This window comes from Lagopus muta, chromosome 4, assembly GCF_023343835.1.
Source record: "Lagopus muta isolate bLagMut1 chromosome 4, bLagMut1 primary, whole genome shotgun sequence".
Classification (NCBI taxonomy): domain Eukaryota; kingdom Metazoa; phylum Chordata; class Aves; order Galliformes; family Phasianidae; genus Lagopus; species Lagopus muta.
In genome coordinates, this window is record NC_064436.1 from 29,490,530 (window position 1) to 29,612,425 (window position 121,896).

General features: G+C 39.8%; 1 protein-coding gene and 1 long non-coding RNA gene across 4 annotated transcripts; one reads left to right on the plus strand and one right to left on the minus strand.

The window, feature by feature from the left end:
- Positions 1 to 60,562: 60,562 nt before the first annotated feature.
- TECRL (trans-2,3-enoyl-CoA reductase like) lies at positions 60,563 to 113,171 on the minus strand. 3 transcript variants are annotated; one of them, XM_048943275.1, is made up of 12 exons: positions 112,850 to 113,169; positions 99,729 to 99,780; positions 84,257 to 84,301; positions 83,624 to 83,712; positions 74,219 to 74,334; positions 71,572 to 71,677; positions 69,814 to 69,886; positions 68,440 to 68,483; positions 64,436 to 64,493; positions 63,131 to 63,216; positions 62,660 to 62,705; positions 60,563 to 61,719 (listed from the first exon to the last, which is right to left on the minus strand). In XM_048943275.1, exons 1-12 carry the CDS (start codon positions 113,078 to 113,080, stop codon positions 61,592 to 61,594), a joined length of 1,074 nt encoding a protein of 357 aa, XP_048799232.1. In that variant the 5' UTR covers positions 113,081 to 113,169; the 3' UTR covers positions 60,563 to 61,591. The 3 variants fall into 3 exon arrangements, with proteins under 3 accessions (XP_048799232.1, XP_048799230.1, XP_048799233.1); XM_048943273.1 differs by having other exon boundaries at positions 83,609 to 83,712; positions 112,850 to 113,168; XM_048943276.1 differs by lacking the exon at positions 64,436 to 64,493 and having other exon boundaries at positions 61,605 to 61,719; positions 83,609 to 83,712; positions 112,850 to 113,171.
- LOC125692591 (uncharacterized) lies at positions 74,341 to 112,829 on the plus strand. The gene is made up of 3 exons (XR_007376769.1): positions 74,341 to 74,682; positions 105,787 to 105,919; positions 109,503 to 112,829. It is a non-coding gene; the product is annotated as an uncharacterized LOC125692591 (long non-coding RNA).
- Positions 113,172 to 121,896: the final 8,725 nt, after the last annotated feature.

Below are 121,896 nucleotides of genomic sequence, written 5' to 3' on the forward strand. Positions count from 1 at the left end.
GCCACGAGTCACTGGGCAGCAAAGAAGGCAGCACAGCACAAACATTTCCCTCCGTGTTAAAATTCTTGTTTGCCACGTAAGTGGGAAAAGTATCATCAAATGATGTTTATAGCTCTCTAGAGCTGTATGTGCTTGGAAATAGGTCAGCGCTGACGCTTCTAACAAGACTTAAGCCTGTTAACAAAATGTAAAGTGTGGTTCTTATTTAAAAGAAATATAATATAAAACTGAAGCAGCAATTGATCAAGTTCTTCCAAATGAAAGTTGACTGTGAATATATGCTGAATGTCTTTTGCCTTTTGAAAATCTAACCTAGACAATTAATTTCAATAATCACTATCTATTCTGTCTGTGGGCTGGGGGATGTGCCATTTTCTGTAGGTCTATTGCATAAGCTACTGTGTTCCTATTCAGTTCTGCAATGCCCTGACTTTATACAGATAAGCTATTTCCCTCAATTGCACTGTGATTTAGAATTTTTGACGTTGGGAAGACCCTAAGATTACCAAGTCCAACTATCTGCCCATTTCAACCATGCCCACTAACCATGTCCCTGAGTGCTACATCCACTCTTTTCTTGAAAAACCTCCAGAAGTTGTGACTGCTTCACTTTACCTCCTCCCCCTAAGATCTTAATTGCCCTTTCTTGTGACAGGACTGTAAACACGTTACTTGCTAGTTTTTATTTTTGATGGCAGTTTCAGACCTCCCAAGCCACTAATAGGCATAGCTCTGAAATGGGCTCTCTGCCTCAGTTCTTACTGCTTCGAGTTACTTTATTCTCTCAGCTTCTGTACCTGGCAACATTTTAAAAAAAAAAAAAAAATAGTAATGATTTTGGCCTACTCTTTTCACGCTTTGAGAGTCGCCTATTGGTTTTTGTTTTTTTTTTTTCTAGTTATCTCATTGTAATTTCTGTAATTAAAATTGAACAACCTTTAGACATTTTTTTTTTTTTAATAGAAGAGAAGCTATTATGGTAGGCTTTTTTTTTTTTTTCCCCCAAGTTTAGTGTTCAGAAGTAGGAAATAATGATCTAAAAAGCTACCCCAAAGCTCTGAGCTCATCTCTTTGAGGCATTCTCTAGTTTCACACTTGCTAACACTGGGTGGTTTCACAGAATCGCAGAATGACATGGGTTGGTAGGGACCTTAAAGTCCACCCAGTTCCCCTGCTGTGGGCAGAGCTGCCACAAAGGCCCAATCCCTTACTGTACCCCTGTCCCACACAACTGCTGCAGGCTTGCCCTTGTGCTGATGTATTTAAGGCAGCACTGTTTTTCAGTGTGTGGACAAGCATACACTAGCAGAATATATGCAAAGAAAATGGTGAAGACAACCAATACCAAATTCATGAATTATATTATCAATACCCTATGTATGGAAAGAACTATGAATTGCATTACAAGATTAAGAATGATTCTTTTTCCTTTCTGGTGTTGAATGAAAAAAGCAATATATGATCTGAAGTCTGGCTTTGATATTTCACTCTATTGTTCTCTTTTTCAAAGCCTTTTTATAACCAATAAAATTCATGGATTTGCTGCATCTTATTCAGCAAGGAGTCAACTTAAATACTAATATGCTGCTTTGGCACCAAGTGAAAGAAATTGATTTAGAAGATGACAGTGAAGGGGCCATGCTGGAATGTGTATAGCCAGGTAGTGTCATACTTCCTTGGAAGGCATTCAAATTGATTTCTCATGGAAAAGCGTTCCTGTGGAGCTGTATCAGACCAAAAAAAAAAAAAGCTTCCTTCCAGAAGTGCTGATCTGTCCTACAGGCTTCCACAAGCTCACTGCAATAGTGCCATCCTTTGCTAGGGTCAGTATGCTTTGACACCACATGGATATGTCAGTGCAGCCTGCTCGAGGTGGCCCTTGAGGACACTTGGTGTTGCTCTTAGCCTAAGCAGCTAAGGGACAGCCTGTTGTTTGTCCCTTTTTCCCTGTGCCTGCACACAGGGACAATGGGATGACTGAATCTCTGTCCTCGGGGTTTGAAAAAGTGCCCAGAGAAGAAAGATTAAAACAACTTGCTGCTGCTGCACGTACATTTCAGTTCAAAACGTATCTGATTTAGATAACAGAATTTAAGATGCAAGTAGACTAGATATGCATCGCTGCTCCTAAACTGATTCATGGCCATCCCGATGAGCTTCTGGCTTGTAAAGGAAAGGTCAAATTTCTGAAGGACTTCAGAGGATTTTGTGTCAAGAAGCTTATTTTCTAGTGTCAGCCTCAGTGAGAAGTTGCTTTTTTAAGAGGAAGTGCTGGTCTGCACTGCAAGGGATTGTGGAAATGGTTTAAGATACTTTTGCAGGAATTTCAGTATCAACATGCACATTAAATAAAAGTTATAAAGGGTTTCTGACTCATACAGTGGCCAGTTGTCCAGAGAGCCAGGGGATTCCCTCCGAAAGCAGAACGTTTTGCTAAGTCCCTTTTTGCCAGAAAGCCTGCTGGTTTGAAGAGTACAGTTGAAGTTCCATGCAGTTGGATTCTCTAGGTGCTACCTAGAGAAAAGGTGATTATAGAGCAGTGAGATTAGAATCTCTTTAGAAACATGCTTGTCAAGTTATATTGGCTGCAGGTTTCATGTTCCCAAGCAACAAGATTGCATGTGTTCTTTAATACAAAGAAGGAATAATATCATAGAATGGAAATAGATCAGGTGAGCATGAAGGTTTCCCAGTTTCTGCCCTTCCCTTCTTCCCTTGTCTGTGGAAGAAACTCCTTAGAAGCAGTTGCTATATTTTCCCCAGCAGTCAGAGATTAGTAAGCTGCTAACTTGCAGATTTCAAGTCTTCTGCAGTTGCTTCAGAAAGATCGGTTCCTTCAAGTGGAGGAAATTTTGTGTATCAGTTCCATGCTGCTGAACTCAATGTTGCTTCAGAGTTCATTATTTGGGGGATTCATTATCTATGTAGTGTAATGCTTTTGCTTGTGTGTGTTTATCTGCAGCAAAATACACTTGAAAGCACTCCTGCGTTTTCAATTAAACTGCTCAATTCAGGCGCCTGCATCCGTTTGGATACATAGTTCCCTTTTTCCTTCCCCCTTGTTAGGGATGCGTTTTGCTGTTTAGCTTACCAAATGATAACCCATCCTCCTCCCCCTAAAAGGTTCCTGTTTTTATTGTATAAGCTCTGAGAACTGTGCATCTGAAGGCTGGTTGATAGTGAACCCAAACACACAGTATCCTTCTGGTACCGGCATCAAGCGTTTCTTTCTTAATAAATGTTGCCGTGTCCTCCGACTTCAAAGCATGTTTTGTAGGTGGCTGATGTGTGAGCGCGTTTGAGCAGCTGTATTCATTCTGTTACGAAAAGAGAAATTAAGCTCTTAATGTGGTCTGCTGGAAAAAGCTGTTGTGAAAAAAAATACGTGAGCACTATGACAAAAGGTTTTGGATTTTCTGTCCTGCTTTTTCCTCATTTGTTTGAGGGAATTAAGAGAAAAATAGTTTTAGAATGAAATAGAAGTGCAATGTATTCAGTTAGATGGCCTTTGAAGGGGACTTTTTCTTTGCTGTTTCCTTTATTTTTCCCTGAGTTTGTTGCTCCTTATCTCATAATTTCTCTTATCTTAATCCATGTTGATAATGATAAAAACAAGAGCATAGGTGAAGAAAATGAAAAAATTAAACCCTGAAAACCTTAGCTATCCTATCTGATGTATACTAGCATAGAATTTCTTTTAGTTTGAAATAGTTTGCCAAAATTGTGTATCTTTAAGCTCTACAAAACATTTTAAATGACATACTATCACTTCAAAACTTATGTTGGTTCCCAAAAGACTTACCTGCATATCACTGCAGTCAACCCTACCCATGGGCAAAGCAAATGAGATGGAAGTGTACCTGGATACATATGCAAAAGGATAACATTGCTTACACTATAGTTTATTGTATAACAAAGCACTCTGGTCATTTATGAGCAAATGGAATAGTGTGTTAAGAGATAAATATGGAGATAGATACAAAATTTTCAGTTGGGCAATTATTTGGGTATAACACCAAAGAGTGTTTTTCCTTTAGCAGCAAGTAGCATTTTATTGATTTTTAGTAGCCTTCTGTTTCTGAAGTGTTATGAGGAGGAAGATTTATATATCTTCAAATTATCTGGCAGTCGTCATGGGGGATTTAATGTCTCTATAGGTGTGATGTCAACAGGTCGGGACAAAATGCCTGGAGGATTGCAGTCTGTATCTGTGCAGCACCTGTGCCATTAGGATTTGGGCTCACCCACACTGCACAAAGTCACTGCTTCAGAGGCTGACAGGCAGCAGTGGCTCTAAGCCCTGTTTTAGACAATCCACTGTCAAGATTTGGGTATTAATTAATTTTTATGAACCTTGGAACATGCAGTATACTTGGAAATTCTGCTTTTGATAACAGTATTTTGTAAAGTAAACAATAGAAGCAGATAATTCAGGAAATGACCTCTACTTGGTAAAATACATTTTTCTGACTTAGTATTTGAAAAAGAATACCCTCGAAAACAGCCTTTTTTTTTTTTTTTTTTTTTTTTTTTTTTTTTTTTTTTTTTTACTGACTTCCACTCAACACATTCGTTTGCACCTTGCTCTGGCTTCACTACAAAAACATTTGATCATTTGCAGATCTGACTTGACACGTTCACTGGGCAACAGGCTGTCCCTCAGTTTTGCAGAGGCTAGTGGTTTAAATATCACAGAAAAAAAAAAAAAAAACCCCAAAAGATACAAAAATAAGAGGCATCACATACGGTAAATGCAGTGCTCGTGAAACTCTGGTTTTGTGAGTATCTGCCTGAAGACTGATCAGCGATTCCTGCTTTTCATTCAGAACACCATCGTCCCCTTGGCATCCTCTTGTAATTTTAAGGCAGCAGAGCAGAGCTCTGGGCTGTAGGTGCTACTTGGGACGCTCAGATCACTTTCCCATTTTGCTCCGGTGCTGTATGATGTATGATAGTAGAGATGAATGAATTGCATATTTTATTTAACAAAGACAAAAATGGATTAGTTAGCAAGGTACTGCCTGGCCCGAACGATTGGGAAGTACTAGTAGTTTTCATTATCCCTCAAGAAATCATTGACTATTTTATGCGGTGCAGTAATGTATTATTCATAGACAATTTCATTGGTAACATTATTGCAGATTCTCAGTGCAATGAGAACGTACATAAAGTCATAAAATCCTTAGGAGGAGAAAGATGGGTGATCTCCCATAAAAATAAGAAACGTGCATCTGCATATACACAGAGGACTATGGGTCTTTGTGGAATCAGGCAAATGCCTTTTAATCATGGCACTGAGTCTTTTTCTTAAAGCATGCCTGCAACTATTCCTTACAATCCACTCGTCCCTCTCAGTTTATTAGTGATAAAATGTGGAGCTGAAATGTTCTCTGCCTGAAGCTGAATCTTTTCAGTCTCATCATTAGCAGTTTGCCTGTATTTATTACATAGAGAAGTATCTGCAGTTCCAAGCAGAACCTGGGACATAGGAATACATATCTCAGTAAGAACCATCTCCACTTGTGGTGTAGACTTGTGAACTGAGACCTTGCGACGGTTATATTGAGCATAGTCTAAAAGCACACTGTGCTCTTCCTTATTCATTTTGCATTCTTTTATGGTTGCCCTTGAAACCAGGCAGCGTTGTTATCCAAGTGAGATATGCTGCAGTTACAGCTTGCTGTGCTGTGTAGGGCACTTTGGAAAGCTTTTACCACTTCATAATTTAAATCCATGTTCGTGCCTCTTTAATTGGAAAATTGTATGGAACAGACATTTGTGTGTGTTTGTACTGTTTAAAAGTACTTTTAGTTACCGAAGAAAACACTTTATGGCAAAACTGTATTTCAGTGCCCTCAAGCTCCATGTTCTCATAGTGTTTGTGTATGATTTGCATTGTGGAAACTATCTAAAAACATTTTAGTCCCCTAGTAGTGTCTTGGCATATTGAAATCTCATATGAAGAATTCAAAGAAGTTGGGTCTACAGCTCTGTAGTTCACAGTCATAGAATCACTCAAGTTAAAAGAGACCCTTAAAATTCATCTAGTTCAATCTCCTGCAATGAACAGGGACTCCCATAGCTAGGTCAGGTTGCTCAGAGACCCATCCAGCTTGACTTTGACTGGTTCCAATGACAGGGTGTCCACCACTTTTCTGGCCAACCTGTTCATCTCATGGTCAAGATGATGCAAAAATAGTGACACAGTGTCTTGGAAAACTGTGTCAAGACTAGGATGCCTGTTGACTCTCCTTTCAGGCAGCTGTGTTGTTCCCAAAGACCTGTGGCATTAGTGTGTAGTGGCTTCACTCCTTAATTTAGAGCTGAGCCAAGCAAGAACAGATTATGGATTTGCTGAGATCCCTAAGAGTAACCTGATTCTTGTATTTCGCAAGTGAGTTAACAGCAGGGACAGAATGCAGCCTACACCTTGGCTGCTAATCTCATGGGTCCTGAAGCTGGGAGACACCTGCCTTAAATTGAACTCCATGGATCACAGCACCATCTCCTCTCAGAAGCTATCAAATTGCAGAGCAGGCAGCTATTGCAACTCCTACTTCTGGGGCAGGAGGAGAGTCAAACCCAAGTCTGTGATGAAGGAAGCTCCATAGCATCTATCAGAATGTTAAACGATAGGCATTTGTTGTCCATGTTCTGATAATTAATAGACTATGTGAGATGGTGTGGGAAGGTGCTTCATATTTTGTGGTAGTCAAGGCATTGGGCTGGGGAAAGGAGGGAGAGAAGATCTCTATCCCCGCAGCTCAGAGACCTCACAGTCAGAAAAAGCTTCAGATCATATAAGCTGCGGAAGTACTCTTCACCAGCACTTTTCTCCCTAAAATCTGGAAAAGGCAAAAGTTACCGGTGGTAATAATGGGGAAAAATAGCTAACGTGTATATGTGTATAAAAAGTATTTTCTCTACTTTTTAGAAGCATGTCTTCATCTCTTTTTTTACATGGAGCATGACTACATTAGTATTGAGGAACAACTGGTTTTGGTAGCAGGTTCTGCTTTACAGCAAAAGGCTGTGGCTGCACAGCAGTGAGCCTCTAGCCCAAAAGGGAAATTGCACATCAACTCTGGATTCTAATAAGGGCACGACCTTCTTGCCTAAGGAGAGAAAGATTGCCCAGGAGATGCTGTTCCCTGCTGGATGCTTTACATCTTGCCAGTCACTGTGTACAGCTTTGTCCCTCCTTTGCAATCAGCAGCACTTCTGTTGCTTCTCCAGCACCAGTTTCATGAGCTGCAGGTCTGACTGGATGTGAAGTTCTAGGTGAATGATAGGGAAAGGTTTTGCAGGCAAAGCAGTAAAGAAAAATAGCAGCTACACTCCAAAGAAATCTTGGGATACAAGTGAGATTATCAAAAGTGAAGCTTCAGGTGTCCGAGAGAAGGGGATGTGGGTGGTGAACCCTGTGCACTTGAATGGTGAATGCTGGCATTCACAGCAACTGGAGCAATGCAAGTATGTCTGGGCAGGTTTTTTCACTCCTGATAAAATGTAATTATCACTGCATTAAATGAGTTTTAAAGGCTCAGAGGCTGAACTTGGACCATAGGATAAAGTGATCTGGAGAACTGGTGGAATCAGTGCATTTATTTTTGTGTTGTTGGAGTCCAAATGCTTCCTGAAAGCAAACTGATTCATGTTGTAGTATTTTGGAATGAGGAGACGAAGAAGAGCCTAAACAATATTAATCTCGTTTTGATTCTAGAAAATCTCGTTTTATTTAATGGCATCATATTAAAATTATAATGGAATATACTACTGCAGTCTAAATGATTTCATAGCATAATGTTTAGATCAGTCCAAAGCAATTCTACTTCTATGAGAATGTCACGTTTAGTTCTGCTTCTTAATGGATTCGGACTTTGAAAACTCAAAGTTTTTGATGAAAATAGTTCATCTTTTTACTGACAGTTCTCATCAAGTGCTCCGTATCTGGCAAAGTTGCTTCATCACACAGACTGCAGTGTTTTGCACCTACCCCAAATCTTTCTTGGTTGGGGTAAAAACTCCATTCAGAAGAGGACTGTTTTTTTCCAGTGTAAACTGTGAAGTGGAAAGGAGCAGTAATTGCCATAAAGTTTTCCCATGTCTACTGTAGTACTAATTCAGGCCATATATCTTGTAGTAGGTGCTAACAAGAAGCATATATATATAATAAGTCTGACATATTTGTGTTCTAACAACCTTAAACTTCGGAGATTCAAGCCAACTTCATTAAAACAGTGGGAGAAAATGTTAACAAGTCATTTTAAATTGAGTTGACATACATATATGCCTTTTGACTGAATCACTTACTGTTGTCCTGGTAATTTAGTTTGGGTCTTCTGGCACACGGAGTGAATGTGCAGAGGAAGGAGTACAGCATTCTTAGAAGCTGTTTTTTTTTTGTAGTACAATTTTACTTCTTCACTATATATGTGTGTGTATTTATGTATGTAGGGAAAAGTATATATTTTCAAATATGCAAAATACTGTGAAGCAAAGCTTCAGGTTTGGTGCTTAAGTTACTTAGGTACTTCACTTCTTTGTCACTGAGGAAGGTGGTAGAGTTTAAATAGTTCTTCTGTCTGTACTTGAATATCTGTGTAGTCTAACAGCTCTTTACTGGCTTCTTTCAATTATATTTGGAAGAAGTGTAAAGGCATCAAAGGGACTGCACTCCTAACAGTTTTGGGTATTAGTGGCTCATATTGAAGCCTCAGTTAAGAAAATCTAATTCATTATACACAGAAGAGAAACTGGTCAACTTACTTTGCCGGTTCCTAAAAATCTTTCCTGTTTCAATATACCCAATTTATACAATGCAGTGTGTGTCTATGTGCACCGTCTGTGTATTATAGACACTCACATTGTTCACTGAAATGCTTTCAGAAATTACACAAGGGGGAGAACAGTTAAAGCAGAACCTCAGCTCCATCTGCTGGCTACGTGGATTAATAAGTTAAAAATGCTAAAATATGTCTGTGATTTGGCGCTTTGTTTAGTGAACAAAATAGGTGTATCATGCAGATGACACCTCCCTCAAAATCATTATGATGTATAAAAGAAAAGCTTCTAATCTTTTGATTGCTGATTTTTATGGTAGGGTTTTGTTTTCCTTTTGGAGGAAGGGGAGGTGGTCATGTATTTTCTGGACATCGTGCCATTGGAGATAATGAGGCTTTTCCTCAATTGTAATAGTTTTGTGTTGTTGTTGTTGGTTTCTTTTTTTTTTTTTTATAAAAAAGAAGGAAAAAACAACTAACTTATAAGAAATTTTCCTCCATCTCACTCCATTATCTCAAGAGTAATAGGTAGAGCTTTACGAGAAATGCCAAATACTGTCTTAATTTCACTGCTCTCCTGTTTTGTAACTCTCCGTGATCCCCAGAACAAAGCTTGAAGCTCATTCTAAGAACAGAAATGTTCATTAACTGTCTAATACAAGTATTTTTCCCCTATTCTATCCAAAAGTGAAATAGTAAGTGTGGATATTTTCTTGCTTTACTGCTATTTCTCTGCTTGTATGAGGCAGAATTTGGGTGTAGATTTTGTTATGCAGGCTGCTCTATAATTTGAAATTATTCCAAATAGACTAATGAAAAGAATTCTGAAATGAATATCTGATCAAAAATTAGCGTTGGAGCTGTCAGAGCTGTTTTGGTTTGTGGGATTTTTTTTAATTTAATTTTTTACCACATTTTTAAAATTAAACCTCAATATGCTTAATAAAGGAACTCTTTTGTTCAGCAAATGCAAGCCTGGCTTCAAGTTTTCAGCAAAATGAGTGATGCAAATCGGTAAAACAGCTCTTTGGTGAAACTTGAATTGGTTTGGATCAGGGAGCTGTGGTACTGAGCTGCTCTGTCAGAATTGCATGAGGGACTGGAACCAAGACAGTGAGAATCGGCATTGTCATGCATAAGGTGAGCAGAGATTCTCTGCTGTTCCCCATTGTGAAATGATACTTACAGCACTACTAAAACTTTGGGCTGATTCATGTCAGATAAATGCATTCTATGCTGAAATGGGTTTTCTTCCAAAAAAGTTAAAATTGAAACAATTAGATACTACACATGGTACTTAAAATTTTTCTTCTGAACCTTAATAATTTGAATAACAACAAAATCATGTTTTTGATGATTTTTCATTTTATGACTGACAAAATATGAGTATAATTTTTTTCACCCCTATTCATCAATAATCAGAATACATGTTGGCTCTTTTAGACTTTTAAATCTTGTTGTGCATGTATCCATGAACTTGGTAACACTTTACAGATGAGATGCAGATTGGAGTAAGAAATTGTGAGGTAGCCTGATGAGGGGAAAATCAAGTTCAATTTCTTCAGCAGGTACCTGCTGAGAGAAGAAGAAAAGTCCAATGTTGTGGCATGGAAGTGATAATTTGAGACTGGAGTTCACATACTCCTTGCACCTCCTGTAGTCCTTCGGGGCTTGCTGCATCTGCTGTACTGTAACATTCATGGTGCTGTTTGTATTACAAGGGATGAGCAAACCTGAGCCTACACTGGCAAGGAATGGGAAAGAGCAGGTCAAGGCAGTGCAAAGTACAACAAACTTGGCAAAGTAGAGTCCTACAAAAAAAGAAAGGCTTGCAGAAAGTTTTAGCTGTTCTTAATACGTTCAAGCTGGCTGTGGAAAGCCGGTTTTTCACAGAAGGGTAGTCTCCATGCCTCGTGTCACACTTGCCCATTGTGAGACATCTGGGAATGGAACAGTCGCATATTCACTCCCTTTTATACTTCACACGTTCCTATTTCTAGTACGATGAAGCATTTTATATAGCCACAAAGAGTTTTATATGTCTTAGTGACATTTAGCCTACATATTCTCCTCTACTCGATTTCCTGGTGAACAAGCTGTAAGCTGTATATTTGCATATATTAATGCTTTGTCACCTCTAACTTCAGGCAGAAGACAATTTCAGGCAGAAATACCATCTTGTTTCTGTCAAAATACTTGATGCAGGAGAATACTTGAAGGAAAAAAAAGCACATAACATTTGGAAACTTTTAACCAGTTCTTTGCACTGCATGTTTTCCTGCCTCAGATTTTTGTAAGAACGCTTTAAGATCTCAATTGAAAACAGTTTTTTTGTGTGTGAGGGACTGAGAGTATTAATGATTAAAGACAGCCTTTCTCTTTAAGCTGCATACACTTACGGTAGGCAGATGTCAGGAAATGCCCAACCTACTTTAGGAGCTGAAGCAAAAGTCACAAGGAATGCCCAAGGTCCATTGATGCTTGTTTGTCAGAGAGAAGATTTAATCCTTTTTGCCATAATAAAGACGATTCATTCTTTGCCCCAGTGTAATCATACAATCATATTGAGGTTGGAAGTGATCTTAAAGCCCACCCAGTCCCAACTCGCTGCTGTGAGCTGGTTGCCACATGTCAGACCAGGCTTCCTAGTACCCTATACAATCTGGCCTTCAACACCTCCAGGAATGGGGTATCCACAGCCACTTTGTGCAGCCTGTTCTGTGCCTCACCACTCTCATAGTGAAGAATTTTTTCCTTACGTCAAATTGAAACCTACCCTCTTTTCATTTTAAAGCTATTCATCCTTGTTCTGTCACTACATTCCCTGGTAGAGTCTCTCTCCAGCTTTTCTTTAGGCTCCCTTTAAGTGTTGGCCACTGTGAGGTCTCCTTGGAGCTTTCTCATCTTTAAACCAAACAACCCCAATATTAAGTTACTTAAAGCTGAGGTTAACTAAAATGTTTAGTCTATTGCTAAGCAATTAAATTCCAAAAAAAAAATCACAAGGGCTTTCTTCTTGCAGTTGTGAGTGATGTGCTCCAGAAAACGTGCAAAAGATAGAAGCAAAGCCAATGCAACAAAATTGTTTCCCCCTTCTGCTGCTTATGTCATTACTCTGGATTCTGAAGGCATGTTGACATCTGCAAGGCAGTATTTTCCTAACAAACCAATAAGGATGTATTAGGGAGCAGCAGAACTCTTCAGTGCTTGGTTGATTTTTTGTTTGTTTTATTCAATCTTGTGAAATCTGTGTGAACTTTCCGTGGCATTTATAAAACAAAATCCAAATCAACAAGAGAGCAATCATGTTTGCATGCCTCTGTATGCACGTTAAAGGGGGGGGAGGGGGAGGGATTACAAAGCCAGATATTGATCTAAGGAGCAGGCTTTTCCACTGGAAGGATCCACAGAGCATCTCTGTTTTATGTCTTCATAGAGGCCCTGAAACATCAAATTGTTAAGGACACAGTAAATTTGTAAAATAGTTGTTTTATAGTGAAAATGGTCTTGCCTTACTGTTCTGTATGAAGCATGGAGAAGATGATGCTTTGACAAACAAATAAAAACACAGCACCTTTACCATCCCTTGTTGCTGTTTTCCCTGGTAGAGAAGCCTCTTCATTCTTGGTGGTGGTGGTTGTTTCACTTTTGCAAGTAGGAAAACAGAAATACAATGTCAGAACTCTCCATAGCATCACATAGTCTTCTGTGGTGACTGCAGTATTTTGTAGTGCTTCTTTACAGCATCCCATAGAAAAATATTGGCTACAGATCATGGCGATTATATAGCAGCTGAAGGAATATTCACTTTCTGGTGTAGCAGCTAGCTAAAAACTAGACTTCTCATCTTATTTCAACCAAAAAGGGCAAAATCAATCATAAAAAGGAATAGATCTTCCTCAGTCGAAGTGTGTTTCTTAATTGGAAACTTTTGTGGCAACAGCAGCAGACAACAAACTTGGTGTGATTTTGACGTTCTGCAGTTTGATCTGTGGAGTTTTAATGATTGTATGTGAGGCAACATTGATTTTGTTGTTGTTTATTTTGCTCCTCTTCTGTTTTTCTTAGTCATCTGCTATGGCATTTAAACATACAGATACAAGATGAAGTGTTGTTCAATCTCGTCGCAGCTGTGCCCCTATCATACCATCCCTGTTTCATAGAATCACAGAATCATTTGAATTGGAAGAGGGCCTAAAAGGTCATCTGGTCCAACTTTCCTGCAGTGAAAAGGGGCAGCTACAGTTAAATTGAGTTGCTTGGAGCCCTGTCCAGCCTGACATTGAGCATCTCCAGGGATGAGACATTCTCACCATCTTTCTGGGCAACCTGTGCCAGTGTCTCACCACTCTTACAGTAAAGGGCTTCTTCCTTATATCCAACCTAAATCTCTCCTCTTTTAGCTTGAAACAATTTCACCTCCTATCTCCTTTGGTGTTGAGTCCAGGAGTCAAGCTGCTGACTTAAGCATGTAATGTAGGCAGTAGGAGCATCCTTTTGCTGCTCTCGGTGGTTATTTCTTGTGAGGCTTACTGAAAGTACTTATGTTGGCTTAATTATAGCATCTGTAGAGGAATCTTTAGTGTGGACTTGGTGGATTTCAGATATAGAGCACCCCGGAATATTTTAAAGAAAATTATAGAATCACAGAATGGAATATAGAATAGAAAAATAGAAATATATTGGTTTATGTGCTTGTAGAGGTAAAGGGAGAAGAGAACAGTTAGTGTGGCAGTTTGGATATGTCTTTCTCACTGTTGTCTGCAGAGCTCTTGCTAAGACTGGGCAACCTTTCCATCCAACCTGTGCACCTTTCACCTCTAGCAGAACTCATTAGATGGAGATGCCCAAGCACCTTATTAAAATAAGTAACTACATTAAAGCAATAGTATCTCTGCTTTATAGACAGAGTCACACAGTCACTTCTATAGAAAAGTAATTTTTAAGAAATACTAATTTGGTAGTTGGTGTAGTTTTTCACAATACTGTGCATATTCATGGGCTTTTGCCTAGTGTTTATTTAATTGAAACATAATACAATTTATTATTTGATCTTTGCTTCTGAAAATTTTAGGTGCTACTCTAAAGAAAGCTTTAGCCAGGGAAAACAGACCAAATAGTCAAAATCAACTAATGTGAGCTTTTGGATGCTGTGTATTTGTACTGTACTGGTTGAAAAGCTGAGTTTTCATCATCCTTCCCAGGAGCAGCTTGTTATTCTGAGCAGTAGTATTTGTGCTGTTGTCAGTGATCGCATTTGAGCTTTGTCCATGTGTGGTGGCCCCACTCCTCCTCTCTGAGACTGCCCTATTCAAAGGTGCTTGTGAGCTGTCTTGGTGCCCATTTACAATGCCAAAGACACCTCTCAGGAAGCTTTTGTTGAAGACCAGAAGACAAAGTACAAGGAAAGGTATCCTGCTCAGAGCTAATTAATTTGGTCATGGCTTAATTGCAATCAAATAGCATGAAAAAAATGCAAGAGGCAGCAGAAAAAAAGCTAAAGCAGAGCACCTGGTATCAAATGTTCAGCTGAGAATTAACTATTGATTGTGGAGCGCATGTCAAAAGCCAAATTTTATTGTGTGCCCTACAGTGATTTCTGTGTTCAAAATGAAATCTGAGAAGCAGGCACTTACTTGTTTACCTCTGTATGTTTCTGCTGCATGTGTGACAAGAAAATAAAACAGTCATGAAATATCATTAGTGTTTTCCTTTTGTTGATTACTGAGTTTCTTTAGCTGCAGGAAATACTAGGGAGAACTTATGGCTCCAACCTTTAGTTTAAAATTAGTGTAATTGTTGAGCTTAGGGATTATGAACAGCTGTCTGCATGTCAAACAGTACCAAGCAGAAAGACTTTACAAAAACAAATAAACAGAAAAAACACCTAGTAAGTCTGCCTTGCATAAGTGAACTTTTGCACAAAAAGAGGAAAAATCTGCTCTAAAAAGGGAATGTGTGCGATAGCAAATTTGAACAACTGTTGAAATTGCTGGTACAAGACTTACACTGTAATGAAGTTATTGCTGGGGATTCACAGTAAACACAGCGTTTATTTTATTTAACATACAGAATTATAGGATGTGTTTGCAAGCTGTTCTTCTCAGTTTTGGGGACATTTTTACTCCTGACTCCAATGCAATAATTCTGCTAGCTTTGGTGGTAGTGCAATCTACCTTGCTCCACATAGGCATCAGTAATACTGACAAGCCTGATGAGAGCTGTTTCTTTTCTGCAATTAAATCATAGCACCTTCATCATTCTAATCCTCTTTTGCTTGAAAATTTCTTCTTGAGTTGTTATCATCTTTCAGAACAATGAAACAAGAGTACTTGGCTTTATGTTAACTTTTGGAGCTGCTGCCCCTGCTATTCATAACTTTTCAAGCAGTGATTTCAGTGCCATTGTCTTTGCCTCACTTCCTACCGTCTACAGTGTCCTGCCCTTGAATGAATTCTATCTGTAGAGACTTGGGAGAAATTATTTCACTCAAAACTGTGAAATCCTTCCCTTTATTTTGTTTTGAAGGTTGTTTCTGATTTTATTGTATGACATTTCTATTCTTACAGCATCTTTCATCTGATTAGCATCAAAGCATTCTGTAAATCACGACTATTTAGCCTTCTCAATAGTCTCGGGGTATTTTTGAGAAAAAAAAATATTTTGCTTAGCTTGTGGTTGAACGGCATCTGCTTTTGAGATGACGTACAGAAGATAAGACGGTATAACAGCTTTAGGCAGAACTAAAAAAATAACTGGTGGTGGTTGGCTAAAGCTCTGGCAGAAAGCTGATATACAGGCAGTGTAGAGTTTTCCCGCCTCTTTTATCTGTAAAACTCCAAAACTCCAAATGAAACACAGGAATGGGGACTGAGCAGAAATTTCAGGCAACTGTTGAACTAGAAAAAGGATAAGTGGTTGGAGATATCAGTGTTAAGCCTGGGGCCATGGCTAGCTTTTAAGAAAACCAAGGGGCAGTGGGGGACTGGCTTCCTCACTGACAGCAGATGAACTGGGTTAGCAGAACCACTGTCGGGATCTGTGGTCTTTGAAAATCTTCTGTGTATTTATACTGAGAACTGAGAAGTCTGATAGCTCACAGGAGGGTTGCTGAAGATCTGGTAAACTAAGCCAGCCATGCAGGGAGAAAGGCAAGTGATCATCCTTCATCAGCAGTGACGTGTTCCTATGAAACCTTTCAATTCCAGCCCTTAGCTGTTTCTAATGGAAAGAGTTTGCTGGAAAAGAGCCTACTCAGTTTTAGCTATAAGCCTTTACAGATATTTGCATGTGCTTTCTGTTTCACGCCAAGGAACTGTCAAAAGAATATCACTGAACCCTTAGTGGCAGGAAAAGTGAACGTGCACCGAGCCTTTGTAAACTTGGAAGAGCACATGGGATTATCAAATACCGATCTGGTTAATCAGCTTGTAGGCCTATCTTTCAGACACCTTCAGCACCCGTGTCAGGAATGACTGTTTAGAGAATTCTGTGCTCAAAATAAAGAGACCACATTTCTGAATGATTCAGCACTCTTTGGGAGATATCTATTCCCCCAGCATCATGAAGATACGTACAGGGTCACCTGGAAGAGCATGCTTTGGTGCAGTTCAACATAGGCGTGCGTCTCATTCAGCCTTCGGTAACTACATTCTACAAGATGGTGCCAAAATCGAAAGCGTTATGCAGCATGGAAGAATGATGATCATATTTGCTTAACATCTTTTACAACAATAGTTATGTCACATAATTTTAAGCGAATCTCATTTGTTAGAGGCTGAGCCTCTACATTCAGTACTGAAGGAATCATGAAGAATTTGTGTAATTGGCGTCATGTGTGAAGGTTGCTGAAGCATTGGGAGAGGTTAGATCTGCACCAGCAGTGATCTTATTGCCATAGTTACAGCGGTGATTCTCCTCCTCCCTAAAGTCAGTAAAGAGTATTTTCAAAAATCTGAAAGCCTCACTTAGAATGCAGATAGCTGAACAGCTGCATTAAAAGCCAACTCTGCCTGTAGTCATCCTAATCTTGTTGCATTTGGGGTTGAAGCCTTCAGTGTGGATAAAACCAGAATATCTTTGTGCTCCTTAATGCTCAGTGCCACCACCTAAGGGATTCCTCGAGCAATTACTGTATGGAGAAGTGGTACGTGCTGAGCTCTTCAGAGATCTGTGGAGCGAAGCAACAGTTTTGCTTACTAGGGGAAGGTGCAGGTATGATGCTTGGGCACCTGTGTGGATCAGAAGCCTAAATTACATCTGTACAGGTAACTGCAATCAGGATGACTTGTAGCTGGCTTATCTTGATGAGAGTGAAATGCCACTTCATGAGATGAGCAGCAGTTCTAGCTGCATCTGAAATATGCAAATGAACCAACTTTTATTTGTTGTCAGGAAGCTGTGTTCTACCTGAATCATGTAGATGTGCAGCAGTAGAGGCTGTGCGTGAGAAACTGAGCAAGCGCATTTATTGCATAATAAATATGCTTTTGAATGAAGATCTTTAACTCTTTTCTGTTAAGCAGAATAATAGTGAATCTGTAAAGAACAAAGACTCGGGGGAATATCTTTTCTAACCCACTATGACACTAGAACATCTCTAAGTCTTCAAGTCATCATTTGTACCCTTTTTTTTTTTTTTTGCTGCATCTTCATCAAGTCTTTCCTGTAGTGCAGTTCTGGTCCCTCTTATCTCAAGCCCGGTGGTTTAGACAGGGATCTGACATAGCAGGATATCCAACAGATCTTACAAGGATATTTTCCTTCCAAAACACCCTGTCTCCATACTCTGGACTGCGTGGACCTGTGTTGGTGGTTTGGACAGTTTCAGCATACTTTCCAATCCCCAGCTGTCTTTCCCCAAGGAAGTTTGAGGAAATCAGTGTGCATTACATCTATCAACCAGACTGCTTGCATGAATTTTCACCTTATTCAGTACTTAGATTTATCAAGTCAAACTGTTTTCCATACACACAAATGGACAGAGATGGAAGAAATTTGGGGACATGGAGAGATGGGGACACTTGTAGGTATTTGTCTACATCTTTTTCACAATTAAACTTTGCTATCCAGCAGCATGGAAGGGACAAACTCTGTATCTGCTTGGCACACTCCATACTAACTTCGTTATAGAATCAGAGAACATCCCAAGCTGTAAGGAACTCACAAGGATCTACCTCTCCTCCTTGACCTTATGGATTAAGATTCTGAACTGTCACCTGCAGCAGATTAAATGATGGTGATAAATACACAAAAGTAAATGTACATTGAAGAGGGAGGAGAGCAAGTACTCTATTTAGTCAACTGAACAGCCATGGCACATGTGTATCGTATTTGAGCGAAGTGACTATTTTTCACTTAGATTTGAACTTTTTTGCTTGTTGATCAAATTAGTTATGGTTGCATTGGGCATGACTTAAGAGGCGTTAGGCCAACAGACTTCATATTTATATGGTAGGCCTTTCACAAGTTGTTTGAAAATGGGATCAATAGTTTTTAATAGTTTGCAGTAAGAGAACAAGCTATGGTCTTCACTGTGGTTCTTAAGGTGTGAAAGCTACTGTTTTAACTGTGAATGGAGAGCATGTATCAGCAATCACATCTTCAATTTTAAGCTATAACCAAGCTGTAAGAAGCAGAAACTCCATACTGAGTAAATTATAAATAGTTTATTTCACTTGATCTTGCCTAGCAAGCTAAAATAAACATGCATCCTTAGATGTATCAGAAATTAATGTAACATGTTAATTACTCAGTGTGCTGTCATTAGATTTCTAGTAGCACTCATTACTCTGGCAGCTCTCAAGGGTTTCTGCAGTAGCACTTGGCCTGTAATGATAATGATGCCATTTCACAAGCTTCTGAAGGCTTTTTTTTTTTTTTTTTTTTGCTCTGACTTGCATTGATTGTTTCATTTACGTTTTCACTATTGCTATTATTTATTACCAAGAGCTTATCAATTAGCTCAGTCAAGATCCCAATGAATACTACTGTTTCACTCACTAAAAATCAATGTGGAAACTCAATAACTCCTCCCAAAACCCAATAAAGAAGCAGCAAATTAAAGCGTTCACAGCAGAATATGTGCACAGTGCTTCGGCTGAACAGTTTATTTCATGAAAAAATGTTGTTTTTTGTTAACTGTAACTACCAACTGAACTCAGCCTGAATCTGGAGATAACTTATTCTTATCTTGCCCTTTTGTTTTTGCTTAAAAGTGCTGAAACAGAGGTGGCATTTTCAGAGAAGAAATATTTTGATTGTTTAGAAATCACGTCTTGAGATTAAGTTTAGGAAATGGAATAGTTTCCATTATTGAAGGTTAAAGCTATGCTAAAATCAAGCTGAAATGCTATATGGAGAGTTGGGAAGGATGAATTTTAATATAGAAAGACAATGCTCGGTTTTTCATCTCATACCAAAGCAACCGTTGTTTGCTTCCCCTTCTCTGATGATATTATAGTTGTCATTTTGATCTCTTGGGGCATGTGTTTTGAGTGTTTAAAACTGAAAGTCCAACTGGAGCATGTTTTGGGGAACATGGTCTGAAGTCCATTACTTATGTTTATGTTGAAGCTAACATAGCAGTAAAAAGTTCATAGTAAAAAGCAAAAAAAATTACTTTGTAATTAAATTTTTAGGAAGAGTATGTTGGAGGATGAGCTAACTTATTCTAACAAAGAAGCAGTAGGGCTTTTTTTTTTTTTTTTAGTACTGATACAGCAAGATCAGTTTTCAGAAGTCATTTAGATCTGGCAATTGATTTCTGTTCCTTATACTCATCAAGCAGCTTTAAATCAACAGCCAAGCCAAGGATTTGGTATCTTGTGATGCTGCATTGCTTGCACACACAGTGCAAGACATTTCCATCCTTGGTGACTTGCTAACCTGAGCAAAAGTACTGAGGGAAAGAAAAAAAATTTTTATGTTTCTGGTTTGGAAACAGGGGAGAAGAGTTTCTCCTTTTATCCATGGAGTTGCAAATGCAGCCCCAAGACGGACAGTAGAATCTTGGTTTCCAGTAAGATACTTTAATCTTATTACCCTTCATCTGCGAAGGATTCAGAACGTAGTAACTGTGAATCATTAGTATTTTTCGTGTTTTAAAATGGTCCAGAGCAAGGAGCCTTTCTTTCACACAGAACAGTTCAAATCTTGTTAACAATTGATAGTATGTGTAGAAATGAAAGTATATATTTTGAAAATCTGCTTCACTCTGATCAAATTAGGAAATATTGTGATGGCAATTAAAGGAAGATAAAAAAGGATGAAACTGCTCTCAAAGTAAGAAAAAAAAAATCTGTGTACTCAGCCTGCTTGGGTTCCCATGTGGTGTTGATGCAAACTAGAGGTACCCAGGATCTTGGCATCTGCTCCAAGCATCTTCCAGGGTCAACCATCCTGTCACTGACAAGAGCAGCTCATGCTCATGCACTGGCAATGAGAACAGCACAGAGGAATTGAAAACACAATGAAGGGAAATAGAATATGTTGGAAAACATGGTAACTATACAGGGCATCATTTAATTAGGATTTATTAGTACGATTTCTGCCATGTTTCCAGTGCTTGGTGGTATTTTTGGAAAAGTGTCTCCTACAGTGTGTTTAAACTCTTGTCAGACATCTCCACAAAATAGCTCAGCAGCTGGAAAACTGCTGGCACACTGGGAAGTGTGTGCATCTCTGAGAGCTGCAGTCCCCTGGGCTTTGGAGAGGAATGGATGGAAGTTATCATGAAGAGACTTAGAAACCTTCCAAATCTGCTCATAGTATACAACTCCTAAAAAGGGATCTAGTAGATTACAATAGGGTTTATGAGGATGCCTGTCTCTAAGGACTCCTACAGAAAGACTAAAAATTAGTATGTTTATTCGGTGAAGTCGTATACATTCACCTGTGAGCCCAAAAGACAATGGCAACAGCCAGGAAGGTGGGTCTTCCTTCATCTGCCACGTTGGTAATCTGACCAAAAAAAGTCTTTAGCAATGTTTATTTTCTTCATCTTTGACCTGAGCTGTTGAGATGAGTAATTATATTTTATCATTTGTCAAGATGATTAAGGCAGCTCCTTTTTGTAGCACGATCTTCAGGTAATTGGAGTACTCCTTCCATTTCATACTACCTGCTGTGACACGAGATTCTTGCTGTTTTTTGCTTCGTATTTTTCTGAATATTTATACACTTCCAGTGTGATTGTGTGATTTTTTTTTTTTTTTAATTAGAAAATACATAGAACCATTCCAGCTTGGTTTGGAAGAATTTCTTGTGCCTACTGAATATCACGAGGGATTCTTGTAGTCTTATTGAATTTTCTTCAGATCTGCAACCCTTTTACTGATACTATTATCTAAAACTATCTTGCCTTTTTAGTAACTCATGCTCTCTTTACTTACAGTTATATATATGTACATGTATATGTATAAGCCTTGGTGAATTTCTGAGGTCATATTCCCAGAGACTTCATTGAAAACTGTCCTTTTTCTTACAGAAGATCCTAAGAGAACCAGTTTAAAAGTGTACCGGAATGGTGGAGGTTAGTAAGGTTTTAATGAGTCCACACTAATGCCTGAAATGTTATTCTTCCAGTCTTGTTTTTCATCTTCTCACTTGTGCTGAAACAGTAAAACAAACTGAGGATGGTCACAGGTTTTCTTTGTCATTAGCATTCCTTGATTTGAAAAGTCTCTTCCTTTTTCTCCTTCCAAATCATCTCTTTCAATCTGTCTAACTAGAGAAATCTGGCAGATGCTCGCATCTCCGTCTATGGAGAAAGTCTAGAAGGACTTTTGATGTGGGATCCTGAACTGCAGCAAAACAGAACTGGTGGCGTGCTGGAAGTCAGCATGCCTGAAGCTGTGCTGCTATCCCTTTGGTGTGCTCTTGAGAAGCCTCTTTATTCCCTACTGACTTTTGTTATGGTACCATTGGGTATTGATTCACTGCATTTCAAAGAAAAATGTGCTAATTCAAAATACATTAGCACCTGGAGTTAATGCCGCAATTGCATATTCATAGATAACTTCAGAACAGTGTGCCACTTGCTGAAGTAGTGAAATTCTGTGCAAATATCCTTCAAGTCATGAGATTGCCTTACAACCTTGATACTCCAATGTGTATGTGTTCACCTCTGGGGTTTCCGTTTTCAAGCTTTCTTCTGCCAGCTGAAAAGTGTGTCACTGATGAATGAAAGTAAAGCTGGAAATTTCCTTCATGTAACAGAAGGCTCCAGAAGCCAACCCTTGAGCATGAAGTACTTCTGGCTTTACAGTGAAATCAGGATTTGGCAACACTTTTGGCAAGGAGTTGGCCAACTATTGTCCTTTATCTACTCCCAAACACCAAACCCTTGAAAATGAGGCTGTTGTTCCCGGAATATTAAATAAGACTATCCCATAATGCAAGGATTTCATAGAAACATCATGGATGGAAAAGACGTCTAACATCATCTAGCCCAAACGTCAAACTTTTTTTCAGTCTAATTTCAAAGTTTTGTAGTTTAAAACCAAGCATATTCATTGTCCATACATTTCAGAAGACAGCTGGATTAAAAGCCTTTTGGATGAAGTTTTAATGATTGTTTTTTTCTCACTTAATCAGTTCAGGGACTAAATTTTTAATCACTCATTAACAAAGTTAATAGTTTTGGAAATCATTACAGTGCGATTCCATTATTTTGTTTCTTTTTCTGTGCAATTAATGCTCCATGCGTCATCATAATGTTTTTCTTTTGGCACTTCTAGCAGAAGTTGTTTTGACTCAGAGCTCCCTCTAGGAAATCTGTTATGAAGATGGCAATTTAGAAATACTCCGTGAATTTCAGGAGTCCTTAATGGGTTTAGGAACACTATACACCTTCCGAAGGGCCAGGCACCACAATGTATATGGGTCCCTGGAGAAGGAGATATATACTTAGTGCAATTTTCAAAATACTAGCATCATAATTTCAATATGCATTAAGGAACTGAATTTCTGTAGGCACTGTATGTTACCTTATAAACTGCCTGGTTTAGTTTTCCTTCCTTTTTTCTCTATTGAAGATGTTTCAGATGGTGCTAGGGCCTCACATATAGTGAATCTGACCAGCAGCAATTTGCCTGGCATGACAAGAAGATCTTTATTGTTCCACCTAGCATTTATACAGTAATATGTGTTCTCTTCTCTTTACAAGCAGCATTTTCTATTAACTAATTTTTTATATACAGACATATCTTTTATAGGGGCCTTTTTCGCTACAGCTGTCGCCATGAAAATCATTCTGTTGCATTCAATTCAGATTGACTACTTCAAGTGGATAAAAAACACCTAAAATTATTTGCTTCAATTTATCTCTCAGTGAAACGTCTGTATAGTCCATTGCCTGCTGAGTAAAGAGTATTCATAATAAACGCTAGATAACAAGCTTCTTCCTTGCTAACTAGAGCATTGCATTCACAGCCAAATGTCGCCATGAGTTGGCTTGTAAGGAAATAAATGGAGCTGAGAAATAAGGAGAAGAAGAAATACGAGGTCTCAGAAAGGGGCACAGAGAAATTTGAATGCTTAGGGCTTGTAAACCTTAGGGAGAGACTTGTATGGCAACTGGAAGCACAACAGAATAAAGTTTTATAATTTTTTTAATAGTAGGAGAGGTAGGTAATTTTCCCTACTCATAACTCCTACTGTTCATTGTCAGTGTTTTTCCTTGACCTGCATCAGCTTTTTCATATGCGTCTATGTAATGTTGAGGACTGTCATCCAGGAGATCTTTATGGATGAGATTTCCTTTGTCTGAAGGAGAAAGACCTTGCAATATTTGCAATTATGTTGTTTTGCAAAGACTAGAGCCTGTTGTCAATAATAGCGAGTAGGGTTACTAACAGAAATTAATTTGCTTTTCTGGACAGGTCTACAGGGAATCAAGGTTTTATGAAATGTGAAAATAGGAATTTGTAATAAACTGTATTTGTTTGCTTTTACCTAAAGGTAATAAAAATGTTTCTTTGGCTGCAGGCATATTGTGTTGCTTGCCAATTATACACATCCTCCATTGTGTTTAGGGTTGCCATTCATTTGTTACTTTTGTTCTCATTTCCGCAGATGTTATGAGGATAAAATATCTTCTTGGTATATATGTGCGTAAAACTGTTTTTTGCTAATGGAAGATACACGTAGCAAAAAGGAGTCATCACCTGGTGCTCCTTTATCTGCTCTTTCTGCAAGAACAAGAGATCCCACTTATTTAAAAAAACATTTATTTTTACATTGGCAGTGTCCCCTGATGTTAGGGAATATACGGAGAGATCCACGGAAAAGAGTAGATCTTACTGGAGAAACTGGATGCAGAAGAAAGGGGACTCATTTTTCAGAAGGAGCCCACAAAAATTAGTCCTGTCTGCTTCCGTGAGTGTGCTGTAGTTGTTTAATGGGCTCCTATTGTATTAATGTAGTTGCTGATAGAGGTTATGCTCAACCTATGCGTACAATCATAAAATTTCCTGGACGCATGCACATACGTGTTGAGGTCAATGCAGAGTGAGAGGAAGCAGTGCTACTTAGCATTGTGCTGCCTGTTACCAGATATTTAATGCAAGGGGAAATTCAACCTGCTTTGCCATAAGAAATCAGTGAACTATGCTGTACACTATGAATTCTGTATGAAGCCCTTAGAAAAGGTTGGAAAATAACAATGGTCTGTTAGTATTGGCATATTCAGTATTGCAGTGTTTTTAGAAGTACTTACTGCTAATATATAGATTCTAATTGGTAATTCCCACTTTTAATTATCTTACATTTAGTTACAGCAAATGGCCCCTTTGTTCTTTAAATGTAAATAAATTAGTATAAGCATGTGTTTAATGGCCTCTTTCATATTTTCCTTTTCACCAGTATTAGAGTTTATTCTGCTTGAGCTAAGCACCTCCATATTTTGTGGCTGTTTACTTATCTATCTTTCAAAAAGTAACACAGTCAAGATTAATGGATTGGCACCATTTTTATACTTCGGTGATTAATGTGAAAGCTCTTTCTAAACCATTAGTTCATTGTACATGGCATTTTATCTTAGTTTAGGAAAGAAACACATGATGCGTAGATGCTAACTGTAGACTAAGCAAACGGTTTATTTCGAAATGTAAATGTAGTAAGAGTGGGCTGCCACCAAAGGTAATGTCCTCTCTCATAAGTGCTCAGTGCATCAAATGTCTTTATTATAAACCCTCTTACTCTTAGTAGTTTGTGAGGCGTCTGTGACCAAATAGCAGTGCTTTCCATAAACACTGATTTGTGTTTCAAAAATAAAAAAGCAAACAAACAAACAAAAAACCCATAAACAGGCAACAATAACAAAAACATTTAAAAACTAACAAAAACAACCCCACTAATAACAGTAACAAAAGCCAAAAGTTATCTTTAATGTTTTGTTTTGTTTTGTTTTGTTTTTCCTGATTCAAGGTACATACATGATTTTTATGTCTCTATATAGCTCAGGTAAAGATTGTTTTTTCTAGCTGTGATCTCCTCTGAAAATAGCAACATTCCCAGCTAGTTAGTGAGAAACAAACTTTGACCATATGTGTAACAGACCAGCAGATGTCAAGATGAGCAGCTATGCACATCACACAACTGGGAAAATCTGGAGGAGGAAATGATTCTGCATGGCACAAACCATAATATAGATGCACAGACTTGTATCTTCTGAACTTGCAGAGTAACGAAGCAGGATGCTGTGAAATAGCATGAACAGGGATAGATGTTTAGCAGTGTGATATTAATGAGATTCATGGTATAGATTTCATTCTGCAGCTACAGTACTGCTGACGGATAAGTACCAACTGTGATAACTTTAATGAAGGTTAGATCTTTCAAACCTTGTTTTTGTACTCCAAATCTGGTCTTGATAGCTACAAAGTTTTCCAACTGCCCAAAGAGATGGAGATAACTCTAGTATTTGATTAGACAGGAAATTGAACATGCAAAGCTAGTTGCTTTGAGTGATGTTGATAGCAAACCAATGCTGTGATTTGGAATACCACAACGTGTTCTGGCTTCTACTCTTAAATATTACTTTTTCCCTTCCATTCTGTTCCTAGAAAATATTTTAAAGCTTCATTCTTTGGGGTTTAAAAAAGTAGTGTGATTTTGCAGAAGTGTTTACCTGCTGGCAGGAGCCAGGGAGATGGAAGGGGAGTGCCACATAAGTAAGTACAGATCACAGGCAATGCCGATCATGGTTCACTATGGACAAGACTCCTTTAGAAGCCTACCTTACCAGGAAACCTGTTGGAGGTCAACTCTTGTGTCCCATTATCTCTTTAAATCAGGCTTTGTGCTGTCAGTGAGACTTCCCATTGCAAATCTGAAATGCTCACAGTCCTGTATATTAAGTTTCTGCTTTTCACACTTACCAGTCTCCTGTGGGTTTTGACCACAATATGCCTACCTCAGAAATATTTTACTGTGTTTGTCTTGTGGCATCCCAAGTCTTAGTTAACCAGAAGGTAACTTTTCAACTGAGTAGAAAGTAAGTTTGCAAAATGAGAGCTAATGAGAAAGAAGAAAACTTAATACCAGAAGATAGAAAAACCATGATTGAATTAACGGATTAATCTATTCATCAATTACTCTTCAACGTGTAATGTCAAGTTTTTCACTTTTGATTTGTATCCGGTAGATCAGAATTACTCCCAGGAATGATGTTGTTGTCTTTTCGTTCTTTCTCTTGCCTTCCTTTCCTGCCTAGGACACAGAATCAATATCTATAAATTTCTTCGTTTTTATTGTTCCAGTGTAAAATCTATTTTAAAACTACCTTTAGTTAAGACTTAAAAACTTCTTCCCTGTCCCCTCAAGTGACTATCAAATGCATATTGTTTATCTTTCTTGCTCTGCACTTGCAGTTGATACTTCATATGGTAAGAAAGGAAGGAGAGGTCAGTGAGTAAGGAATACTTTTATCTTACACTTTTGTACATGGGACTCTGGATTTGTGAGTAGGAATCGTTGCAGATTTGTTAGCCATGCAGATTTGGTGTTTTGAAAATGTCGCAGTAGTTCAAATTTTGACAGACTCAGGTGCATGTACAGGAGAGCTTTCTCCTTTTCTTGTACCTTGATTCTCAGACAGGGTAGGAGTGCCCCCTATTCTTTCAGACTTCAGCTTTGTTTTCCTGTCAAACTATAAACCTCGCATGGCTGGGACTCTTTAGATATGTTGTTAGCTAGTACTTGGAGACTTGCAAATGGTTTCCAGTGGGTGGAGAAACTGCTGATGGATTTGACTATACTGCAGGAACTGCAAAGCTGAATCTCATTTAACTTCTGATCTTTCAAGTGTGCCAGTGAAGGAGTCACAGGACTAAAGTGTATGAAAGAAATAACAAAGGTTAACAGTGAATGTGCATGATGTGAGCCTGTTATTTATTCCTATATTCAAGATTTCAAAGCCAAACAAGACTATTCTAGTCTGACCGTTGGTGTTACTCATAGGTCAGAGCTAGTAAATCCTTCTTTGAGCTTGTAGTTTGGAAAGAGATTCTGTCTGTTAGAATGAAGCATAGGCTCCTTATTTAAATGCTTGAAGGAGCAAAAAATCCACCTCATCCCTTAATTAGAATGTGACTGTTATTTTTATTCCCTACTAAATAGCAGCATGCAGTGCTCTCCAATGTGCATTCAGCTCACCTTTCTGCCAAGTAATCCCACTGTGCTGTTATAGAAGACGCTTCTCTACATGAAGAAAACCCCAGCAAGCAGCTGTTTCCTCCATGGGCACATGATTAGGGACAGCAGGGTAATTCATTTCAACGAACATAAGTATTTTGTTTTCATTGCCTGGTGGTAGTTGCTGTCTACCTGAGCATATCAACATGTGAGCAGAGGTAAAATGTGCTGTGTAGGTAGACTCCTTAATTTACCTCACCTCAAGGTGGGGGTTTGAGTAGATATTGGAAGAGGTGAGACATCTTAGTGCTGTGAAGTGTGGGAGATCGTTTGTGGCATGGAGAATCACAGTATCACTGAAGAAATCAGGACCAGTGAGCTGAAGGCTGTTCATTGGCATCAAACCCTGTGATAAAATAGATTGTAACGCTACAGCAGATTGTATGTCCTAGGAAAGCATTTTAATAAATGATCATTTAAATGGAAATCTTTTCAATCTGACCTTATTAGAGAAATTTCATATGAATGGAAAGAGTTGAAAAGTTGGGTAGTCCAAAAGATTGTTTTTTCCAGGCATAAAGTGTCATGAATGTTACTGGATTTTACAGGTTCTAGATTAGTCATTTAGGTGGAGAATTGTTCTGTGGAAAACTCTCCTGAAAAGAAGGGGAAAAAAAAAAGTAGGAGGTGCTGCAACAAGTATTGGTTTGTATTTTTGTATTGTAATATTTGTGAGGAGCCATATCTGTAAGCAGATCTGTCAGTCTGGCTGTGTTTGTTATTGTGAGGTATGCTGTGTGTGAAGGACATAAAGGGTGTTGTATGAAGTCTAATCAATAACAAAACTGTTTTCTTTTGGATTGTTCTTCCTTTGTCTTTAGTACAAATTGCAGGTGCAATACACCCAAGCACACGCTTATGGTCATATTCTAGTACCTACTGGTAAGAAAGTAAAAATAGCATCACGTATTCTATACAGTACCATCCTTATTAACAGATCATAGAATCATAGAGCCATTTGAGTTGGAATGGACCCTTAAAGATCATTTGGTCCAACTCTCTTGCAATAAACAGAGTTCTACAGCTAGATCAGATTGCTCAGAGCCCCATTCACTCTCTTGAATGCATCCAGGGACAGGGCATCCACCACCTCTCTGGACAACCTGTGCCACTGCCTCACCACCCTGATTGCAAAAAGCTTCCTCCTTATATCCAATCTAAATCTTCTTTATTTTAGTTTGAAACCATTCCCTTTGTCCTGTCACAATAGACTCTGCTAAAGAGTCCATTCTCTTCCTTCTTATAGCCCCCTTTTAGATACTGAAAGACCACTTTCAGGTCTCCCTAGAGCCTTCTCTTTTCGTGCTGAACAGCCCCAGCACACTCAGCCTGTCCTTGTAGGGGAGGTATTTCACCCCTGGGCTCATTTCTGTGCCCCTCTTCTGAATGTGCTCTGTTGCCACTAAGTGGACCAGTGTTATTGATCAGAAAAAAGTTTTCTTATTTATTTAACTGCTATGTTTGTTTGTTTGTTCAACAGGTTAGTCAGCTTCTGTGCAGAAAAAGGGAAAGCACTGACAAACTCAACTGAAGAAGTTGTCTTGTGATGAAACAGCACATTTCAATGACTGATGACAGCATGGAGAACTGTAAAGTAAGTCCATGACTCTATAACTGCAGGTCATCGACAGCATTTAAGCCAGACGTGCGCGTAGTCAGATACCTTATTACACTTTAACCAGATACGGAAATATTTTTTGAATGTGTGGATTGGCAGGAAATATGTTACTATGTAGATGTAAGTACTGAAGTCTCTACCTGAATGAATTGAAATGCTTCCAGATCTTGCAGATGCAAGTAACAAAGACATGCAAGGACACGTGGCAGGAAAAATGCTTGCTGACTACAGTTTCTGTGTTCTGTGCACAGTGACCTGAAACAGTGCTTCATGTGTTCATTCTACTAACATATTTTTGTGACAGCCCATGATGGCTGAAGCCAGTAGGGATAAGTCTGGCTGTCCTCTCAGTATGCAATTACAGCGCCTTCAACTGAGTCACATTCCCCATTGTAGCAGAAATGTTACTGTTTTACAGTGTATTTACCCAAACTGCAGACCATGCATCTACTGCAGCTCTCTTTTTATGTTGTCTTAAAGAGGAGGTGATTTTTTTTCAACCTGAGAGGATGGCATTCTCATTATAGACAAAAGATTATTACAGTAGATCAATTACTCATACAAGCAAATTCATTGACTTCAAGGCTTGAATTCTTCCCACTAATGATGCTCATTACCTTTCAAATTGGTATAGCTTTAGCATATTTATATCAAGGGTGTTTAAGAAATTATTTAACTCTCAAAAATCACTTCTGTTTTCACAGATTTGTTTTTCTGTTAAATGTTAGTGTTTTCACTGACAAACAATCAATCAAAATGTATTTGCCTCCCTGTAAGAAGTCCAGAAAGTCTTAAATCTTCAGTTTTGCATTGCAAACTGACCACGTTTAATGAAAATCAAAACCATGTTGGTGTTTGCAGTTAAGCGGAGTATCTTTCTTTCAAACCCTTGCTAATGAATTTTGAGCAGCTGCAATTTCCATGAGATGCTGTTGTAAATTAGTTGTCTAGAGCACAGTACCTAAGTAAGTCACTAGCGCAGGAATGTGGTAGGTGAGAGCTGTAGCACAGATGATTGTTTGGCCCAGTGAACAAAATCTGAGTCCTATACACTTGCCTTCACTTGTTTGGCTAGTTAATTTCTCTCCTGATTTTCTTCTGATTTTGACAGCACAAGGGAAGATGCTCATGCAATTCGCTCTCCTATTCAGTGTTTATGTTTGTCTCAAGAACATAAAATAACCTTACTGCAGACATTCACATTATTAAAGTAATAAGAAGTAGCTGTATGCTGTATCCCCCACAGGTGAACAATTGGCTAGCAACCCACTGCTTTATAAATGTCCAGTTCAGGGAGAAATATTTAAGACTGAAGAAGATGCTGATAAAAACAGTACCTGAAGCACTTCAGGGCAGTGGGTTTATATATATACTAGAACACTTTCTCAAATATTGATGTTGTCATCAGTTAGAGCCTTAATGCACAGACCTGTTCACCAACTGAGAGAAGATGTGTGGATAATTACTTGCAACAAAACAGGGCATGGCACTGTTGATAGAATATTCTGTTGGGAAGGAGGAAATCAAATTGAAGAGTATGCATTTATTGCATGGTGTCTGCACATATACATTGACATGACTGTAGAGCTACTGTACTCTGAACTCAGGATTTGGGTGTGGGCTGATCACAGCAGTGATACATCCCCCTCTCTGCCCTTCATGCTGTGCTGTTTGAGTGTGCAATCCAAGATGTGGCTGCTGGGAGGGGAGGTGCTGGATGGGAATCAAACTGTCATTTTGATTTCTCTATCCTTAAACACGAGTTTAAAGAGAAAGAAGCTGCTACAGTGAGAGACTGCACAGACATAGGGCTGCTGAATTGATAAGTCAGGAGGATAACAGGCCGGGACAGAGTGACTCTGAGTTACACTTATACATGCTCCTTAAGGGGGTTAGATTAATTTAGAAATACATGGTTTGGTTCAAGATGATAAAATATGCATTTAATTTCTCAATTTGTAAAGACTGACTTCAGTGTGACTTGCTGCGAAACAGGCAGGAAAATGAAAACAAAAGTCAAGTTTACAGGAGATTTATGATTTCAGAAGTAATTATAAGGAATAGTACTAAGAGCATCTAAAACAATGTAACAGAATTGTCTGAGGAGGTATGTATGTATAAGGAATCCTGTCAAAAAGTACTTAAGATCACCAAACATCTGTTGTTGAATAATCTCACACAGGAAAAAAAATATGGGAAGGTTCTTCAGTAATCAAACCAATTTTAAGCCTGAAATATCTTGTAGGAAAATAAACATAATAGGAAAGGAGATGAAAAGAAATAGGAATGCAGGTGTCAAGCTCCTTTCTGCCATCAAGATCAGAGCGGTACATTGGCTGAGGACTTGTGTCTCAGAAAGGGTAGCAGCCAGGACTGGTGGGAGTCAAGTTTACAGCATCCTTGCTGCAGAGTCGTGCTGGGCAAGCAACTAGCTGCAAGTCTCCCATGCTTCGTTTTTTCTCTACTTGAAATCATGCTGTTTACCACCTTGTGTGCATAGGATGTATGCACAAACAGGTCACCGTGTAGGTGCCAAATATCTTCACTCAGCTGCTTATCTATAAATACTTATGGGCCAGAATATTTCATTTAAAAAGGGTATTAACTCAACAGACTTACTACTGGTGTTATTAAAATGTGCACTCCTTTAAAAAATTGACCTTTAACTTGCTAAATGTTGATTAAATGATAACCTTCTGATAAATAAAGAGACTTGGAGTGGTCTAAATATTAAAATTCCAAGTGGTGTCTTTAGCGGCAACTTTGATTTTTATTCAGCTTAGCACACCCTCACCTGCCCCAGTTGATAAATGCAACCTTTTCCCCAATAAGTGGACACCACAAGTGTTAAAGTGTCTGGAAGCTTTATAGGAAGAAAACAGCCTAAGAACATCAGTGAGATGCTTGGATTTATTGGTGAAGGGTGACTGGATAGCTGTAAAAAGCCTCATCTGAAATGACAGGTCAGAAAAAGATGTTGTAACAGAGCATTACATTAGGCTATGTTGTGCTTAATTATGTTATTTTTCTAATGGGGAAGACCACAGTCTACTGTGGTTGTGTAGCGATATGTGCTGGCATCTGGTCTCATCAAATTGGATTTTTCAGCATGTTACACACCAAGCTAAAAGGGGAACCATTCCCAAAAGTTTGCATGTACATGAACAGAGAAGTAAAGCATTTTTCTGCAGCTGGCTCCCATATAATATCTGTAGAAATAAGAACAAACTAAAATGTGGCACAACAGTGTTTTTCAACTGGAACCAAAGTAAATTTCATTGGCACATTCTGATGCCGTTTCCAATAGAAAGTTGTAGAAGCAAATAGCTTACTCATGTCACTTATATGATGCTGATTTGCTGATTAGTTACATTTGACTTTCATGTTATTTCATTTAATTCTGTTGAGACTTCTGTACTCTAACATCCAGTGTTGATTTAAGACATTCTCTTCTCTCTCTAAATAAAATAGTTCGTCAGTATCGAAACAGAACTCTGCAGTATTCCATGAGGATTCTAAACTCTTATACTCTTTTACAGTACACCTTCACTTCAAAAATGTTAGAAGATCCCACTGAATAGTATTTTCTTTCAAGTTCTAGAGGAGAAATTGATTTTGGACTGTCACCAGTCCTGACAGGATGCATAATTATTTTTGCTGTGTGGCATTTCTTCATTATGTCTTCAGTCTGTCTAGAACGTGTTTAAGGAGTCTCTGTATTAGTTTTGGCTTTTTCTGTAAATGGAGAGAAGAGAGGTATCCGTTACTCAGAGCTTCATTGTTGTGACTTTGCACCGTATGTAAAGGAGTCTGTCTGTGACCTTCAAAAAAGGAATTTCATACAATTTCCATTCAGGTTTTCCTACCATAGCACTCGTTTTTTATGGATTGCTAACTGTTCTTTCTAATCACAAATTACACTGCTATTTTGTTCATTGCTTTTTGCTAGGTATAATCCCTTTCCTTGGGATAATTACTGATCTAAATGATGCCTTAGGATATCTGGGTGGTTATGATGAATTCCAAGCTAGTTTAGGAGCGGTAACCAACTGCTTTGGAGATCAGCCATGGGCTGGTAGTCAGGGCATCTGCTGGCCTTTGAGTGTGTTCTGGAGCCTGTGGTGAGCTCTGAGTCTTAATGGGCAATCTGTGATCAGTAACCCAAGTAGCTTCTATATGACAAACTTGATGAGACACATTCACAAAGTCTTAAGTCATTTTAATGTCATGACAAACTATTGCGACAGTGATTGTGATTTTATTATTTCTGCTTTGAAATTTGTTCCTGGGGTGTGTGGTCTGGAATTGTGTGTGGACTCAATTTGCAGATGATGGCAGCCCTGTCCCTGAAAACATAACTCTTAATTCCATTTTGGTTATATTGCACATACCTTTTCTTTGTGAATCACACCTTTGATGTAACTTCAACAAACCCAATCAAATGTCTTTCTTTAGCTTCCCACCATGAGGCAGGTGATTTACATCCTGACCCTTCTATGGTGATACTCTTTTGCTCTCTCTTATGTCAAAGATAATGAGAAAAGCAGAGACTTAGAGCGATGGTGCAGTGCTTTATGTGATGCAGCTGTGCAGAAGCACATGTGTTCATAGGCTTCAAGGACTGGCAGTGACCAAGGCTAGAACTGGCACTTCTCATACAGTACATTTTTAGAGTGGGGGCTATGTGTATGAGCAGTTTCAGAACAGCTTGATGTCTTAGAATATTGATTTGGAGTTGACTCTTCATGTAGTATTTTTAGTGATGATTTTTGTAGTGATTTGGATTTAAAGGATACCAGAATATAACCTTTTTTCCCTAGTGGTTGATGAGAAGTATGACATGAAGTATGCTCCAAGTGTGCTTTCTCTTTAATTCTCCAATCTTTGTAATCCATGAACACTTGTTGATTTTGTGTGAGACCTGAGGATTATCAAGAAAGGGTTTGCCTTTCCATATTATTCCTAGGGTAGGGAAAATAGGGTGTCAGAAATATTGCAGCTTTGTTTTCACTAGGCTTATTTAGATCTGCACAACCAGGCTTCCAGTGAGGTCCTAGCTAAATGTCCAAAGCTTCATCAGATAGCCCTTTCCCTGTTCTGAACTGATCCCTAAGTTTGCACTGTTGAATGATGGAACAAACTAGAGGGAAGAAGGGTGGTATGGGAATGCAACTGTGCTATCCCTGCAAAACACAGAATTAACAACCTCTCGCTTTTGTCCAAGGCCAAGTACCAGGAACACAAGGCTCTGTTGTAGGGAAATTACTTCCATTTACTTAGTGACTTAAGAGCTCTTAGGACTCTTATCAACCCCCTGTATGAGAAAAAGGAAGAGTAAAGATGGCAGGTGATTATGGCAGAGGGGGGCAGCCAGAGGGGGCAGCCAGGGCAACAAAAATATTTTGCTGTCCCCCAGCAATTTCCAGAGCTACCAAACTGAAAAGTACAATCAAAGGCATGACTGTCATTTGGTGACAATGACAATGTTTTGCTAAGTATTCCAGTAAAGATGATACAGTAGTGGTGTCACATTGTGCATTTATATGTCACAATGCTTTTTACAGTAGCTATAGACTTGCAGATGCACTCCCTGATAATCCTGCAATTTTATCATCAGGGAGTGATAAGTTCTCAGATATGAAAGCTGATGTCAGCGTCTTCTGCCACTTTGATCTGCGTGAGTTGATGCCTTGAAAATTAATGAGAAAACTACATGTGAAATCGGAATCAATCTGCTGTGGGTTTTATCCCCTCTCCGCCTTTCCCTGCACGGTGGCAGGGGGGAGGAGATGGGTGGGGGGATATGCGTTATCAAATTTGAAGCGTAGCAGAGTATAAAGGCTGTAATCTCATCTCAGGATTCTTATGGCTTTAATAAACTCTTCATGCTTCATTCTTGCAGTTTACTGCATCAGAGGGACACTTTTGCAAAATTGCAGCTATAAATTTTCCCTTCTGCTGGACAGATTTTACTCCCTTGCTTTGGTATATATGTCATCCTGCTTTCAACAGAGTTGGGACATGACAAAACTGATTAAACATTTGTATTACCTCTTCAAAATGTATAGAGATCTGCGATTTCTTAGGTGGAGAGAAAGAAGGTTAAAGCTTTGTTGAGCTTATGAGTGTTCCTTGGTGCTTACAAACACACAAAGAACAGTAAAACTCAACTCCTACCACTGTCGGAATGAAAATTCTTTGTCACTTGTTCTAGGATGGGCAAAATATCTTTATGACTACTGGCGTTTGGCAAAAGGTATTAGTCAATCATCCAAAAAAGCATTATTGTCTTGCCATCTGCTCCCACATCTGCTTAAGTCCTGATGGCCCCTAAGAAACTGTCTGCCATTAGCAGTGATCCCTAAAAATAAAGACCCTTTTACTACTGTAAGTGAGCTGAGTAGACCATGTTCTCCCTTAAGATACCCTCCTGGCTGTGGCTGTGCATTAATTATGTTTTGGGCTGGCCGCTGTAAATTGCAGTAAATGTTAGCCAACTCTTCCTAGAGGAATGTGCAGGGTGGAGCCTGTTGCAGTCCCATCATATTTCCATCTCCATTCTTTGTTTGCAGGACCCAGGCACAGTTTCAGCTCACCCTGCTGCTAGCAAAGCTTTCCCTGTGCTGTTCATACTGCTCACTGCAACCAGTGTGTGTGGCACAAGGTGACATGGGGCTGGAAGTGGTAATTGCTTCTGACCCAAATGGTGGTGCAGCCACCTGCCAGGCGTGCCACCTCTGTGTCACTGCTCCCATCACCCAGGTTGAGCAGGTTATCCCAGTGCAGCCTGCAGCACCCTTTCCCCTGAGGAAGGCAAGCACCCATGTCACGCTTTCCTGGTCCAGAGCAATTTCTGGGCACTGCATGGGTATGTTTTGGAGGCCCTTGTTCTCATAAACAAGTCAGCTGTAGAAAACGTAGGAAACATTTCTGTTACAAAAATGGAGGATGCATTTCTGTTACAAAAAAAAATCCTGCATAGTGCTAATGCTTCGGATGCTTGGGGGTTGAAACTGGATGATCCTTGTGGTCTTTTTCTACCCAGGCCATTCTATGATTCAGAGTAGGAGTGTTCTTTTTTTCCTTCTGTTCCAGGGAGTTGTGTTCAAATTAATCATGACATAATATATTGAAGACTTTTTTTACTGATAATGAAAAAATAAGTTCAAATAACCCTGGTGCCTTGATATAAATGTCACAGAGTTTGAAAATTTAACTGTGTAGTCTCAAAACTCTAAGGTCTTCAGAGTAAGAACCAGTTTTAAATGTGTAGCTATCATGCTGATTTCAGCAGGGAGCACATCTGATGGGATGCAGTACATGAATTGAAAAAGCAGTTAAGATTTATACGCCTGCATTATCATTGTCAAAAGAATCTTACATGGTTTCTTTTATTTTTTCTCTTATATGGTTAATATTAAGTTGTTAGATTCCTAAGGAAGGGAAGTAGAGATGCTAAGCCTTAAATATAAACAATAAAAATAAAAATAAACAAGGATGAGATGCAAACATTTCATCATTGAGAAATAGTTGAGTTCTGTAGTTGAGTTCCACCCATTGTTAGATGGATGGAGGAGAAGGGATAAACAATTTCTTGGATTTTCTTCCAGCTTTATTTCCTGTGGTCCTATAAATCTAAAGCACATCATGATCATCCACACTTGAAGTGGGAACCAATGGAAATGTTCCTCTAAATTAGTAAGTTCCTGACCAGATCTAGTCATATATGTGCATGGGCATGATTTGAAGATTGGTCTCTTCTCTACTGTAGATGAAGACTAGTAATTAAACCTCTTTGTCTAAAAGTGGGTTTAACCCACTATGGAATAGGCAGCTCAACACTTAGCTGGTATCATCAAAAGAAATGAGACAATCAGGGCAAGGATGAAAAGGGTTTCATTCTCCCCCTTCTACTCCACTACTGCAAGACACCCAGTGTAGAATATGGACCTACTGGAGTGGATCCAGATAAGAGCCAGAGGGCTGGAGAACCACTCCAGTGAAGACAAGGTGGAAAAGTTGGGATTGTTTAATCTAAGAAGAGAAGGTTCCTTGGAGACCTTGTAGCAGCCTTCCAGTACCCAAAGGAGGCGTACAAGAAAGCTGGAGGGAGACACTTTATAAAAGAATACAGCTATAGGGCAGTTGGTAACAGCTTTAAACTGAAAGAATAAGTTTATATTAGATATCATAAAGAAATTATTCTCTGTTACGGTGGTGAGGCTCTGGAACAGGTTGCCCAAAGAAGTTGTTAATGCCCATTCCTGGAAGTGTTCAAGGTCAGATTGAATGGAACGTTAAGCAACCTGATCTAGTGGGATCTTTTCCTGCCCATGGCAGTGGGTTGGAACCAGGTCATCTTTAAGATCCCTTCCTGTATGAGATGTATGAGCTGAAAAGCCTTTGAGGATCTTTATCACATCTCACTGATGTTATGCCTATCAGGTCAGAGCAATAAAATGTTTGAAGTATGGAGCACCAAATTTCATTTAAAAGTGAAATGAAGCTTTCCAAGGTAGTTACAGGATTCAGGAAAAGTGGCTTCTCAGACATTCATTAGGAATTCAAAGATCTGATCAGAAAATTTCAGCAGAAAATACAATTCATCATAATGAAAGCATTCATTTAAACAAGAGACACTGAAAAATCCATTTAAGGTCATCTTCAATATTTGAAATTTTAGGAAGCTATAGAATTTCACTGCAAGCTAATTCAGTAAGAGCGTGCATTCTTTTTGCAACTTGTATTTCCAGTCCTCTCCATCACCTCTGGAAAGGGTTCTCTGAGGAACTGATGTATGGAGACACTGTGCTAAAAGATAAAGAACTGAACAGTAGAGCGCAGCCTGACACCAGCATAACCCTAACACTTAAGGAAAGATGTAGATTCCTTGGAGCTTGGGACACAAGCTCTTCCACAGACTTCTTTAGGAACCTCCAAGGAGGAAGCAGCACCCCTGTAGCTTTCTTTCTGTCAGTTTTAGCCAGACAAGGAGACTGTGCTCTTTAACCTCCACATCACATTGCAAGCTCTATTTGCTCAAGACTTTGCTTCAGGTGGAGAGGTGTATGCAGAGCTGATTTGAAAATGAAAGTACCAGTATCAGTTCTTGCATTCCTTTTGAACTCATAATGTTTTAAATTGAAATACATTTGTTCAAGAGACTGCCATGGGTGTACATCAATCAGAAAGGAAAAATAAAGTATCACACTATTTCTGATTCACCAGCACTTGTACCATCAGAGTCTACTGATCTATGTCAAATGTGCTACTTAATCAGGAGGAATGGGGGGAACAAAAGCTTTCACAGCCACATCCTCCTTCCTTTGTTCTGCTGCGGTATTTGCTGCATTTCTGGGGCATTGGATTCCTAGCTGAAACTTGTCTGATTACTGGAAGTCTTCAAAGACATCGTGGACAACTCATTGCTCAGCTTCCACTCCAGATTTGCCTGTGTTCCTGAACTGTGTATTTCAAGAGCCAATAGCAGACTGCAGATTTGGTGGTAGCTTGAACTGCCTTCTTTCATTGTCCCACGTTATTGCTGTCGTTTGGCATTTGCTGGTGGTTTTTTTTGCCTATTTATGTCTGTTCAGCTGCTTAATCTGTTCTCTTAGCAATGCTACAAGGAACAGGTTAACCTAGATACTAATGTTTCAGTGCAACACTGCAATTTTATAACAATAAACAGAAGCTTTTATGAGGCTGTAAATGTCTCTTCCATTTATAAATATTGTACTATAACTGCAGGCTCTGGGGTTATCACGCAGTCAAACTCTTTATCAAAGCCAAATAGTTCCTAAAGTACCACTCTTAAAAATCTTTTTCAGGCATTAATGTTTCATTAGTTCTCTCAAACAAGTCTCCATGGGAATCTGTATAGCAAGTTAAAATCTAGCTCTAAAACATGGGAAAAATTAACTGCATTTTTAATTCATTTCTTCAGGATTTACACATGGTGTTGGGTGATACATACTTGGTGTTCTAAGTGTACTGTGCTGCTCCTCCATTTTCAGGGTGGCGGTGAAATCAGTAGCATTATATGTATGCACAGACACTGTACAAATGCTTCTCTCCCTCCAGCCAGGTTTCTCATGTGTGTGCCCATCCAGTTCTCCACCTATTCCTTACTTTTCCACAGAGAGTATTTGTGCCTTCCTCATGCACGCGTGTACTCAGCAGAGCGCATTCCAACCCTCCAAATCTCCAAGTATACTTACCCTGCTTTGCAGCACCTTATGGTGGTAGTTCATTTCATCTTGAGAGGTGTATCCTTCCACCCTGAAGTTTGAAAATCCCTCAGCTCTGCTGCTAGTTTGAGATTCGACTTGTTTTGCATGAACTGGGGAATCCCTGCAGTGTGCGGAGCCAGCCAGGGCACAGGCATCCATGTGTGTGCATCTCTCTAACCTATCACCTCCTGTCTGCTCCACCAGCGCAGATTGCCAGAAAGAGGTGACTAAACTGAAGTGGAGCAACAATCAAAGAAATGCTGTCCAGATATTTGAACAAACTGCAGATTTTCAGGTCAGCAGGCACTGTGACTGCCATAAAACCATCCCTTACCTATCGAAGTCATCACTCAAAGAAAATTGTGCCAGCAACACACGTAGTCTGTGCATTCAATATTCTGCTTTTTTACCTCTAGGCTTGTAAAAGGTGTATCCTCAGTTCCTTCTCAGTGTTTGAATCTAAGTAATTGGCAACCTGTTGTTACTGCATAGTGGTGAGTGACATAATTCACGTGAAAGAAACTGGTCTTGGGGTCTATGGTGATTTTATTTATTCTGGTTCTGATGTCTTCTTTCAAGAAGTGCTTAGTTTTGCTTGTGTAGCTTATTCTGCAGACATTTTGTATGAAGTGTAGCAAAAGTACAGGTGGATAAACTGAGCCTGCATCTTGCACTTCAGATGCAGCTGACCGTGCGTCCTTGCTCTGCATAGTCTTTTTGGGACAACCAAGGCTTGAGTTTATCCATAGATGTGCAATGTGAGCATCTGTGGTCTTTACTTCTCCTTCTGAGAGGCCTTCCAGGCAAATGCCTACTTTAGAGAGGGTTGGGCTGAAATGAGCTACTAGTTTGGGAAGAAAAGTAAATCTGTCCTTGACAGTAAGCTTGAACACTGGTATACCTGATATCAGCATGACTGTATATTTCTGTAACATGCTGACATTCATCTAATTTCTCTCTCATCTCTGTTATTGATCCAATTGCAAATGTGTTTATTGATAGCTATTCAAAAGCATTAGCAAACAGGGAGTCAGTATCAAAATTGTTGCATACCAATTAGTCTATGCTATCACTTCCTGTGGTCTTGTAGAAACTGTCTAGCTTTGGCTGAAGGAGAAAAAAGTAATAGAATTGCTAGAGTGGAAATTGGCAAAAGGAACAGTGAAGGTATATGGGGAAAGAAACTGTATGGTGCCATTGCTTCATTTGAACTACGTGCAATCTTTAGCACATAGCTCAAGATTGTGTATCTGGGAAGGCACGATATGGGTGATACTCACTTGATGGTGCTGAGCAGAAGAGTTGAGCATCCTGAGAAGTTGTCAGTGGAGCGTGAGTTCCTATTGAGCTGCTCCTCTTCAGAAGCTGCTCCTTCAGAACGTAAGGGAACTTGCGTTGTCTCTACATACAGAATTAGTGAAGCTGTTACATAAATAGGGTGTGTCCAAGACATTCCCGTATGAAGGAAACCAAGGAGAGCATCAATAAGGATTCCTTGTCTAGAGGTCTACTTTTAAGGCACATCTATGCTTACTGCAAGCTACCCTAACTGTGTAGTTTGAGTATCCACCCTACAAAAACTTATCAGAGGCAAATTGTTAGAATTAGCCCACAGGGGTGCTTTACTAATCCATGTACTGAAAGCAGTTCTCCTGAGTTATCACATGGTCGTTTGCAGAGAGCACAGAGGCCCCATTTGTGAAAACACTCCCCAAGTTTTTCCTCTTTCTCTCTCACAATTTATAAGATTGCTGTCTGTGGCAGTGGCAAGACAACATGTAAATACCTTGCAGTAGAGTTGCTCATCATTAATGCTGACAGTCTGAAGACATGAGAAAAACAGCAGTTGGCAGGAAAAACTTTTTAATGAGAATGGCATTAAGGAATGTGAAAGCCATGAAGAGATTTTTTGCACATGCCTCCAGCTTCTCTGTCTTCCTGTTGTTTTTCTGTCCATTAAAGATTTAAAAATAATAGTAGTGGTGGTGGGGAGGGTTCATTTTCACAAATTCTGGGCTTCACTGATTTCACATGAGGGCTCAGCCTCTCACCAGTAGGAACTACAAAAAAACTTTAGTGTTTGAGGAAGTGCAATTAGGACTTTAAATACTAGGAATCTCAACTAAAAAAAAAGGCATAATGAAAATAATTGGCTGGAAAATGAAATTGGCCAGAGTGACTCTATCAATAAAGGGGGAAGTGTTAAACAGGGAAGGAACAAATAACCTCTAGCTGGGGTGAATGATCCATCTCTTCCTGTGACATATCTCTAAAGCAACTGCCTGTGCTCCTTCAGGAACTGCAGGGTCGATGCAGAGATTATTTTATATTGATCTTCAGCCTGGCTTTATGCAGATCATAAGTCTGTAAAATTAGAGTGGGCCTCACAAATTTATTAAAATGGCTTAGGGAACCTATTAATCACTTTGGAAATGCAGGTCAGGGACTCTGAACTAGAGTAATAAAGTTCTAAGCCGCTACCAATTAATGGAGGAGTTTGCACAGCAGGGTGGTTTGATTCCCTGGTGTGCCAAGTGGCAGTGAGGCTGTGCTTGCTCTCAGTCCTTCTTAACTAAACAGGGCCTCCAGTGCTTCCAGATTATCACCATGCTCCACCGTCAACAATTAGTTCTCATTAAGTAGGAACTTGATTTCAAGTGACCATGAGGATATTTCTATGAATATTGGCACCATAATACACCAGATGAGTGAAATCAGAGATATGGGAAAAAGCTACAGGCATGTATCGTTATCAAGGGGAGTGAGGAGGAGAAACCTTCTGATCTACGTGTAAACAATGGCTGTGCTGTCATGTTCCATTATTCCTGATCAAGGGAACAACCAGCAAAAGAACTGCAGAAGCTAAGACCTGGGGAGACTAAGCTTTTTCTTTCTCTTTATGCAAAAGGAATAGTGGGAAGAGGAGGACGAGAAACCTTAGAGGGTAGCATGCTAGAAAGTGCCCTTGCAGAAAAGAATGCCTGGCCGTGGAAATGGTGGGACAAGTTCTACCACCTCAGTCATGGTAGACTACTGCTCCTCAGTTGAGGCAGGAGAGCTTCTTGCCACAGTTACACCATCAAAAGGATCATAGAAAAGGACTGAGTTAAAAGCAGCACTTTCTGGATAGAGAAGGGCATGGCAGGGGTGGATTATGCTTGTCCCATCAACTCTGCCATCAGAAGTGGTGGATATATGTCCTCTGCCCTGCGGGTTCTCATAGGTGTGCAGTGACTGGAGGTGCTGCTCCTCCTGTCTCTGCCAGGGTTATATTCTCATAGCAGTTACCACCGGGCTCTTGTACTTATCTTGATAAAAGTGAGATAGCCACGTTACATCTCTGAGTGGACAGCAGGCTTTGATGGCTTGCAGGGCTGTAGCGAGTGGTACCCCAGCACATCTGCTGGAAAATTTAACTGGGTAAACTGGGCAGCATACAGTCTGGTAGCTCTATGCTGCAGAGACCCTGAGCTACAAAAAGCTACTGTTTAAACAAAAAATTAACTGGTTTGCTTCCATGAGGAGTTTCATGGGTTTGTCTTAGTGAGGTATGGTTAAATCACTACACTAGGGATTCTTTTTTTTTACAAGTTTATGTTTCCACCTAATGCTTCCACACAACTTGATTCAAACTGAAGAAGACACTTTTATACCAAAATGAGAGTTGAAGTTCAAGCTTTATTCATTTTAATAAATTTTTAGGCCAGGAGGACACATTAGATCATTCGCTTTGCCCTCTGTAGCATCTCACCCCTGTGCCCCAGGACTGAGCACAATAACGTGACTGAAGCTCCTCTTAACATTTAACAGCCCCATTAATTTTCAATTGATGCACCACTCAGACTAACGGATTTGCTCCCTTGACCTTGGGCATCTAACACATAAACTATCAGATTATGTTTTTGCAACTCTTGTATGCATTCAGTCTTTCAGTGTTGTGAGTGCAGACAGCTATAACTAGCTCAGTCAGCCAACATAAAAACCACTTCAACTTTTCTAGCACAGACAAGGCTAGAGACACAGGAGAAATTAAAATGTCCTTGTCTCATTTAATAAGTCTGTAAGTTTGAAAGTGTTATTAAACTATTAAACTATTAAACTATTCAGAAAGTGGAATATGGCACACCTAGAGGAGGTTCATAGGGAGTAACTTTTTTTTTCTTTTTCAATTCCTATTGAAGTCTCCTTGAAAAATGAGAACTGGGAAAAGATTTCTCATTTTGGTGCCGTATAGTAGTTTGGATTGAATGTGAACTGTTGTTTTGTTTGTTTGTTTGCTTGTTTTCCATTCTTTTAACCAGCAAAGGGAAAGCAGTTTGCTCCAAAACCTTTAGGGAATGCATGGTGAGTGATTCTAATCAACCACTGAATTGGAGAAGTGATGCAACATAGGCTGTTTTCCTGTGAAACTTCTCATGAATTTGAACTGAAATTCAGTGGATTAACTAGATCACACAGACACATACTGGTAGGAATAGTTAGGTTATAGGGAACAGATAGGAATCACGAAGTCATGACATATCCTGAGTCAGAGGGGGACCCATAAGGATCATCAAATCCAACTCCTAAAATTGGTGAATTGCTCAGTAGTATTTTTTGCTGAGGGAGTCATGCAATGGTCTTTGACTGCTTTTCGCCCATCTCTCATGCACACAGATTATAAAGAATAAGTTACCATACAGTATGATGGCTGTAGGCCAAAGTTCCTCAAAGCCTGTAGGAACCTGCTAGTCTGAAAGAGGGCCAAGGTTCCAGAAATGCCAGTTTCACAAGCAGGTCTGTTACCTGCCTTTGAGGCAGAGTAGGATTGCCTGCAGTGTGAGATGCTTGCAGAGTGCCAAGATCATGGCACTAGGGTGCAGGCAAGTGAGATGGAGATGGCATTAACATGAGAGATGGGGCCCTAGAGACAGAGAGGTGCAGGGCATATTGTAAGCAGCAACATCTCTGTTTCTTTGGATCAACATGACTTCTAATTATGAGACCTGTTAGAGTCTAACTCAAAGAACTGTGGTGTTCGGGTTGTGATCTGGCGTCATCCATGACTGACTGTGAGGATAATGACCAAGCCCCTTAAAGAAAAAAAAGAGAAGGGGCAGTCTGGCTTGGAAAGTCACAGTCTAAAGTAATAATTGCATGAAGAAAGACAAAATAATGTTTTCCAAGGTTGTTATCAACAAAAGTTAATAGAGTTCTAATGAATATTAATTTATATCTAGATAGATTACTAACTTCAGTACTTTTGCTGATGTGGAGAGCAATTGGTATTTAAATGTCTAGCTTTTCCTTTGATTTGCCACAGTTAATGTTCCATGGCATGTATGTAAGTTTATAGATTAAAAAAAATTAATTAGAAGTTGTTGCTTTTGGTTTTTTGTTTGACTGAATGGTAAACGGAGCCATTAAGCCATGTCACGCTCAGAATCGTGATGCTGATGTAAATACGGGTAGATGATGCTAAAGACTCTGAGTTATTTCTTTTTAATCTTCTCATATTTTGGATGGAAACATGGTTTTAAATGAAAATGCTCATTATACAAATTAGATGGATGTTATTACTAAGCACATTAATCATTTTTTCTCCAAATGTTCACTTTGCAAACGTAATTATTTTTAATCATACTGGTTCCACTAAATTAGAGATTTAGTTTTCTTTTTATACTCAAATTCAAGGCCTTTGTATTTAAAAGCACGTTATTTTTATAGATTATTTCCTGCCATTTCACTTCAAAAGCACCTAATAAAATTTCAGTAAATGTGATTAAATAGCACAGAAAAGTTGCCATGGTATTTTTCTTCCTTTTAGCATCAAAAAAATAGTTGGTTTCTCTATTACAGGCTTGCAGTTTTGCAAAGGTGTGGGTGGATAATTAATCTGGTTCCTTATTTATGTATCAAAAACATACACGTATTTTCTTGCAGTTCAGTGATCGATCCTGAACTATTGAGTGCTTAGCCCTGGCAGAAGAGCAGGACAAGGCCCATATGGCATTCAGATAACATCTGCAGCTTATCTGGAAGTCTTACAAGGTACTTGTTAGACCAAGCTGTCACCTCAAAAGCAGATACGAATTGTATCCCTTGCTTAAAAAAAAATATTCCAAATCCTCACTCCCATGAGAGGCTTTGCGCTGCTTTTCCCCTGACAGTTTGCAGCAGAAAAAGCAGCACAAGATGTTGTGTTACCATCTGGCAAAATTTCTTTGTCTCAGCTTTTCACCTGCTTTATGAGGAACAACTATTAACCTCCACACTGAGGGCGGTTCAGCCTCGCTACTAGATCCGGTTGTTTTCAGTACTGCCCCTCTGCTAGTGTGCATAATCAATACGGACGTTGAGACATTACACAACGAATTCTGTAATTGAAAGATATGTCATGTGCACATTAGGAAGCAACCATCTGCTACATTCTTTGTTCACTACTGTGTTTTGTTTTAGAAAGAAAAGAAAAAACCCTAGCACGTTTGCTGTTCTGGAAAGACCAAATGTACTCCCAAGAGAGCCCAGCTTTGCCTTTGCTGGAAAGATATTGCAATTACCAAGTGTCGGTTCACATTCTCATTGCACATTTTCTTCAGCAGTTTTGCAAATGTGTTAAGGAATATGTCATCTGTGAGATTCTACTTAACCAAAAGTTTAGAAGGAAAAAAATAAATCTGTGTATTGAAGGAAACACACCGATGAGATTTTAGAATCATAGAATCATAAAGGTTGGAAGGACCACTAAGATCATCCAGTCCAACCACCAACCCATCCCCACCATGACCATGCCCCTCAGTGCCACATCTTTACAGTTCTTGAACACCTCCAGGGATTACACCACCTCCCTGGGCATCCTGTGCCAGTTTTGTAACACTGAATGAAGCAGATGTGCTGTGAATATTTGTGATAGCTAAAGAGAGTACAGCATATAAGAAAACATCCCCTCAAAGCTATTCATTGAGAAAACATTGCTCATTTTATTGCATTAGCAATTTAATGCAACTTGAAATTAGTATGGAAGACTGTTCTCTTTTCATTTGCTGTAGAGAAAGCTGCTGTTTTACAGGGCATGGTATTACAGCCTTAGTGATTAGGAGACAGGAGAGTGCTCTGATTGCATCCTCTGCCTTGTTATTCTGCAGGGTCCAGTACCAAGGACAAGACAGTAATTATTTTACTGGCGTTACTGCAACTCATCAGCACATTGAAGGGCTCCATGGGCACTGGGACAAATTTCACTTGGTTTCCTATGATTTCTTATGTCAGTGCCGGTTTCTTGGAGACTTATCCCTACCTGCTCCTTCAGTGGGGGACTGCTAGCATGCATACCTTCCAGATTTCTCAGTGTTGTAAAAATTTTTAGAAATCTACTGTCTTTTAGATGGTTTTTTTTGTTGTAGTTGTTGGGGTTTTTTGTCATATTCAACAGAAATCTTCAAATCTTCGAATTTACTGGGAAGGATGATGGCACAGATGTACTCATACATACAGCACAACTGCTTAGGCTTGGTTTCTTTAAAGGAGCTAGGTAAAAATGTCCGGAGCATCCTCAGTCCCCATCAATCTGTAGAATGGTGAAGTTGTGTGTCTTAAAAAGCATTTAATCATGACACAATTTCAAAAGGAAATGAGTGAAGAATGAGTTCTACTTAGCTTGTGGTGAATTGGCTGGGATCTTTTTCACCCCTCAGAATCCTTGACATCTAACCTTTTGCTTATATAAAACACTTCATCTGTTCATTCCTAGGTTTAACTATGCTGAAGACCATCCAGTGGAAAGAAATCTTATTATCTTCAGCTTAATGTTTCATTATCTGGCACAATACAAGGATATTAGACTTTGATTGCTGGTTCTCTTTTGAGATTGCTTCATTTAAGTACTTATTTCTATCTTCATTCTAAATTTTATCCTTTTTTAATCTTTTTTTCATTTTTTTTAAACTGGTTTCATTTACGTTACGTTTAAATCTTGTCTTTCAAGGTTTTGGGGTAAAAAGTTTAGTCAAGAAATGAAATATTCTATTTAAGTTTGCCTTATATTTCCCAGATGATTCTGACGTTCATTGATCCATTTTATATCCGAACAGTATGTACACGAAACAGCAGGCATCGAGCAATTGTAGTGGCCATTCACTACTTACCAACATCAGGCATCTGACAGAAATATCCCTTCAAGAACAGTGTGGTGACCTGGTGCACCTATGGATTTTATGAAACCATCAATCTGTGACAATGTCACCCAAAGTTACAGTAAATAAGTTATCAAAGTAGTTTTATGGGTGACAGTAATGTATTTGTTTGGAGTCTGCTGTGCTCCGAAAGGCATATACATTTGCTATAAATGGATCTTTAATCTCTCTGAATCATTTCATTCTTTTTTTACACACTATAAAATTGCCATTTTTATGGCCAAGCTTGATGTACGATATGGCTGACAAAATGCATGAGTTAATTAAAGAATAAAGGGCTGTCCCTCCTGCTGTATATTTTTGTTTGTGACATTAGCATCTTACAACCACTGGTTTATACTCTGCAGAGATTTGGCTGTGAATGAATCATGTGGGCCGTGGGAGCTTACCACCAGTGCAGCAGGAATTCTCACATTTTGTGGGATCCTAAGTCCAGGGGCTTTGTATCTCCTAGGCAGCATCTGCACTCCCAGGACACGTTTACATTTCTCTGAAACTGTGAGCAAGATCCCAGACCACAAAACAGGGTTGTTTCTGTAAAAGATAATCCTACCAAGAAAACTAACACAGAAAAATAGGGCAGGAAAGGATCACTTAAATTCTGTCTGCTGCTATCAACGATGGCCATGCAGTCTCATCCCATCCAGGCATGTATCAGCCTGCATTTTAAATCTCCTTGATATTTGCCTTTTGTTGCTTTTTCATTTTTGTTTTTCTACCCCTGATCAGTAGACTGTTCCAGGAATTCATTCTCAAATAGCTAGAAATCACCCTCAGCCATCCAGCCAAAATTTATTCATGCCAATTAATGCTCATTTGTTCTTGTGCCAACATTGTTCTTTAGCTTAAATTGCTCTTCTGGCTCCCTGATGCTTACTCTGCTGTTTTTATAGAGCCCCATCAAATCTCTCTTGGCCTCTGCTGAGCTGAATAAGACAAACACCCACCCTTAGTTCACAAATTCCTCGTTCCTTTGATCATCTTGTACCCATGCTCTGCTGGATTTATATTTTTGCACAGAGCTGGCAAGAAGTATCTCCTGAACTGCAATTGAGGATTTCCTCATATTGTCCTGTGCTGGAATTAATGCTCTCCTCTCACCAAGGCGACCTTTGTTTTTTGCATAAACCTTAAGAAGCGAACGTGCATAACTGAAGCACCTGCCTCTGAGCTTGGTACAAGCCATGTATTTTCAAGCCAGCATCTCTTGTTTCATATGAGAGATGAGCAAAAATGATATAACCAGAGATCATCTTCAATTTCTTTTATTTTCCCTTTGGATACTGGCTGTTGTACATTCGATAAGATAATATATTCCTCTGTCTCACAAGCTTTTCATTACTTTTCATTAAGAGAATATTATTTAGGCAAAACAAAGGCAATTATAGCATAGGATGATCAGTGGAAAGGAAATAAACACCTTTGAATTTTAAGAAAATCTGAAATTCTATTTAGCTTGCTTATCATTATTCAGTATGATAAGATTAGATAGCAGGAAAATGTCAGGCAGGAACTGTAATTTTTTGCTTTTCCACCTTACTTAGTCATGTGCAGTAATTTCAAATCCTACATCCAATAATGTGAGCTCCCTTTAAGCAGTATAGTTAATGAATCATCCTCACTCTACACAGCTTTTATTATCATTGAATACTTTCTGTCTTTATTCTTCATGTAAATACTATTACAGACCCACATTTTTTAATATCCTGTGGGTATTTATTTTTTTCTTAATAGTATTTTGTTCTAAGGAAAGATATGTTTGTTACAGATGCAATAATGTTTCATTCTTGCTGGGCAAAAGTAGATCCTCATGTGGTCACCTCCTGATCTTACTCTTTTGTCACACACAGGCTAGAAAAACTAGAAGTGCAGTTAGAGAAATGGACAGCAGAACAGAAAAACAACATGAGAAAGATTTCTAAAGCTGTGAAGGTTACAAGTTTAAAAACGATAAAGCTCTATCTTATTCCTTCCTTGAGCCCATCTTTGTCTTCACAAACGTGCCACCATTCTTTTCACATACTAGGCTTATCTTCTCCCTGCCCTTTACAGCCTTCCTCATGTCTTCTGTCTTAGCTCTAATAAATGTTAATCCATAAGTAAAGACTCAAATGACCAAAAGCTGACCAAGCGCAATTAGCTCTTCGATTTCCATCAACAAAGCTAGACCTTCAGCTGGAAGGAGTGGCACTTGAGGTGGCAGCATAGAGACCACTCAACATGCATTTCAGCACAACTTATATTGGAGTCTTTCATAACTTAAAACATTCGTCCTTGTTACCATAATACCTTTTATTACTTTACCCTGAGTGCAAGCCAGCTGGCAGGACACTCTGTGTATCTCATCACGCATGGACTTCAGTAAATGAGGAATGCCAGTGTTGTCTACTTGACTTGAGTGTTAAGCCTTTGGGAAGGAAGACTGTAGTTCCTAATCATTTATTTCAGCCTTGTCATTGTGTTCCTCTACTGCCATCCTTTTCAATGCTTTTGAAGGTGAGGTGCTGGAGTAGATGGGCCTTCACTGCAGTGTGGTCACGTGCATTGCTTCCCATCAACATGCATACAGTCATGCTTGTTAGCCTTTCCCTGACACCAGCATCTTTCCATTTTAAAAAGTTTTTAAGTCCTGATTTAAATTAAGCTATTTGTATCTGTGGCATAGTGTGCAATTGATGAGGTTTCCTATATCTGCTTCGATGCTGAGACATCTGTAAGTTCAAGATACTGTATAGGTATTAGGAGGTCAATAGACAGAGGAATAATTTTTTAGCAGTTCTGCAAATAACTCAGATCAGTTCTCAGAAGTTTCATTCTGCAATCAAATATTCAAAAAATGCTCTCACAATAAATGTTTGCCTATCTGTGATACTCAGTAGTGTGATGCAGGAGACAGTCCTGTAATTTCAGCATGTACGTTCTCAGTAATGTTGATGTCAGTAATCAATATTGTCACAAATTTTTCCGTGGCAGAATTCAGTTCATATTTCCTTTTGGGATCACAGAAGTTAAGTTTTATACATCCCGGTAAAAAGACTGGTCTTTCTATTCTGAATATTTTTATATTTATATTTTTTTATATTTATACTTTTACATTTATATTATTTTTATATTTATATATAAATATATTTATATTTATATTATTTTTATATTTATATTTCAAAGCCTACATGCAAAAGCAAATGCATACACTTCTACAGTTCTTTATAATTCTTTTCAGAATCTCATTTCTCCCTTTGCTACAAGCAAAGGAAGATCTAAGACATCCTTAAAGTTTAAAAAGGTGCTAAAGTGTTAGAAAGAGCCTTTGAATGAGTGCTTTCTAGTCAATATATTGGGAGTGTGTTAATTCTGAGATTTTCAATGATCCTAAACATTTTTATTGAAAATACTTCATTTTTTCTTAATAACACTTGTTTTGATGTTGCAGTAAATGGTATCAACTATGCCCTAATGATACAGCATTAGCAGATGAAATAAACCTTCTGTGGTTACTTGTATTTTAAATTCAGCATTTCCGTTTGATCCTATGTGCTTTTGACAACCCTGGATTGAATTAAAGCAGGATCTCAGGTACATTAGTGAGAGCAGCTAGATTCTAGGCAAGACCTGAGTCTTTTCTAACTGAGTGATAGTCAGGCAGTTTGCAGTGCCAGCAACTATGGTTAAATCAAATTGACTTTTAGTGTTTGGCCCATGGTGCTAATAGGCTGGGCTGACTGTTTATGAATGGATATGGAAAGACAAATACATTAAAAGCAGAGGTCATTCTTATCTTTTGTTTTCGGCAGCACACATTTAACTGTGTGAAGTTTGTTTCCCCTCCAAGAAATTATTGTTTCTCCAGTTTATCTCAAATGAGTTTGGTAATGAAAATCTAGAAGGGCTTTTTTTCCACATCATCCTCCATAACTCAAGACTTATCGCCCTCATACCTCATGGTATTTGCTGCATCCCCGTGTGATCAAGTGGGGGTAGGGATTGCTTTTGTTTTTGCATACAGCATCTAATACAAGGATGTCTTGCCCTTTGGCTTTGGTGCTAGAGCAACAACTAATAAGGAGTGAGGGGTCCCAGCATAGAAAATGTGGGGAGGCCATGAACTGGCTGGGGAAAATATCTGGTTGGAAATGTGGATTGTTGCTTCTTCCAGCAGCTGACAGAAAGAGTGATAGGCACCCCAGTGAACCTTCAACAATACTGCCCTGCTGAGTGCGTGAACTTTTTGCTAGTGCTAGAAGAATGGCCTTTTTGCACAGCCGAGTACAGTGCTGGCGGAACAGTTTTAATGGTGCTTTCAGTGTTGGATGTCAGGTGCTGAGGGCTGCAGAAGTCTCAGTCCATTGATTTGTACAGGGCTTAGTAAGTGTGCCACTGTACTGGCTAGGGTTAATGACCAGAGATCTCTAAGATCTTATGTCAGGAAGATTAACAGCAATTCTGGTGGTAGTTTGCCTGGGTACAGGGTGACTAGTATCAGCATACCGCTGGCAATAACAGCACAGTAAAAATGCCAGTGTGCCAACAGCCCAGGCCAAGAAGTAGGAAAATGGTTTTGTCAGTAAATAGCAAGATCCTCTGCCTATCGGTCATAGAATCATAGAACAGAATCACAGAATCATTGAGGTTAAAAAAGATCTCTAAGATCATGACGTCCGACTGCTGACCCATCCCCACCATGCCCACTGATCCTCAGTGCCACATCTCTGACTCTTGAACATTTTCAGGGATGATGGCCGCACCACCGCACTGGATAGTCAGTGCCAGCTGAGAAGCAAAACTGCAATGTGCATTCTTTGCTGCTACAGCCGTATCCTGGTGACTGCACTTCAACCGTATCATACTGTCTTTGGACATGTCTTTGGAAAGCACAGAAATAAGAGTACTGAGAAGAAAAAATGTAAAGGGTCTAATGCTTGAGAGCAGGCGAGGCCAGAGCTTTGTGCTCCTTGTGCCTTCAGTTATTTGATGTGTACTTTGGAGCGGGTCAAAAGCATTTTCTGAAATTATTTTTCTTGGAAATTGCTTGTTTGTTAACATCTGAAAGTTCTGTAGGATGATAGCCAAAAGCTAAACCCAGACAGATCTCTTTGTTTTGAAGAGTTTCATTTCACCCATCAGTAGTACTGACTATTTGTGTTAGTTCAGATGATAACAGACATTTTTAAATGCAACTGCTATGCTCTGTGCTGTGAGTGAAGATGATTTCTACCATATTGCAAGGAAACATTATAACACTGTGAAAATGAAACATTTTGATATCCCGAATTAAAAATTTTGGTATGCTCATTTCATGATTTTAGTATAGATCAGACTTAAAATTCTGTTCCACAGAACTTTCTGATGTGAAATAATTTTTTTCCAATTTGATTTAGGCAGAATAATAAGCAAACTGTATATTAGGAATCTGGAGCTTTCTTGCAAGTTGAAAATTCCATGTTGTGTTTCACCTCTAATACCAAGAGAGAAGAGGTTAATCTGAAAGTGCACTGAAATTCACGTTTACCAAATCCAGTCTTCGCAAGGCCATTAAATCCTTAATTTGTTTATTTCTCCCAGAAGAATATCAATCATTGTTGCATCCCCCAAATGTTTGTGAGTTTATCAAAAGGAGCATTTATTCAGCATTCATTCCACTCTGTCATTAAATCCTCTGGATTATATGGCTGTTGCTGTCTTTTAAATTCCTAGTAAATATGTTGCTGACAACCAGCTGTTCTTTTCAGTGCATCATAACCAGGCATCCTAGAGCAGATCATTAGTCTGCTTGGATCCATCTATTTTATTTATGTCAGAGAGGTTACCGTGGCCATCTGTGACTGCGGGCAGCTTTTGTTTTGGAAGAACACAGGGCAGCACCATCAAGGAAGGGGAATGTGAGGGAGAGGGCAGAGCATCAAGGATAGTGTAAGGTTGCAGTGAAGTGGGGTTCAGTCTCTTCTCCTAGGTAACAGTGATAGGATGAGAGGTTTAAGTTATGTCAGGGGAGGTTCAGGTTGGATATCAGGAAGAATTTCTTCTTTGAAAGAGTGGTGATGCAGTGGTGCAGGCTGCCCAGGGAGGTGATGCAGTCACCATCCCTGGAGGTGTTCAGGAAACGTGGAGATGTGGCATTGAGGGAAGTGGCTAGTAGGCACGGTGGGGATGGCCTGGCTGTTGGACATAATGTTCTCAGATGTCTTTTCCAACCTCAATGATTCCATAATATTGGCTCACCAAGGCTTGCAGGGAGCCTGGGGAAGGGACACTTTGGTCTCCAGTGACTTTGTCCACTCTTGTGGCAATACTTGCTCTGAGCCAAGCAGGCTGATAGTGCTGCGAGGAAGCATTTTGGGGCACACAACCCTTCACACTGCGGTCAGAGGATTTCTGTGCTGAGGAAACCAAATACTTTCCAGTTTAGAAGATTCAGCCTAGTTGATTTCCTCTCTGTCCCTTGCATTTGTAATTTGCAGTAATTGGCAATTAAGTGATGCTTGTTTTGAGGGGAAGAAGTTCTGTGAGTAAGTAGTTCTTAAAAGGTAGATTTGGAAGGGGAGATTCCTAGTGGGAAGCATTAAGTTTTGATTCCTGGTGAAAGTATAAATATTCAACGCTTAGTGTAAAAAAAGTCAGAAAGAAGAAAAAGCAGTCATTTTGGACTGATTGAACTATTTATCTTGCAGCTTATGTATGAAATGCAGGCCAGCTGATATTTGGTTATATTAATTAGAAAAAATACTAAACAAACAAACATAAAAAACCTAGCTGAAACACTTCCCTTTCAAAGAACAGATGGCCTTTGCTTTTTGTGGCTGTAGAATTTTTTGCTGCAATATAAAGGAATACAACATCTCATGTGGGGATGAAGAAAATTGGAATCATAGAATCATGGAAAACAAATATTGCAGGGAAATTCATTAGCAGTTCTGGGTAAGCAACAGAAATAGCAGGCAAGGTCTTTGACACTATAGACCTCAGTTGGCTTTGTTGCCTGTTGTAGGCTCATAGGGCCTGCAGCACTCTGCTTTGAAGCTGAGTGAGGGTTTGAACCCAGGGCTGCAACAGATTAGTGGCGGCTGCTTCTTCAGCTTGGAGGTTCACCTGCCTTTCCCAGGGTAACCAGCGTTTTGCCCAGCAAGGATGACAGTGGACACAGCCTGCCCAAAAGTGCCAGAAGAGCAGCCCAAAAATGCATACAGCCTGTAAGTAGAACACTGCAAATCACTGCCTGAGATCGAGACACTAGGACACACTATTTGTCCCCAGGTCCCTGTTCTTCTCCCCTGCAGGACATCACCAGCAGAAGCCCCATTTGCAGAAATTTATTGTGGCAGATGATGCTTTTGTCTGTTCTCTCCACCAGTTTGCTTGGATTAACCTTTTGACCATCCTTCAGCCTGCCTCTTAATGTCACCATTTTATCAACAATTGCAGTTGAAATTGAAGTCAGTTTAGATGGTCCTGGTTGCTGCTGCTTAAAATTTTTGAGTCATGACCTTGTTTGTGTCCTTAATTCCTGCTGGAGATGCTAATCTTCTTGCACTGTAACCAGTGAATCAATTTTATTTTCTCTGCTTAAAGGGGAGATGGGAGTTTCTCCCTCCACCCTTATCTCTGATAAGAAAACTGCAGTTTTTCTCTCTTCGTAACTGCCTATTGATTGTGTACATCAGCTGTATGTTTGTGAGTGCTGAAGGATTTAATTTTATTTCTATTTGCTCAATGATATCCAAAAAATGACTGCTCAGAGGACTGTTGGGGTCTTGTTAACACATTTTATAGTGCATTATTCACATATAGTTACAACACAACACTGTGATTGCACAAAGAATTTCCTCTTGCTTGTTTGAATATGCCCTTTGGATATGTGCATCTGCAGTCCCGAGGCTACGGAGCAGCTCTGAGGAGGAGCAGCCATGGCTGAAATGGGCTTTGCTCCATCATTAGCAGCACAGGAGCAGAACAGTTGTGGAGAACTGTTTTTTCCTACGTATAAATGACTCATGAACTCCCAATTTCAAGGTCCTGCTCTTTGATACAGATTTGCGTGGCTGCCCTCAGGGTTTGATGTTGCAGTTCATAAGGGCAAGAGATTTGGTCACCTTCTGAAGTAGAGAAGATCACTTAATTTCCATAATAAAAAATGTAGAACATAGAATTATTTGAGTTAGAAAGGACTTAGGAAGTTCATCTAGTCCAACTCACATGCAATGAACAGGAACACCTACAGTTGTATCAGACTGCTCACATTCCCATCCAGCCTGACTTGGAATGCATCCAGGAACAGGGCATTCACCACCTCTCTGGGCAACCTGTGCCACTGCCTCACCACCTTGATTGCAAAAAACCTCCTCCTTATATCCAATCTAAACCTCCTTTATTTTAGTTTGACAGTTAATTTCCCTTTGTCCTGTTACAGTAGACTCTGCTATAGAGTCCATCCCTTTATTTTTATAGACCCTTTTCGATACTGAAAGACCTCTTTCGGGTCTCCCTAGAGCCTTCTTTTCTCTACGATCAACAGTCCCAGCTCTCCCAGCCTGCCTCATAGGGGCGGTGTGCCATCCCTGGGATCAAGTCTGTGACCCTCCTCTGGATGCACACCAATTGATCCATGTATCTCCTGTACTGAGTTCTCCACATCCAGATGCAGTAGTACTCCAGGTGAAGTCTCACCACTGCAGAGGAGAGGGCAGGATCCCCTCCCTTGCTCTGCCAGCCACACTTCTTTTGATGCTGCCCAGGATACGGTTGGCTCTCTGGGCTACAAGGGCACATTGCTGGCTTATGTCCTGCTTCCCATCCACTTGTGCCCCCAAGTCTTTTTCAGCAGGACTGTGCTCATTCCTTTTGTCCCTTTGTTTTTCTTGTTTTGGTTTTGTTGATTCGTCTAATGTAACTAGGCTGTAATCACCTACAGGTAGGTATTCTGCCTCCAGTGTCTTGTACTTATTGTACAGAGGCATCTGGGAATGTGGAGTGGGCAAGGAAGAATGTTTTGCTTGCAGCCCCAAGCATGCACTTGCCTCCGTCCATTCCTTTCCTTTGTGTTCTTGTCTTCACCCTGACAGTTAAAGGATACAGGCTGCCTTGAATCTTTTGCTTTCTCTTGTGGTAGAACCCATCTCTGCAAGGGCAGAATATATTTCTTTTGCTCCTTCTTTTTGGCCCTTGCGACACTTTTTAACCCGTGTATTTCATCTTGTAGCCATGCCACTAGGCTGAACAGATTAAGATGAACAACTGCAAATAATAATACAGCATGCTTTTGTTTAGTCGCCATTAGTAATTCTCTGTGTAACTTGTGGAACTCGGTGAGCTCAGTGTGAGAATTACTGGGGAAAAAATGATATTTCCCAATGAAGTGCAAGAAAGTTTGAGATACAGTTTCCAGCAAATATTTGCATGTGATCAAAATAGATTACCTGTTTGTTTAAGTGTTCTTAAGGTACTTACATCTTCAAAAGTAATTTCATATGTATAAGCAGGATCAGCATTGCCTTTATTAGATTGTAGTAAATTTTTATTGTACCTGCAGTACCATCTCTTGGGACAGATGTCCGAGGCACCTGGTGATACTGTAGCTCATAGGTCACTACAGCCCCATTTGCTTTGTCTTTGTATCCATATTATTGCAATATCTTCCCCTCCTGCCTCCTGGGGCCCTCTACATAAGAGAACATGTCAAACATGTATGTGAGAGCACATTCCAGCTTCTATGGGAACAGATTTATGGCTTAATAGTAAGACAGTGTTTCTAACCTGCTTGGTTAAACCTGGAAGAATTGCTCTCTTGTTTTGCAGACAGAAATTCCTCAGTAGCTGCAAATAAAATGTGTTAGGAGTGTCGTTTGAAAGTCAGAGCTCAGGTAGTCCCAAGGATTGGAATCCACTGTTTCATGATCTGTGCTTTGCAACTGAATTAAGATTTGACAAGCCTATAAACACAGCATGATGCTTCGTGTCGCTACAGGGAGGATATCTAAAATGGCAGCAATATAATCACATTCCCACAATCAGTGTGGGACTGAAATAGGTAACAGATTTTTTGTCTTCACTGCTTTGAAATCAACAGTTGGTTTTCCTGTGACATTACTGCATATCTAAAGCTGCAATAAATTAATAGTAAGAATGAGAACAAAATCTGTACAAGTCCAAATGCAGAGCACGTTCTGCAGAGAGATGATGCAAAACTGAGGGTGGAAGAATACAGTGTTCATACGTGACAAATATCCTCCGTTCATTTAAGAATAGGTACTTTGTTTTTCATTAGATGCAATATTGGAGATGTGTCATCTTTAATCCATTTCTGTCAAGCTCTGTTGTCAGAAAGAGTGAAATTTCTTTCCAAAAAGACGTATCTGCTAATCCATAAAAACACACTCTAGCCACATTCTGGTTCTTCCAGCTCTCTAATCAATGTTTCCCTCTGCAAGTATGCCCTTGAACCTAGGAATGACTTCATATTATGTCCTAGACAAATAAATAAATAAATACATAAATTTTTTTTTCCCCTTCTTCTCCTGGGGAGAGGGACACTTTTTAAAGAATGTGTTGTGATTCAGTTTCATGGTGTTTCACCAGTCAACTAAAAACGCATCAACTTTTCAGTATAAGTAAGAGCTAAAGAATGCTTGATGTTGTCAGTTTTCATTGGAGCCCATCCTATAGTGCTTTAAGAGTACCCATACAGCAAGAGCTCTAATTTTAAAACAGAAGCCTTCTTTACCGAATATGGCAGAGTATTCACAATAGCAGTGTGAACCAAAGGGATCACTGGTAGAGCTATATTACTTTTTCACTGTTAGGAGAAAGCTGGCTAACAATCAGAATTCTTTGACAAAAGATGTGAAATTTACTTTTTTAAATAAGGAGTTCGCTATTAATACTGAATACTTTTATCATATTTCTTTTAACTACAAATGATTTCCTGTTACTTCGTACCTCAATCTTCAAAGGCTTCAGAAGTTAGATAAAAGCAGATACATGTTAGAAGTCAAGGTATTGTGGAGGTGTTAATATATGGTAAATTTTAAAACTCGAATGTGCATTCTTCAGAACCCATTAACTTGTCTTTTCAATCGACAAAGGGCATTTGGGTTTTACCTTTAAATTGCAAGGGGATTCAGTGCAGATTATTTCACTCACATGGTGACTGATGCTCCTCACCTGGGCAACTTCTTGTCTAGATGGGCAAGGAAATGTTTTCTCAGAAACACAGCACAGCCAGGATGAGATCCAGTCTCTGATGTGCTTGGCAAATAAATAACCAACCTCCAGCACCTTTATCAAGGCCCAGGGCAATTTTGCCCTTGGATCAATAAGAGCCAAAAAACTTGCATGTTTGAGACCCACAAGGCTGAACATCACGTGTGCAGAGACCATTACAATAAATCTTCCACGATGCTCAGCCTCTGTGATGTGAGAATTGCTTTTAATTGTACTACACAGCAGCCTTTACACACTCACCCATGATAAACCAGGCTTTTCATAGTAAAATATTATTCATGTTGACACTCATCTCTGTATGATGACAACGCACCACTTCATTTACATTTATCTGCAGAATGCTGAAAGTAGCATACAGTACATTTCTCTAAAAGCTTTCATGAATGCTAATGGCAGGGAATATAGCTTGGAGACAGAACTTGTGCCTGGGAAAATGCAGAGAAGGGAAGCCAATAAAGCATCATGTGGAAAATACTAGCTTGCTGAAAAACACTTTATGGTTGGAGTTAATTTTTAGTTCAGCAGCACTTGTTAAAACTATAAATAGATAAATAATCTCTTGCTTTCCTATAGCATTCTCCCTCTTTTAGTGTGCTTTAGAAGTCTTCACATTCAGTGACTTTTATTTTATTATACTTAGCTATCACTGCAGGCTCTCTTTCAGAGAACTACATTGCTATCAGACTGCTTGATCTCCGTTCCTAGTGTGATAAAAGCCAATTTAAAGTCACTTTATACAAAACAATGGAAAGCACAAGATTTTTTGATGATAATAGCATCTTTATAAAAGGATGACCATCTGCCTATTCACTTCTGCTTTCAGTGTCCTATGGAATGATGAAATCACTGAGATAATTTTCATTCCCGTCAACTGAGAAGATGCGGTAACTGCCTTATAAGACAAGCATATGGCTGGGTCTTAAGAGCTCTTTCAAATGGGGCATCCACATGCAGGCTGCCAGGCTGTGTACAAGAGCATCTGCCACATCACTTCCCCATCACAGGGTTTCCTTGCACCACCACAGAGCCTGAGCTGGTGCTGCTCTTTTCCACATTGGTTTTTCATACCAAAACCAGGCCACAAAAGCATGAAAAAAAGCATGTGAAGATGAAGGCCCAACTTTAGGCTACCTCATTTGCAGTTCTTGGAATTAGACATGGGGAAAGATGAGGTTCACTGCCATGCAGTCCAACAACTTTCCAGGTGCAAAAGCTGAGGATAATGGAATCAGGGGCCAACCTCAAAAAGAAAAGATTGGATTTTTGTTGCAACTAGTAAACTTCAGGGCCCCACAGAGAGGCAAGATTGCAAAATTATGATTTTCCCATGTATACCAGTGCATGCAGCGTGCTGAGATGGTGAGCAATGCCTGTAACGTAACTTCATATAAAGTTGCCAAAGTGAGGGGTAACTGGGTCAATATGATGTGATGATTCATATTGAATGCCGGCTCCTTCCCTTTGACCTTGAAAGACGATGGTGTTCTGATAGTCATGTGGCCTTGCCCATGCCTATCACTTACAGATGTAGGAGGAAATCTAACTGAGAAAGTTAGGTCTGCACTGAATAGAAAATACTGCCAAAAGTACTTGCAGTTAACCATTTATTTCCTCCCATAGTACAAGAAATATCAGCACATTTAGAGCTCAAGAAGGAATCTTTTTTTCCCCAGGTATTTAGCAGTCTAGACAAATTTTCTCAAGAAAATGTTTGTGTGGGGACAATGGTTTTGGTTCAGAAGGTGAATGATGTTTGTGGCTGAGATTACTAGTGAATGTAGAAAGATAAGTTACCTGTGATCAGAACTTTCCCTGAAAATCCCAGCAGGCAGAGTAACACAGAAAGATCCATGAATGTGCAGAAAGTTGGATTTATTGCTATTCATGAAGCAGCTTGACACAATTTAGAGTAGTTTTAGCAATTCAAGACCACATCCCAAAGTATCAGCCATGCTTTTTTTTTCAGTCTGCTATAGTGTATCATCATTTGTTTATACCTAGTCTTTGCTCTTTACCTGATTTTAACACTTCAGTCATTTGCTACAGGAGCTGACACCCATCTCTCCCATCCTCACATGCTGAATGATCATCAAATAATGCAGGGAGGTAAACAGCTCCTGGAGGTGCTTATTTGGGCTAGGCTAACTGTGCTTCTTGTACCTTGAGTCATTCTGGTAGCACCTCACAAACTGTCTCCCCCTGAGATTATGGGGCTGATCTGCCTGCCTGAAAATGAAAGAGGACCAGACTTCTTTGCAGTGATCATTTGAAACCAATTTGCATTGAACAACTTGCTCTTGGATTCAATTAAAAAAAGAAAGAAGGAAAAGCTTTGTAAAACTAAACTGTTTTAGTAGTATAGCAGCCATTCTTTGTTGTGATGCTTTAGAGGAGTTAAGGCAGAACAGGCTGTTTCTGTGCAATTTAATAGAAATGAGGCTGGGAAACAACTTCTGATGCAAAAATCAGAGAATCTGGTCAACACCTAACACCAAACCTTAAAATCACCGGAGCTGAACACATGCAGATTAGGTGTATGTATTTCATTAATATTAACAGCATCCGTGCCCATTTAAACCAGCTAAATACTAGCCTAAAATCGAATATAAAAAAATTCCTCATCCTTTCCCAATTAGCTCCATGTAGAAAATCTAATTAAATATCTTTTAGCAGGAATCGAGAATTGAAGAGCGGTTTGGTTTGTTTTTGTTGGAGTTTTTTTTTTTCACTTAATTAAAAGCTTTTTGATCTGTTAATTTTCTGAAAAAGATATCCAGTAGTGCTTCCTCAGACCCACTTCGGTTGGTGAATTAAATGGCTCATTTACTCTGAGTTAGCTATTGAACTGTGCACACTTAGGCTTCAGCTTTTACCAAGAGCTCAGAAGACGATAGGAATCATAGCTGCTTTTCTGCGCACTTCTGGATAAAATTTCTTCAGGTACAGCTTGTGTTTCTTTTGGGCCCAGAGAGACATCTGGATGACCATCAGGAAAGCAAAAATGCCGACTAATGAGTTAAAAGAAAAAAGAAAGGATCATGTGTTTTCTTTTAGTGTTTGCTTCTGTGAGTATATGAGGGTTTACAAAACAGTCTGCAGTTTCTTCTGCACTTGGCTGCTTTCTGCCCCTGCAGCCTTGCAGCATCCCTACATTTTCAGGTCATTTCCACGCCTGGACCTGCAGCACAAATATTTTTATCTTTTCAAACAAAACTTCATTATATCTGGATTTTGTCAGAGTAGAATTTAATCTGCTTCTGAAATTCCTCTTTTTTTTTTCACTTGTAAGCAAAGTGGGGCTACTTCTGCGAGTAACTTTTATTGGTTTCTATTTTGGAATGGAGAGAGAATTAAATAGTGAATGTTCTGGAAAGCTCAGTCCCAGGGACCATATTTGTATAGGTATTTAGGTCTCTAAGGATGCAGGAAAATACTGAGAAAGATTTGCAGACGCTGCTAATCAGGTTGTTGTTATGAGCTGGTTGTTTGATATGAGCAAATGGGGAAATGTTGTAAGCCACTTGTGTGCATCTTTACTCATTGGAACTACTAAGTATTTCTGTTTTCCTGTCCCTATCAGAAGTATCATTTCAGGTTTAAGTGAAAAGTGTGTTCCCTATATTAAAAAGGTTTGACTGTAAATGAAATTACAATTTTTTTTTTTATTAAATTTCAAGGTTTTTCACTGTGAAAACTGAAGAAATAACAGTACTTCATAAAAAGCAGAGAGCAGGTTTTGATCAAGGGAGGCTGATGGGGGTGTTTCAGTAGTGCTCATGCTCCCCACAGCTTTCTAAGGGGAGCACTTTGAAGGTCCATACAGTCATGCCATGAGGGAGATTTGATGGCAATATTTCACATGATGTAAGTTTGGGGCACGTTTTAGATTTACAGAAATCATCTCTGCAAAATAATTTTGAAACTGTCTTTGTTCTGTTTCAAACCTACCTGGCAGGGTTTGTGTCATTACCGTGAAACTAATCCAGGACCCAACCTGTTGCAGAGGAAAAGGCATTGTTAATTGTATGCTTAAATAAAGCAAAAGGGAAAGCTTTTGGAAGTGACCACTTCCCTAAGAGCTTCCCCTGGAAAAAGAGCCTGACACTTGCACTCCACACGCGAGAGGAAAAATGGCTGGAAAGGGATGGCCAGTGGGCTTGATGAGGGTAAAGGGGTGGGTAGTTAACTGTTTGATCTGTGGGGAGTCTGGAGTGGAGGTGAATATATATAAAGTCATGATAGTGGCATGAGAAAAGAGATCTGTTGGAGAAGCATTTGTGGGAACAAGGAGACTCTGACACAGAGAACAGAATGGTTGGTGTACATGGAAATGGATGGAGAATGGCAGATGTGCTTAAACATGTTGTTACTCAATATAATAGCTCACCCTTTGCAAATAGGCAGGAGAAAGTTATGTACCTCATAAGTATAGTTGGGACAGGATACCAGCAAGAAGAGCCACGTGAAGGGGTTGTAGGTTGGACTTGGAAAACAGGCTTTGTTTCCTTTACAAAAGAGGGGGAAAAAAAAAAAAACATGGTTTTATTACAGGGAGGAGAACATGGCCTTCTAATAATTTGCCTGTGTAACAGGCATCACTTTGGCTAGCATTTCCAAAATACAGCTATAGTCAGAAAATGGTGTGAAACATTTGAGACAGAAAAAGCTGCATTTTTCCTAGTGAGAGCACTGCTTAGTGAACCATGTGCTGGTTTTTATAGGAAAGGTTTGGCATGTCCAAGGGATAAAACCTTTATTCAGAGAAAGAGAGAAACAAGTAGTTTAACGTGGAGTACCTGGAAGGAGAGGGCTAAGGGCATTCTTCTGGGATATAAAGGACATGGCTGTGTCTTATTCAGCCTGACTCAGGAACATGAACTTGTCCCCTCTTGCATGCTCATCCTTCATCCTTGAGTAGAACAGGAAAACAACTCCAGGACTAAGAGCAAGGCTCTCTACACCAACAATAATGCTTATACACGGTGTGTTTCACTTTTGAGTTCTTGCAACAGTGCTATTTTTAATGCCTTTAGACACTGAGAATGCTAAAATGAAATAAAAATATTTTGCTTTTGGTTCTTTTAAACTGCTTTAGACTTGATTGCATGAAGTTGACCTATACCATGGTGAGATATTTTCTTGAAATGAATGCTGTTATGAGTAATTACACTGTTATTATCTAAAAATATATTTTACTTTCCAGTATATGCAGTATATATATCCAGTATATATGGTTTTTATTCTCAAGGTACAAAAGATCATGAAAAACCCATGCTTGTAGCAGTGTTTAAGAGCCTGCACATGCACACTTAGATGCCCACATGTGGGTTTCTTTTCATGTATTTGTACATATCTGTATGTGTATCTGTGCATGAGATGGTTGTATCTATAGAAAGTCAGCAATATAGTTTTTAAGCTTCTGAAACTGATTTCAAATTCTCTGTTGCCAGTTAACAGGATGCTTTAGAGAAATTCCGTGCTTAAATACATATTTAAATTGTAGGTTTTTTAACTAAGACAAATTAGCTACAAGTTTTGGAACAACAACAGTGTTGCTAATGTTTCCTTGTCACCACATTTATTTTGAACACATTGCACTGATGGCAAGGCACCTACTTAATCTTTCTTTATTCTGTGCTTGTAGATACATAAATTACTGTATATCAGTAGAAGATGGATAGGTTAAGCACACTTCAGTCTTTAATAGACAAATATAAAACAGACCTGAATGATTTTGGTGAGCTAATGCTACGTTGATAAAGTGATTTCCAGCTTCACACATCTGTAAGACATTAAAAACATATTTTCAGTTCAGCCAAAAATGATGGCTGTGTTACAGAGCATAACCAGAATCTCTACTCCACACTTAGTCTTTGCCTCCAGAACTATAGAATCATAGAACTGTGGAATGGCCTGGGTTTGGAGGGACCTTAAAGCCCATCCAGCTCCAACCCTCTATTGTGGGCAGGTTTGCCAACCACAACATCAGGCTGCTCAGGGCTTCTTCCAACAAAGATATGTACTCCAGAAGGACTTCTGCACCCACCCCGTGGGAAATGCATTCTATACATTCCAGTGGTGACAGTCCATGGACCAATGCAGTTCCCATGCCCAGCACATGCAACATGCTTCAGTTTTGGGATGTCAGAAGGTCTCCCTGAAACCTAAAGAATTTTGAAGGATACTTTTCTGAAATTAATACCATCTTCAATATTTGGATGTAACCCAGCCTGCAAAGAAGTAGGACTGTTGATTTTGTAAAGACATAATGAACTCACTTTCCTCCCAGGGGTTAGTGGCTCTACCCTCTTCCCACTTTTTTTTTTTTTTCATTTTGTCCCTTGCTTTATGAAGAAAATCAAAAGGCTGATTTACATTTCAGTCTTGAACTGGACATTTTTATCTACTTATGAGTTTGAAGACTGATTTCTCCTCTCAGACTGAAAAAAAAACAGTGTCACAAAGTTGGTTTTTTTATCACTCTAAACTTTTCAAAACTAGCAAAAATCAAGAAATAAGATGAATATTAAAACCTAGAGATATCATAAGTTTTAAAGACATAAAATTAATACAGAAAAAAAGAAAAATATGATTGCCATTTTTAAAGCCAATACTGACAACATTAACCATAGCAAACTTCAATTAAGACTAATTAGAAGGAATATGTAATTTCATTTTGTATCAAAAGGTGCCCTTATCGGAAAGAAAATTGTAGATAACATTGCTGAAGAAAATTCTTCCCCCCTTTGGCAGAGATATTTCTGTGTTTTTTGTTTGGAAAGTTTAAACCAGTTCTTCTATTAGCAAAGTTGTTATTCTGCATGAATAAGTAGTCATGGCTCAAATCCTGCAGTCCTTTTCTGTGACGTTTTTTTCATTTACAGCTAACTGGCTATCATCTGTCATAAACACCAGGTATAGAATGTTAAACTGGCAGAAAAGGAAATTCTGAGATAAGGTATTGTATCAGGAGTTATAATTCTATCCACAGCATCAGGTACTTCTGATTATGCTGGGAACATAATTGCTTTTGTTTATAATTACTTCAAAGAAAAAGGTTTCAAAGTTTAAAGAATTCATGCTGACATTACAGAATCATAGAATATCCTGAGTTGGAAAGGACACAAAGGGACCATTATGTCCCACCCCTGGCTCCACACAGTACCCAAAATCAGACCCTGTGAGAGCATTGTCCAAATGCTTCTTGAGCTCTGGAAGCTCAGTGCCATGCCCACTGCCCTCTGGAGGAGAATCTTTTCCTTACACCCAACCCAATCCCCTCCCAATTCTCTGTGCCATTCCTTTGGGTTCTACCACTGGTTATTATAGAGCAAAACAGATTCATGCTCTACAGTTAACACCTACTAATTACATAGTCAAATAAAAGTTTAAAAAGCAAAGGGCATTTCTGTAGGGATTCCTTTTTTCTTATCTGACTCTACAGCTGGATTCTGCTCGTAAGTAGCTCTTATGTCCTTGTTGAGAAAGGTGGCTGGTAATGCTCTATATCAAGAAGAATTGGTAAATGTCAGCTAGTCCTTAGTGTCTCAGAAATGTTAAATGTGGGGCAATGGAGAACTGCTGAAAGAAGCCTTGCCGTCTTTATAATGTTGAACTGTTGAAGTCTACATGCCATTTCCCATCTTTACAACCTTGTGAGATAACCATCCCAGCTTTGAGTAATTTCTCCAAATAGGAGAATCTTTCAGAAGGGCCTGCTGACACTCTTCCAATTACTCTGTACTGTTGTTTACAGCAGCTGCAGTTGTATGCACTTAAATCAGGATATGTACTAAAGACATGTATTAAAGGCCTTAAAAGAGGAAAAATAAATCTTTCAAACATTTTATTCATAAGTATTAGAATCCTGTGAAAACAGCTTCAAATTGTTTTCTTTTGTATATTGGTGTTTTAAACTGTTGGGGAATCTGCCAGCACAAGGTCTGAAAGGGAAAGTTTGTGTTTCCATGGCTGTGAATTTCTCAAAAGAGCTGTAAGAATTCAGACAACAGACAGTTGCTGGTGCAGATCTGAAGGGAATGGCCCTACTTTATATCAAACACCCTCAACTAGGCTCTTCTCTGGGCTTGAGCATAAACTCTTCCATAGAAGTTTCAATAGGAAAGAATGGCTTTTTGTGAGCAGAGATTTTGTTACAAGTTAGTTTTACTGGTAGCACTGAATAGTCAGTTTGGTTGGCTTCAAGTAATCCCTGAGCTTGGGAAGGGCATAGTCTTTAGGGCTTTGGGAACACCGCTGCCCACCACAGCCACCTGGCCCTATGGTGTGGGATTATTGCCTCAGCTACACAGCACCAGCTGTTTGGGTGTGCAAACTCAGAGCATCTTGCACATCTTTGCTATACCTTATTTGGGCAGGAAAAGCTGAGGACTGCATAGCCAAACCCCAGATAAGTACTGCCAGAACTGTGATCTTTAAGGGTTCTGATTTAGGAGAGCATTCAAATTTTAATAAGGAGTTGTTTGAATGCATTTCTGAACAGAGTTTGCCTGAAGGACAAAGATGCATTACTGTGTCCTCTTGCTGTTTTATTTCTGTAAATTGATCTGCAGCTGATTTTTAAAGAAGCTGAATGCTTCGGTTACCTATGCTTGCTCGGTAGTTAATACTCAGCTTATTTCCAACTGCAGTGCCAGTAGAGGACAGAAGAGAATATACATGTGGGAATTTCTTACTCAGCCTGTCTCAGGACAATAGGTTCATTGAAACATCAGGTTCAGCAGGTGCTGCACTCTGAGTGATCTGTGGGTGAAGCTATGTGCATTTTATTTATATTTTATTTTATTTATATATCTTTACATGAAGAACATAGTGAACTCCTCCCCCCCACCATCTAATTTACAGGCATTTAATTCTCTCAGAAGGCAGTTTCTTTCAACTTGCGTTGAATGCGAGCACCTTAGAAAAGTTTTCTCATAAATGAACCAGGTGAGTTATTTCTTACAAAGACCTCCAAGAAGGACATCAGTCTTCTAAAGCCACCCTGACTGCTCATGGCATCACTCTGTTTTCATGAGACCCAAATGCTCACAGCCAGCATTTTTACCCAAAATGGAAAGCTGCCCAAATACTAGAAAATACCCTCATCTGAAGGACATAGTGGGCACAGTGGTGGTGGGCTGACAGTTGGATTAGATGATGTTAGTGGCCTTATCCAATCCTAATGGTTCTATGATCTCCTTTCGATCTGCTGAAAAAGATAAACGCCACACCTGAAAAGGGGTTTATCTGATTATAGCTAATTATACACAAAGGCAAGCTTAAAACTGCTGAAAAACAAATGCTGCCAAAAAATCTTTCATCTCCTGCACTCTCCTTGGCTTCACCCATTCTGGGAGGGATGAGTAAATTTTTCAGGGTATGCATTACTACTTCTAAATCTGCTTAGGATAGCTTCTTCTGTTTTAGAGCCTTCAAGTTCCAATCTGTCTAAATATTAGTGTTTTGCATGATTATGAGCAGTAATAACACTGATGTATTTCTCATCGCTCTCACATACTGTGCATTACATTAAGGCAAATAATACTAGGAGACTTGCTGGTCCAGAAACCTTAATATCCTTAATACAACTAATTCCAGTCAAATGACACAGGACTGCAGAAGTGGACCTGTATAAATAGACATGCATAGCAGCATTACTTCATTTTGCTAAACCATGAGTTCTTCCTATTGCAGAATAATTTATAAAAGTTTTACTTTGTACTTACCAGAAAAGCAAGGGCAGCAAGAGAAACTTGTCTGTAGCCAAATGCTAGAAAATAGAATGAAATTATAAATTGAATTTTACAGTATGCACATGGTTTGCTATGGGTGAAATTAATCTAGTGCTGAGGAGCAGAAATACGTCTTTCCTGACAGAGTCTGCATAAAGAGTGGATATTATCACACAATATGAAGACAATGCAAATAGTAAAGTCACTCCAGAAATGCCAATCTCTTCACCACTGATCTCAAGGTAATTTACACCTAACTTTTTCTAATATTTGCCAGCTTCCAACATTCAATTGCTTTGTTAAAGCAGTTGGTAGTGTTATATTCCTTGGAAAGGTATGGGGAGGAAAAAAGCGAACGTCAGTGGAAGAAACAGGCTGGGCATCGCAGTTCTGTCCATATGACTTCCCATACCCAGACTTCTATCTCCATTAGCAGTAAAGCTCAGTAGTAAGTAAGTAGTTGTACAGCTTTACTGTGTATCTGCTATCTGCTTCACAGTCTCACCATACGTATTTAGCCTTTGCAATTTTTACCTGCCCTTCACTTGCCATCTCCTTTTTTTTTTTTCTGATGTCCCCAGACCACTGCAGTACTGTAGGGTGTTCAAGATTACAATTTTCCTACAAACTTTGTTCACAGCTGAGAGCCACAAAACATGTGCATGTTCTTCACTCCACTGAACAAGTTTGCTCAAGCCTTTACTTTTGAGGACCCTTTTTCTCTGGCTGGTACACAACGCCTCCATGTTGTCAAGGGCATATGATAAAAATCCTCCCCAGAACAGGTAGCACATAGCAGCAGCTGAGCATGTAGCTGCTGAACAGATGTTCTTCATGGGCCCTTTGTCAGCCTGGATTAATGCACAGCTCTCCTTGCCTTTATTTACCTGTCCCCAGTATGACCATCTGTGGATATGGCTGTAGAGGTCACCATCTCCAGCATCCTAAATAATCCTTTTTTCTTTTTTTTTTTTTTTTCTTTTTTTTTTTTTTTTAACTAATACATGCTAAAGAGGTGGTGATCCAGCATTGACCATATTTACCTATGAGTGTTGTTTTAAACAGGTGGCAAGCAATTAGACGCTGAAGATGTAAACCTGGTGTCAGGCTTCAAGCTGCATCTACTGAACTGATGGTCCCAGCAGGTAAAAACAAGTCTTGGAAACTTTCAGCCTTGTTTGCAGCATTACTGTTAAAACACACCAAATTCAAATATCTTCTAATGAATTACAGCAAATTAAAATAGAATTTATGTTCTATTTTGAAAGTATCTGGGGGCCAGAACATCTACTGATTTTGTAGGATTTGAGGTTGCCCACCAAAAACTTCTTAAAACCAAGGTCAGTTTTGTGCTCTGCTTATACATACACGGTGGCGTATATCGGGGATGGTTGATGTAATATGCAATCCAAGAAGTGAAACCCCAGTAAAAGACACAGCCCTGGAATGGACAAAAAACATATTTTTTTTTTTTGTTAGAAAGGGTGATAAGCAAGTATGAACTGAAACTATAAATGCTACTAGGTGCAAAGCCCAGATGACTACTGAAAGGCTTTGCAGCTGCTTCTTGAGAATATACAGAATATAGATCTTCTAAGACATTATAAAGCCACTAAAAATAAAAAATAAAAAAAGGATGCACTGTGCAAATTTTTCAGTGCCTGCTGAATGTTTTTCATCCCTGTTGTAGGAACTGACATTTGTTTTCTTCTCCTTATTTGATTCTTGCACTGAAGGGCATATTTCTCTGAGTAGAACTATTAAAAGCCTAGGGCTGGTTAAAAGAGTTGAGCTGTGACAATACCATAAACTCAGCGTTTCCAGGCAAGATAGATCTAGCCAAACAGAACACTAAACCAGCTGAGATAATAAAGAGCAAAATCAAATAAGCCAATTTTAACCCTGCTGAAAAAGGGCATGCAGTGCCTTTAAGCTACACGTCATTTACCAGCATGGATTAGGCTCTGCAACATCAACTTGTGAAAAAGCAGCACCCCAACTTTGGCTGGTGACCAAAGGCTTGGGAAGGCCCCAGCAGTGACAATCTGATTGTGTTTTTGTCATTTTTAAGGATCACTGCTCCAATCCTTTCTACAGGGGAGAAGTCCAAACTCACCAGCCCACCGAGACAACCATGGAGACTAAATAAAGCTTTTCTGTGTGTCCACACTCTGTACCATCTCAGGGAGAGCAGTGAGCTGGGACTGGCTACAGCTCCATCCCAAAGGGATGCAGGACAGGCTTTCTCTTTTTAATTTTTCTATGCCTTTCATAGAAAGTATGTTAATCACAGACACGTGGGAATAAGTTACTGTAGGTCTTCAATTCCCACATGCATGAATCTCTTTAGAAGCAGCACTGGCTCCAAAGCTATGTAGGTGCTCTAGCTTATATTCCTCTTTATGTTGTGAGGTTTTTTTGTATTGCACCACAGCATCCATGGTTTGGAATCTTATTAGCATCTTTCTGAGTCAAGTTGCCTTTCCTGGCCATATGTTTATATCCTTCACTGAAATGCTGTATGTGTTGCAGAACTTTTCAAGGAAGGCTCTTTCAGCATGCAGAAGTGGGGTGATGCAAAATGAGTTTTGAATAAGTGAAATAAAAGGAAGGAGAGCCTATGAGATAATGACACATGGCAGTTCAGGAGACAGAAGACTTTAGGCAGCTTGATATCTTCTCTCCTGGGGCTTCCATCTATAGAATAAGGGATATATTTATAATTTATTTGTAACTTCATTTTAACTTCCTAATGCAAAGGCTGTCTCTTACTCTGTATTTATATTGCACCAAGGAAGTGGAGTGAGATACTGTCAGCATTGCTCATTGTTGCAGCACTGTATCTCATAATAAAATAGCATTCAATCTGAAAAATATCCTGACGTGACAACCAGCCCCTTGGGTGGATGAATCAAAGTGGACGTTGTCATGCAGTAGCTAAAATGGACATTGATTTCAGTTCATGTTCCTGGGGACATGGCCCTGAGATTTTTTTCTATATTTATATTTTGACTAATCGTTATTTATTGAGCTAGAAAATAAATTATTTTTTATTTTCCTATCTTCTTCCAAGGTTGCCTCAATGTGAGGATATTCTCTCTTACACAGAATGAGATTCACAATCACCTTTATCATATTTTTCAGAGGAGTGTGCCCTCCAGAAAACTTGTGAACAAATAACGTTTCCAGAAGATGTCTGATGTAGTGCAAACAATGGCAGAAGCAAGCCAAGCTGGAAGAAAAAAAAAAAAGGAAGAAATAAAGGAAATGAAGGTAAGTGAAAGATTGATTTTTATTATTTCACAGTTTAATGAAACAAAAAGCGTTAAGGACTGATATTCTTAAACAGTGAAATCGTGAGATTTAAGATTTTGTCTTAATTGAAGCATCTGGAATCAGAGATTAATGGAATAATTTTTCAGAGCTATACAAAGTTGCCTTCATTTTGCATGGAACAGCTTCTTTTTACTAGCCTTGAATTAAAAAGAGCTCCTCAAGCTCTCAATGTGATGCATCGCCCTGACAGGACATTAAAGCAGGACAGCTGTGTATACAAGCAGACATCTGCCATGCTTTTCCAAAAGAAGTCTCCCATGTTTTAAGGCTACCTTAATGATCCTGCAGGATGTGTCTGACATTTAAAAACATTCTGAATAGCTTCTGAATGGTTTCCTTGTCCTTTGCCAACTTGAGTAGTTGCATGGCGGTAGTTTGTATTTCATTTCCTTATGGACACAAAATGAGATTTTGTTGCAAAGTTAATCCATTCTGATGACTTTTTTGTTCCCTATTACAAAGAACTGAAGTAATCGTTGTAGAAATTATTATACTGATTCTCTTTTGAGGAAGATTATGAAGCAATATCAGGTGCTGCTGATTTGCTTCAGAGAATGAGTTGAAGCTCTTAGAGATTGAGTTTCAAAAACAAATGTCAAGAGTGATTTCTTGTGGTATTTTATCTTAGTTACATTTACCGTACTACCAGAGCCTGTCTCAGTGCAAACCAATTATAAAACATAAATGAAAAGTGGTTTTCTGCATGTGAAATCCCAAATACTTTTATTATGCATCTTGTATGGTATCCAAAGTCAAAGATTAAACAATTTCAAAGTAATTAAACCAGAGAGATTTGAGCTAAGAAAATTTCAAACTATTATCTACTTAACCAAAGGCCAGAGCAAGCTTTCAGCTTTGTTGGGAATTTTAAAATTAATTTGGCTTAAGATGTGGACCTCAAATGTGCACCCATTGAGGAGCAGTCACTTTAAGGATTCTGAATACCTCCTGCCCACTTAAAAGAAGGTTGAATTATTTGTCTGTTCTGAGCTACTGAAAACTCTCTTTTCTAAGTAAATGAGCAAAAGAAGGAAGGCTTTGGTTTGGAATTCAGCTATTCTACATTCTCATTCCCAGCTCCACTAAGTTCCTTAACTTCTCTCCAAACCTCTGTTTCTCCATCTCTGAATGGCAGCATCACCCAAGTGTGTTTCTCTGCTGTATATCAGCTCCCTCAATCCTGCAATTACAGTATGGAAAAAGAACACTAGAGGAAAGCTGCACTATTTCTTCAGGCTTCCTGTGTGCCCCTTCTCTTCCAGTGCTCTTGGTTTTCCTTGACCACCTTCCACCCTCCCTCCCACTAATGCTCCCAGAATGAGGAGAATCAAACTCAACTGCACTCCTTAGTGTGAGAGCTCCCACTGGAGCCTTCTTGGCAGCTACCATGCTTTACTGCTTGCCACTTTCTCATCTGTAGCAGTTCTTGATCTCCCTCATCAAGCAGATCTCTTCTAGAGTCCTACAAAATTCTTGGAACTGTCTGAGATCCTCAAAGGTTGTATTGGTTGACTGTCATCTCTTCATTTCTTTTCGATTCTAGCAGATTAACCAGGTCACATTTGGTAGAATAGAATCATAGAATCATAAAGATTGGAAAGACCACTAGATGATCTAGTCCAACCATCAACCCATTTCCTTGTGGCCAGCAACTACTGTATCATACCTGAAGTGTTTCATTTTTCTTTAGCATTGCAGTGATGGAGAGAAGCAAAGGTGCCAGATTTCTGTTTCTGTATTTCTTTTTTTTTTTTTTTTCTGTACAGCTGGATACAGTATGCAGTTTTCACGCTTCTGTAATACTGGCTGAGCTCTTACTTGTGTTTGCCACTTGAATGTTTTATTTCTTAAAACTCTCAGAACTCACAGACGTACTGTGTGACCCTGAAGAACAACTATGCTTTGAAGAGCTTAGTTTCAAAAAACAGATTAATGGTTCTGAATTCCTGTGGTGCTTCTCTTTAGTTTCTCAGTTCTTCATGACCTGGCTATTGGCAAGCAAACCTCTTCGAACTCCTTATTCTTACCTGGGTGAGAGCTGTGCTCTATGCTGACACTACCCAGCTTCAAGTAGGAAGGCACTGGGAAAAGACTGAGAAGTGGAACACCTGAAGTCTTATCTTCTCCTCTCTGTCAAGTGTGGCGTTGGGTCTACTACCCTGTGATTATTATTTAACCTCCTGTTCAGGCTGTGCATCTAGAGTGCAAACAATTAGGGGCAAATACTACATCTCCCATTGCAAGCAGATGCAGTGACCATTGCAACTGTAACCCTATTTTTAGTCAGGCTTGATGAGAACGATTTGCAATTCTGAATACTACTCTGGAACCAGTCTAGCTGAGGAGTGCTGCCTCCCACCCTGTCCTAGATAGCCAGCCACCATCCACCCCTCCAGCTCTCTGTCCCCAGGACATGATTCACATGAGTGTCACTTACTGCACCACTGGGTGGCGGAAGTTCTTCGTAGTTTCCACTCGATCATAAATAGTTGAGAGACGAATGTAAAAGAGCAGGTATATTAGTAGAGGCCCGGTGTATTCTGTTAGAAAAAACTAGGAATGAAAAATAAAAGAGCTGGATCAGAGTGGGAAATTTCACCAATAAAGACATGAGAAAAAGAAAGACCCTGTCCACAACATCCATTCATCCTTCAAATGTTATTTCAGCTTCATTTTGAGGACATAAACAACATCTAGTTGTTTTTTTTTTTCCTGTCTCTTTAGCAAAGGAGTAAAATCCATCTAGCAAATAAGTGAGATTTCTGTGCAGAACATGAACCCAGTCACAAAGATTTTGTAGAAGATGGTGAAAATCACCGTTATCTTTATACTTTTGGCTGTGCCATCAAATGCCTATTTTGAATGTAAATACCACTGCAAATGAAGGCTCTGAAACTGAAGGTAAGTTGTGTTTTGCTGGTGGTTTTTTGTTGTTTGTTTTTTTTGTTGTTGTTTTTTGTTTTTTTGAGTTTTTTGGGTTGTTTTTTTTTTTGTTGTTGTGGTTAAATGATACACCAGTCTAAAGCCAACAGTGTATGAGAGAAGGAAATGTAGCTCTGAACTTTGGTTGCTTGCAGAGTTCTCTGGAAGTGAGAGATCATGGCTCAATATTTGGTGGTGGGTGGAAGAGTGGGGCCAATCTGTCTGATGTATGGTGCTTGGAACCTCTGTTCAGTGATGGAGAAAAGCTCCCCTGTGCAGGCATCCACAGAAGCAACCTGCATGGATTACAAAATCCTACATCTTTACGAGGGCCAGAAAGTGACAAATCATAACTCAAGTGCATAGTATTGCTTAAGGGGTAAAGATGTTTAACTAACAGGCTAGGGGAGCTACTTGTGCTGCTGTAGAACTGTAACAGGTAAATACCCATGGCTTAAGGGAGCAACACTGAATTTAGACTAACATCAAAAATAGAATTTGGCAGGCACTCTCACCCTCAGTGCCCTGTTTCTCTTATCTCTCTTCTTAAGAGATTTGAAAGAAAATGTTCTCATCTGAAACATTCTGCAAGTAGATTTTACTGCTTTGGGATCCCCAGCATTGTTTTATTTTCCCCTACTACAGGGGGAAGCTTTGGAAATGTTGGCCTTTAATAGCTGGACTGTCTCCAAAAGTAAGAGAGTTGAACGTTCTCTAGAGGAGAAATGTCAAATTCTTTTTTCCACAGATACCGTGACTTCTGTGCTACATTTAGACTGCATAATCCCAAGAGCAGTAATGCATGTTTGCCTGTGTGCATGGAAACATTTCATCAAGGCTAGAATGAGAGCCCAGATTATTGCAGAACACACCACAGCCACAGGATTATTGGATTTCTGTCTTATTAACAGTTGCACTGGTCTATTCCCAACAATTTGGGGACTCACTACACAAGACATTCTACAAATACTGTAGAAATCTGCCTCTGCTGTTAAAACCTAATACCCAAAATATAGGCATTGATGGATCCAACACATTAATCGCCCAGGTGGAGACATGTGGTCTAGGATCAGCTGTGAGATTTGCAATCAAAGTCTGGCCAGCAGGGCTGTATTTGTCTTCATCATGACTGCATCATATTGCTGGAATACAGTTGAGATTAGTAGCATTCACTTTTTAGAAGATGAGGTTCCACATTTCTTTTGACACGTTGGATGAGTTCCACTCTGTTTCCTGCTGCTCCATCTCCCACACTGCATCTTCTGCTCTCCTTCTCTGTCCCACTGATTTTAAATTCACCAAAATTGAAAAGTGAGTTCCAGAGAAACTCTGCTACCAATACCACAAGTTCAAGCAAGTGGAAGGGAAAGTAGTCTTAAATTAACACCAAAATGCAATCAGTTCTAACCACTGACAGTCAAAGACAAGCACCATCCTTTTACTATTGATCTTCAGTGAATATTTATCTTCTGCAGAAATGCTGAAACAGCCAATATTCAAAAGAAAATTACTTTTTCTTTACCATCCTATGGGCCTGCCTAGATTATTTCGGGTGCAGCTAGACGTGGTGGTCCATAATAAACACAAAGGTCTTTTTCTGAAGGAGTGCTATATCTCTATTACAATGTTCATAGCTCAAAAGAATTCAATTCATCATTAACTCCCTGAAGAAACTGTCCCTTTTTTTTCCCCCATATCTGTACGCTCTATGTTTCTTATTTCATATCACGCATGTTGTCCATTTCTCTTATCTTCCTCCTATCTTTTCAAGTGTCTGGCATTATGTCCTGTAGTTACCTCTCACAGGTAGGCTAATAGAGAAGTTTCCAATCTGCTCGTCTCCATTTCCATCACTGAAGAGATGATGGGAAAAATAATTGGGAAAATAATTGCCAAACAGTGATGGATATCATTTTGCCTGAGCAGAATGGTACCTCCTTCCCTAGAGTTTCCAAAAGCCCATCTCTTTTTTAATCCTTTGTCCAGGTTATCGTGCCCAATACCTTGCTAAACTAAGTAACGACCAGGTCAGGGGTTATAATCCCACACTTCATGAGGCAGAGGGTATATGGAGGGAGAGATGAATACGGTAGAGGTAAAAGGAGTTGTTTAAAGGGTTTTGTTCTTTGTAGTGCAGAGGGAATGAGAGGTGAATTTCCTGGCTGGTGGGCACAGCTGGCATAATGCCTGATACTGTCCCAACAGGATGACTGCAGGAGGTGGAAGGATTTCTGATGTGAGTTAATAGCATATTGTGTACGGTTTGGGAAAAGGCAGGAAAGAACAAACGGAAACTATAAATAGAGGGAATGGAGTGGAAAAAGCCTGAATAATGTGCAGGAGAACCTTTACAAACAAACAGCCCATGGATTAGCAATCTTCAGATGAAGGCATTAGCTAATTCCTTTCTGTAATGTTTATGACTTGCCCTTTCTGTAATCCTGCACAATGTACCCAAGCTTGTATCATGTTGCCTTTTGGCACAGTCTTACATTATCTCATGTATGACAAGCTGCAGAGTGGATCTGAGAAAAGGCCATACAACCTTTGCCATGCTGTTCCATTCCCATAATTTGCTCCATATCATGTGGGGGCAGTTTCCCAGTTTATTGGTGCTGGTGGTGATAGTTTCTTGTCCCCTGCCAACATGGCAGCTTGTTTCAAGCAGAGGAAGTAATGTCTGCAGTGTGAGGGCAATCCCTGAAGCATGACAAGGACTCTGGGCCACTGCATGAAGCTCTCAGCACAGCAAGAGGTAGACGAAAAAGCTTAAGCATGTCCTGGGCAACTTGGATGGAAAAACAGCTGCAGGACATAAATTATCAAACAGATGGAGCCTAGTTTCTCAATAGGTGTGAGACAAAGGCATTGGCCACAGGTTTGAGCCTGGGTCAGACTGAGACGTTATGTGTGCATAAGGAGGAAGATCTGCTGGTACTACACAGACTGCTGCTTTGTGCATGTATACAGAAGGCAGCTGGGATTTCTGAGAAACCAAAGAGAACCAGGCAGTCCAAAATCCCCAAGTTCCCAAATCACATTAAACTTAGCATCTAACTCCCTTAGACTCGTACAATTTCAGCATTATGTATTCTTGAGCTAATAATCATTAAGAAACTTCATTATTTCTACTTTGCATGCTGTGGTATCTCATTAAAGGTCATATAGTTACCTGGGGATGATAATGGCATCATTTTAACTTCATCTTTAAATCTTTGCCTTTTAAAATTTGTTGTATTTTCACATCTGCAAAAATCCTCAGCAGTAGTAAAATCAGGTAGTAAAATCCTTAAAGGCATCTTCAGTATTCAGTGATTTTTTGGTCCAGTTTTCATGGAAGGGCTGATCCATTCTACAAAACTTGAACAGTGCACAAAGAGATACCTAAAGCTTCCCTCGTCTGGGCAGATTTCACAGTGACTCAGTATTTAAGGCTGCATTGCAATATTTATTGCAAATACCAGAGAATAGGAATGGATTTGTAGGGTTTTATAGGCAAATTGCACCTGACTTGGGAGCTGGAGAATAAACAGTGATAGATTGCTCTGCTACCTGAGCCTGTGCTTTCTCTGAGGTAAAAGGCTGAGGAAATCACTGCTTCCTCCCATCTTTTCTCCCAAGTCTGAGCAGTCTGCGCTAAAATCTGCCCTAAAATTTGTATTCATCATCTGCTATGTAGACATCTGAATGAAATGGTGCTTTTAAACACCTTGCTGTCACTAATAACCTCAACTAGCTCTTCCACAGCTCTTTTCATCCAGAAGCCTCAAGGTGCTTTGTAAAAGAGGGAAATACTGTTATTTTCTTGGCACAGAGATGGAATGTGAGATACAGAGAAATTCAGGCAAGTCATCACACAAGGTGGGCAAAGAACCTCACCCTCCCAAACCATGGGTCACTCCTCTTTGTGCTCACCCTACCCACAGTGCAGGACAAAACTTCTCCATACAAAATAACTGTAACAGACTTAGCACATTTTAGAGGGACTAAAGCTTTTCACAATTTTGCATAAGGACTGACAAATTGCAGATGTCCCTTGTTTCTCTGATTACACACAGGACAGGGACTACACTTACACACGGAGTCGTGCTTGGCTGCTTTAGCAGCAGAACTGATGTAAGCATCAAGCTGTGTATAACTGCAAAAAAAAAAACAAACAGCTTGCTCTTTTTATGTTTAACGAATTCCCTCTACCTTCTCTTTGCACTTTAAGCAGTAAAAACTCAAGGGTATTAGTATAAACACCTAACCATGGGTTATGCAGCCTATGCTTTGCTCAACTAAAGCATTCGCCTCTCTTACAATTAGTTTTCCTGGTAGCTCTCAACTCCCTTTGGTGGCTGAAGAACGGATGTCCTGGCATGGTTCTTCACAAGCTGGTGGCATTTGTTGCCCAGACCAGGAGACAGAATTGCAGTACTGTTTGCCTTATTAGAAACAGCATCTGAGCAATCCCAGTCAACCAGTTGCACCATCTCAGCTAAGGTCTCCTTTTCCCTTATCAGTTCACTTCATGCTGCCAATGGGCAGTAACATAAAGCCACAAATATATATGGCCCAAGGAAAAGAAAGTACAAAGAAAATACATAATAAAAGGCAAGAAATGCAAATGCAAGCTGTTCTCTCTCGATAACCCTGCAGGTTAAAAGCTATTAGACTTAATTAAATGAAAAATAAAAACAATCTTGTGTGGGCAGTTTGCCTCTGTGAAAAGTTACAGTGTTGTGCAAGTTCCCAGAATTTGACTCCAAACAGCTCAAGACTTGGCCAGCTGTACCAAGGTAGAGCAATGCTCACTGTGCACGGCATCTTGCGTTCAAGCAGAAAGTTCTGCCAGGCACACACTGCTAGCTGTACCGTATTTGTATTACTAATAATTATGGTAGGAAACATAGCTGTAGAGGAAATAGTGACTTTTTTTTTTCCTGAAGATTTTCTATGATTAAATTCTCTATGGATCCAAGAGTTTAAGCAATCAGAAAAGGTTTGGGAAGTTCTTTCTCTTTGGCAATCTGTGCTGTAGCCATTCTAAAGCTTCCAACAGATTTGCATGGACCCACTTGTTCTGTTTCTTTGGCACTCACAGTTCCATGGAAGGGTTACTCAGATGGGAGGATCCTGTCCCACAGTTGTATTTGAACTGGCCACAAGATATGCAGGGTCTATTAAGTGTCTGGTGAGAAATACGTTCTCCATCTACACATCCTGTACAGCCTCAGCTGATTCTCCTACCTTGAGCTCAGATTCTTCCCTAAGCAATGATCTTTCAAGTTTTCTTTCATTTATCTTCTTTCCACTGATCCACATGTTTGCTGGGAGTCCCAGACCTTCCACTCCTCCAATTTCCCCAGACCTCTCAGGCTTAGGTGTTAGTTTCTACATTTCCAAGTTGAGATTCTTTTTTCACTGAAAAAATTATTGGAATTACTCCAGGAAAAAAAATATATATAAAATATATAATTTATTATATATATACATATTTATGTATATATAATCCTAAACCTCCTAAATACAGTGCCTTCTTTTTTTCAGCCAGCTTTATCATAGAATCATTACAGTTGTAGAAGACCACTAAAGTCACTGAGTCCAACCATCCTAGCATCATTATGGTTTACACAAACAGAAGTTTATTGAAGTAGTAACTCAGAATAATTTTTTTTTTCTTGATTATTTGTGTGCACCACAGAGCTGTATGGAATCAATCATATAAGGAGGGTTTATAGTATGTACACAAGAAGGGTGCTGTGCAAACATAGAGGAAAAATATGTACAAACTGAGCTACAGTCTAAGCAAATGGAGCAGTTCTGCTGCCAGCCTCAGTATTTTAAGGCTCCCAGGAGTCAAAGTATTTAAGCAATCCTTAATTTTAACTCAGTTACAAAAAATATTTACTGAAGTACTGTGTTTCAGGGTTAATCTTTCTTACAAAATTCACAGACTTGGAGGTAAAATATATTTTTCACAGTTCTGTACTGTTTTCTCAGTTCTATTTCAATCCTTCTGGTAGCCTGCCCAGGCAGCAACTGAAAAACAGAAGCTGATAAATCAGAAACTGCAATTGCTGCTCAAATAAGGAAAGCTTTAGCACGAGCCTTAGTTTCAGCAGGAAGAATGGCTTTTTTTTCCCTTTTGACAAAGGCAGTAGCATGCATTTCTAGCAGTAAAATGTCAGTAATGTTTCCAGAAGTCACATTGTATGGGAACTGTCGAGTCATGGCCTGAACCACTGTTTGATCACCTGAGGCAAGGACTGGGTCAGCCATGGGAGCACTGGTGAAGGTACTTCAGCTGTGTGACCAGAAGGGGTAGAACCTGGCTCCACCCCTCCTAGATCCCATGTAAGGGCTGACTGCCACTAGGGAAAGGTTTTTTCTGGAGATTCCTTCTTTGTGGAGCTTTTCATCATAAGCCTAAATCTTTGAATGCAGGTGAGCATGCCTTCTGTTTGTTCCTTTTCCATCTCACTATGATGCTCTTTCCAAGTGTGCATTTGTTTACTGTACACACATGCTGCATTGCAATATAGAAAAAGAGGTCTCTGTCAAACATGCTTAGACCCCAAATAGGACAGATTAAAAACAAAAGCCCATTACTCCAGTGGTGGGAATTTCCAGCACATGTGGGAGTACAGTCTCTGCAGGAGACATACAGAAGAGTTCTGTGAGCTCAGTTCTCGTTTGTGTCTCTGCAGCATCAGATAGCACATCTCAGGTATGCCCGACACGTGGAATAAGGGAATTGATAACGTACGGAAGAGAACTGTGTGCTTCAGCTAATGTTTGTCTTACAAACAAGAAAGCACGTCAGGGGGAGTTTTTTTATTGAGGGAGTGCTGAGGCTCTGGCACAGGCTGCCCAGAGAGATTATGGATGCTCCATCCTTAGCGGTGTTTGAGGCTGGATTGGATGGGGCCCTGGGCAGCCTGAGCTGGTGGGGGGCAGCCCTGTCAATAGCACAGCAGTTGAAAACAGATGATCTTTGAGGTCCCTTCCAACCCAAACCATTCCCTGATCATATGACTTAGGGACTTGGTGTTCTTGATTCTCAAGCAATCACTCCATGTGTGATCCCCAGCGAGATGAGAAGCCCCAGAAGATCCATCACTGTGCTTAGTTTTCCCATAGCCAGATCCATGCCTGAGGCATCGTCCCTTGGAGCAGCAGCACATCTCTGTATGTTTCTGTGTCTATTTTTAAACTGTGGACCTGAATGTGGCCCTTTGTACTTCAGCTATCCTTTTGCTGATGAGGAAGAAGTATTTTTATTCTATGCCTTGTTTATTTAAATGTCAGCCTTTTAAATCAAACCTGTCCCTGTGTGCATAAATCTGATGGAACAGCAAGGGGGTTCGAATGGGAGCTCTGAGCGTAGTAATAATAGCAGTAAAACTCTACATCCTGTGTACAAATACATTCTTAATTGCTACTGTTAAAATACAGTCTTTTATGAACTCTTTCTCCATTGCTGTAAACTACCTATAATATAAAATCTCTCTGCTATTTAAACTAAATGACGTGGCTAGGAAGAAGATATCTCCTGATGAATGAACACAGTTTAAAATGCAGAACAGAACAGAGTAAGATGAGTATTCAAAAAGCCCCAGTCAACTTTTTGCACATGCAGATCAAATCATTAAAAAAATGCCACTGCCTGCAGTATCAGTGCGTAGTCATAACTGCTCTATTTATAATGCACTATTAAGCTGTAGTTATGTTACAGTCTACTGCTACATAAACCATCAGGAAAGGAGAGAATAAATAAGGTTTGTGCAGATTTCTTAGTCTCACTACTCACACTACTCACTACTAGTAGAGTAGAGTAGAGAGACCACAGTACTCACACTTCTTGCTCTGCAAGGAAATTGCATAGTTGTTTTTCCATGAGGAGTACTTTAAAAGGCTATAGCAGAGATGGGATGGTTTAGGGGGATACAGAATCTCAGCTAGAATTAATCAATACGGCCCATGGAAATCAGTGGGACGAAGCCTCAGCCTTGGTAAACGCACATATCTCTACTAAAAATGAGTGGAGGTCTCAGAGTATAATCTACTCCAATTCTACTTCATAAACTGATTGTCACCACTTGGGGATTTCAGTCCTCTCTTCAAGCTGGGAAAGATAAACGCAGTCATGTTCTTATTCTTGGGGGTGAAAACCTCAGAGATTGCATCACTGGAAGCAATGTGCTAACCTGGTGAGTGAGAAATGTGTGACCTTCAGCAGGACAGATAGATATGTGATATCACAGCGCTGATTCAGAAGCTCGCTCTTCTCAAAGTCAGGAGCTATTCTAGCAGTGACATCCACCTTAAGCGTTAACTGATAAGGAGCATGTCCATTTCTTGTAAGTGACTTGCAGTAATACTTATTAAACCATAGTAAGAGGAAAAAGGAGCTATCATCTGCAAACCACTTAAAGTCGTAACACTACTGAGCATATTCTGCCTGAGATCCTTGGCCTTGCTACTCTCATAACCGTTCTTTGAGTAAGCAAAGAATAAGATGGTCCCATGCAATAATTCTCCTGCTTTAGTAAGAGGATTACCAGAAATCCGTATTTTGTTTTTTAATAACCTCCACAGGAGCCTTGAAGCAAATGAATGTATTTGGCAACAGGTCCTACACAGGCATATAAACCCTAGATAAGCTAAAAATGTTTTTTTTTTTTTAATTGATTTCTTTCTCCCTTGGGCAATATTGGTATGTCCACTTTCTAATCTGCAATTGAATGTTACAGTTAGCATGTTGATAATTTGGTTTAATATCAATTTAATTCTATTCAGACTGTGGTAATTACACTATTTGATGTAGGGAAGGAAAGACTGAGGAAGCTGGAGCAATTTGATTCTGCAAGACATTGTACATTAAGATGTGTCATGCTGATTTTTACAAGGACATACTTACTGTGGTCCAACTGACCTGCTGACCCAGGTCTGTAAAATACAGTGTAATGATGGAGGACGCTGCAAGGCTTTGAATGTTAACAGAATCCTTCAAATAGGGCCCATCTGGAATGACAGAAAGGAAAGAGAAAATGGCACGAACAGCACACATCTGTTCAGTGGCTTAGCATAATGCATAGGTTGCCCTGCTAATGGTCAAATAGTTGAACCCTTTTCTTTGTGCTGCACTCTGACTATGCCTCAAATGTAAAAGGCACAGCTTGTTTTCCATTTTATTTTGGTGCTTATTTTCCTGGTTAGCAGCTTATAATATTTCTATGAGAGCTTCTCTTCCGTCTTTTTAACAAAAGAATGAGGCTGACATGACGCGGGTGGCAATGTGCAGGAATTGTTTTGATGCTATCTAGACCATTAGAGAGACACAGTTTCATAGATTACTTTTAATTCTGTCTTGCAAGACTAATGGGAAAGTCAATGCTACACAGCCTCTTGGTCACTGATGACTTTTGATAGTTTTTGTCTGAGCATTCGTGTTTTTAGGATATTTTATAAGAGGTGGCACTATCATCATGATGAATGCAAGTTCTTGGGCAAATTTGCCAAAGGCTTAGTAATATGTTAGGCATCTTTAACATGTGTGAATACTTACTGCGTTCCAGTTGCAGGCCAACACGGGAAGGGTACCACTGGGGACCTGTTCAAATCACAAAGCATGGCTCTTACTTTCATGGTGTGTGATCTAATTTTCACTCCTTGCTAGTATACTTTTTAGCAGATGGCTACAAATAAGAGGTTAAAAAAATCTTCTTTGGGTATTAACTATATAAGGAGAGCACAAGAGAGCTAAGAGAAATGCACATGTCAACCATGACAGCACAATACATACGTATAGTTTGAGCAGAAATCTGTTTTCCCCTGTCAAGTGCTGGATAGGCCTATCCTCTGTTTGCACATGAAAAATGCAGTGTGCATGCACCACTGTGGAGTATAAAGAAGACCATATTTCTTAAAATATTTGCCAAAAATCCATTTTAAATGGAGTTAGTCTAGCTTCTACTCCCAGCGTGATGCTTTTTGTACCATCCAGTCCACAGGAGTGGTTTAAGAATATAAGATCTGACTAGGAATATACAACTAATGCTATTTCTTAACCACGGATTCTCAGTCAGTAATACCATTAGGCAGGTTGTGACACAGAACGCAGAGGTATCTGGGTATGTCATACTGACATACACATGATTCCCATGATGCTCATTGACTTAAGGATGTTCTCTAGAAGCAGTTTTTTGAATGGTCTAGTTTAAAGGCTGCTCTCAGACGCACAGCAGCAGTTGGATGTTGCTATGAGATGCCTTTGATTTTTGGATGAAAATCAGTCTGTTTGTTCAAAGAGGTACCAATCTGTGGCTGTTTTTGTGTTTCTCAGTGCAGAGCAAGTGCTGGAGAAAGACTGCAGAAAAGATGATGGCTATCCAAACTGTTAACTTTTTCCACTCTGTGTGATACCTATTTTTAAGAGGCTCAGAGCCTACAGCTGTGCAGACTGGAAGGGGAGCAGCCTGGACCAGATGAGCATATCCAGCACGCTCTCATTTCAAAAGCACTTGAGCTAAGTTTTGTACACAAGAGCAGGTATTAGATTAAACTGTAACCAGCACTAATAGCAGGAGGTGAGACACATCATCAAGGCACAAAATTTTTTTTTCAAAAATCCAAAACAAATCATGGCTATTAAAGATAACAGAAGAAAGATAGAGAAAGAGCAGCGGTCTGACTTGTCAAGGAAGATATTATTTGCTGCAGGATAGCAGATATCAATAGTTATTTGGGATCCTGAAAGGCAGTGTACTTTTGTTAAACTGGAATCTTCCCCTCGGCACCCCCCAATTCATACTACAGTATGTTTCAATAAAAGACAATTTACCTAATCCTGTGAGAACATGCTTTTAGGTATGACCTATAATCTGCACAAGGGCAAACAAAGGTTGTGTTTAAGCATGTCATCCCACATTTCTAGTGGTTTAGCCCAAGTGCACTGTTATTTTTGAACATACTCAAAGATCAAGTCAGATGGGAGAGTGCCTTTGCTGCTGCATGTCTGAAGTGCTGTGTTATCATACTGCTGTGTCTGAGATTTCTGGGGCATCCATGGAATGCCATGTGTATTTTGCTGGAAGAACTGGAATTAATTGTGATTAAGCTAAATTCGGTGTCAGAAGTGGCTAAATTAGGTGTCTAATCAGCACACCAATTAATTCTTGCTACTGCCTGTCAGAACAGGGGCTTGATGGCTCCCTCCAATACCTGGAGCCAGCAGGAGCTGGTAGATTAGCTTCACCTACCATCAGCAGGAGTTCATAAGTGCCTGTACTCCAGACAGAGTAACTAAGCATTCATTAAAGACGAAGACATAGCTGCAGCTGTGCAATGCTTGACAGCCTCTCTGAGTTTCCACATCTGGCAAAAATCCTCTTGCTTCCAGGAGCTGGAAGGTTTCTTTTTTTTTCCAGGGAATTTACTTTTAGTAGTGCATACTTCCTATTTTATTCTTATTAAAACTTTCGTAGAATCACAGAATGGCTTGATTTGGATGGGACCCCCATTTCCAGCCTGCTACTGTGGGGGGATCAGGCTGCCCAGGGCCCCATCAGTCTGGCATGGAGCACTCTGAATACTTTCCCTTGGTGCCTTATGTAGAGATTAATGGCAATCCAAGCACATAGGTGACTGAAGTTTATCTTGCAACTCCTACTGAGTATGAGAATAGTTGTGACTTACTATCTACTCACTACTACAATGAGAGTACATAACAGCTGGGCATCCTCAAGAGGTCATGTTCCCTGTGTGTTCCTTGGGATCAGCAGAGCTGCTCTGTTCCTGTATGCAGAGTTCATGATTTTGGCTCAGCATATCACGCTGGGATGAAAGCAGTAAAAGCAATTTAGTTTGCAGCCTGCTTGTATATTCCAGACTGTTTTTGACTTTCAAAAAAAGGCAGGCTGACCAGAACATAAGAAGGACCGTTACGGTTCAAACCGTGGGTCTGATTAGCCAATATTAAATCCTTCTACACTTAGCTAGTATTGTGGTTTCTCCACTGTATTTTCTAGATTTCTAGTATTTCTGCAGAATAACTATCATTCCATTCCTTGCAGAGTGCTTAAATAGCTATTGAAATAGCTTCCTGGTTTTCCATTCCTATTTGATCCTTTCTGTTCTCTCGACTTATTCTTAAGGATTCAGAATATGTGTTTCTGTCTTTAAAACCATCATCCCTGAATATACACACGTGAGCACTTGAAGGCTTTCTCCATTCCTTATTGGAAAGAATATTCATAAACCACTTGATAATTTTTTTTTCGCTGTTAGGATGCAGGCAGCGTTCCTTCTATGTGTACATGCTGCCTTTATTCTGGAAATGTAAGTAATTCAAAGTGACTGTTAATCCATTTACCCTATTCTGACTTCTCTGTCATGAATCCATTCTGGCTTTGTGGAATGTTTTAGTCCAAAACAGAAAAAGCCAAATATTTGTTCTGAAAAAGTAAAAATCTTTTAATGCTATTACCTCGACACATTTTAATTTTTCCACTACAAGAGCAGAGGATATTTTCTTGGAAAGTGACAGTGAGGTAAAGAAAGTAAACACTGAGTTTGCTTTTTACGTTCTGTTTTTAAAAATGAACACAGAGAAAACTGTTTGATTTGAGACAATACCTGCCAGTATTTAAAACCTAAATTTAAACATAAGCCAGCTGACACATTAGAAGGAAGGATATGTGGAAGCTGGTGGCCACCTTTAGTTTGAACAAATCCATTGAATGTAACCACCTGCTAACACTGGAGATAAAAAGATGTGCTACTGAACAACCATCCCAACACTTACTAAAATGACAGCTTCCATATCATACCCAGTTGCCACTGCTTCAGTTCATTGCCTGTTCTATAGTTAATTCCATGATTAAATGCCTATTTATCACAGACTATTTATGAAGTTGCTCGGATCTGTGTGAGAGCGAAGGTTGGAAAAATACACAATGAGGATCTCTCCTACTGGGAAATTAAGTGTGTTCTTTAGGACTCGACCCTGCAAAAGCTGTTCCTCTGGGGAATGAGGAGTCTAAGAAATGCTAACAGAAGCTGACGGACATAGTTTAGAGATAATTAGCATATTGCCTTTCCGTGAACAGCTTATTTTATTATCAGTTAAATTATTTGCTTCTCACTGTTTTTCGCTACCCATGCATCTGTTATAACAAATAGGGTTAATAATTACAAGCAATACCTGCTGTGATATGAATAGGATGATGTGAACAACAAAATTACTGTAATCAATCAGCAGCAGCGTGTTGCTTAAATTTGCAGAAGTATGGGAAATTCTGGGGAACACTGCAGCACCAATAGCCCTTACATAGTCACCAAAGTCAGGCATTAGCTGAGGAATGAAACAGCCCTAACCTGTATGAACTGAGTGTGCCTGAAATATGCTCATCACCTTAACCAGACTGTCATTTTGATATGTCTTGCAGGAATAAGAGGTTGCTTAGAAATGCTTACATACTGCTGTGGAGGAGAAGGTATTTTTGTATGCAGTATTTGGAGGCAAATACAGTGACACACAGTTTATCTGAAAACTAACTTACTGAGGTCTTTCTTTGACAAGTAAATGCTGAACAAATATAGTCATTCTATGTCCGTGACCTTAAACAGCGCTGGTCACAAATGTTCTTTCTCTGGGTTGGAGCAGCTGTGTTTGAGCACTCTCAGGAACAGAGAGTTATCACTGTACTGACAGTTGCAGCTTTGCTGGACTGAGGTTTGCCTGCCCTTGCTTCACGGAACTGACAGCAGGAGGCTGAATGCTGAAATGACTTGAAGCTGTTGTTTTCTGCTTTGCTTTGGAAGAAAAGGCTGTGGGATTTGTTGTGCTAGCATTGCATGTGAGAGATTCTTGGGCATGAAGGCAGTAAGCAAGGCACACCTAAGAAAGCACAGTAAAACTGAACTGGGCCACAAGACCCAGAAAGAGTAAGTATCCGAAGGTATTACTGTGCTTACTTTCACTGACAGCTGCTCAGTACTGTACTGGCACAGAACTGGGCTAGTGGAGCCAGGTGGGAAAAAAAGATGCTGTTTCCACCCCTTGCAAGGTCCTGACAGCATGGGGCTGGCCCTCCAAAGGCACCTGCTGGATCCACAATCTTTGACAAGGCTGTGTTTTTTGTTGTAGCTGGACCTTTGATGTGCTGTATCAGAATGCCCTGAGAGGGAGCAAGATCTTGAACAAGATCTGTGTTTTTGTGAGAAGTCTGTGGAAAGAGCAGACCTAGTATGTCCCATTCAGTAAAATCTCAGCAGGTTTTAATAGCTCCATACCCAGGGATAAATCCCTTTTCTTTCTCAGCTTCCATTTCCTCTGTGGTGCTCAGGGACGTGATTTAACAGAGGGTTGTTAGAGTTAGGGTAGTATGGTAAGGTTGCAGTTGGACTTGATCTTTAAGGTAATCTCCAAACTGAGAGATTCTATGATTCTATTATTTGTTTCATTTGTAAGCTTTCCAGTCAAGATCTTTGGTCAGGTGTTTCCCAAAGGCAGCTTGACTCCTAACTGCTATGACAACAAAAATAACAACTCTTTTAAGATGATGAAATTTGGATGAGGAGTGGTTTGATCAGGCTGGCAGGCCAAAGTGATGCCTGCAGACCTTAGCTATACCAACAGTATGCCACCCTGTGCGTTTCTTTTTCCTAAAAAAGTCCTCAGACTTTAGCTATATTCCAATCAGGTAATAAGAGACAAATTTCTTAAGAGTCAGCATAGTTTGTAGTAATGAAGATCAATTGTTGTTAGTAGCAAACAGAATATTATTTGTCATTTGGAGGTCGATTTCTGTCACTAGCAGATTAAGCTTTCAATTTTCCATTTCAAACAGCTTGACACTGAAACTAACTGAAAATTTAGACAAGCAAAAAGCATCAGACACTGGAAGCAAGCAAGCATGAGAACAATACTTATATGCATATTCAAATAATTAGGGGGAAAAAAGGAAAGAAAAACTTGCCTCGTGCATTTCAGTTTTCCTTGTTGCCTTCTACAGATGTTATAATTTATTTTGATCTTTGCGTGTGGAATTGCATTTAAATTACTGTGCATGGGCAAGGGAAGGGGTGAGTCTCACCTTTTGTTTCATTAGTAACAACCACAGAGCAGAATACAGAGAAACATGAAAACTGATAAAGGAATGCCCCTAATTCCTGTAACGAGGTGAGGAAGTGTCAGATACACAGTGCTGCAGTAGTGCATCTAAATAAAATGTTATATCTTCCTAAAGACTTCTTAAGTCTTCCTGTAATAGGTCTTATGAGGGGCAGCTGAGGGAGCTGTGGTTGTTCAGTCTGGAGGGGGCTCAGGGGAGACCTTTCAGCTCTCTGCAACTGCCTGAAAGGAGATTGTGGCGAGATGGGGTCAGCCTCTCTGCCCAGGTAACAGTGATAGGATGAGCGGAAATGGTCTTAAGCTGTGCCAGGGGAGGTTCATGTGGGGTGTAAAGAAAAATTTCCTCTCAGAAAGAGTGATGATACATTGGTACAGGTTGCCCATGGAGGTGGTGCAGTCACCGTCCCTGGCAGTGTACAAGAACCGTAGAGATGTGGCACTGGGAGATGTGGTCAGTGGGCATGGTGGGGATGGGATGGGTTTGAACTGGATGATCTTAGTGGTCTTTGCCAGCCTTAATGATTCTGTGATTTTATATAAAACACAGTTTTGTCAGTTTGCTGACAAATTTGCTGTTGTGCAAGAAATGACCCAAACATGAGAAATTATTCATTAAGGGACATGCAATTGACAAATTATGTGTTTCAGGGACTAGAAGGTAATATTCCTTATTTGTCTTGCCTGCTCATGTAATAAGATAAGATTTCTAAAAATGCAGCTTGATGTTTGGTGGTTTAGGCCTAAATCACCTAAATCTCCTCACTTTAGGAAGTAGTCGGTGGTCCAACAAGCTCAGCTTGTGCAGCAAAGATAGCTCAAAACTCATCTGTACCTCCACCTCAGATGTAACGGGCGGAGGAGAGTCCTACCCCAAGCCCTAGCTGTGCTTCTTTAAAAGCAGTTCTTAGCCAATTAGCTAATAAAATATGCTAATGAATTATCATTTTCTTTCAGTATGTGACTGTACAGCTCTCCCCCCAGCCTCTAATCTAATTAGAATGCACTCCCTTACTAACCCTAATAGCAGCATTTTATTTTTCAACTAATGGCTGCGCCAATGCCATCAACAATCAAGTGAACAGCATTTGAGTTGCCATGATTTCTTCCTTAGTGCAAATTAAATTCTCGTAAATTCATTCCTAGATTCACCACACTGAAAATGAATCCCCACTAATAAGAGGACTAAATTGTAGCTTCTCCAGAAGCCGTGAGGAAGAAGCAGCACAGAGCTGCCCTGCTTCAGCAGCAGATCAGATAGATGAGTCAGCGGCTCTGTGATGCCCCTCATGTTCTCCCTAGGAGAAGTTTATTTTGGCTGATTTAATTCTCCCATCCCACCACTTTAATTACATTAAGTGGAGGCTTCTGTGCCTCACAAGCGCAGCTATGAGGCTTGGGAAACTGCTCTTACCCCCTCTGCATACTGGCGGTAACTAAATGCAAGAGCAGGAAACGGTTGGATGTGCAAAGAGAAGAAGTAGGCACCTGACTAACACTGTAACTGTGGGAGCCAGGCAGAGAGAGAGGCCAGCCTGCATTTTACATCAGCACAGCCAGCAAATGAGCAGCAAACCCAGAATAACTTGCACGTTGATTATTTCAATGGTGATTATTTCTAGCAGCAAATATATTCAGGATCATTGAGGTTTGGGGACAATTTAGAAAGAGGCAGAACTCCCCACTACATTACTTATATTGTAAATCATTTGTTCAGCTCCTTGTCTTTGATTACCTGCATTCATTAACATGAAATAATGGTGAATATCAAGTTTTATTTGGAAGATTTCTTATTTTGATTGTCCTTAGACATTCTCCTGCTGCTCAAATAGCACAAAAAAAAAAAAAAAAAAAAAAAAAAAGGCAGGGTATGAACAGAAGAGAGCAAACAAATGCAAACACATCACTGTTACAGGGTGACATGTTCCACATCAGAGGTCTAGGCAGGGTCCCCTGCTCTTGCTCTGCTCACCTGAGATTCCACTTATTCTAGCATGAGAGTTCTTTCCTGTTCTGTTATCTCAGCATGTTGGCTCACTTCTGTAAGAAGTCTTGGTGCTTTTTGTGCAAACATATGCAGCTCCTCCTAAGAGAAACTGCTGCATCTTTTTTGCAGAGCCATCTGCCCAACTGTGGTGTCCAAAGGCTTGGGGACCCTTTTGAGAAAAACCCTGATATAGACACAGAACACATTTAAAGCCCTGAAGTGATCTTGACCCTGCCATCATCATCAGGCATCTCATTAATGGCCATGAGATTCTTTTCATAGTCATGAAGAACCACTGGGGGTTTTCTCATCTTGAATTCCTTAAATCAGTGTTTAGCCCATGTGAATGTGGTGGTGAACAGCAGGTTGAAGTTGGAAGTCAGAAAAAATCATAATACCAGAATTTAAATTGAGGTAGGAGCTCTTTAAAAACAAAAGTAACTTTGGCATCTTCAATTTACAGTTCAGTAGGCTATAATCCTTCATTTTATCTGTGACTTATACATTCTCTAGGGCCTGGATTACTTCTGTGGGGCCTTTTACTGTCCTTTTCTCAGTTGAGCCACAGGCACTGTAATAAGGCACTTTGTAAGTAACAACAGGCAATTCTGATAAACAATTTTAGTTGTTTCTCATCTAGATCTGTCAATTCCATCTCCTGCAAAGGAAAGGAAAGTGAAGAATCTAGCTATGAAATTTCCTTTTCTTAATGAGGCATTTAAATAGCATCTCACATTTGTTCTCCAGTTGTTTACATAGGATGTCATTTGTGATGCATTGTTAGAGCCCTGTTAATCTCAGCTGGGAACAATATCCCAGAGAGCAGAGAAGACCAGTTCTGCTTCAAGCTACATTTCTATAGATTCATTGCCTTTTCTTTCGTTATATTATTCATCTGAAATTATAACTGTAATCCAGCTAAATAAAATGCAGTAGCATAGCATCAGATAAAGCATCTGCCAAAAAGACAAAAAAAAAAAGTGAGTTTCCATTAAAGACTTTGAGATGATCTTCTCTTTTCTATTTTTGGTTTGAAATATCCCTCTTTTTTTTTTTTCCTGAAGATCAGCTTATTTCATAAGCACTTAATGAATAGCCTAGCTTTTGTGTTCTAGACAACCTGCTGCTTCCAGTTCAATAGGTCATTAGGCATATATTTAAGCCATTAATTGTCCCAAACAGTTGTTAGGGAATCACAGCCAAAAGAGACAAAAGAGTGCAAGGTAGATAAAAGGTGGGTTAATCATTCCTATTTTATAGATGAGAAAATGAAGCTTGAAAGGGATAAAGTGTCTAGTATGAAATTCACCCAAGTCAATAACATGACTCCCATTGGTTTCAAACTAAACATTAACGATCTGTGTCCCAAATACTAAGTTCATTTCAGTGTAAATTAGGAATTTTAAACACCCCAGCCATCCCACTGACATTTATTGTTGTCTTTAAAGACCAAAATACTTGAAATACTTGTCCTAGAAGTGCTGCTTGAGGTCATATGTGGCTAAACGCATTGCATAATGACCCTGCATGTGGCAGAGGGGTTGGAGATTCATGATCCTTGAGGTCCCCTCCAACCCTGGCCATTCTGTGATTCTTTGGCACCAACTGCATAAGCCAAAACTCAACCATAGTATCAATTACTGAATTGGTTTCTTAATACAGTACAAACTGAAATTATTCTTTATAGCCACATTTATATTTCAGAAAGAAAAATTCAGGGGATGTCTGATCAGATACTTTTCAGACTGATTTACTATTTGCTATATAACTAACAAGATTCAAGCACTGAATAAAAGTGAACTGCTGCTGCCTGGTTTTCTTTCCTTTTCTGGAAGGCTACCAGGTAACTGCAACATTATGACTGCAGCTGAAGCACACTCTATCTTTCCTTTCCCTTTGGAAAACTGGCCAGAATTGTTGGTTTTTTTGTAATTCCCTCTGATTGAAAGGGAGAAAGCGTCTAGCACAAAATTCACCAAGTCAATGGTGTGACTCCCATGCTATTGTGTAGGGAGATTGCAATTTCAGGTGTAAGTATGAGTTCTAAATTCTTAGTCCCTTTAAAGATGAAAATAACTAAGTTAACTCAGTTTGGCTTCTGCTTTCTTTTAACTATGTTATGTCAGTGATGCCACTCTCATTTTCTGGCTAGCTATTAGAAAAGAAGTGAAAACATTTCCAGCTCTTAGAGATAGGCTGCAATTGCCTTGACAGATAAGCCATAAATTAAAGCCACAAATCTATGCCAACAGATCGGCACTTGCATTTTGTGTAGAGAAATTTGCAGAGATGATGTGGCACAATTAAGCTGATTCGGAGGTCATTCTCCTGTAACTTCTTGCTGGGGAGATCAGATCTGAAGCTGACTGTTCAGGCTGGCCTCCTGGCTACATCAGCAAGCCAAGGCAAGAGTTCAGGCTTCTGTTCTGACATGCATGCTCTACGCTGACAGGTTGCAATTTACTCGTGGATCAGATTGGACTGGGAGCTGGGGAGGAAGATGGCAGAGATTTTCCATGGGAAGATCTGTTGCTCACTTTGTGCTTAGCTTTGCAAAAGAAGTAAAGAGTTCAAATATGTATGGAGCTCACTGTGCCAGTAGCAATAAATTCAAGGAGCTTGTAGTCAGGTGAGTGGTGTCAACAGGCACAGAGAATTAAGACGACCTTAGATGATGTCATTTGAGGGATACTTACATTCAGTGTAACCTAGTCTCCCATTAGTATCTGCTGTGTGGCTAAGACAAGAGACAAATCAATTAGAAAATGAGATCTCATCATGTTTTCTCCTCCTAATCTAGTCATTTTCATTTTGGAGTTCAGTGCAGATGAATGAGTAATTTACCCAGATGAAATCACTGTACTTCATACTGCCCATTTGCAATAACTTCCCATCCCTGGTGTTTCACCTTCAGTGTTAATTTCTAGTTGAGTTATAAATGCAGAGAGAGGAAAAACTATTGAAAACAATCAGTGAATGTGACTGCCAACCCTGTGCATCCTGTGAATCTGTGCTGGGGATGCAGATGGGCCTGTGAACTTTGCAGCAAGACAACCTGCACAGGAGGATATTGAGAATTCATTCATCTATGGATTCGAGCTGTGTTTCTGGGGTAGTATGAACTGTGTAGGATAAAAACGGGGAGGAATGACACTGAGATTTGTTAAAAACTCTATTTTGCAGCTCCCTTCCTGCCCAGAGAGTGCTGCTGGCCCAAGGCAACTCAGGCCAGTACCAGATCATGGCCCTGTTTCCAGTACATTGGCTTTTTCAAAGCCTGATGTCCTAGTACAGATCAGGAGAAGGATCCCTCTTGAGGGTGCTGTGTCCTAGATATAATTTATTCAGGTCTCTTCAGTTGGTGAGATACATGAAGGGCTCATGGTTGATTGACAGGACAGGAGTAGGAAGTCAGCCTGGGAGAGCCATAAATAGTGTAATTCAGCTTCTCCAAGTCCCCAGCATGTGTATTCACTGGGCACGTGAGTCTCTCCAGGCATTAAAATTGACAGATTTCATTAACTTGCTTCAACCTGAGAATCCAGCTGTAACAAACAGTGTGGAGAAATCAGAGGAACTGCAGGTTCTCAGCAAGACTGTTATCAAGCAGTCCTGACTGTACAGAGCCTGTAGGCAATGCAGTGGCTTAGCAGTCACCATTCTTGCTGATACTGCTCTTAATGACTAATCCCCACAGCATCCTTCCCCACCTCTTTGAGCCCTGCAGTTTAACGCTGTGGACAGCCTCTAGGGGGAAATTATGTGATGCAGAAAGAACAGCCATCCTTTTCAGCAGCGGTACTGCATCCAGCTCTTGCATTTTTGCACAGCTCACACAAAATGGAGAATTTTTCCTTAAGCCTTTTCACTTGAAATCATGCTACGAGTTCTTGGATATCATTAAAAATATAGAAGATATAGAGAGTTCAGGAAACATTTGGACAATGCTCTTAGTTAAATGGTCTGATTTTGGGGTGGTCCTGTGAGAAGACAGGTGTTGGGCTCAATGTTCCTTACAGGTCTTTTCACAGAATCACAGAATGGCCAGGGTTGGAAGGGGCCTCAAGGATCATGAATCTCCAACTCCCCTGCTACATGCAGGGCCACCAACCTCCCCATTTAATACTAGACCAGGATGCCCAGGGCCTTGAACACCTCCAGGGATGGGGCATCCACAACCTCTCTGAGCAGCCTGTTCCAGCACCTCACCACTCTCTCTGTGAAGAATTTCCCCCTGACATCCAACACATGATGTGAGTCTATGATACTATGCAGGATGAGAGCAGTAGCTGAAATCTGGCAGATGCATAGCAATATGTTAGGATGCATTCAGCCCGCATGGAGGTGACTAAAGGGGAGAGGTAGGCTCCCAGCATGAAGTAGGAATTGCGTTGTTTCTCTCCTTGTCCTCTCTCCAAAGGAAAGCAACAAAAAATATTTTGGTGGTTTTCCAGGGGACGTAGCTCTCAGGATTTTTATAGAAACATCTGCTAAGAAGCAGTCATAAGATTGTACAGCACACCACTGAAGTTTCATAATGTCCAGAAATTATGCTGTTTATTCTTGAGTGCCACCTACTGACAATTTCTTTTGTACTGATTTACTTTCGCTAACGCTCCTTATTTAACATACTTTATGTAAAAAGTTTTGCTAGCTTAGAAAAGGCGGTCTGCAGATTTGGATCTCAGTGATTAGAAGTTAGCATCTTATTGGGACAGCTAGCAGCTTACAGTTTTCTTTGTTTCTTGAATGCTTCCAACTCCTCTGCAGGCTGGGATATTCTCCATGTGATGTTTTCAACCCTTGCTTCTGCTTTTCTTTTTCCTTCTGACCATCTCCAGGCTTCCTGCCATCTGCCCTACCTCACTTGCCTGCTGCTTCTGCCTGGAGGGCAGTTTCTGATCTCCCTAAGCTCATTCTGCTGACTTCAAAGTGTAGTTACAGTTGTGCTACCTCCCTGTGCAGAACAAAGCGTCCAAGATTTTGTGATGGTGTTGCAGCGATCTTATTTCCCCACTCTTTTCTGTTCTTCCTCCACTTTCAAGAACCTTACCAGAAACTTCTGTGCAGTAACCCTGAAAATACTGAATGATCACTGACTCCATTATACTACTTGTTCTAGACGTATTTTATTTTAGTTACTCGACACTTGGATTAGCATTATTATTACTACAGTTCTCCATTTTCTATCCATAAGACATCCTCCCTCACTGGTCCAATACTTTTTGGAAAGACAAAAATAAACTGAAGGTGAAGATTTATTGCCAAGGACAAAAGCTTGCGAAGTTTAGTCTGCAAGCATGGCAGTCTGGATCTGCCACCTGCCACAGAAACTGATGGCCGGAAAGCTGCAGCAGGATACTGTGGTTCTGTGCTGACCACGGTGCTGTGCATCTCTGCCATGGTGGCTACAGTGTCCAGGGGCTGATCCAAAATTGCACTCTTCAGTCTGAAGAAAGCCTTTGAATTCCCATGGGAAGGGCCATATGTCTTAGATAGTTACCTCCACTAAATGCTTATAGATCCCTGAATCTCCAGTGATATAACTGGGATTGCCCTGCTGAACTCAGTGCCACAGAAAACAGTGTTAGCTTTGGCTGGGATTGTTGGAGTTTTACTGAAATGAGACCTGAGGAATAATAACATTCCTGGATTTGAGTATTTTTTCATATAAATACAGATGCAAACTAATATTTGACTGACTTAGAAACTACTGAGCAGTAGCATGTTATGTGTCACTTGCATTCCGTTTCTTTTATTTAATGATTAACAGTCCCCTGCTGCAATTCGTAATTCAGTCTTTCTCCTCTGTTCTTCACTCAGGCAGCAAAACCTGATCAGTGACAGAGACGATGCTTGTGAAATTGCTGCACAGGGGTTCCTCTCTCTCACTGAAGGGCTGACAAGACACCGGCTGAGGAGAAAGCTTAATTGCATGGGTGATCAAAGGATAGTGCACAAGGACAGGGAGACTGTAAGGGTGTCCATGTAGGAGTGTTTTAGCAAAGATTATAGGGAAGATGTGAGTCTGGCACACATGAAATGACAGAAATGAATGCATGAGCTAGTACAAATAGACACTAACCAAAGGCATCCACAGATCAGCTTCAGCCACTTCGTGGCTCTTGCCTAAAAGAACTGTATTCTGTAAGCTGTCATCCCCCAAACTACACAGAGGAAAAAAGGGAAGGTTTGTCCTTTGCCAGTGGAAAAGGAGAAGGGGGTAACCTCATGAAACAATAACACCCAGGCTGAGCTGGAAAAGAGAGATCAAAGCAGTGAGCTGGAATGGGAAGAAATGACACAGGACACTGTGACACAGTGTACTGTGAGAACAGTGGGAATTGAACTTAGAAATTGAGGACTGAAAAAGCATTGAAGGTACTTGTCAGCCCTTCCCTGTGCTGTAAAGGGCCATGCTGCTAGATATTCAGTTCATGGTTTGTACTATTCTTTGTTGCACTGTTTCTTGCTTTCCTTATATACAGCTCCACTTACATCACTGGAAGCATTTGAGAGGTAAGGTACCTCTATATATGAAAACAGGTGCCATTAAGATGGCTTATATGCAAACTTGTACCATTCTACCCCAAATTCATTAAAAACTTCATTATAGTTAAATTGGGATAAGTCTCTGTGCCAGTGATCAACTGATTTAAGCTGAATCAATATAAACCCAGTTTCAATTGATTTAAGAGAGTATCAGCAGAAAAGCACGCCATTTCACAAAGTGAGGGGAGGACATATTTTTATTGAAACATTAAATCTTATGCGCTCCTCTGGTGCTTCATTTCTAGCCTGTGTTTGTTTGCCCTTTATTTCCAACCCTCAATTCTTTTGCATCTTTTTCTTATCAATTTAATAGCCTAGTTCAAGTTAGCAGGCATTGTACAGACCTGCTTATCCCATGTGAGTGACATTCAAGGCTATGAATCCTCATCACAAGGAGCATGCTACTTCCCACAGGCAGAGAAGGAGAAATGTGCTCCTGTTCTAGGAGCAAGACATCAAAATTGAGCTCTCTACAAACACATGCAGTATGCAGAATTCAAGGCCCACCATACATACATTTACACCTGGTAGCTTTCAGGTATATTTGGCCTCTCTGAAATACTAAGTCAGCAATTCATAAAGGATAAAGGGAAATGCCATCAAACTTTGGCACCCTGCTTTGCTGTTTCTCTCACCTTTCCTTCCATTGCCTCTACTGTGAGCTGGATGTGTATGACTAGAAGGTGGTAGAAAGAAAGAATCCAAAAAAAACTGTTCCCTGAAAGCAAGAAAAGGGCATCTTTGAATGTAGTTGCTCATTTCATCTCATGAACAAGGTCCATATCTACAGTCTGTATGTGACAAAAATTATACATTCCTGTGCTGTTTTTTTCTTTACCCATGGACACAAAAAACAAGAAAGTGAGGCTAGAAAAATGGGAGTTTGCCCAGACCATTAAGGAACTGGACAGCATTGAGTTAATTGAGAACTTTGCCACCTTGCCTCCATGATCCCAGAAAAGTCATTCAATCACACTGTGCTTGTGCTCCCTGCTACAGTAGCTGTTCGGTCCACGTGGTCTATTTACAACCAGCTTGAAGCAGTCTAATGTCATCTAAGCTTATCTAATACAACCCTGGGAGAGCAAATGCAGCTGAGATCTTGAATTGGCACTGTAATGTTAGAAATGGGATAGAAAAATATTGCCCCCCTTGAGCTAGTGGTGTTAAATAATGTAGTCCTCTCCTTCCAGCCTTTCATGTCTGTGATAGCTACAGTAGAACCTCCAAATGCTGCTCTAATTTAGCACTGGAGCTGTCAAGCCAGCCTCAGCTTTTGTGTGAGATTTCATGAAAAATAAATTTGACTGCTTCTCCAAGCTTAAAGGCCTCTAACCATGCCTCCAGCCTGCTGGCCACAGTACTTACAGGCTTTGTGAAATTTGTGTTTCACATCTAGGAGGGTAGATGATGGAGGTATCTAAAAAAGAAAGCAAAATGCAGGCAGGTTAATTTTTTCATCTTTTTCAATCTGAGATGCCTTTCCCCCTCCCCATAGACGTAGAGACAATTCAATTTGTCTGTAAGTTCTTCAGGCAACAATAAAGCAAATAATTAAATTCCCATCTCGCATTTTATTTGCATCTTACCCAGGCCACTTTTGCAAGGACAGCTGAACGCTAAAATTCCAAGGTCAAGAGGGAAAGCTGCTGGCCCTGCAGAGGCAGCAACTGTCCCTAGGATAAAACTAATGGGACATCTTTGTTAGCTTTAAGCTTAGGCTCAAGTGTGTTAGGACTTGGCTCTTAGACATGAAGACATTTTCCTCTGGATCCAGTAGTACAGGGGGGAATCTGTCCTTTCTGCGTGAAATCAGTTTCTTTCTGCAAGCTGTCTTTTGTGTGCAACAAAGCAATTCAGGTGTCACAGTGTTAGGTAGCAGTCTGGAGGCCATTTAGGCTCTATTTTATTATGTTTATTGATTTCTTAACACACTTTGTACAAAGTGTCTGAGAAACACAGCTAGAATTTACTAGACTGAAAGGCTTAGAAGTAAGTAGCCTGAATTTACAAGCAAAAGGAATGGAACACTTCAGAAAGAAATATGTTAAGCTTGAGATTGAGGTGGCAGTGGCAAGGGTCTGGTCTTAACAAGACCATCCCTTTGCAGTTGACGCTGATTTAGTATTCTATGTTGATGATTTAATCTCAGAGACTAAGTAAATTAAAGTGTATCTTATCTGTGGGGACCCGCTTTGTCTCTAGTGAAAGACCTTATGGTTACAGCCAGACAGCAGAATGCAGAAAGCTTCCTTCCCCAAGGACTTCAGGTACCTGTGCTATGTAAAATTCTGTCTCAAAAGCTACCAATCATTACAAATAAATAAACTTACATCATTTGACACCCAATATGAACATCCAATATACTTGTCATTAGCGCATAGGAGTAAGCCAGCATTTTTCTAGTGAGAATATGAAGAGGCAGAAAAAAGTGTGTAAAATTAAGACTTTTGCTAGCTCTGTCTTTGGGTTTAGGTGAGAATACTTTCTTTTCCACAGTTAGAAAGAGATTTTCTAGGCACTGGTAAAGTCCAGATTTGCAGTCATTCCATGCAACTTCCAGTAGAACGGCACATCCTCATGTGCCTTCCTTTTGTAATGTGTACAGCTGCTTTGGACTTGAACAGGAGAGGTTGGTTTTGGTTTTGTTCTTTGTTTTTTTAATTATTATTTGTTTTCAGAGACTCTAAAAATACCTGAAATTGCCTTCTTTCACCTCACCATAATTTCACATCTATGAAGTCTGGATCCTAGACATGGATGCAAGTGGTGTTAGGTGGCAACAACCATAGAGTACCCAGGACCTTTCAAGTGTCCTAGAGCAGGGCAGGTTTGGAGGTTTTCCAAGCTCAAAGAAAGGAAGCCAAAAACCTTGCTCAGGACTGATAAAAATCAAGGTATTGCCAAGACAGATAATGACCGCATTAGTTTCTCAAACTGGGTGCTGAAAGAACTGGTACTAAATACTGATTGCTGAATACTATGAGTCAGTCACCTTACCTCATAACACTGTTAACCTGAGCACACTCATAGCATAGAGCAGCCCAAGAGCCTCTTGATCTCCCCTTGAGTAGGGATGCCCTTCATGGTTGCACCTCTGCGGAGATCCCTTACACCTTGATGACAAGATACCTTGCTGATAGAGATCCTTGGTAAGTGATGAGTAGTTTTAAGCTTTGTTAGTTTTACTATATTATATCTTAGATTGACTGTGCTTATATAAACTCTCAGACATAAATCACTGACCAAATCCAGGAGTAGATTCCATGCTTCTGTGGTTCAAGGAGTTTAGAAAGAAATGGGGTCTACCCTGAACCTCAGGACTCAATGAGAGAGTCTCCTGGATGAGTGTGTTTAACCCTATCCTCTATGCAGTAAATAATCAAGTCTATCCCACCATCTCAAACCTTGCTAAGCTTCTGTCTTATTTATGTTAATCTTTGCTAAGTAACTATGATATCAATACATTCCTGCTTCCTTCTTATGAGTGTGGTGTTTGAGTTTCTAGTTGCAACACGTTCACAACCAGATCTGGTGTTTGAACCACATAGCTGGACTGTGCTCCCTTGCAACCTTTATGAGTGATGCAGAGCTCATTAGCAAGGGCACTGCTGGGCATGAGTACATCCAAGCTGCTTGAGGCTAGAGCTGCTTTTAATCATGCCAGCTCAGGATGGATGGTTGGTTGGTTGGCTAGTCATGATCTGGCAGCTCTGTGTGGCACCACACTGTGTGGGCTGCTTGTGCCCAGGGAAGGCCTGAAGCACGTGTTCTCGGCCAAGAGGGCAGGAAAACATTTGTTTTGTGGGCCAGCTGGCTTGGAGAAGGGCCGTTCTCTTCTCTTGAGGCAAACTGCACAGACCACAAGTTGAAAAATAACGCAAATGCCTTCCTATTGAGAATGGGCTGTGACACTGAGGAATCGCAGTGTCCTTTCTCAGGCAGAATAATGAGGCTATAGTCACAAAAGAATGAAATACATTTTTTTATAATCTTGATAATTCTGTGTTCTTTTTCTTAAAGGCATCATAAAACAACCAGTGAGGCTATAGATTCTAATATTGATCAATGTGAAGATGGATGCTGAGACATCAGCTTGCCACTAAGAGTGTTCTCTTCATAAACCATTAATTATCTTTTGTTCTTTTCATCCTACATCAATACAAGCTAAAGAATTGTAAGGACTGGAACATCATCTCCTCTTATTACCCATTGTGCTAGCTGAATAAAAACCTGAAACATTTCAGTGTAATTATTAGTTCTATTCTTCTTTTATTCTTTTAAATTATTTATGAAAGGACTGTAACCTTTCTTTTCCTCTAATTCAGCACTTTTCAAATATGCAAATGGAAAACAGAAAGACCACCCTTGGTTTATTTAAAAGATCTATTTCATTTAAAAGAATAATTTCATTCTCAAAGCACCTTAGTTGGCACGTATCTTCTGCATCTGATGGTCAAGCAGTGAACTCCAACTTTTTACCCTGTGTAGTCTAACACTAGGTTTCAAATATAACTGACTTTCTAAGAAGTTGTCATCGTAATTAAGGTTCAAAACTACTTTTTCTTCACACACACACACACAAAAAGTATGAAAATTGCAGATTTTACAGGTATAGACGGCATTCATTACATTTTTTTCAGAAAATAATGAGTTAAAAAGCTCAGATCCTGTTTTCCTTATATCTTCACAGCAAAAATATTTCAACGTAGCTGTTCAGGGCAACTTTTAGTTTTTCAGAAATTAAAGAATGAAAGGATCATCTGTTCCATTTCTGTCCTTCATTTATGCAGCACTGCACAAAGCATTACATTTCTTCTAAGATTTAAAATACAGCATTAGTAACTTGGGCTATGACTCAAGGAAAAGCCGTGAGTGGAAGATATTATGAGAATTTGAAGCTGTCTTTTCTAAGTGCAGGCTAATCAGATAGTTTTCCATTTTCATACCTCTTTCACATCTGTAAGTCAAAAAAGAACTAACGTGGTTATCTGTATGTAACTGCATCACACAGTCCTTATACCGAGGAATGAATTCAGCGGTTCCAGGTTAGAAGGATGGCTGCAGGAATTTGAATAAGCATAAAAGTGGTCATTCGTTGAACATTTTCCTTTCACTATTTTTTCCCTCTTTGGCATGTTGGCACTGCTGAGTCACTTCCTTTTCAACGGGCAGTCATTTTCCACGGCTGCAGAAGTTCAGGTATTCTGCAGCTGCTTGTTAACTGCAGACAGCCTCATTCTTTATCCAGGTACATTTGTTCAAAAGGGTGACATCAGCTGATTGTAACTGAAGCACTGATCCCAAAACAGAAAATGAGGCCAGTGGAAGAGCCGGGTAATTTTCAAATTCAGCACGCAACAAATACTTCATAATTACTGCTTTGACACCATGTCCTTGCTTGGGGAACATGCTGTATTATTATAAATCAGCAGCAATCCACAGCAAGTGAATCAGGGAAACACCCATTCTGATTGATGTCCGCATTTTGTGAATTTGGCATCTACATCAAATTTCTTTTTCTTATTGTTAATCTTCAAGGACAGCGTTAAGAATGGGTGCCATGAAAACCTCCCTCAGTATGTCCCACAATGGTCTCTTTGTTAGCCTGGTGTGCTAGTCATGCCCAAAGAGATATAAATATCTTCCACATGTAGACAAGTAACTCCATTTAGACAAGTGTTGTCAGCAACTACACAAAGGGTTTATATGAAATGCAGCATTTTACTCAGTAGATCGCAGCACAAACTCTATACTAAAAAAAAGAAGCTCTGGTCTCATGCCAATCTTTCCAGAAACCAAGGAGATTCAGTACTGTTTTTCTGTCTCAATTACAGCCACATTGCTTAGTCTCCTAGAGGTTATTTATGTGGTCACCTGAACTCTGGCATATGAGATAATCCAACTGACTAACATTCCCAGTAACCATAGGTCAAAATATCTATGAATGCACAAAATTGCATGCTTACTGGGTGACTGGGTGTGGGCATGTCAATTTAAACTGGCCATGCTTGTCTCTGAAGATGTTACGTTGCTTTTGTACTACAAGCTGGATGCTTATAATAAATATTCTCCCTTAACAGAAAAATGGGGGGGGAGCCAACCTGAAAAAGAACTGGAAAAGAACTTTCAGACACTGGAAAGAGCTTTTTCTCCCCCTTCTAAAAATTATTGTGGAAGTAAACAGAAAGTGATCTATTAGCTGATAGAAGGCTTGCAGGACATCCCTCAATTTGCAGAGTTCACCATGTCACCAGCACTGGCATCTCTCCATGCCTTCTAACCTTTAGCTGAAGAAAAATGAGTAAGGTTTCTGTGCTCACCTTGAGAGCAGGGAAAGTTCTGTCACATCCGTTTTTTAATAGGAAAATGAAATGGTTCTGGAAAAACTTTGGGTGTATAAATTCATGTTGACTTTGAATTTTAAAAATGAAATAGAAAGTGTTTGTGTTTGTTGTATTTGTTGTTTTGGTTTTGTTTTTTTTTTTAACTTGGTTTCATGAAATGCTGAAAATTCATTTTGCTGTGTTATTTTCATTTCCTTTATTTCTCATCCTTACAAAACTTTCATTACTTTCACATTATTTTCTGACACATCAATCATGATAGTGTAAAATAATATAACACCCTTTCCAGCAATGAAAAATCACCTGATAGGAAATAACATTCAAATAAATGAATGCGCTATTACATTGTAAAACAAATTGCACCTGAAATATTTATTGTGTCATGAGATTGAAATGTTCCAAAATTTATTTGTAATATTGTCTTTCTCTCCCAAATTTCCATGTCATTGAAAGGCCAAGATTCATTTGATTTCACCATAATTTGAAGAGAAAACAACATTTCGGGGGGGAAAAAAAAAACTAATTTTGTCCAATTCTTCTAAGGAAAAAAGGTGGAGTTTGTATTATTTTATTTTGTTTGCCATATTAAATATGTGGCTCTCTAATCTTTTCTACCAAATGGCTGTAGATATTTGTGCTGCTTTGTTGGTGTTTTTTTTTTTTATTACCTATGCATGTTGCTAATGTTTATAATAATAAAATTTAAAATCAGTACACCCAAGAAACTCAACCAGTATGTATCTGGGGGACTGTGTGGAAAAGGAAGAAGAAATAACAACATTAACATATCTCAAAGGAAAATTCACAGGAAAACATATCATCAAGATAAGTGGTTCTATGTGTAGCAGGGCTAATGAAGCCTTACTTTCTACTAACTGATTATAAAGGATCCTCAAATCTATTCCAATGGCTCTCTGCCCCTTCCTTGTCTCCTATAATGTTGCCAGTAGGCAAGGTGGTTGGTGAGGGTTGGATTCTGCCTGCTCTGCCTGCTCTGAAGCACTAAGCTACTATGCCAGCAGCTTTCATTAGACAAGCAGAAGCTAACTGACCTTTTGAACTCTTTTCTTCTCTTACAGGTGTATTTATGTTTGGCCAATAGGTCCAAAATTATGTTGGTGAGATCAGACAGAAAGATGGAGAGGCAGCCAGCCTCCTGTGGCCCATGAGGTTAAGGATGGAGCTGGAAACAGAAAGGAACGGGAAATGGAGGTGATGTATGAGAGCAATTAGATATCATCTCGGCAATCAGAAATCTAAATGCTTTTCACAATGCCAAGTGCTATGAGGAGATCTTTGCTGTACCTCTGGCACAGATTTTCTGCCACAGCTTGTTCTCCTGTTTCAAAGGAGAGCTTGCATTTTAAGAACTTCTAAAAATCCAGAATTGTTTAAACATAGACAGGTATATCATAATTAAAGCAGCAGTATATACAGCTAGGTATTTATAGCTCTGTTGCAGCTTAACCTGTCAGGAGCTAACACCACACAGTTATTTGCTCACTCCTCCTGTAATGATAATTTTATACAGATATATATGTATATAGAAAACAAGTGATGCATAACATAATTGCTCACCACCCAACAACTAGCACCAGGCAGTCCCCTCCAGCCAATTCCAATCAGTTTTACAGTTTTTACATGATGTCTTACAGAATATCCCTGTGGCCAGCTTACATCAGCTGTCCTAGTTCTGTCCCCTCCCAGCTCCTGATGCCCCCCAAATCCTCTAGCTGGCAGGGCAATAGGAGAAGCTAAGAAAGGGAAATGTCCTTGGCTCTGTACAGCACTGCTCAACAACAACTGCAAACATCAGTGTGTTATCAACATTGTTTTTTCTCCTAAAGCCAAAACTTAGCATTGTACCACACACTATGGAGAAAAAATGTCCAAACTGAAACCAGGACAAAGATCCACTACTACATGGCTCAGGTATTTTTTGAAGAATCACAGGACTAAGATTTCAGAAAGAACCTGAAGCATACCCTAATGGGCCAATAAATCCTGAGCAGGAGTATTTTAATGCTACAATAATGCCTATATGAAATGCCGTTATAACCTAAGTTTCCATCATGGGTTGTGCTGATTAACTATTAGACTAATAAAACACCTACAGCTCCCTATGGTCTTATATTGCTCCAGTACATTTGTAATTTGCAATTATCTGTGAATTACCTTTGATGCAATAAGGCAAATGTGCAGCTGGGGTAAAATGTCATCACTTTGTGGGGAATTAGAACATTTTCACAGCAGTTGAGGATCTGTCTCTACAGATATACTTTTGGCATATTCACTACTCTTGTAGCATAGCTGGCCTTTACGACTGGCAGGAATCATAGAATCATAGTATGGGTTGGGTTGGAAGGGACCTTAAAGATCATCAAGCTCCAACCCCTGCTGTGGGCAGGTAAATGAAGGCCTGGAGCACCACTGGTGCCTCATGAATTACATCTCTTGTTTTCACTGAGCTTGGAATTAAGCTTTTTTTCTTTCTTCTTTTGAATTTCACTCTGTCTTCCCCCCTGCTGAAGCTTAGACCTTTATAGCTATGATAAGGGCTGCATAAAAAACAGTCATTTAAAGGCATTTTAAGCTTTGAAAATTAGTACCAGCTGAAGCATCAGTCTTTGGTAGTGGCTTCTTTCCTTCTTTGAACTATCCCTTTACAAATGCTAAATGCCCTTAAGTTACCAGCTTCTCCCTTCCTCAGTCTGTCTTCTAGATAAACCAAAGCCATTCCTCCAGGTTTTTCATCCAAAAACCTGTACTGAAATAAGAACGGTAGCTGCAGAGAGCAGAGATTAATGTCCAGTTGCTTGCTAGCTTTAGCTATACTGACATTAAAATAATGTGAATTTCTAGTACAGCAGGAAGAATTGAATTGAAGTGGATTGCTTCAATAGAATTTGAATATGTTTACCTACTTTGAGAAGTGTAACTAATAACTGAGGAGGAAAATACTTCTGATATCACCTCCAGCACTAGCAGTAGGCGTAAGATTCACTTCTTATGGGAAAGAAAATGCATAGACATTATAACAGTTGTAAATGTAATGTATTTTCTTGCAGTGCCTTCCAGCAGGGATCAGCTCCCTGCTGAGCTGCATGTGGGGAAAACATGCAGTAAAAGACAATGACACTGCAAAATCCTCCTTTCAAAAGGAAGTAAAACAGAGAATTTGCACAGCAGTGAGTTCAGCTGGTTCCATCTGTATTGCTAGTCCTTCACCTGTATTGCTGTGGGACTCACTGTCAACAAGTGGTCTTCTCAAGGAAACCTCCTCCTTTGACTAGCTGGTTATTAGTTATTAGCTGGTTATTGAGTTCCTTTGGGTATCCTTGGCACCAAAGAGACAGTTGTCCTTAAAGAGACTGCTTGAATGAGGAAGATGATGATCTCAAAAATCCTATACATAAAACGAAGCAGCTGTAGACATGCACAGGTTCTGCTCATTCCCCACAAGGAAGAACAGAGTCCTGTGAAGTTAAACATTAAAACTGCAAGATTAAGAAAAAAAAAAAAAAGACTATACAAGGCAATTAAATATCTCTTTTCAGGAAAATGACTTCAATATTATGCTGACTTGCATACTAAAGAAGCAAGAAAGGAAAACCTGATATAAAAGGCGCTGCATGGGGTTTCTTGGCTGAGTCCATTGCCTATTTCAGTAATTGCCTTTGCTCACCTAAAATGAAAGTGGTATTTACAGAATAGCCTCCAAGTTGTGATGTGAGAAGTTATTTTTATTTGCTAGATAAAACCATGGAAAAGAGAGCTGGGGACAACGGCTCTTTTTGGCTGCCCACTTTTTGTGACAGCTACAACCCACAGGCGAGAAAAAGATTTATGATACCGCACCTGCATGCATCTGCTTTTGTTGTCATGTCAGTGTAAATCAGAAGCAACTCCGTTAAACCACAGTGTGCAGATACTCAGGCACTACTCTTTTAGGTGCTTTAGAGAGAAAAATGATTGCAAACTCCTTCAGACACAAACAAGGCTATCCTTTCAAATAAATCAAAAGGAGTCCTATTTTATCTTTGTGTTAAGTGCTCCTACGGTACATACTGTTAACCACAACCATTTAATTACTAGTAAGTTAGCCTTTTAAGTACTCTTTTGTAGGCCTTAAGTTGTTTGTTTTCTTTTTTTTTTTTGAAAGAGGTGCTGCTGTGCAGCAGACAAAGCCTGAGTTTGCGCCTCTGCTTACAGCTTAGCTAGCAAAATCATGAAGCACAAAATACTGAGCTTCACGACTTCTGATGGCGAAAAAAGCTTTCTCTGCTGGTTTCCCCAGAGGTGATTTATTCTGTAAAACAACACTGTGCAACACTTTATGCCTTCAAAGCAACTTGTGCAAAATTAATTACATTGCACTACATTTGTAGGAAAATACATTTTACTACAAGTTAATTTGAAGAATAAGATAATATACAGTGAGTGCTGTAACAGAAACAGTTATGAGTTGCCTTAACAGCATTTATAAATCAAATTACTGCACATCGATAACCTTAAAACTAACCTACTTCAGGCTTTTGCAATAATGTAGAAGTAAAGCAGTTTTTGAGCAACTATTTCTCTTCCATAAGTTGTGGCTGGAGATGGAAAACGTAGATTATTTATTTAAAATATTTTCTTTCATCCTTAGGACTCCATGAATTTTGCACCTTCTGTTGTTTTTTTGGAAGTAAACAGACGAGCCAAAATCCTTACACATTTGAGACTGTTTTTCAATGAAAATATTTAAAACAAAAATATTAATCAGTGCTAATTACATGCCCTCTGTTCTTTATAGGCAGTTGGGAGTTCCAGCAATAGAAAGCCTCCAGCCGAGCAGCAGGAAGGAAAGGAAGAGCTGGGGCTCAGTCACTCAAACAGACCCATGTGCCCAGGTTGTTTCTCTCAAAACCTCACTGCCTGTTATGCCACTGCTGAGATCATGTAAGTCCACGTGCCTTTGCCCACCTCAGAATTCATTTTTCTACCAAGACCAAACCTGGGGAAAAATATCTTGCGTTGTTTTTGTTGATCTTTTAAATCATTTAGTTGCCAGAAAAGCTCACCTGCGCCAAACTAATTGCATAATATCACATCCATAGCAGAGCAAGTCCCCAGAGCAGGTTGACATCATTAAAGTAATGATACTTTCATAACAAGTACACATGTGCAGAAAGAACTGTCAGTGCTGCTGACTTGGGAATTTACTTCAAGTCTGGCAAAGTGAAGTCTTGTTCTTAAAGCCCCAGCTCCTAGATGGCATCACTGTGATCCAACACCTGAGGTTTTCCTCTTCTGCTGCTTTCTTTCAGTATTTTTTCTGGCTTTCCTGACTCTGGAAAAGCCTGCAGTATGAAGTGAATGTATCTTGCAGACTTAAACACCAAGCAAATATGTATTTATTCTGTGCCTTTAAGCCTATCTTACAGACGATCAAGACCTTAGACTAACCACTCAGCTCACTAATATTGAGTGACTAATCCTCCCCCAAAGTGTAAGATGGGTAAGAAAGCCAAGAGAGTGTTATTTTTAATTTTACAGCTAGAGAATTAGTTCAATTACTTATGCCTGATCCAGAGCCTACCAATGTCAGCTGATTGCTTGAGGTCACAGAGCTAAGCACACCTTTTCTAAATCCCTGATGCTGCTTTGAGCACAAGGCATCTTTTCTTACTAAATATCAAAACTATGTAGATATCACTATGCAGAATTTACAGAATTTCTACTAATCTGAACAGGACTCACATACATATGCAAGCGTGTCATAGAAGCTAACTCTGTAGAAGCATTGCCTGGTATTTAACCAGTTCTTTAATCATCTAATCTCTCTGCAGGAGTTTTATTAGGTGGAGAAAGAAAGGGGTTTTCTCTCTGCTGTTATAAGTGGTTCCCTTCAGATTTATTGAATCATTAATGTTGGGAAAGTCTTTTAAGATCATTCAGTCCAACCCCTATCTCATCCCTCTCATGCCCACTAACCATATCCCTCCATCACACCTCCATAGTTCTTGAACATCTCCAGGGACAGTGACACCACCACCTCCCTGGGCAGCCTGTTCCAAAGCACTACTGTTCTTTCTGAGAGGAAATGTTTCCTAGTATCCAACCTGAATCTCCCCTGGCGCAACTTAAAGCCATTAAGCCACAGAAGCATCATGAATCTGAGCATACTACAAATATACTTGCTAAATCATAATACTTGAAACTACTAAGAAAATGCAATAAGAATGTAAATACATACATTTCTAAATATATGGTTCCTGTTCTTTCATATTATAAATCCTGAGAATAATTAATTATATGCAACCTCAAGACATGAAGCTAATAATAATCTTACAAACAGAATCTAGGTGTAAGCATCATGTTAAGTCTGTATCAATGTTATATTTAATTAAGCAGATTATGCATCATACAGTATAATGGTCTCTTGATTGCTCTGATAACCAGCTGAAATGAGGTTCACCAATACTAACAAGTATTCACTGAAATAAGGAACTGAACTTCTGTGCTTTCAAGGTTGCCTCAGGAAGGATTTATTATAGTGAATTAAGGGATTTAGACACACAGGTGAATCAGTGTTTGAAATGCAAATTCTTTAGGCAGTCTTGGAAATCTCTGCCTTGCAGTGTATTTGTACCAGCTCCCTGGTTCTGTGCCTAAGTAAATACATAAGATCCATGCCCAGAAGAATGGCCACAGCCGTGTAAATTGAACGTAACTTCCTGAGCATATGCTTTCAGCTAATGGTTGCTGTTGCTCTTCAGCAAGCATTTTACCTCTACAAAGAGAGCAATTCAGAATCACCACTCGTAACTCTTTTGCCACTGCTATAGAAACTACATCTGTGATCTGAAGAAATTCCAAATAAAAATTAAAACATAAGTCTGTGTATTGTCCCAGAAGACTGCAGTTCTTCTGTGCATCATGGAAGGATTCCAGAAATGTCACTCTTGTTTCTGTTAATATATTTCTTTTAATAAGCCTGTAGGAAAGCTTAAGATAAGACATATGCTCGGTCTTTTGTTGGATTGAAGACTTATTCAGTACAGTGTGCAGATAGCTCTTTTTAATAACTGCATAATATTGCTCAGTAAATTAAATAATACAAACCTACCACTAGAAATTCTATCAATAGTCATCACATCTGTATGATCATTTTGTACATGTTTCCCCTTTGGCGAGATTCAGAAAGTCTCAAAAAACACTTGGCCTTTTAAGAATGAGCAGAGGAGAGATTTAAGGAGGCACACATTGCAAAAGCACCCCTTAAATGATCAGGAACACTAGAAATGTGGTAGTATTCCAGCCTGCATGTTTCAAAGCCCTTCAATTGAACATTAGAAGCAAACTTATCCACCAGTTCCAGCTGTTGCCAGTGAGGATATGGGATTTATTTTTTTCTTTTAGCAAAACAGTGAGTCTCAAAACTCTACTGTGTTACTGAGGTTCCTACAATCTGAATAGCTTAGAATTCCCAATTTCACAGCACGAGAGGCCAGCTCATACGTTAAGCACAATGAATCATGAAAACTGTGGTGTAAATATGAGATGTTCTCAGTCGCTGCTTACTGCAATGTAAAGTTACTTCCAACCCAGTTCTCTCATTCTACTTACGCAACGTGACTGTTGTTTATATCTTTTGATTCACATCATTAATAAAACACATCTCTGCCTCTCTTAGATAAGTACTTTTGTTTGCAAACAAAAAAAATTAAAAAATGCCAGGCTCCTGTCCAGTTCACTGTATAGGGTACAGCTGAGTATGTTTAGATACCAACAAGAATCCAGGGCACTGCAGAGATGCTTAGCTTTGAAAATGTATTAAAGCTGAATATCTATTCTGAAGCAGAGGTATCATGCTCTGAAATCATCACCGTAACCTAAATATCTAAAGACAAGAAAAGGACCTATTTTGAGTCCAAAGTGCAGTCAGGAGGTCTAAAAGAAATCTGTGTTGGTTCATTTGTAAAGATCTTGGAAGAAAGCAGATGAGGATTGTGAATGAGCAGAAGCTGTGAGTATCTCTCCGAGAGACGAATAAAAGTTATTGTATTACAGAAGATCACAGCAGAGTCTAAACAGAAACCTGGCAGTGCCACCATGTGTACTACGCAGATCCCCAACATACTGGAATAATACACTCACCTTGTCCACAATGCAGATCTGCTTCTTGCTTTGCACATCAAGGATCTCCACTTCAAAGTAAGTGATTTTTGAATGTTTGAGCACTGGTGGAGGTTTGAGGTGGCCAGCAGAAAGCACCAGCTGAGAGAAGGTGAAAAAAGAGCGCGTGTTTTGTGACATGGACAGAGCTCCTCCATGAGCTGAAAGATCCTTCTTGGGTTCCGAGGCACTGGTCTTCCTTCTCCTGAGCATTGTATGACCCAGCAACAGCTACCGTCATGTCAATGGGAGACAGTTCCAGGGGGAAACCTTCCTTCCCCGCATCAGTTAAATACAATCACGGACTGATGAGACATGAAAGGTCAAGTGGTGTTCCATTTTAAGAGTACTGTCATATTTAGCAGGAGTGAAAACAATGGCTCCATAATCCGAGTCTATATTTAACCAGCTATTGTGATGTGCCGTATGTCTGGCTTTTTTTCTCCCTTTTAATTTAAACCAGCGTTGGAAACAACACACTGTACTTTTTCCCTAACACGTTAAGTCAGATCCCAAAATTCCAAAGCCCCGGAGAAATCAGAAATGAATGCACTGAATTCCATTGTTATCTACTGAGACAAATGTTTAAAGTGCCTACAGATGTGCATATGTATAGATGCGTGCATGTCTGTTATATATAGTGTTTGCGTGCGTGTGTGCCCTTAACATTTAGCTGTAAAATGATATCAGAAATCATTTATTCTAAAAATATTGACTGTTGCTCTTGGAGGCCTGAAGCACTTGAAATAACAAAACACTAGGAGTTAATCAGCAAAATGTAGGGGTTGCCTGCAAATGCCAAGGATTACAGTGTTAGAAGGGCACCACAGATTTCTGCAGACAGACGTAGAGTAAGTTCTGAGTATATTTGTACATGGCAAAACCTCAGGGAAATTACAATCACTGTTATAAAAATCATGACATTCAGGAATTTTAATTAAGTAAAAAACCCCTTCAAAAAGATAAAAGGGACAACACAGCTGTACCCACCCCCCCGCCCACCCCAGGAGGTGACAGTGGAGACAGAACAGGTCTCTTATCTTTGATTCCGCTGTTGCAGAAAATTTAGTGCTTGCCACATGTAGCTCCTCATGTCAAGGAGCTCTGTGAAACAACTGAAAAACTAATTGGTAAGTTTTTGCAGGAATTAAAAATGAGAGTGACGGGATCCTCCCCAGGGAAGGCCATCTTCAAACTGAGTCTCCTCTCCTGGCAATATTGTCACATATGCTCATTTTCTCACATACGAGTGTAGGTGTTACTGGTGCAATAATTGAATTGTAAGTGTGCTTAAGTTCTGGAGGATCAAGACCGCATACGTGAAATTTCTGTGCTTCTTATAGACAAACAGAAAGGAAATATGAGGATGAAGCAGCGAATTAGTGAGGACTGAACTCTTGAGCAGGTTTGAGTGTAATGATAACAAGACTGGGCATTTGCAGTAGCAAAATACTTATAACAGGAAACAGCAGTCTAATTTATTTCATAAACCAGGCATATGGGCTGCACAGATACCAAATGATGGTGGCGAAGCCATGATGTATATTATGTGAACATACTGGTCCATATCTCCTTTAACAAGGGGATCGTGCTGCTTGTTTCTGACACAGTTGAGTGCTTGTTCACAGGAACTCCTTCCCCAGCAAAATGAATGGTAAAATCTCCAGAATAAGGAGCTGAATAGAGTATGCATGACCTTAGGAATACACTTTGTTTTAGGACACATGCACCTATACAGTCACAGAATGGCTTGAGTTGGAAGGAACCTTTAAAGCCCACCCACTTCAAACCCATGCTGTGGGCTGGCTGCCAGCCACTCACTAGCTCAGGCTGCCCAGGGCACCATCCGGCCTGGTCTTGGGCACCACGAAGGACGGGGCACCCACAGCCTCTGGGACGCCAAAAGAAAAAAATCATTAGACTTAAACCAGATTACATCGTGATCAAAGAAGTACACTTGTAGCTGAGTCTAAATGAAAAGTTTGAAAGGAACCACCACCTTGGTGGAGACAATATAGAATGCAGTACAAATTTGAAGAAACTGTGATACAAAATAATCAGAAGAGGGAGAGTGACAAATCATAGGTCACACAGCAACAGCATGTAATGGAATATTAGTGGGAAGCTTCGACCTCTGCTGCTGTACCTCCAGCATCCACCTCTGACATTGTGAGCCAACATTATAAAATAGGAGGCATTGCTTTCAGAGCACCCCTCCTATTTCTTTTAATTATTATTATTATTTACCAAAGCTAACGATACACAATTTTAATATTTTGATAAAAATAATCTTTACAGAGCCAGTAGCTGATAATAACTACGATGCAGTAGGGTTTCCCTGAAGCTGACAGGCTCCTTCCTCCCAGTACTAAATGATGGGTCTAAGATTAGACTGTAGCACCATTTCTCTACACAGTGAGTGGGGATAGACTGAAGATAAATGTAACACTTGCATATAAAGAGGGTGAAAGCTACTCTACCGAAAATAAGCAGGGACAGAGTTATCACTGATAACTTTAGCTCTAAATGAGAGGTGCATAAAAGCAGTGGAGATTTTGCCATTAATGTGCCAACTGCTGCAGCAGATGTTATTAATGGGTTTGGTTCTCCTGGATCACTGTAAGGTAATTCAGCCTCTTCTATGTAAAACTGCACAAAAACAAAACAAAACAAAACAAAAAACACTGATTACTGGACAAAAGGCATACTTTCAGTGTAGTATATGTTTCAGTCCCCTTGTTTCAGTCCCCACTGTAGGAGACGGGGAGCCCCGGTGCACAGGTGCCAACCCTATGGTGAGATTTATTGACCTGCTTTACAGGGGTATGAGCTGTTGGCGCAGCAGCTTCTGAGAGCTGTGGCAAGGCAAGTAGCCAACAGTCCCTGACCTCAGCTTCACTCTGGGACTCTGAGAGGAATCAAAGAGCACTCAGCAAGAATTAAATCATCTCTGACAGCTTCAACTTGCACACAATTTCCTGCCATATAAGGGGCCGACATTTTCGAGGGGCCATGTAGATGGGCACAACTCTTAAACCATGGCTCTACCTTCTCTCCTCACTTGGCACTTGCCTGACATGAGCTGCTTTGCAGATAGGCAGGCACTTTGTTAAGCCATCCTTTTGAAAGGCTTTTTTTTTTCCCCAGATGCCACACAGCCATCATTTCTGGTTTACTGAACTGCTGGCATTTTTGCAACAAAAGCAACAGCTGTTGTTGACTTTTTTTGCAGTACTTTGAACGCAATACTTTAAAGTATCAAATTGTGCAGGCCATGATAAAATAGGTGACAAAGTATTGGACAGGGACTAGGACTTGGTATTAAGTTCATGGTTAAGACACTAATTTACTGAGTGGTGTTAGAAATTGCTTTTTATCCTGCTTTTCCCTTCCCATTCCACATTCCTTCTCTGTGTGATTGCTGACCTCCTAGCACAAAAATTTTATGAGATCACAACTGGATCCCAAAGGAGCTTCTGAAATACCTTTTCACCTTTGGTTATTTTGTACTCCTCCTTTCTCAGAGAACTGGTCACCTCCTTTCAGTCTGCCAAATGTCACCCATTAAATCAGCAGCACACGGTAATCTCTGTCACCCCAGATACTTGTCAGCAGCCCCTCACACAATGCTTTTTTATCACATACAGACTAGGCAGTTGGTGGAAGCAGGGTATCCCTTCCCACTGGCTTCATGTTGCCAGAGAACTGAGCAATGCTCCCAAGAGAGAGACCTCAAAACCTCAAGTACTTGGTACAACAGAAGGAAGGGATGCTATTCAGAGGGACCTGGACAGACTTGAAAAGTGAGTCCATGAGAACCCAATAAGGTTCAAAAAAGGCAAGTGAGACATGTTGCACTCGCTGGGTATACAGACTGGGAAAAGAAAGCAGCACTGGGTGGCAGCATGGTGAGGGAGGTGATTGTCTCCCTCTACTTTGTCTTTGTGACACCTCATCTGGAAGACTACATCCAGGCCTGCTGCCCCAGTACAGGAGGGATGTGGAGCTGTTGGAGCAAGTCCAGAGAATGTCCATGAGGAAAGGTTGAGGGAGCTGAGCTTGTTCAATCTAGAGAACACTCTGGGGAGACCTCAATGCAGCCTAACAGACCTTAAAGGGAACTCATAAACAGAAGGGAAAGCAACTTTTTACACAGTCTGATAGTGACAGTACAAGGGGGGGTGGCGGCTTTAAAGCAGAAGGAGAGATTTAGGTTAGATGTTAGGAAGAAATTCTTTACTCAGAGGGTAGTGAGGCAATGGCATAGGCTGCCCAGTGAGGCTGTGGATGCCCTGTCCATGCAGGTGCTCAAGACCAGGTTGGATGGGGCCCTGGGCAGCCTGATCTGATGGGGGGCAACCAGCCCACAGCAGGGAGTGGAAACTGGGTGGGCTTTAATCCAACCCAAGCCATTCTGTGACTGTATAGGTGCATGTGTCCTAAAACAAAGTGTATTCCTAAGGTGGAATACTCTATGCATACTCTATTCAGCTCCTTATTCTGGAGATTTTGCCATTCATTTTGCTGGGGAAGGAGTTCCTGTGAACAAGCACTCAACTGTGTCAGAAAAAAGCAGCAAGATCCCCTTGTTAAAGGAGATATGGACCAGTATGTTCACATAATATGCATCATGGCTTCACCACCATCATTTGGTATCTGTGCAGCTCATATGCCTGGTACTGTGCTTGATACAATTAGCACTTCTTCACATCTCCCCATTTCCATCTTGAATTTCACGTGTTCAGAGCCAGGTATGAGTGTAGCTGTGCATTCAGTCTGTTTTTACTGTAATGTCCAATGAGAAGTTTAAGAGCCTGCTATCGTGCACTCATTTGCAAAATAATAACAATAATTTGTTTGACAGGTTGCTGGTTTCATCTGGATGAGAGTTTAGGAATAGCTTTACTGGATTATTTGGGGGGCTGTTGCTTTTGAACACTGTTTTAATTCTGTTATCCATATTGCATTAATAACAACTAGAATGAACACACTGGGAATTTACACATTGAAGCCTGGCTGTCAGGAATAAAGAATACACCCATATTCCTCCCCTTTTACTGGCAGGGAAGCAGCAGATGCCAATCTTTTTGGCCCTGTGAGCTACACGACACAAACATCACCCAACCAAAAGCCACACAGCTCACAGCACGTCCTTCAGCAGCTGTAAGAGCGGAGAGCCGAGGAACCAGCCTGCCAGCAGGGCTGGGGATCTCTGGTGCTGCCCACTTTGTCCTTGCAGCAGGAGGTTTCACCACTGATTGTGGAGCTTTGCCAGCTGTTTAACATCTCACTCTAGGGGCTTGGCTTTACTTTTCTGGCTTTGCAAACCAACTGTAACCTTTGCCATGGGTAGCGTCAATGGCAAGTAAATTCACAGTACAAATCAAATCCAAACCCAGCCCTCTTTCCATCCCACGCAGGCATCCACGAGAGAAGCAAGCAAAGCCAGCAGATGGGTACAGCCATTCTATCTGCAAGATGTAGGAAGTGCAACCTCCACCCCCCACCCACCTCACGCAAATACACACCTACATCCCTACCAAAGTATCTAAGCATGATAGATAGCTCACATCTGATGACAGGCAGGATGTAGTGTGAAAGGCAGCTGTTGGGCTGCAGCAACGAAGAAGCCTGAGGAGATGCTCCTAGTGATGAAGAGCCCCAAAGGAATCCTAGCAGATGACCTGCTGGATCAATCTCAGTGTTACTGACAACAAATAATGTATCTACAGCTGTGCAGTTGAAAATTGTCAGTTCTTATTTAAGTGTATCAGTGCAAATTGTGCTATTCCTGATGTTACAAACTCATTATTTGAAATGCTATAGAATTTTCTTTTTCCCCAAATGCTCCGTGTTTGGAAGTATAGGACTATGTGAAATAGTCTTTCAGTTGTCTTTAGTTGTCTTTTTTTTTTATTTTTAGCTGGAACATTTTGTTATTCTTTTCCCCTTAGGTCAGCATGTAGCCTTAGAAACAAAGAAGAATGTTTTGAAAACTTGACCTCTAATGTTCTGAAAACAAAGATGGTCTTTAAAACAAGATATGATTTTTAAGCTGGTCTTGGCATTTAGCAGACAGAGACAGGGATCAGCACTGTTCACGTTTCAGTGTTGGGCTGACAATATGCTTTTGTCCCCATAGTTCCTTTGAGGCAAAGATTAGAAATAATTTTTGGGAGACAAGGAAATGTCACCTAAACTTCTTCAATGAATACTTTAAAGAAAATTTTCCCTACATTTTTCCCTACAGCATTATACTATAGCCTTTAGCGTGCTTAAGAAGCCTTTACCTTTTTGGTGACAAGAAGTGCATCTTTCTATACACTGGCCTTAATACCGGTGTGCTGCCCCCTTCCTCCACTGTCAATATGCATGGTGTATCAGTTAGCAGAGATTAGAAACTTGCTTCCAATTGCTTGGCTTCATTTCAGTGTCTTACAACAGGCTTTATGCACTCCAATTAGCAGTAGCTCACTGAAGGAAAGCCACTGACTTCTGTAACTCAATGGCATGATTAGCTCCCTGCCAATCTCAGCACACATACTAATGCCCAGGCAGCAAAGCAAGTAACAAAGCAGCATCCAAGTTAATGAGAGTCCTCGGAGCATGGACAGACAGCAAGTTTCTGTGCAATTTGCTGTGGCTTTAAGCTATCGTGCCACTTCATGGACAAAACAGAGAACAGAGAGTGGATGAATGAAGGGCAGGTGTTGATACCCTGTACTTTGCAGCAGTGTAAACTTACTCCATGTCCTCACTGAATTTCAACTGAGTACATTACTGACAGCATTTTTTTAATCCCCCTCTGAGAACACATCCAGACTAGATAATGGGTTGTAATTTCACAGAGTAAGATCAAGTAACCACATTATCAGAAACTGATCAGCCAGTAAATAGCGAAGAACAGAAATACAATAAAGCACAGCCATTTTCCACAAATGGCAGCAGTATAAGCTGGCAAATTCACACTCTTACAGTCGAGATGGAATGCATCTTTCTTTTGTGCAAAACCAGTATTTGCAATATGAAGTTGAAGTTACTTGGAACAGTTTCAAGAAAACATGTTGTTTCAAATGTGCAGTTTGCAATGATGCTGAAGTGCTCAGAAAGAATCATTCCTTTGAATGGAAAGATTCTGAGGTTCTGAACAATTAACTCCTGCTTTGTAATCCTAGTTTTTATCTGAAGATTGTGGTGTGGTTGGTCTTTCATTACCTTTGAAATGTTACGTGTTATTTCTTCTCATACATGAATTAGGTTTCGGAAATGTCTGTCAGCATAACCTCCTTCTTTTACAAACTTCCAAGCTTTCAATTTAGTATGACATTTTTAATATTCAGTCTCAACCTGAAGATTAATCTTGAGCTAAAAGAAAAATGATCGGTCCTTTACTTTCACGTTCATTTTTTCTGACTGAAAAAACGTTTTTGTGACATTTTTCTATCAAATGATTTTGAGAAACAGAATTCCGAAAAACTTGGTGTCAGGCAAGTGAATAAAAGATGATTTTATTTATTTCATTCAAACTGCTGTTCCCTGCCAGTTTTTCTCAGGCTTCAAGTGTTTGGAAAAACATTTCCATGCAGCAACATTAAAAAGCAAGGGAAAGCATGCTCATCAAATTGAAATACTGCTTTTTGTCTGCTTGTTTCTCCATTTATTTCCCTTGTTTAGCTTCTTCTGCACAGCTAAAACACTTGCCTTGGTGCCATTCTCAACAGGACCCTGATGAAGGGTTGGCTATTAGGAAACATTTCTCCTCAGCAAGAATGGTGATGCATTGGCAAGGGCTGCCCATGGAAGTGGTGCAGTCACCATACCTGGAGGTGTTCAAGAAATGAGATGTGGCACTGAGGGACGTGGTCAGGGGGCATGGTGGGGGTGAATTGCGGGTTGGACTGGATGGTCTGAGAGGTCTCTTCCAATCTTAATGATTCCGTGATTCTAAGGAGTGTCCGTGCCCAAACTCCAATAATATTAATGCCTTTTATTTCATAGTTTTGATATTATTTCTGTCAAAGCTGTACCAGAGATCAAGATCTCCCTTCATTCATCTTGTTTAAAACAATACAGGAAATCTATCATATTTAAGGCACTGTGAGAAACCTGCTCACCTGCAGAAAGATGTTTCACCTGGGATCAGATCATTTTTCAACTAGGACTGGTTCTATTCTGCTGGCAGCAGAAAATGTCATTGACATTACCCACAATTTGGCAGCATCTCCCACTCAAGATTACCACCTCATCAGATCTCTTGGCACACACGAGGATGGAGCCTGTGGAAGCTCCAGACGTCCCCTCACTGCCTTTGTTAATGACAAACAGACACAAACAAGTGTGCATTATGGTCTTACACCACACAGCAACCTGGAACAAGCTGAGAAGAACAGGGTTTTAGGAATCACAGAATCATAGAATGGCTTAGGTTGGAAGGGACATTAAAGCCCATCCAGTGCCCAACCCCCTGCCTTTGGCAGGGTTGATTACCACTAGATCAGGCTGCCCAGGGTCCCATGCAACTTGGCATGGCACACCTCCAGGGATAGGGCATGCACAAGTTTTGAACATGTTGCCTGGAGAACCTGTTTTAATCTTGAACTCCATCGGAAGAAAAAAAAAAAAAAAAAAAAAAGAAAAAAAAAAGAAAAGAAAAAACAGTTTCTATGAGCTCCCAAAATGTTTCTGTGGCTTCTTGCAGAACACCTGTACTCCTAGTGAGGGAACCACTGTTGCTGAGACATCCCTGATTATCCATGTCGTGTTTTATCGCAACCAGCATTTACACAGAAGGATAAAAAAATTCAGAAAATTTGGCAGGGAGAAGTGCACTAATTTGTGTGAAGCTAACAACGCACAGACTTTCCTTATCCTGTAGCAAATCTGGAAGGAGAGAGGCTTGATGTTTGCATTAGTTAGCATATGACAACACAGCGGTAAGCTGTTTGGCTACTAGGATGAGTATACAGTTGCCACAGTGGACTTCCAAACCTTGACAGGAGCCAATATGTAAGCTAAGGATGCCAAAAGCC

Excerpts from the sequence above, each read along its gene's own strand:
- TECRL (XM_048943273.1), bottom strand. The coding sequence starts at position 113,080 with ATGCTCAGGAGAAGGAAGACCAGTGCCTCGGAACCCAAGAAGGATCTT. Across the intron at positions 71,678-74,218 it reads TTCCGCCACCCAGTGGTGCA|CTTGGCTTGCTTCTGCCATT; the intron begins GTAAGTGACACT and ends TTTTTCTTCCAG. Across the intron at positions 61,720-62,659 it reads AATGACACAAACCCTGCCAG|TCGGCATTTTTGCTTTCCTG; the intron begins GTAGGTTTGAAA and ends TTAACTCATTAG.